The 144,179-nt window shown below is 35.3% G+C and overlaps 8 protein-coding genes, 1 long non-coding RNA gene and 4 pseudogenes across 14 annotated transcripts; 5 read left to right on the forward strand and 8 right to left on the reverse strand.

Annotated features, from left to right (window-relative positions):
• The first annotated feature begins 690 nt into the window (after positions 1 to 690).
• On the forward strand, positions 691 to 3,845 carry LOC133874562 (uncharacterized). The gene is made up of 2 exons (XM_062312412.1): positions 691 to 943; positions 3,421 to 3,845. The coding sequence occupies exons 1-2, from the start codon at positions 838 to 840 to the stop codon at positions 3,612 to 3,614; spliced, it is 300 nt and encodes a 99-aa protein (XP_062168396.1). The 5' UTR covers positions 691 to 837; the 3' UTR covers positions 3,615 to 3,845.
• Positions 3,846 to 8,117: 4,272 nt separating this feature from the next.
• Positions 8,118 to 9,539, forward strand: LOC133876485 (glycine-rich protein DC7.1-like). Of its 3 annotated transcripts, none has more exons than XM_062314772.1 (3): positions 8,118 to 8,320; positions 9,181 to 9,371; positions 9,404 to 9,539. In XM_062314772.1, exons 1-2 carry the CDS (start codon positions 8,215 to 8,217, stop codon positions 9,333 to 9,335), a joined length of 261 nt encoding a protein of 86 aa, XP_062170756.1. In that variant the 5' UTR covers positions 8,118 to 8,214; the 3' UTR covers positions 9,336 to 9,371; positions 9,404 to 9,539. The 3 variants fall into 3 exon arrangements, with proteins under 3 accessions (XP_062170756.1, XP_062170757.1, XP_062170755.1); XM_062314773.1 differs by having other exon boundaries at positions 9,408 to 9,539; XM_062314771.1 differs by having other exon boundaries at positions 9,181 to 9,539.
• Positions 9,540 to 15,410: 5,871 nt separating this feature from the next.
• LOC133876484 (uncharacterized) lies at positions 15,411 to 16,808 on the forward strand. The gene is made up of 2 exons (XM_062314770.1): positions 15,411 to 15,628; positions 16,412 to 16,808. Exons 1-2 carry the CDS (start codon positions 15,523 to 15,525, stop codon positions 16,585 to 16,587), a joined length of 282 nt encoding a protein of 93 aa, XP_062170754.1. The 5' UTR covers positions 15,411 to 15,522; the 3' UTR covers positions 16,588 to 16,808.
• Positions 16,809 to 28,996: 12,188 nt separating this feature from the next.
• On the reverse strand, positions 28,997 to 31,345 carry LOC133875380 (probable long-chain-alcohol O-fatty-acyltransferase 5). Of its 2 annotated transcripts, XM_062313500.1 has the most exons (3): positions 30,785 to 31,345; positions 30,567 to 30,654; positions 28,997 to 30,262 (listed from the first exon to the last, which is right to left on the reverse strand). In XM_062313500.1, the coding sequence occupies exon 3, from the start codon at positions 30,184 to 30,186 to the stop codon at positions 29,167 to 29,169; it is 1,020 nt and encodes a 339-aa protein (XP_062169484.1). In that variant the 5' UTR covers positions 30,187 to 30,262; positions 30,567 to 30,654; positions 30,785 to 31,345; the 3' UTR covers positions 28,997 to 29,166. The 2 variants fall into 2 exon arrangements, with proteins under 2 accessions (XP_062169484.1, XP_062169483.1); XM_062313499.1 differs by lacking the exon at positions 30,567 to 30,654.
• On the reverse strand, positions 30,236 to 33,369 carry LOC133876328 (DNA topoisomerase 1 alpha-like; annotated as a pseudogene).
• A 10,965-nt stretch (positions 33,370 to 44,334) lies between these two features.
• LOC133876329 (probable long-chain-alcohol O-fatty-acyltransferase 5) lies at positions 44,335 to 50,131 on the reverse strand (annotated as a pseudogene).
• A 2,897-nt stretch (positions 50,132 to 53,028) lies between these two features.
• On the reverse strand, positions 53,029 to 76,227 carry LOC133874743 (protein ENHANCED DOWNY MILDEW 2-like). The gene is made up of 19 exons (XM_062312620.1): positions 76,050 to 76,227; positions 74,773 to 75,204; positions 74,592 to 74,688; positions 73,995 to 74,048; positions 73,735 to 73,871; positions 71,676 to 71,775; positions 71,480 to 71,578; positions 69,981 to 70,228; positions 69,776 to 69,868; positions 69,149 to 69,697; positions 68,839 to 68,986; positions 68,621 to 68,722; positions 66,850 to 66,942; positions 59,316 to 59,357; positions 57,627 to 57,737; positions 55,312 to 55,383; positions 55,096 to 55,214; positions 54,867 to 54,930; positions 53,029 to 54,765 (listed from the first exon to the last, which is right to left on the reverse strand). The coding sequence occupies exons 2-19, from the start codon at positions 75,180 to 75,182 to the stop codon at positions 53,218 to 53,220; spliced, it is 4,086 nt and encodes a 1,361-aa protein (XP_062168604.1). The 5' UTR covers positions 75,183 to 75,204; positions 76,050 to 76,227; the 3' UTR covers positions 53,029 to 53,217.
• A 2,197-nt stretch (positions 76,228 to 78,424) lies between these two features.
• On the reverse strand, positions 78,425 to 83,459 carry LOC133874744 (protein ENHANCED DOWNY MILDEW 2-like). Its single transcript, XM_062312621.1, has 7 exons — positions 83,359 to 83,459; positions 82,831 to 82,997; positions 80,752 to 80,848; positions 80,561 to 80,659; positions 79,073 to 79,320; positions 78,844 to 78,936; positions 78,425 to 78,765 (listed from the first exon to the last, which is right to left on the reverse strand). The coding sequence occupies exons 2-7, from the start codon at positions 82,977 to 82,979 to the stop codon at positions 78,693 to 78,695; spliced, it is 759 nt and encodes a 252-aa protein (XP_062168605.1). The 5' UTR covers positions 82,980 to 82,997; positions 83,359 to 83,459; the 3' UTR covers positions 78,425 to 78,692.
• Positions 83,460 to 83,923: 464 nt separating this feature from the next.
• LOC133876357 (fimbrin-1-like) lies at positions 83,924 to 91,275 on the reverse strand. 2 transcript variants are annotated; one of them, XM_062314625.1, is made up of 16 exons: positions 90,959 to 91,275; positions 90,212 to 90,265; positions 89,960 to 90,048; positions 89,662 to 89,829; positions 89,153 to 89,391; positions 88,883 to 89,054; positions 88,756 to 88,794; positions 88,502 to 88,570; positions 88,267 to 88,383; positions 87,614 to 87,825; positions 86,969 to 87,124; positions 86,428 to 86,627; positions 85,647 to 85,804; positions 85,430 to 85,526; positions 85,091 to 85,182; positions 83,924 to 84,461 (listed from the first exon to the last, which is right to left on the reverse strand). In XM_062314625.1, the coding sequence occupies exons 3-16, from the start codon at positions 90,044 to 90,046 to the stop codon at positions 84,192 to 84,194; spliced, it is 2,076 nt and encodes a 691-aa protein (XP_062170609.1). In that variant the 5' UTR covers positions 90,047 to 90,048; positions 90,212 to 90,265; positions 90,959 to 91,275; the 3' UTR covers positions 83,924 to 84,191. The 2 variants fall into 2 exon arrangements, with proteins under 2 accessions (XP_062170609.1, XP_062170610.1); XM_062314626.1 differs by lacking the exon at positions 90,212 to 90,265.
• A 7,229-nt stretch (positions 91,276 to 98,504) lies between these two features.
• On the forward strand, positions 98,505 to 103,985 carry LOC133875840 (uncharacterized). Of its 2 annotated transcripts, XR_009901498.1 has the most exons (7): positions 98,505 to 99,020; positions 100,711 to 100,825; positions 100,970 to 101,141; positions 101,281 to 101,462; positions 102,630 to 102,772; positions 103,300 to 103,369; positions 103,569 to 103,985. XR_009901498.1 is itself a non-coding variant. In XM_062314083.1 (6 exons), the coding sequence occupies exons 1-5, from the start codon at positions 98,641 to 98,643 to the stop codon at positions 102,759 to 102,761; spliced, it is 981 nt and encodes a 326-aa protein (XP_062170067.1). In that variant the 5' UTR covers positions 98,506 to 98,640; the 3' UTR covers positions 102,762 to 102,772; positions 103,569 to 103,985. The 2 variants fall into 2 exon arrangements, 1 of the variants encoding a protein (XP_062170067.1); XM_062314083.1 differs by lacking the exon at positions 103,300 to 103,369 and having other exon boundaries at positions 98,506 to 99,020.
• A 1,393-nt stretch (positions 103,986 to 105,378) lies between these two features.
• LOC133876330 (G-type lectin S-receptor-like serine/threonine-protein kinase B120) lies at positions 105,379 to 109,282 on the reverse strand (annotated as a pseudogene).
• Positions 109,283 to 123,784: 14,502 nt separating this feature from the next.
• On the reverse strand, positions 123,785 to 131,728 carry LOC133876331 (G-type lectin S-receptor-like serine/threonine-protein kinase B120; annotated as a pseudogene).
• LOC133874656 (uncharacterized) lies at positions 125,942 to 128,595 on the forward strand. Its single transcript, XR_009901344.1, has 4 exons — positions 125,942 to 126,174; positions 126,346 to 126,452; positions 127,005 to 127,065; positions 128,226 to 128,595. It is a non-coding gene; the product is annotated as an uncharacterized LOC133874656 (long non-coding RNA).
• Positions 131,729 to 144,179: the final 12,451 nt, after the last annotated feature.

Consider the following 144,179-nt stretch of genomic DNA (forward strand, 5'->3'; position numbering starts at 1 on the left):
TAGCCTCCAAATTAATCAATGATTTTAAACTTGTAAAAGTATTATTAATTGCATGCAACGTGTTATATTAAAACTTGATTTCAGATAGAGTGTTAATTAAGCATATGATGGGGGTGTTAGTCATTTTGTTTAGACGGTTTCAATGGTTTGGTTGTGAATATTGGACAGCATTATGAGTTGTAAGCATCAGATAGGCTTGAGCTCTTGGTGAAAAACTTATAATCGAAAGGCAGTGATGGTTGTGAGCATTGGATTATACTCCTGGTGGTGGTGAAAAGCTTAATTTTTGAAGGGATCAGTGATACTTGTCCGCATTGGAAGGACAACTTTGCTGGTTGGAAGCATTAGATAGGATTGAGCTCTTTGTGGCATTTTTTGTGGTGAGCATTGGCTGGTACAATTGAGGTTTCGATGGCAGTAAAAGACTTCTATTCGATGGAGAGTGATGGCCGTTGTGAGCATTGGACAACATTGGCGGGCTGTTGGTCTTGTGTGCGATATTTAATTGATACAGGCGATTGAGCTCTTGGTGGTGGCAAAAAACAATATCCATTGGAAGGGAGTAATGGTTGTGAGCAATATTAATTAGAGGCAATTTTGGACTCTCGATGCTTTGAAAAGCTTTCATTCGAATAATAGATTTTGTCCCTAACCCTAGGTCCTACCTCCCTCCCTAGTCCCACACACACATGCACAGACAAGAAATGTCTATATATAAGGAGGAAGAGCCACAATGCAGTAAATCATCCTTCACTTAGACACATAATTAATCATCTTAGAGTTTGTTTCCCTAGCTAGTACTACATTGTCTCCAATCCTCTTCATTGTTAACGAAAAATGGGTTACTCCAAGACTTTTCTTCTCCTTGGCCTTGCCTTTGCTGTTGTGCTCCTCATCTCCTCCGATGTCTCAGCTTCTGAGCTTGCTGTTGCCGCTCAAACCAGTAAGTTTCTTACTTTTTCTTGAGTTAAATATGCGCCTTTACTATCTTCTACTTTTTGGTGATGATCAAGTGCCCTCCTGTTCTAATTAAATAACGTGTAAAATCCTCATTATATAAAGTACTGATAAAATGCATCCGTTAGACGAGGAAAAAACAAAACAGAGTACTTCGAAGTACATGACGACATGCCTTGCATCTCTACATCCGTTTTACAAAATATTAGGGAACATCATTTTCATGTGTTTCATAGAATTTGTTTTAAGCACTTTATGTCTTTTGAAATGCACAACTTAATTTCCAGTATAATTATAGTTTACCTTAGCCATGTGTGATATATTTAACTTCTTCAACTCATGATCATTTATGTCCAAACTGGCGCTATATATTATTGTATGAATACAACTATATTTAATTTAGCAATTCCTTCTTTGTATCTATTTATAAGTATGTTCAAATATTAATTTAAATAATCAAATTTATTATTTTGTATTTGCTTGAATTTTTAAGACAATTAATTATTTGACATGGTGTAAACTTAAATGTATTGGAAGAAAGTTAAGGACAAATAAAATTAAAGCTTTCATACATTGAGATACACGTGTATTTAAAATACTCGTGTCAAACGGTTTGACACGTGTATTTGAAATACACGTGTCAAAATTAAATACACGTGTCAAACGGTTTGACACGTGTATTTGAAATACACGTGTCAAACCGGTTTGACACGTGTATCTCAATACACGTGTCAAATTGTGCAGTTAATGACTTGCACATCTGACACGCGTGTCAAAATGCACGTGTCTAACTGTTTGACACGTGTACGACACTGTATACGTGTCAAACTGCACGTGGCTATTTACATGCATTTTTGTAGTGATATATGAGACAAGATTCGAACATGATATATATATATATACATATAGTTATCTTAACTCTTAAAGTTCACTCTAATCTTGTCAAGAGAAGATCAAATTCAATAAAGAGATACGCATTCAAAGGAAAAAAAGAAAAGAAAGAAAGCAACGAGATCTCTTTCTCTTTCCTTTTTTTTTTTTTTTTTTTTTTTTTTTTTTTTTTCAGGTCCACTCATCAATTGTGGTCTATAAAATAGAATGAAAAGGGAAAAATACCAGGAACTATATACCATGTACGTGTCGCTGATTTGATTTGCAAATGAAAATGTTATATACTACACTTGGATTATTATTATTATTATTATTATTTTTTATTAATAAACTTGATCTAATTAAAGATTAGAAGCTAATGAGTACGTACTGTTAGGCCAGTAGTCCAATAGAATAGAAGTAAAATAAGAATGTAATATATAGGGTTACTCATTTGCAAATATCTGTTTGGTACACATGATTCATAATCATAACAGCGACAAATCATGCATGAACATCAATTTAAATACCATGTTAGAAGATGAGGCCAGCAAGGGCATAGTCTCTCCCCAAACTTGTTTTGCGGCCACGTCTTTTGACATTTGCTTTGCATGAAATAGATGGAGGGGCAATTACAAGAAACCAGCATATCCGTACGTAATGGTTGACGGTTTTGATTAAACAGTCGCAGAAAATTAGGTGGCACATTATTTACGATTGTGAGCATCATTCAGATCGATCCTATTTCATTTTTTTTGGGGGGGGATAATATTGATATTTCCTTTTGCTAAAACGAAAAAAAATAAAAAAAATAAATCCTAATTAATTAAGCATATTTTTGACTCTTGGACTCCATTGTTTACTTGAGAGACACTGATCCGATGATCGAAAACAAACAAATTAATTTTGCTGCCCCATCTCTCTCTCTCTCTCTCTCTCTCTACATAGTGAGAGCCACAATGCAGTAACTCATCCTTCACTTACTAGAAAGAGAATCTTCTTAATTAGATCGAGTGTGTTTCCCTACTGTACGTTGTCTCCAATTCTCTTCGTTGTTAACAGAAAAATGGGTTATTCCAGGACTTTTCTTTTCCTTTGTCTTGTCTTTGCTGTAGTGCTTCTCGATCATCTCATTTGATGTCTCAGCTCGTGAGCTTGCTGAGGCCGCTCAAACCCGTGAGTTTATTCCTTTATTGAGTTAATTAATAGTTTCTTCCTTTCTTGTTCTAAACTTGGTGTTTTAGGTCGGATCCGGATCTTCTTCATTTTACTGGAAAGGCAGAGAATCCATTTAGATGGCTACATTTCTTTTAAAAATATCTAACTCTTCATTTAAAAGACATTAAAATGCAAACTTAACATTACCATTAGACTAACTACAAAGAAAACAGGGAAAAACAAAACCAACAAAAAAAAACTACTACTTTAAATTTCTAATTATCCAAAGGGCCGAAAGATGGGGCGCCCGGGCCCCACATTTTATATCATGAAGACAATAAAATGCACTTAAAAAAAAAAGTTTTCCAGTACTCTGTAGCTTTATAGAAGTACCTTATCTATGTTGTAATTAACTTTTTGATACTATTTGTGTAGAGGAGAATATGCAAACTGACGGTGTGGAGGAGGATAAGTATCATGGCCATCGTCACGTGCATGGACATGGGCATGGACATGTACATGGGAATGGGAATGAACATGGACATGGTCATCACCACGGCCGTGGTCACCCAGGACACGGTGCTGCTGCAGACGAGACAGAAACCGAAACTGAAACCAACCAAAATTAGACCAATCTTTTGATTCGTCCTATATATGCTATCAGTTGTACGTACGTCTAAGTGTGTCTAAGTCGTAATATGTGGCTTAATTATCTAATTAAGCTTGTATGCCAATAAACTTTATGTTTCTACTTTTGTCATGTGTAATTTTTGCTTTTCTATGTATTACAATGTACGCTGTAGCATATCAAAATTAAACGAATCCTTTGTCCTATATATATATATATGCAACTTTTGAAAGGCTGTACGTGAATAAGATTATATTGGATGAATATATAGTTTATGAATTCTAAACCTTATGCCCGTTTGTTTCGGCGTAAAATGATTTCTGAAAAATGGTTTCGGTATTTTCCGGTGTTTGGTAAAGGCGAAAATAATGGTCAACCGAAAAATGATTTCCGTTTGACAAAAAATGCTTAATAAATTTAGGAAAATGATTTACGTTTTTTAAAAACGTAAATCATTTTCCGTAAATGGTAGATGCAATCGATTCTTTTTTAAACAACGCAGTCGACCTTTACATTCAAGCAGTTGACTATTGCCGAATTTCGACAAGTCAGATTCCGATTCCGGTCGGTGCCGGATTTCGACAAATTAAGCCGGAATCCGGCGACGTTCGGCAGATGTCACCGGATTCGGGGGATATCATGCCGGATTCCGGCCAGACTGGCCGGAATCTGGCTGGAACGGCCGGATCTCCGGCTATCTCGCCGGATCCCGGCTCGGATCCGGCCAGACCCCCGGCATCTAGCCGGATCCGGCCGTTTTTGTGCCGGAATCCGGCGAAAATGGCCGGATTCCGGCAACTTTGGCCAGAATTTGTATATGCCAAATTTTAAAAAATATTTTTATATTATTTTATATTAATATTTTTTATTTTGTGAATAAAATTTAATTTTTTTAAATTAATATGATTAAATTAAAATATAAAAAATATTGTAATTTTCCGTAAGCGCCAAACACCGAAAAATGATTTCGACGGAAAATATTTTTTTGAAAAATGACGTCCCCGAAACTATTTTACGACGGAAACCATTTTACACCAAAACAAACGGAGCATTAATTATTATAGCAAAAAGTTTAACTGTTGCCAATATTGTACTTTCTTAATTCACGTGTCTTCCACTTTCAAGTACTAATTTTTGTTAATGTTAATATAAATGAAATATCCTAATCAAATTATTAGTATATTTTAATAATTATTAATATAACAAAGAAATAAAAATAAAATATCTCAATAAAAGGAGCAAATAATAACAAATAACGTAGTTGATAGCTAGTGGTAAAATTCTTTTTAAACTTTTTGACACTTGGCAAAATTTCAAATAGACACTTACAATACATAGTAGAAATAATTAATTTCTTGATTATTTCAAATAGACACTTACATTGGATAGTGGAAATAACGTAGTTGAGAGTGGTAAACATTTGATAATTAATTAATTTCTTGATTATTTTATTAACTTCCTAGTGTCTTGCTTTAAATAGATACTTAATTATAATGCATAGTAGAAATACAAGACTAACCGGGGTAAACCATTCATTTCTAATGTAATAACATACTATATATCTCTAAGTTATTAAATTATAATCCTAAAATCCCACCCACTAGACCTGTAACACGTCACCCTAATAGCTTTACCAGTCCGACTATCCAAAAACCAGTATGAACAATATATACGATCTAATGTTAAAGTTAAAGTTAATAGGAAGATGTAAATTTAATCATTTAATCAATACTTTAACACTTCTCTTCACGTGTGGGTTCAAAATCCCTTAATTTTAATAGGTGGGGCTCAACACGTAGAATATTTAACTGAAATGAGAGGTAAATGAAGGAGACAGGGTTCGAACTTAGGATTTCTGCTCTAATACCATATTAAGTCATCATTTATTATAAAAGCTTAAACTGATAGGAAGAGATAAATTTAATCATTTAATCAAAATACTTTAACAGTTGACATATCCTATGCTCTAGCACATAACATATTGTGATCACTTTTTTAATGACCGGCCATCTGATCTTTTGCTTGATTGATCAAAGAGAACCAACATGTGGGTCATGCTTAAAAGTCACGGATTAAGTTGACATTATGTTAATTCGTAATTTTTAGTGCCACGTCTGAAAGTGTGAATGTGGAAGCTATATATGTATAGCATTTCTCACGTGTCTTATCATAAGGAATACCCACAAGATTTTATGAAACGGCTAGCTAGGGTGAACCAAAACAATGAGGTTTTTTATTCAACCTGCATGTCTCGTACCAATGAAAGAAAAGATAAAATTGTATTAACTAAGAAATAGAACCCAAAAACTAGAGGCCAGTGTCCGGTGATCAGTTTCTTCTCGATCTTTTAGATCTCCAACTTCATAATTTTTGTTTGGTGATCAAGATTTACATTCTTCTCAATGGCCACGTTAATCACTATACAATTGAATTTGAGTACTTTTATGGGTACTACAATTTTTATTATTAAGTTATTTACAAATTGACATGATAATTTTTAATTGATAAAATAATTAAACACAAAATGTGGCTTATTAATTTCTCTTAATTATTTTACCAATTATTTTATAGTACTACATCTGTTTGTAAATAACGTGTAATAAAACTATAATACTCATCATTCTCATTAAATTTACTTCTCAAATTTTAATTTATTGCCTATTTTTTCACTTGTACGATACCACATGGCAATTAGACTGTCACGGGAATTTACAAAGAGATTGTAGTAAAGACCCCAAGCATTTTTCGGCGGCACATACCAGTCGAGCAAGACTTGAACAAATTCATCAGATTGGCTGTCCAAATAGTGCCAAGGACCGTGGAAAAAAGAAGTGTTATAATTTGTAAACGATGAAATTAACTGCTTTTCTAACATTTTCATGTACTGTGAACATTAATTTAAACTATATTGAAATAAGATGTTTAATTTGAAAGTTTCAAGCAAATAATTGTTTCTGAGGCTTCTTAAACGTTTAACAAAAGGGAATAAAAAAAGATTAGAAAAAAAAAAAAAAGTGAGGACAGGGCCGGTAGCTCATCCCATAATTAGATTAATTAGATGAACATGCATCCTACACCATTTTTTTTTTCCGCTGGAGATTAAAAAAAATTGTGAAAATTTTTAATGTAAAAAGAAAAAACAAATAGGACTTTCTTTTTTTTTTTTTCTTTTTTCTTTTTTTTTTGTTAGGCCTAGCATTTTGTCTGCGGCTGATCGACCTTTTATTGGTACGTTGTTGATGTACTTGAGGGCCTCATAATCAATGATTATAATGATCGATGAAATACTTATATATGCACCAGGTAATTAATTACGCTAATACTTCAAAGATGTACAATGGCATAAACTCCAAGTCATAGGTACGTAGAATAGTTCTTCTTGGACCCTGACAGCTTACCACTGAAAAAGGTGATCAGACGCCCTTCTCGACTCAGAACAATACTATTGCCAACGCCAAATACAATATTACAATTGACTCAAAAATCTTTTCAAGTCTGGAAGAGCAAGAGTACGTGTTTATGTCATTTTCTACTATACCAATTGAAAGCATACATCGACTTCTTCAGTCCACTAGAAAGTCCAGTTCTTTAAGCACTCTGTGATTGATTCAATCATTGTAATGAAAATTCGAATGAACCGTTAGCAGCTAATGTGGATCCAATTAATTACATGCTAACACGTGTCAGGAAGTTGTAATAGAGTTGTTGGAGTAGCACTACTCATTAGATAATTGTTATAAAAGAGAGTACGTGCATGATTTATATATTATAATACAACTATATACCCCCAAATCAATAGTTTTAAACTTGTAAAAGTATTATTAATTGCATGCAACGTGTTATATTAAAACTTGATTTCAGAAAGAGTGTTAAGCATATGGTGGGGGTGTTAGTTATTTGTTTAGTTGGTTTCAATGCATGGTTTGGTTGTGAATATTGGACAGCATATATAATGAGTTGTAAGCATCGGATAGCAAGTTTGAGCTCTTGGTGAAAAACTTATACTCGAAAGGCAGTGATGGTTGTGACTTGTGAGCATTGGATTAAACTCCGATCCTGGTGGTGGTGAAAAGCTTAATTAATTTGCGAAGGGATCAGTGATACTTGTCCGCATTGGAGGGACAACTTTGCTGGTTGTAAGCATTAGATAGAATCGATTGAGCTCTTTGTGGCATTTTTCGTTGTGAGTATTGGCTGATACAATTGAGGTTTCGGTGGCAGTAAAAGATTTCCATTCGATGGTTGGTTGTGAGCATTGGACAACATTGGGCTGCTGGTGTTGTGTGCGATAATTGATAGGCCATTGAGCTCTTGGTGGTAGCAAAAAGCATTAATATCCATTGGAAGGGAGTAATGGTTGTGAGCAATATTAATTAGAGGCAATATTGGACTCTCGATGCTTTGAAAAGCTCATTCGAATAATAGATTTTGTCCCTAACCCTAGTCCCAAACATACACATGCACGTACAGACAAGAAATGTCTATATATAAGTAGGGAGAGCCACAATGCAGTAAATCATCCAATTAGACAGAATTAATCATCTTAGAGTTTGTTTCCCTACTACAATATTGTCTCCAATCCTCTTCATTGTTAACGAAAAATGGGTTACTTCAACACATTCCTTCTCCTTGGCCTTGTCTTTGCCGTTGTGCTCCTCATCTCTTCCGATGTCTCAGCTGGTGAGCTTGTTGGTGCCACTCAAACCAGTGAGTTTCTTACTTTTTCTTGAGTTAGATATGCACCTTTACTATCTTCTGCTTTTTGGTAGTGATCAAGTGCCCTCGTGTTCTAAATAACGTTTAAATTCCTTATATAAAGTGATAATATGCATCTCTCGGAAGAGAAAAAAAAACAAAACAGAGTACTTTGAAGTACATAACGACATGCCTTGCATCTCTACACATCTGTTTTACAAATTTCTGGAACATCATTTTCATGTGTTTCATAGAATTTATTTTAAGCACTTTATGTTTTTTGAAATGCGCGTACAACTTAATTTCCAGTACAATCATGGTTTACCTTAACCATGTGTGATACATTTAACTTCTTCAACTGATCATTTATGTCCAAAGACGCTGTATATATATTATTGTATGAATACAACTATATGTAATTTAGCAACTCCTTTTTATCTATTCATAAGTATGTTAAAATATTAATTTAAATAATCAATTTTCTTATTTTCTATCTGCTTAAATTTTTGAGACAATTGATTATTTGACATGGTATAAACTTAATGTATTGAAAGAAAGTTAAGGACAAAATAAATTAAAAAAGCTGTCAAGACTAGATTCGAACAGGATATATATATATCTTAGTTCTTAAAGACATTAAAATGCAAACTTAATATTAACATTAGACTAACTACCAAAAAAAAAAAAAACACCTACTACTTTAAATTTCTAATTATCCAAAGGGCCAAAAGTATGGGCCACACGTACATCGGCCAAATATATATATCATGAAGAAAATAAAATGCACTTTTAAAAAAAAATAATATATATATATATATATATATACCTTATTCACGTTGTAATATATTAACTTTTTGAATCTATTTGTGTAGAGGAGAATATGCAAACTGATGGTGCGGAGGAGGTCAAGTATCATGGCCATCGTCACGTGCATGGACATGGGCATGGGAATGGACATGGACACCACGGCCATGGTCACTCGGGACATGTTGTTGCTGCTGATGAGACAGAAACTGATCGAAATTAAAACCAATCAAAATTAGACGAATCCTTCGATTCGTCCTATATATATATATATATATATATATATATATATATATATATATATATATATATATATACACATATTGACATATATGCTATCAGCTATACATCTGAGTGTGTCTAAGTCGTCTTATGTGGCTTAATTATCTAATTAAGCTTGTATGCCAATAAACTTTATGTTTCTACTTTTGTCATGTGTAATTTCTGCTTTTTTATGTATTAAAATGTACGCTGTAGCCAGTGGCGGAGCCAGGATTCTTGCCCAGGGGGGTCAAGATTTAATTTTTATTTTTATATAAGAAAAAAAGAATAAAGTTAAATGTAAATTAATTTTTAAATAAATATAGCTAAAAAAAATTCAATTATTGCTTAAAACATATAAATGTAACATACAATTTATTCTATTACGTATTGCCTAGCCTGTTACTTTATTCAATTATCTTTGACGAGTCTTCATAATTGGTTGACAAACTGAAGAAAAAAAAAATACACTTTAGAATTTCTAAAAAGTTTAAATGGCAATTCTCAATTTGTAAATTTGTTTTTCACTGTCAATGACCTTATTTTTAGCTCAGCTTTTCCTTAATTTAGGCCTTAATATACTATTTGCTTCTTCTTCTTCTTTTTTTTCTTTTTTTCTTTTTTCTATTTTTTTTTTAAGTCAGCTATACTTGAGGCTTTTTTTTTTAAAGTATATATTTAGAGTTTAGACACACCATTGTTTTCTGCCTTTTGTTTTTAAGCCAACACGACCCATTGGCCCACCCCACATACGTTTTTTTTTTCCTAGCCCACTAACGCAATTTACAAAAGCAAAAATAAACTAAAGAAAGAAAGAAGTTAGTCAAGGCAGTGGCCCACAGGCCACAAGGCCACAAACAAAACAATCCAACGAATTTATTAAAACGGTGTGTTTAAGGGGCATTGTCATTCTCATCATCTTCTTCCCCATTTTCATCTGGTTCTAACCTAAACGTAAAATTCAGAAAAATTTCAAGATCTAGACGTCCCCGTAGCTGAAGTTTGCCCCTAAAGTTTGATGACTGGGTTTCGATTGTCCCTGATTTTACAGTTGAGGGTGGGCAAAAAGGGCATCTAGAAGATTTCCTACTATGAGTAAGAAATATTTTTGGAGGTTGAGGGGGGGCATGTGCCCCCCCTCGACCCCCCCTGGCTCCGCCCCTGGCTGTAGCATATCAAAATTAAACGAATCCTTTGTCCTATATATATATATATATATATATATATGCAACTTTTGAAAGGTTGTACGTGAATAAGATTATATTGGCTGAATAAATAGTTTATGAATTCTAAACCTTTATTATTATAGCAGAAAGTTTAACCGTTGCCGTTGTACTTTCTTCACGTACGTGTCTTCCACTTTCAAGTACTAATTATTGTTAACGTTAATATAAATGAAATATTCTAATATACTTATTAGTAAATTTTAATAATTATTAATATAACAAAGAAAAAAAAAATCTCAATTAATAAAAGGCCAGGGGCAAATAATAACAAATAACGTAGTTGATAGCTAGTGGTAAAAATCTTTTTAAACTTATTGATACTTGGCAAAATTTCAAATAGACACTTAATTACAATATATACACAGTAGAAATAATTAATTTCTTGATTATTTCAAATAGACACTTACATTGCATAGTAGAAATAACGTAGTTCAAAGTGGTAAACATTTGATAATTAATTTCTTGATTATTTTATTAACTTTCTAGTGTCTTTAAATAAATACTTACAATACATAGTAGCTACAAATACAAGATTAATCGGAATAAACCATGCACTTCTAATGTAATAACATACTATATATATATATATATATATATATATATATATATATATATCACTAAGTTATCAAATTATAATCCTAAAATCCTTCCCACTAGATAGACCTGTAACGTCACCCCGATAGCTAGCTTTTCCTCTATTTTGTAGGAGGCTCCGTTACAGGTTTGACTGTCCAAAAACCTGTATTAACAATATCTTCACGTGTGAGCTCAAAATCCATTTTAATAGGTGATGTCCAACATGTGGAATATTTAATTGAACTGGGAGGTAAATGAAGGTGATATGATATGGTTTGAACTCAGGACATCTACTCTAATACCATGTTAAGTCACCAGTTATCCCAAAAGTTTAAACTGATAGGAAGAGGTAAATTTAATCATTCAATCAAAATACTTTAACAGTTGACATATCATATACTCTAGCACATAACATAGTGTCACTTTTTTAATGACTACCTCTTTTACTTGATAGATCAAAGCGAACCAACAAGTGGGCCATGCTTAAAAGTCACGTATTAAGTTGACATTATGTTAATTAATAAGTAATTTTTAGTGCCACGTTTGGAAGTGTGCATTTGAGAGTGTGAATTTGAAAGCTATGTATAGCATTTCTCACATGTCTTATTATAAGGAATACTCACAAGATTTTATGAAACGGCTAGCTAGAACCAAAACAATGAGGTTTTTTATTCAACCTGTCTCATACCACTACAAAAAAATAGGGGATTCGCCACGTGGCTACAGTAGCAGTTACTGTAGCCACGTGACCATATAGCAATGTATCTTCCAAAACACGTTGCTATATGTAGGAGAAAAGCCAAGGTAAGTATTTGGCCACGTGTAATTTGTACACGTGGCCATATGACCGCGTGTAATTATTCCACGTGGCCATGTGGTCACATTACGCGTGGCCGCATGGCCACGTGTACAAATTACACGTGGCTAAAATATTTATATTTGTAATAATTTTTTCAAAATTATTTTTAAAGATTTAAAATTTTAGTCACGTGTTTATTGTCCACGTTGTCAATTGGCCACGTGGCTTATTGCCACATCGCCAATTAGCCACGTGTATAATAAGACACGTGGCTAAAATATTTAAATTTTTTTTCAAAAATTGAAATTTTTTCTGAATTTTTTGAGGTTTGAAATTTTAGCCACGTGGCTTATTGCCACATCGCCAATTAGCCACGTGTATAATAAGACACGTGGCTAAAATATTTAAATTTTTTTCAAAAATTGAAATTTTTTCTGAATTTTTTTGAGGTTTGAAATTTTAGCCACGTGGTTTTATTGGCCACGTCGCCAATTGGTCACGTGGCACATAAACCACGTGGCTAGGTAATTCCCTCAAATCCATTTCTAATTTCCTCCCTCCCCCTTTAACTTTTCATTCCCCCCCTCCCCCCCCCCCCCCTTTTTTTTTTTTTCCATTTCCCCCGCCCCTTTATCTTTTCATTTTCTCCTCTCTTTTTCATTTCCCTACGCCCCTTTGACTTTTCTTTTCATTTTCTTCTTCTTTTTTCTTCCTTCTTCCCCTTTTTCCCTTGCATAGACGCCTTTTTTTTTTCTTTTTTTTTTTTTTTCTCTCCTTTTCTTCACACAGACCGGGAAATGGAAAGGGAGACTAAGAGAGCTGGAGAGAGAGAACTAGAGCGATCCTGAGAGAGAGCCGTGGTTGACGACGGAGCCGGAGTCCGGAGGGTCATGGCCCGACGCCGGTGAAGCCAATGGGGTGTTTTTCCCACATTTTTTGAGGTTTTTTTTTTTTTTTTCTTCTTCTGTTTCTTTGAGTTCTCTTATCTGAAAGTTTGTGATTTTTGGTTTTTGTTGTTGATTTTTGGTGATTGTTGGTATTTTTTGGTGTTTTGTTGGTGATTTTTTAGTAATGCGGGTCGACGGAGGATTTTGGTGGATTTCCTGGATTGGATTTCATGGGGGAACGAAGGTGATTGTTGGTGATTTTTTGGTATTTTGTTGGAGTTTTTTGGTGTTTTGTTGGTATTTTTTGGTAATGTGGTCGACGGAGGATTTTTGGGGGATTTTTTGGATCGGATTCATGAGGAAGTTTTGTAGTGATTTCGTCAGCCTTGCAGAAATTTCCGGCGAGGAAAAAAAAATTGCAAAAAAAGTTTCTGGTGAGGGCACTGGCGCGAAAAAGAAAAAAAAGAAAAAGAAAAAAAGAAAGAAGAACAGAAATTAATTTATGTTCTTCTTCTTCTTTTCTTTTCTTTTTTTTTTAAAAAAAAAAATGTGGTGTTAGCAACGTGTGTTAGTTCCACGTGGCTAAAAGTGTCTAATTTTTTTTTTTCAAAAATAAAATGCATTTAACCACATGTCAGTGGCACGTGGCTAAATAGCCACATATATAAAAGGACACATCTCTAAATGTACATTTAGCAACAACCGGATTCATTACGCGTAACCTATGTGGCTAATAGTTAGCCATGTGTATGACTCCCATACATGTGGCTAACTGCAAGTGATTAAAAATAAAATTTTTTGTAGTGTACCAATGAAAGAAAAGATAAAATTGTATTAACTAAGAAATAGACCCAAAAACTAGAGGCCAACATCCGGTGAGTTACATTCTTCTCTTCTAGATCTCCTACTTCATAATATAATTTTTGTTTGGTGATTTATATTCTTCTCAATGGGCCATGTTATCACTATATACAATTGAATTTGAGTGGTACTACAATTTTTGCTACAAAATTATTTACAAACTGAGCATTAATATCAGAAAATATGGCTTGTACTACAATTTTAGCAATTCCTTCTTTGTATCTATAAGTATGTTAAAATATTAATTTAAATAATCAAATCTATTATTTTTTATTTGCTTAAATTTTTTAGACAATTATTATTTAATTAATTAACACGGTGTAAACTTAAATGTATTGGAAGAAAGTTAAGGACAAGTAAAAAAAGCTTTCAAGACAAGATTCGAACAGGATAGATATATAGTTGTCTTACCTTTTAATAAAGTTCACACTAATCATGTCGAAAAAGTGAAGATCAAATTCAATAAAGAGCTAGCTAGATACGCATTCAAAGGAAAAAAGAAAGAAAAAAAGCAATGAGATCTCTTTCTCTTTCCATTCTTTTCTTCATCTTTTTTCCTTTTCCTTCCTTTTTCAGGTCCACTTATGAGCAATAAATTCATGTAAGTGGTCCATAAAATGGAATGAGAACTTGAGAAGGGAAAATACCAACAACTATATATATACCCGGCCTGTGTCGGTGATTTGCTAATAGAAATGTATATATTACACACTATATGTTTAATTTTTTTTTAAAAAAAATAAGGAATAATTTTCTAGAGATTAATAGGCACCGTCACATTAGTCCAATAGAACGAGTTTTTTTTTTTATTATTATTATTATAATAAGGATAGATCTAAAGGCTGATATGAATAGTAGTGTTATGCAAATCCAATATTAAAATAGAAGTGGAATAAGAATGTAATGAGCTGTTTGGTACACATGATTCATAACGTACAGCGACAAATTATGAACATTTAAAAAGCATGTTAGAATATGAGGCAAGGGCATATATAGTCTCTCCTCAAGCTTGTTTTGCGGTTTTGACATTTGCTTTGCATGAAATAGAAGGCCAATTACAAGAAACCAGGAGTAATGCTACATATCATCCAATTGTCCTCATTTTATCCTCCCAAAATTGATGTGGCTCTTGAAATCACCATTGAATTTATGATAGATCATTATTGAATTTTGATCCAATGGTGATTTCAAGAGCCACATCAATTTTGGGAGGATAAAAGGAGGACAAAGGGATGATATGTAGCATTACTCAGAAAGAGTAATGCTACATATCATCCAATTGTCCTCCTTTTATCCTCCCAAAATTGATGTGGCTCTTGAAATCACCATTGAATTTATGATAGATCATTATTGAATTTTGATTCAATGGTGATTTCAAGAGCCACATCAATTTTGGGAGGATAAAAGGAGGACAAATGGATGATATGTAGCATTACTCAGAAACCAGCATATCCGTACGTAATGGTTGATGGTTTTGATTTACCAGTTTTGTGTCGCATGAAAATTAGGCAGGTGGCACATTATTTATGGTTTTTGCCAAATAGTTGTTTAGGACAACATGTGTGGCAAGCTATTCGAAATGTTTGCCTCATTTCGAATTGTTTACTTGACAGACAGTACTGATCCGATGATCAAACCCAAACAAATTCTCTCTCTCTCTCTCTCTCGACTTGTCTATAAATAGGGAGAGCCACAATGCAGTAACTCATCCTTCACCTATTAGAAAGAGAATCTTCTTAATTAGAGTGTGTTTCCCTAGTCTTTGTCTCCAATTATCCTCTTCTTAATTTGTTAACAAAAATGGGTTACTCAAAGACTTTTCTTCTCCTTGGTCTTGTCTTAGCTGTTGTGCTTCTCATCTCCTCCGATGTCTCAGCTCGTGAGTTTGCCGACGCCGCTCAAACCCGTGAGTTTCTTCCTTTCTTGAGTTAAATAGTTTCTTCCTTTCTTGTTCTAAACTTGGTGTGTTTTAGGTCGGATCGGCCGGATCTTCTTCATTTTACTGGAGAGGCAGAGAATCCATTTAAATGGCTAGATTTCTTTTAAAAATATCTAACTCTTCATTTAAAAGACATTAAAGACCACTTTGCTTCTTCTTCTTTTTTCCTTCTTTAATTTTTTCTTTCAACCGATTTTTTTTTTCATATATATATATATATATATATATATATATCATGAAGAAAATAAAGAGATGAGAACGGAGCAAATTAATTAATCACTGGATAGCCAGAGGAATGCGAAACCATGTAGAAGAGAAAAGGCATGGAACGAAAACGAAGGTAGCGCTACCGTGGGAAGGAAAATAAATAAATAAATTAGAAAGAAAAAAAGAAATTCATAATGAAATTCATTTAATAATGCCTTGAAGATATTATATTAGATTTTACGGGTGGCTCGTTATTAGACATCTACGTCCACTACTAGGAAAGTGCCAAATGCTCAAAAGGCTAGATCTTGTTCTTATTTCTTATTAATATTTTTTTTATTACAAAATGCCCATATTTATAGGAGAACTGGGGTAGGTGAGGCAATACAAATATGGTAAGATAATATCAAATCATATTTGAACATAATTAAATCTGATTATCAATTTCAATCAAATTTAAAATTAATTACAATCAGATTTGAATTCAATCATATATTATCATATATATTCTGACCATGCCTTGCTTTAAATCCATTTGTGTAGAGGAGAATATGCAAACTGACAGTATGGAGGACAAGCATCATGACCATCGTCACGTTCATGGACATGGCCATGGACACCACGGCCATGGACATGGTCATCACCACGGCCATGGTCATCCAGGACACGGTGTTGCTGCTGACGAGACAGAAACCGAAACTGAAACCAACCAAAATTAGACAAAATCCTTGTATTCGTCCTATATATATAGGCTATATATCATCAGCTGTACGTCTGAGTATGTCTAAGTCGATCGTAATATGTGGCTTAATTATGTAATTAAGCTTGTGTGCCAATAAACTTTATGTTTCTACTTTCGTCATGTGTATTTTCTGCTTTTTATGTATTACGTACAATGTGCTGTAGCATATCAAAATTAATAAACGAGTCCTTTATCCTATATGCATATGCAACTTTTGAAAGGTTGTACGTGAATAAGATTATATATATTGGCTGAACATATAGTTAGTGAATTATATTCGAAACCTTATTATAGTAGAAAGTTTAACCTTTGGCATTGTACTTTTTTCACGTGTCTTCCACATAGATTTGAGGAATAAAGAACACTCACAAAATAAAATTAAGAAAGAACTGTGAGATTGATTTGATTGAATGATGCAAATAAAAGATATAAAGAAAATAATAATTAAAAGAAATTACTAAGGCATTGGGATTCGATCTACTTTTAACAAAACAATAATATTTATTTCTTAACTCATGTTATAACTCAATTGAGAGCAGCTAAGGAGTGCACCGTACCCAATCGGAACATAGAGCAGTGATCGCAAAGATAAAATATCATTAAAAGAATATTAATCTTAAAATTGATTAATTGATTGATTTCGTTACACAAATTTGGTTATTTGATTCGCAAGGAATTCTAAGCATTCACTGTACCAGTAGTCAACAATGAATCAAGAAAATTTACAGAACAAATTTTTTTTTTCTAAAATAAATCATGCAATCAATTATAAAATTATACATTAAAAATCATAGAAGAGTTAGAGAATAAATATCATAATTTCATTAAAAGTTTCACCCTTAACCTTAGGTAGAGATTTAGCTACACATGACTACGAAAATAAATTTCATCATCAAAGTCTTAAACATCATGCTAGCAAAATAAAATAAACTGATTAGAAAATAAGCTGATTAGCATTTCGCACGTGTCTTATTATAAGGAATACCCACAAGATTTTATGAAACGGCTAGATTGAGAACCAAAACAGTGAGGTTTTTTATTCAACCTGTCTCGTACCAATGAAAGGAATGATAAAATTGTATTAACTAAGAAATAGAACCCAAAAACTTGAGGCCAGCGTCCGGTGGAGTTACATTCTTCTCAATGGGCCACGTTAATCACTATACAATTGAAATTGAGTGGTACTATAAATGCTACAACTTTTACTATAAAGTTATTTACAAAATAATGTGACGATTCATAATTGATAAAATAACTAAACAGGAAATATGGCTTATTAATTTTTCTTAATTATTTTACCAATTATTTTATACTACATTATTTTTTTTTTTTTTTTTTTTTTTTTTTTGGTAAATAACTTGTAGTAAAACTATAATACTCACCATTTCCATTAAATTTACCTGTTAAATTCTATTGCCCATTTTTTCACTCGTATGACACCACGTGGCACTTAGACTGTCACGCGAAATTACAGAAATTGTAGTAAAGACCTCAAGCATTTTTCGGCCGCACATACCACTCGAGCAAGACTAGGTATATATATATATATATATATTCTCGAAGCTCAAATTTCGTAAGGCTTGAAAAACTTGGCAGTACAAGCCAAAGAACAAAATTCACAAGACGGACCGTGGAAAACATGAAGTGTTATAATTTATAAACGATGAAATCAACTTCTTTTCTAACATTTTCATGTACTGTGAACATTAATTTAAACTGTATGGAAATAAGATGTTTGAAAGTTTCAAGCAAACAATTGTTCGTTGCTGAGGCTTCTTAAACAAAAGGGAATTAAAAAAGAATTAAAAAAAAAAAAAAAAAAAAAAAAAGTGAGGAAAGGTGTAACTCATCCCATAATTAGATTAGATGAACATCCTGCACCAATTTTAAAGAGGACTTTCTTTTTCTCTCTTTCTTTTCAGGATCCACATCCATTGCCCAACAGATCGAACTTCGCCAGAAGAGACTTGTTGAATATCTGTAGAAGTTCAGGAAAAAAAAAAAGAAAAAAAAGAAGCAGTTAAGTCATAAGAACAAAATGAATGCAATTGCTTCAAAACCATACTCATTTTTTATTTTTATTTTTGTTAGAATTGCTTCGGCTGTGGTGTTGGTACACATTAACACCGAGCCTACGACACCAGTTCTACCTTTGTTTCCCTGGCTGGAGAACTTGAACTTTTTGAGTATTGCTTCCAGTGAAACTGAAGCATGCTTGTCAGTAAGATATTTCATCTAAAATGGCCGGCAGAAGTTATTCACCTTCTCAATGGGAACTTCATGCCGTTTGCACCATGAAACTGTGATCCGAGGATCAAGGTAGTTGTTAGCAATAATAGAATTAGTTACTCTGTATTATACACGTGGGTTAATTAAAGGATGATGTAATAGTTAGTTAGATGACTATAGTTAATAGTTAGTTAGATAACTCTAGTTAGCCGATTCTTTTCTGTATATATCCAGAAACTTGTTCTGGTATTCATTGATTTTATTTTTCCAGATATTTTCAATATACAAAAGCAATAGCTTTCCTCCGTTCTTCGTTTTCTCTGTTTTTCTCTGTTCTTTACTTTGCAAAGTCTTCACATTTAACATGGTATCAGAGCTTTTCTAAGCTTTTTTCTCTCACAATTTTTCATGGAGTCCGTAATTCCTCCCATGTCTTCCTCTTTTTCTTCTATCAATTCCGCCATTGCTTCTGATGATTTTTCATCGAATCCCCTGTATCTACACCATGGCGATAGTCCTGGTTCGCTTATGGTTGCCCAACCCCTGACCGGAGATAATTACAGTGCCTGGAGCCGATCTATGATCATGGCACTCACTGCGAAAAATAAGATAGCTTTCATTGATGGTTCCTTGCCTCAGCCATCTATTGATGATCCAATTTTCAGAAATTGGATTTGATGTAATAACATGGTTCTCTCTTGGATCATGAATTCCGTCACGAAGGAAATTGCTAGCAGCATTCTCTACATCACAAATGCTGAGATTATGTGGAAGGATTTGAAAGACCGCTTCTCTCAAGGTAATGGTACTCGTATCTTTGAATTAAAGAAAGCTATCTTTGATTTGAATCAAGGAGATAATTCTGTCAATACCTATTATACCTCTCTTAAAGCACTTTGGGATGAATTGGCAAATTTTGAGTCAATTCCAGTGTGTACTTGTGGTTGTAAGTGCACCTGTGGAATTGTTAAGACGATTATGGAAAATCGGGAAAGGGATTATATTCTACAGTTTCTAATGGGTTTGAATGATTCCTATTCGCATATTTCTGGTCAATTGTTGTTGAATGATCCTCTTCCCCCGATGAACAAGGTGTTTTCTTTGATCATTCAAGAAGAAAGGAAGAGAATGATCAAATTTGCCTCAACTCATCAGAATGTTTTTCAGAACAGTTCTGCCCTGGTATCTCGGTCTTCTGCTACACCAGATGCTAATCGGAATTTCAAGAGTAATTTCAAGCAATCTTACAAAAGGGATCGCCCTACTTGTAGTCATTGTGGTATTGTTGGACATACCATTGAGAAATGCTACAAAATTCATGGATTTCCTCCTGGATTTAAGTTCACTAAGAGCCAAATTGCTGGTGACTCCTCTGCTCATCAAGTTCAATCACATGATGATGGTTCTTCTTCTCAATTTGTGTCCCAGTTCACTCCTCAAATTGTGCCTCAGTTTACTCCAGAGCAATGCCAACAACTTCTTGCGATGCTTAAGCCTCCATCTCTTGAGAATGTTCCTTCTCCTTCAGCTCATCACGTTGGTCTTACTACTGACAGTCGTGATCAGTTGATTTCTAACATGTCTGGTATATCTCCATCTTCTTTTCTCAATTTTCATCCTTTTAATCTTGATTCTAAATTTTCTGTTTTTTCTTCATGCTATTCGGTATCTCCTGTATCAACTATTTCCTCCAAATGGATAATTGATACAGGAGCCACCGATCACATGATTTGTTCTATTTCCTTTTTTACTTCAATTACTGCCAAAGTTTCCACTACTGTTAAACTTCCAAATGGGAAATTTGCTGCTGTTACCCATATTGGAACAGTCCAAATTTCAGCCCATCTTGTCCTCACCAATGTATTGTGTGTTCCTTCTTTTTCATTCAACTTGTTGTCTGTTAGCAAACTCATCAGGTCTATTCCTTGTTGCTTCATTTTGTTTTCTAACTTTTGTTTCATTCAGAGTTTAACCACCTGGATGACGATTGGATCGGGTGAACTACAAGATGGCTTGTATTACTTGGTGCAAAATCCAACAACATCTTCAAGTCTTACAGAGACGACCAAGTCTGTTCCTTCTTTTTCTGCTTCGATTAAAACTGTATGTACAGATCCTTGGCATTTTCGATTAGGTCATTTACCTTCTTCTAGGATAAAATTGTTAGCCACAAATAATCCTGCCATCTCTTGTGATTCTAGTGATAGTCTTTGTTCTATATGTCCTCTAGCTAGACAAAAGAGATTGGTTTTTCCTGTTAGCATGTCACATTCCCTTGCAATGTTTGATTTGATTCATTGTGACATTTGGGGTCCTTTGTCGACTCAATCAATAAATGGTTGTTCTTACTTTCTTACCATTGTTGATGATTACTCACGTTTCACTTGGATTCACTTATTGCAATCTAAATCTCAAGCAGCTTCATTCATTCAGAATTTTTTTAATTTGGTTGAAACTCAATTTCAAACCAAAATTAAAGCTCTACGTTCTGATAATGGATCTGAATTTCACATGGCTAAATTCTTTTCTTCAAAAGGAGTTCTACATCAACTTAGTTGTGTAGAAACTCCTCAACAAAATGCTGTGGTGGAACGTAAGCATCAACATATTCTTAATGTGGCTCGTGCACTTCGTTTTCAATCTCATTTGCCTTTGTCTTTTTGGGATGATTGTATTCTTACAGCAACTTATCTCATAAATAGAATTCCATCTCCTCTCTTAAATAATAAATCTCCTTATGAAATGTTGTTTTCCAAGCCTCCTAGTTACACTCATTTGCGGGTTTTTGGTTGCTTATGCTATGCTTCAACTTTAACCCGACATAGGTCTAAGTTTGATTCTCGTGCTCGCCCTTCCATTTTTTTAGGTTATTCACCTAATCACAAAGGATACAAACTTTATGATCTACAATCTCATTCCTATTTTGTTTCTCGCGATGTGATTTTCCATGAACACGTTTTTCCTTTTGATCAATCTCATGGTTCTATTGTCTTTCCCCCAAAACCAGATTCTGTTATTTCTTCTTTTCCTACTTCAGATGGTGTTTTTACTTTACCCCTTTCTTTTCCTGACACACCTGAGTATGATAACAACTATATCATCCACGCTGATTCTTCTGGTGTTATTTCCCCTCCTTCTTCTTCTCCTGTCTCATCTCCTTCTCCTATTTCTCCTCCTCCTTCTAATGTTTCTTCCTCTTCCTCTTTTGATGTTATTCCTTCTATTCCTCCTTTAAGAAAATCTACTAGAACTCGATGTATGCCAGGTTATTTGCATCAATATCATTGCAATCTTGCTGATCATGTTGGTTCATCCACTCATCCATCTTCATCAGGTATTCCTTTTGCTTTGTCTTCCTCTCTTGGTTATGATAAACTCTCTTCTTCTTATAAATCATTCTGTTTTTCTGTTTCCACAAATGTTGAGCCCCAATTTTACCACCAAGCTGTTAAGCATCAGCATTGGCGTCAGGCTATGAGTGATGAAATTCGTGCTCTTGAGGAGAACAAGACCTGGATTCTTACTGATCTACCTCCACATAAAACGACTATTGGCTGTCGTTGGGTTTACAAGATTAAATTCAAGGTTGATGGGAGTATTGAGAGGTATAAAGCCCGTTTGGTTGCTAAGGGCTATACACAGTGTGAAGGCCTTGACTATTATGAAACTTTTTCTCCCGTTGCTAAGATTTCTACCGTTCGATGTTTGTTAGCTATTGCTGCATCCAAGAATTGGTTTCTTCACCAACTTGATGTCAACAATGCTTTCCTTCATGGAGAACTTGATGAAGAAGTCTATATGAGTTTACCACCCGGTTTTGCTAGCAAGGGGGAGCATCGGGTGTGCAAACTCACCAAATCCTTATATGGTCTCAAACAAGCTTCTAGGCAATGGTTTGCCAAGTTTTCAACCACTTTGCTGCAACATGGATTTCATCAATCCAAGGCCGATTACTCTCTCTTTACTCAAGTTAAAGGTGACACTTTTGTTGCTCTTTTGGTATATGTGGATGATATCATTATTGCTAGTAATGATAATTCGGAAATTTCTCATCTCACTGCATTTCTCAACACACAATTCAAGCTTAAAGACCTTGGTCCGTTACGATTTTTTCTTGGCCTTGAAGTTGCTCGCAATTCCAAAGGGATTTCTGTTTGCCAGAGGAAATACACTCTGGAAATTCTGGAGGATGCTGGTTTATTGGCATCAAAACCGGTTTCTTTTCCAATGGAGTCCAACCTGAAACTTAGCCACACCTCTGGGGAGTTACTGCCGGATCCTACTTCTTATAGAAGACTTGTAGGCCGCTTGCTATATCTTACCCTTACCAGACCTGATATTTCATTTTCTGTTCAGATTCTTAGCCAGTTCATGGATGCTCCTCGGCAACCTCACATGCATGCTGCTGTTCGGGTTCTCAGATACTTAAAATCAGTTCCTGCTCAAGGCTTATTTTATCCTGCTGATTCTCCTTTACATCTTAAGGCTTTTTGCGACTCGGATTGGGCTGGTTGTCCCGATACTCGTAAGTCTGTTACTGGTTTTTGTGTGTTCTTGGGTGACTCTTTGATTTCCTGGAAATCCAAGAAACAAGTCACCATTTCTCGATCTTCAGCTGAAGCTGAGTATCGTTCTATGGCAACTACTACTTGTGAGATAATTTGGCTGTTCAGTTTGCTTAAGGATCTGCATATTTCTCATCCTCAATCTGCGCTATTGTTTTGTGATAGTCAGGCTGCTCTCCACATAGCCGCTAACCCCGTGTATCATGAACGTACAAAGCACATTGAAGTTGATTGTCACCTCGTTCGCGAGAAGATTCAAGCTGGTTTAATTCGGACCTTGCATGTCAAGACTCAACATCAGTTGGCTGATTTATTCACTAAAGCTTTGGGTCATGGTCCTTTCTTTCATCTACTTTCCAAGATGAATGTTGTTAATCTCTTCCCTTCATCTTGAGGGGGAGTGTTAGCAATAATAGAATTAGTTACTCTGTATTATACACGTGGGTTAATTAAAGGATGATGTAATAGTTAGTTAGATGACTATAGTTAATAGTTAGTTAGATAACTCTAGTTAGCCGATTCTTTTCTGTATATATCCAGAAACTTGTTCTGGTATTCATTGATTTTATTTTTCCAGATATTTTCAATATACAAAAGCAATAGCTTTCCTCCGTTCTTCGTTTTCTCTGTTTTTCTCTGTTCTTTACTTTGCAAAGTCTTCACATTTAACAGTAGTTGATCTTGGATGTGCCTAGCTAATGCCACAGTTTTCAGATCGATCTTCTTTGGTCTTCATATCCCGTTCCATCTTCTCGATCTTTACATTCGTTTGAGCGATCTTTTTCTCTATACTGTACGTGTAACATTGTTCCAAAAAACCGGAGTGAAACAGCATATTCAAACCGGACAAATAATTGGCTTAAAAAATCAAACAAGTGATATTACGCTTCCGGAGCCAAGTTTCTTCGTTTTCCATCAGCACTCTTTAATGGGGGCTTCCCTTTCTTTGCTCTGTCCAAATCTGTCTTCAACTTTTTCAGCAAGCCCTACCAAAAATAAGGACAGAAAATCGAATTAGAAAAACAAAAGCACATAAAGTAAATACAAACAAAAATATTATTTACAATTCTATTATTATTCGGTGCTTGAAAACAGCCTCTGCAAACTTAAAAGCCAAACTACAAAAGCAAATGCTATAGAAAATTTATATCTTTAAAAAAAGAAAAAATTTAATTTACGCGATATATATATATATACACACACATAAAAGAAACTACTTTTAGAACAAAAATTAAAAATGATATATAAATTAGAACTGAAAATGAGAACAAAGAGAAGGAACAGAGGAACAGAACCACAGTTAATAAAAGACAAATTGAAAATGAAAAAAAATACTAATACAATAAAACATTTTGTCTTTTTGTATACTTTCCTCCATTTCAATAAAATTCATAGTATTTTGGAGATATGATTATATTGTGGGCATTGCATGTTGGATACATATATAATCCAATGCAATGCGAATGAAAGCAAACAAAAAAATCACATATGCGTGTATGAGTACCACAATTTTTGCTATTGATCGGCACAAATAAAAACCACTATATGTTGATGAGAGTTGCAGATCAATTGCTGATTTATTGTTTCATGCATCATCTTAAGATTAAAATAAGATCAAGTAAAAAAATCAACACTTAATACATGAATTCTGGAAAATTGCAGAAAGACATTTATTAACCTCTATTTTCTTTGGTTTCTATAGATGGTGCAGAATATTTGTTTAGAAACTGCTTTTGTTTTGTTGTTTGCAGACTTGCCTTAAAAATGGGATGCTAATATATGTGAGACGACAAAACAAAACAAAACAAAACAAAAAAAGTACAAACGGTTATTTTGTTGTTTGCCAAAAACTGACTTGCACTGACTTCAACTTTTCATTAATGACTTCAATGTTTCACTTAGAGCGACACATGGGAGGAGGGGAAAATGCCACATGTGAAACAAAGTGTTTTTCCCTTAAAAAAAAAAAAAGAAGAAAAAGAAAAAGTACACATATCCTCCTCAAACTACTACTCAATTGTCAATGTACCTCCTAAATTACCAATTGTGTCAATATCCCCTTCAAACTACCAAAAAATGTCAATGTCCCCCCCTAAGACCAACAAAAAGACAAAATTGACCCTAAATTTTTTTGAATAAGGCAAAAATGTCCTTATAAATTAAAAAAAAAAAAACTAAATCTAAAACTAAAAAATTAAAATATATATATATTTTAAAAAAAAAAATAAAAAAAAAAACGAAAAATAAATTAAATAAACAAAAATAAATGATTTTTTTTTTAAAAAAAAAGCAAACGAAAAAATAACTGAAAATTATAAAAACATTTTTTTAAAAAAAAAAACAATACAAAACAAGCGAAAAAGAAAAAATAAAACCAGTTTTTTATTAAATTAAAAAAACGAGAAGAACAATTTTTTTTTTTTTTTTATGAAAAAATAACTGAAAATTATTTAAAACAAATAAAGAAACGAAAAAAAATGAAAAATAGAAAAACAGTTTTTAATTTTTTTGGAATAAATTTTTGTTATTTTATATTTTTTAATATTTTTTTAGTTTTTATTTTATTTTAATAATTATGAAGGGTATTTTTGTCATTAGGAGGACATTGACATATTTTGGTAGTTTAGGGGGGGGACATTGACACAATTGGTAGTTTGAGGGGTACATTGACAATAAGGTAGTAGTTTGAGGGGGTTATGTGTACTTTTTCCAAAAAAAAACTTAAGAGATACTTGTCAAATTTTTAAGCAACCACTTGTTATAATTATAGGAACTACTCTTATTGATTCCCCTATTAAATAGGATACAATTATTTGCTAGGAAAAAAAAAATCTTTTACAATGTTATTAAACGCACAGTTTAACTTTAAAATGACACTTGACTGCATTTAAAAAGACCACTTGTCACAAATATTATGCAATGCTCTAAGTAATTCTCCTATTATATATATATATATGATATGCTGCATATGTCGAGGTAGAGTGGGTGTGCGGATTGAGAAAAATTAATTTCCGCAATTCGCCTCGTTAGTCACGGGTATATATTTTGAAGACCCGCACAGTACAATATCCGTAAATTTCGGTGCGGAGCGGGACGGGAAGGGGCGAATCTGCGGATGGGGGCAGGTTCTGCCCACCCCTATAAAGGAGTGGTCGAACCACCCCTTGAGCTAATTAACTATCTCTTTAAGGAGTAATCAACCATCGTTTTACTTTTTAAGATGGTGGTCAGCTATTCGAAATGAGTGTTTGACCACCTCCTCAAAGGGTGAGGGAGTGGACGACCACCTTATAAATATGATTGGGATAGGCCAACCACCCACAAGAGAGTGTAAACCATCGAGAGGTAGTTGCACCACTCTCTAGAGCCTTCGGGAGTAGTGCTTTTGGATGGCTAACCAACTCTCTTAAGGGTGAGGGCTTAACGGGTGGTCTAGCAACCTATTAACTTCTTTTTTTAGTTTTTAAGAATGAATTGCTGGAGGCCATAATCAGGTTTTTTTTGGGGGGGGGGGGAGTACCAACTATGAAAATAGTTTGCAAGTTAGAATGAGTAGAATCAATATGTTATGTAGACAAGTGACTACATACAGATTGGGAAATTCTCTTTAAGACAAGTTAAATGTAGAGAAAAATGTAATGAGAAGTGTAAAAACCTTGAAACATGCAAATATAATGGGAAGCAAGATATAATTATATCTTGCTTATCAAGATCTCAACAAGTTAAACTATTCATATAGACATAGATGGTTTTCATAGAAACCGCATAATTAAGTTATCATATCAAACTAATTAAGATGATCAATTTTGCATACAAAGTTAAGTAATCTCCACTTTTCAAAGTAATGATATCTATATTAATGCAAAGTTTAAGACTTCACAATGTCGACATAATCACTGTATTAGTCAAGGTTTCTCTCATAAAAGCTAGACAAGACTTAGAAAAAAATAAATAAATAATCAACAAAAGTAAAGTATTGACCCTTCACCCTATACAACGACTTCCCTAGAAAAGTAGAAAGTAACACCTGTTATATAACACTTAATGATATAATCATAAAGCCAATATTTTAGACATTGTTACAATAAAGCCCACATATATAATATATGACAATCTTTGTATCATTGGATAGAAAGAGATTGTCTTAGTTAAAAACGTGCCTATTATCAGTTAATAACTATATACACAAATAATAATAACCTTTTTCAGATGTGATATTTTCCTATCTTATATTATTCATATCCAATCCATTGGTTATCTTGTATTTATTATCCAGAAGAAAGAGACAGTTGGAATGATTGGAAAACGAGTGCTAGCTCCTTGTCTCAATGTCTCATAATGACTAGGAGGAAGAGTAGAATTATTCTTATAGACTTTGGTTTGTGTCATGTGGCGAAGGCTTAACCCCTTGCTGCTGATCGACATTGCTTGATTTAAGGTGTTTTTATTGCTTGATGGTATTTCAGTTCTTTATAAACTATAGTCAATCCCAACCAAAAATCTCATTTTTTTATTTTTTTTTTATTTTTTTTTATGGGTGTTCTCAAATGGCGAAGCCTTAACTCAGAAGATGAGGACCAAAAAGCGATATTGTAAACTTTAAGTATGGATCGAGGATACACATCGTCAATTACTAATATCACACCTCTCACTTGCAACCTAAGCACACAAAACTATTAATAATGAAATAGTGCCTTTTGATGGTGTAAATAACAATCATCGATTTATTGGACAAAATGGGTGTCGAGGAATTTGATGTATTTCGTGATTTGTGACTTTTGCCTTAATTAATGGAAGGGATAGCTGTGGATATATATATATATATTAAAAGGATTCCTTGGTTCGAAAGTTATAATTCGTTTTATATATTACTTATGCTTCAAAGAAAATGGAGAATCTATGGTTTATACATAAAGGTTGGGGAAGCAAAAAAGATTGCTACTTTCTTTTCTATAACAAGTTGCATGTGACCACTTACTTCTAAACTGCATAAAATATTTGCATAACACAAAATACAAAATAACGTGCAAACATGTAGCCTATTGACAAAACAAAAAGTTAAAACTTAGGATATAATTAATATGTGAAATGCACAAATTGCCTTAGGGGCACCATATTTTGAGGAAGAAAAATGCTATATACCACGGATTTATGTAAAAAAACAACATATGTGTTGTAGTTTATTTAACTGTCCATATTTAATTTCACTCTCTTTATTTTTCATAAAAACTTGATATTAAATCTGTCCAATTGAGCCAACTATAAATTATTGTAATTGATAATATTAATTTAGATTACCCCTCCAAAAAACAAAATAAAAACAATTGCAATGCTTTACGCTCCAAATTTTTGATATGTTGATTCAATCAATCTTACTTAATTGGGTGAAAGAGAGGAATCTCCATCAGAGGAGAGAATAGGAGAATCCCATGTGACCCAATATATTTGACAAGTCGCATTATACGTCAACCCAAGATGCATCTTCCTCTACAGGACTTCGAAGAATCGAAAATGTACTTTTGGAACACTAATAGGTAATAAAAGAAAAATAAAAAGAATTAAGTACTATATCTTAGCTAAGCCAAATTCATATACCTTACAAATATCTCACTTTTGTCCGATTACAGGGTATAATAATATTTGGTACAACCCTTCTTACAAAAAGAAAAAAATATAAATCTAATATGTTATCATAGTAAAATAAAAATGAGTTAAAAGTGATGATTAATATCATTAATGTTTAAAGAATAACAAGTTACTACTTATGAAAGAAAGAGTAGGTTGGCTTTGACAAAATCAACCATAATTGGGTATTCCTGAATGGCTTTCTCATGCACACCATTCCTAATTATTTGTGGGAAGAACAGCCAAACGCCAGTCACCGCCACGAACCCGACCGTCAACGGCCCCGAAACGGCCTGATGCAACTGCCACCTGTCGGTTACAGCCTTCTTCACCACGATCTCAATGGCCACGCACACGCCTTGTAGGACAAAGAACCACGTGACCTCCCACGTGGGATAAGCACGAGTGAAGTAATAAAAAATCAGTTCGTGCATTATACCGGAGACCAAGAAGACCGCGATCACCGCTGGCAGTGGGGCCCAGCGTGGCCCAACAACGTGCGTAGAGATATGGCGTGCAGGTTTGTATACGGACGGGCGTAGAATACTAGTTACCATGAGGTTCCACCTCCGCCCCCAGAAGTCTTGTAGCGAGGTAGCAAGATAGGGCTCGTGAAACTGTGGCTCGAGCTCAAACCCAAAGGCTCGAGCCGGAGCAGCAGACAGGGCTAGCCCGATCTCGACACCAAGGTAGAGATGTAAACAATAGAGAGCAAACACAGCGTATGGGTGCATATTTGGTCTGTTTTCATATGATCGGATTATCAGAGCAAGAAGCAAGGCTTTTATAAGTAACAAAATGGATCTGGGAACTTTTGTGGCTTTTTGGGGAGATGGGTTTTGATTGATCTTGATGGGAAGGGAAGCTATGGAGATGAAGTGAAAGAGCTTCGGCGGGAGTGGCGTTAGAGGGCCTTGATCGAAGGCGAAGAGGAGGAGCTTGAAGTTGCCAAGCCAAACTAGGAAGAAGATTGTAAGGCCGCCAATATGGATGGAGTTGAGGTTCAAGGGGAGGATTATGAAGAGGTAAAAGATGGGCAGAAGAGAGAGAAGCCGCGTCATGCCTGGCCGGATTCGTGCAACTACGTAGTAACAATAACAGAGAGATGCAATGACTGTGATCCATACCTTGATGACGTTCGCGATTTCACCGTCCATTTCCTATCTCTCTCTCTCTCTCTCTGTGTGTGTGTCAGATATTGATCACCTAGACGGCCAATCCGGGATGGCAGCACTGAAGGGGAAGAGACAACATAAATAAATAAGGGAAAATTGACCAAAAAAAAAAAAAAAAGGAGGAAATTTTGCAAAAGTGAATAAATAATCCGTGTGTTTTGGTTGGTTTGTAAGGGTCAGAGAGTGCTATTTTACCCAAAATAGTCAAATTTCTTTTTCTTCCTTCAGCAGAGTATTTACTAACCTTTTTTTTTTTTTACTTCATAAACAGTAAATAAACACTACTGCTTATTTACTGTTCATCAATTATTTAATTTTTTATTATATTTTCTCTCACCCCCTCCCCCCACTTTCAACACCACCTGTAGCCCCTCGTTCGCATCAACGGCCATCTGCTCAATCGGAAGCCCCACTATCTCTGGAAATAGGGAATCACCACAACCATGTCCACTGCCCACACACACACAATCACAACCGGATCCTTCACCAATACATAGTGACCAAATAGCTCAAAGAATCAACAAAAGAAAATACGCGTAATAGATTAACAATAATCCACAATAAAAACGCAAGAAATCACCTCAATTTTCACTGAAAAAATCCCCCATTAGACATCATAAATCAGGTTCCAACTACCGGAAGTCGCGTCTCAGGCTCCATCGGAGTCGACCCACCGGCGATCGGCTTGACCCGCTGAACCCAGCTCTACGATCATCCTCTATCGGGTTCATTTTCACAGGTTCTCTCTCTCAGTTTCCTCCGTCTCCCTTTCTGCTCCGGCCAACGAGTCTCTCCATGACCCATGGACGACTCGGGTCTCTCCTTCTCAAAATATCTTGGTTCTTACATGTGTTCTCGATTTCCCTCGATCTCCAACTCCCAACTCTCTCTCGATCTTTCTCTGTATTTCTCTCCCTCGGTCTCACGATCTCATTTTCTCTTTGTTCGGCCGAGAAGGAAGATAGAAGCAGGGGAATAATCAGAAAAGAAGGAGAAGAAGAGAAGAAAGGGAAAAGAGAGAAGAAGGAAGAAGAAGAGATCCGAAAATGGAAGATGCTTCTGGAACATGCGAAGAAGAGGAGAGCGAGGAGAAGATGAGGCGAGGAGTGACCGGAGAGAGAGAGAGAGAGAGAGAAAAAAAAAAAATATATATATATATATTATTTAAAGAAAATGAAGAGTAAAATAGAAATTATTCTTAGAGTATTTTTAAGAAAATTAATAGTTAAATTAGAAATCGATATTTTTTAACTAGCTACTTTAACTTTAACTGTCAAAGATGGTCTTAGCTCTTCGATAAAGAGCAAGACACACTAGCAATTAGCTATAACAAATTAGTTGCAATGCATTCCTAGTCGTCTCGTGAAGTAATTTGATGAAAACACAAAAAATTATTCTTAACTGTCTTATTATTATAATAAAAAAAACCAATGAGTGATTTACTCATTAAATCATTAAAAATTTATAAAAATTTGGTCATTTTTCTCTTTGTTCTTTCTTTTTTTTACGCACAACTTTGTTTCGTTTGCAATATTTTAGGCTACAGTGTTTTCTTTTTTTTTTTCTTTTTTTTTTTTCTCTCTCTCAAACTACAATATTTCCATACTCTAGACGTCCAACGCCGTGCAAATTTTTTGTTCACATATTTCAACAAGTTTTGTGAAATTGAAGGGGCATGTTTAGGTAGCATTTTATTTTTGATTATTTTTTAAAACATGTTTGAGTAAGTTTTTTTAAATTCAAATTCTACCTAAGTTTTATTAAAATTTTATTCAATTTTGTCTGGGTTCTCTAACTATTCAAACATAATTTTAAAAGACAAATTTTTTTAGTATTCTCAATTTTAAATATAGTAAAGAATAATATAATATAATGCAAAATTTTAAAAGTATGACCATTAGAATAAGACAAATATTAAAAAATATAACCGTTAAAAAAAGAAAAACATTTAAAAAAGATTAAATAGAAGAAAAAAAAAATATTATTTAAATAGAATACTAATAAATAGTTAAAATAGTGAATAGTCAAACCAACTGGCTTCCCATTATAAAAAAGAATCTTCACACCGTGAGGCGTATATAAAGGTGGAAAAATGACGCCACTGTGAACCAGGGTTGTCCATTTCTTCTGTCCATCACCGGAGCTAGGTGTCATTTTTGTCGACTTTATATATTTTGAATTTTTTGCTGCTTTCTTGGACGTGTTAGCTTTTTTCTTGAAAGCAGAAGAAACAATTTGTTTTGTGGCAGAAGATTTATTATCTGATGCGAATGACTTCTTCATTCTCTGGGAAATTGGAATATGGTCATCATCATCTGCCTTTGGTTCTGCTTTGACTGATACTTGCTTAATCTTCATTGCTGCAGATGCCTCTGAGAGCTTCATCTTTTTAACTGAAGACTGTTCGGAGGAATTGGCCTTATCTAAGGGTCTCTTACTCGTTACCATGGAAGATTTCTGCTGTTTATCCCCTCGAGGTGGAACCATTCTGCTGAATTTTTGAAGCCAAGGGTTTCTTTTCATCAGAACCATAAGGCCTACTACCGGACGTACCCACGTTGGATTTCAATGGGAATCTTGAAGACAAAGGAACTTCATCGTCTGAATCTTCAGGAAATTTTTTTATAGTGATTTTTGACACTGGTGGTGCATGGTGAAGTATTGGGAACAGGTTTGCTGAACCCTTTGTGGGCATGATTGGAGTTCCCCTTGAGTCTAGCACTTAATGGTTTATCCTCTTCGGAATCACTATTTTCTACAGATAGAAGAATATTTGACAGAATTCTTTTCCTCTTTAACAGAAGTTGGCATGTTCTGTTCAGATGAACGTTTTGCATGACCATCGAATGCGGTCGATGCTTTTGAATTTGCTACTGGCCGGTGACTTTGCAGTTGATGCCTCGATGGATGATATCGACGCTTTTGGGCTGGTTGCAAGAGATTTAACTGATGATGCCTTATTAGATGTAACCATCTTACCCTTCTACGAACTGGAGTTTTGACCATTGGATTGTCCACCATGCCTTTCGGATAATGACTTCTTTACTTCCGAGTTTAATTGATTCTGCTTAGCCATTGGTTTACTCCTTTTGAAAATTGTAGGCCCATCTTCATCCTGAAAATCATCATCATATATAGATTTACTAGAAGTCTGAACAGCCATTATTCAACTATGTACTGAAACATCAGTTTCTGGCAAAAAGAAAAAGAAATTCTTCAGAAATGATGGAATGGGGCCTCAAACAACAGTTAAAATCCAAAGCTCTGAGCCTTACATATTAACTATCAATAAAGATGTAGAAAAATAATATTTTTAGAATAAAGTTATGATTAAAACAGAAGGTCGGCAAGAATCAGTTCGAAGGCAGGGATTACGATGAAGTCAGATTCTATTAGATAGCAATACCACTGGTGGAAGCATATTCAAAACAAGAAACCAAACAGAAGAACACATTTTCCCATGGAATCCAAATCTAAAATGATACTTTTCTCAACTAGGATATTCAATACACCATAGAAAGATGAGAAAAGGGAAAGCACTCATGGAACCTCCAGTCAGAGGTGGCAAAAACCTAACATAAATTCAACCAACTAGAAACTAAAGCAAGCGTCAATACACAGACATAAAGACACACAACAGCCAAATCATTCTTCTACTAAAAACAGGATTAATGCATGGTTCTTACAATAAGATTTAGCTTTCTCAACCCATTTATGCTGAATTTGAATTTTGATCATGCACCCTTAAACTAGCTAGTTGCTATTCCTACCAAAGGACATGCATAGTATCAATCTACTGTCAAGCAGCCGAAACCAAGATTAAAGCAAGTTAACAATGATGAACGGTTGGATCACCAAGACATGCAAGACACGGATCAAGAGCAAGCTGTACAATGACAGCTCATGTCTTCACATGTTGCACATGTTTTAATTTAACTCTAGATAGTTAGAAGTAATCAGAATGGTAGCCTTAAACTGCATAAGTTAGTTACAGATTTACTTGGTGTTCAAGTATTCTTCAAGTTGTATAAAAACAATTGTAATTGTTTCATTTCTAGAGTAATACAAAATTTCGCAGAGTTTCTCTTCCATTGTTCTCTTTGAGTTTGTTCCTCTTGTTCTCTGGTTCTGTTCTTCTCAAACTTCATCTTCAATTTCTGTTATGGTATCAGAGCATTTCTGATCTATGGCGACAATTATGCACAACTCTTCATCATCTTCTTCAAACTTTGATAGTTTTTTCGAATCCTTTCTTTCTCTACAATGGAGATAGTCCTGGAGCTGTTCTAGTTTCTCAGCCATTGATTGGTGAGAACTATAATACCTGGAGTAGGTCTATGACCATGGCATTGAGAGCCAAAAATAAACTCAAATTTGTCGATGGAACTCTAGTCAAGCCAATTGATCCAGATGGTGCAGAGGCTTGGACTCAATGTAATGACATGATCATTTCATGGATCCTGAATTCTCTTTCGAAGGAAATTGCAGCAAGCGTCATTTACATCAACACTTGCTCAGAAATGTGGATGGACTTGAAGGAGCGATTTTCAAAGAAGAATGGACCACGATTGTTTCAATTACAGAAATCAATCTCGGCTCTTTCTCAAGAAAACCTCTCTGTAAGTGCCTATTTTACTCGTCTCAAATCTCTTTGGGATGAGTTAAGCAATTACAGGCTGATTCCGACCTGTACATGCTCTCCTTCATGTTCTTGTGGAGCATTGAGTTCTATAGTTGATAACTACAATCAAGAATATATTTTCCAATTCTTGATGGGTCTTAATGACTCTTTCTCTAATATCAGAGGTCAAATCCTCTTGATAGACCCTCTGCCTTCGATCAACAAGGTATTTTCCTTGATTGTTCAAGAAGAAAGCCAACGAGAAATTTTTCTTGGCTCTTTGACTCATGATACAGCAGCTTTGATGACCACAGCAGTGCCTATGCAACAGAATCGTTTACCTATGCAGCAGAATCGATTGGTCAAGCCACACAATCGGAAAGAAAAACCGATTTGTTCTCATTGTAACATTCCCAGACACACTGTAGATAAGTGTTATCGATTGCATGGGTATCCTCCTGGTTTTCAGTTCACTAAGAAACCACCCCACTCTGGATTTAATAAGCCTAGTGCTTGTTCTGTTGCCCATTTTCAAGAGGAGAATTCTAATAATTCTGCTTCACAACCACAGCCTCAGATGCAATTGCCTCAAATGCCTTTTACTGCAAAACAATGCCATCAACTTTTGGCCTTGATCAAGCCTCAAGCCAATTCTCATCATGCTTCCGCCAATCAAGTAGGTATACTGCCTACCCCCACCAATTCAGACCATCTCTTTTCCAATATGACAGGTAACTTCTCATTTCATTCAATTTTACACCCAAAGCATTCTGTTTTTCATTCTCGTTTGAAAATATCAAATTTTCCTCATAATCCGAAGGATTCTCCTTGGATTATTGACACAGGAGCTACTGACCATATGGTCAATAGCACCTCCTTTTTCACAACCATCACAGCTATTGTTTCTACCTCTGTCACATTACCAAATGGTGACCTTGTCCAAGTTACACACATTGGTACCGTAAAAATTTCAGATTGTCTTGTTTTAACCAATGTACTTTGTGTTCCCTCATTCTCTTTCAATCTCATCTCAGCAAGCAAATTGATTAAACATCTTACTTGTTGTCTCATTTTCATTGCTAACCACTGTTTCATACAGAATTTGGTCAATTGGAAAACGATTGGAGTGGGTGAAGAAAGAGGAGGTCTATTTTACCTGCTGCAAGCACCTAAGGTCTTTGCTGCCACATCCCGGGTTCTTACTGCTTCTCTTAAGGATCCTTCTTCTGATCTATGGCATTATAGATTAGGGCATTTGTCTCACTCTAGGCTAAGCTTGTTGCATAGTTTAGTTCCTTCAGTTTCTGTTGATTCAAATAAAGTCTGTAATGTTTGTCCATTAGCTAAACAACATCGTTTACCCTTCCCTGTTAGCACTACTGTCTCTCAATGTGCTTTTGATCTTGTACATGTTGACATTTGGGGTCCGTTTTCCATTCAATCAATAAATGGATCACGTTTTTTTTTTACTATTGTTGATGATTTTAGTAGATATACATGGACCTATCTTATGCATAGCAAATCTCAAACTCGATCCATCATTCAATCTTTCTTTACCATGGCTGTTACTCAATTTAACCTCAAAATTAAAACCTTAAGATCTGATAATGGGGTTGAATTTCATATGGATGATTTCTTTTCTCAACATGGCATTTTACATCAACTTAGTTGTGTAGAGACTCCTCAACAAAATTCAGTTGTTGAAAGGAAACATCAACATCTCCTAAATGTTGCCCGAGCCTTGAGGTTTCAAGCTCATCTACCTCTTTTGTTTTTGGGGTGATTGTATTTTAACAGCCACTCATCTCATCAATCGAATTCCCTCTCCTTTGCTGTCCAATAAATCTCCATTTGAACTATTGTATTCTACTCCTCCCACATATTCTCATCTTCGTGTTTTTGGATGCTTAGCCTTTGTTTCTACACTTACTCGTGATAGAAGCAAATTTGATCCTAGATCCATCCCCTCTATTTTCATTGGATATCTAAATGGTACCAAAGGATATAAACTTTTCAACCTTACCACCAAATCTGTTTACATATCCCGACATGTTGTTTTTCATGAAAATATATTTCCCTATGCTTCTAATCTTTTACACACTAATTCACAGGGAGTTTTCTTACCTTCTCCTTATTTTTCAGATCATAGTAATAATACATCTCCTTCTATTCCTTCTTTTATTACTCACTGTGATGACACTCCTGATTCCCCTAATTTTTCAATTTCCTCAAACCCTCCTTCTAATTCCCCTGTTTCTTCACATACTTCTCCTATTCTTCCTACTTCTTCATCTTCTTCTCCTGTTTCTTCTATTCCTCAACACGTTTCTTTACCTCTTAGACACTCTACCCGTTCAAGACATGCCCCTCGGTATTTGCAACAGTATCATTGTCAATTAGCTTCTCATCCAAGCTCATTCCAATCTTCTTCACTTGCCAAGACTGCTAATGATACAGGTATTCCTCATTGTCTCTCCTCTGTTATTTCTTATGATCATTTGTCTTCTTCTCATAAGATTTTTAGCTTATCTGTCACTTCCCATTATGAGCCTAAATTTTTTCATCAAGCCATTAAATTTCCACACTGGCGTGGGGCAATGAATGCAGAAATTTCAGCCTTACAACAGAATAATACTTGGATTTTAACTCCTCTTCCACAAGGCAAAAAGGCAATTGGGTGCAAATGGGTATATAAAGTAAAACTTAAGGCAGATGGCAGTGTAGAACGTTACAAAGCTAGGCTTGTAGCTAAAGGATATACTCAGTCCGAAGGATTGGACTATCATGAGACATTCTCCCCAGTTGCCAAACTCACTACTGTTCGGTGTCTGTTGGCTATTGCTGCTGCTAAGAATTGGTCTCTTACTCAATTAGATGTTAACAATGCTTTTTTGCATGGGGACTTGGATGAAGAAGTTTATATGACACCACCTCCGGGTTTTGACACTAAGGGGGAGTCCCACGTATGTAAATTGGTGAAATCTCTCTATGGGTTGAAGCAAGCCTCTCGACAGTGGTTCTCAAAATTCTCTAGCACCTTACTTGCTCATGGTTTCACTCAATCGAAATCAGATTACTCTCTTTTTACACAGATTCAAGGGTCCTCTTTCATTGCTCTTTTAGTTTATGTTAATGACATTATTCTTGCAAGTAATGACCCTACTGCAATCTCTGCATTGACTGTTTTTCTCAATCAGCAATTTCACCTTAAAGACTTAGGCCCTCTCAAATATTTTTTGGGATTGGAAGTTGCTCGGTCGGATAAGGGCCTTTCCATTTGCCAACGAAAATATGCTCTTGAGATTTTAGAAGATGCTGGAATGTTAGCTTGTAAGCCAGCAAGGTTTCCTATGGATCAAAATCTAAAACTGTCAAGCAGCAATGGTGAATTGTTAGCTGATCCATCTAGCTATAGACGCCTTGTAGGTAGGTTGATCTATCTTACAATTACTCGACCGGATTTAGCCTTTGCAGTACAACATCTTAGTCAATTTATGCAGCAGCCTCGACAACCTCATTTAGATGCTGCCCACAGATTGTTGAGATACATCAAACAAGCTCTTGGACAAGGTCTTTTCTTCCCTTCTCATTCTGATTTTCATCTCAAAGCATTTTGTGATGCTGATTGGGCAGGATGCTTAGATACCCGAAGGTCAGTTACAGGTTATTGTGTATTTCTTGGAGATTCTTTAATCTCTTGGAAATCAAAGAAGCAGCAAACAGTTTCCAGATCTTCTGCTGAATCCGAATATAGATCTATGGCTTCTACATGTTGTGAATTGATGTGGTTGTTTTCTCTTCTCAAAGATTTTCAGCTTTTACATCCAAAACCTGCTCTTCTCTTTTGTGATAGTAAAGCTGCTTTACACATTGCTGCCAACCCGGTTTATCATGAAAGGACAAAGCATATTGAGCTTGATTGCCACTTTATTCGTGAAAAGATTCAAGCTGGCCTTATACACACTCTTCATGTCAAGTCTCATTTACAATTGGCAGATATTTTTACAAAACCACTTGGCTGTGTTCTTTTTCATAGTCTACTGTCCAAGATGAATATATTGGATATATTTCATCTTGAGGGGGAGTATCAATCTACTGTCAAGCAGCCGAAACCAAGATTAAAGCAAGTTAACAATGATGAACGGTTGGATCACCAAGACATGCAAGACACGGATCAAGAGCAAGCTGTACAATGACAGCTCATGTCTTCACATGTTGCACATGTTTTAATTTAACTCTAGATAGTTAGAAGTAATCAGAATGGTAGCCTTAAACTGCATAAGTTAGTTACAGATTTACTTGGTGTTCAAGTATTCTTCAAGTTGTATAAAAACAATTGTAATTGTTTCATTTCTAGAGTAATACAAAATTTCGCAGAGTTTCTCTTCCATTGTTCTCTTTGAGTTTGTTCTTCTTGTTCTCTGGTTCTGTTCTTCTCAAACTTCATCTTCAATTTCTGTTACATAGGCTTCTAATTCATCCAAATTTATTATGCAGCAGTACTATCCTTTCAGAGCTGTTTCTTTGAACTCATAGTCCTATCCAAGCTCAACTCAAATACAATTACGCAATCTAAAATCTTTCATAACCCCAACCTAGCTTCATCATTAACCTAATAATCCAAAGTTTACTTCTCTGTTACGCACAAAGATTTGCATCTACCACAAATCCCATAGCCAACTGAATTCCTTACAATCCAGCAGCCAATTTTCCTTGAAACTTCTTATTATATTGTGCACAAAAGCATGTCTTAACCATTCATAGACCTGATCAAGTCAAGCTCAGGCGCTCAGCATTAATTGATCAAGCTACCCAATACAAAACCTAACTGGAATTGAAACTTTAAGCTTGGCTCGTTGATTGCTCAGCTTGGTTGAGCTCCCTCTAGTTTTCACCAAAGAGTAAAACTTCTTTGGCCCTTTAATTACCATAAAAGGAATACAAATTATAAAGTCTTAAGCATTTGTAGTGAAGTCGTCAAAATTCTAGCAAATTTTGATGAAAAATATCACTTTTTTTGTTATTTTAGCTACTTAGTTTTCAAAAGCTCTAAATACCAAACTCCATAAATATTCCATACTTTAAAATAAATACTATTTTTTTTTTAACCTTTCAACCAACCAACCAACTAAAAAAAGACCCAATCCAGACTTCCACCAGACCCAACCCCACTTCCACAGGACCCAACCTTTTGGGAGCCCAAAAGGCGTCGTTAATGGCTTCCGAGGACACGAAATGCTGGGTTGGAGCAAGGGAAGAGGGGTTTTAGAGAGGAAACGATAGCATTTTCACCATTTTAAGTCTCAAAAGAAACAAATGGTCTCTTAAAAGGGGTTTTACATGGGTTTTGATCACTCCAAACCCAACCCCTCCCTCAAATCAAACCAAATCCAACCAAACCAAACCAAACCCACAAACCAAATCAAATCAAACCCACAAACCAAATCAAACTAAAGCCATAAACCAAATCAAACCTGGGCGGCGGCGGCGCTGTTTTGGGCAGTGCTGTGCTGGGCGGACGAGGCAGCGCAGTCTTGGCCTCAGACCAGACGAGGTTTTCTTGGCTTCAAGTTTTTTTGAGAATGCGGGAAGGGAATAAAGAAATGGAAAATATGAAGAGACGAGAGTAACTTCACTCCTCAGACCAGATGAGCAATTCTGACAAACCTCAAATTTACTGTAGTACTGATGAGCTTGATACAGAGGCAATTTTGACGGAACTCGACTGATTTTGGTGATTTCTCTACTTTGACGATTTCACTTCAAATGCTTTTTACATCTTCCTCGGCCCATTTCCTAAAAAACCCAAAAATAACCAATCGAATTCGGTTAATTAACTATCCAAACTTGAGCATTTGTAATGAACTAGTCAAAATTTAATCAAATTTTGGCTAAAAAATTCACTTTTGTTATTTTAGCTACCTAGTTTTCAAAAGCTCTAAATATCAAACTCTCTAAATATTATTTACTTTAAATAAATACTATTTTTTATTGGTTTTAGAGTAGCCACTTCCAATCACTTTTTAACCACCTTCAACTGTCATGAAACCAAAATTTATTGGTTTCACCTTCATTTGAACATTTCATCCACAAGGTGCCCAAACATGGTGTACATAGAACCCAAATCCAACAAATCCAACTTAAAGCACATACATTTGTCACAAATATGCACTCAAAAAATGGGTTTATGATTCAAACAAGGTGAAGCCAAAATACATGTGGACAAAAAAATTCACAACCATTACCAGAACAACTCAACATTCAGAAGCCAAAACAATGCATGCAATCTGAACAAAAAACACGGAAAAGAGAATTTTTCACATTCCTTCCCCCTCACCCCCTCAATTTTATGGGGAAACAAACGAACAAACCACTAAAAGCAATCAAAATGCACAAAACCCATAAAACCCAAACCCAATTAACCAAAAACCATTCACTTACCCATGCATGCCACAGCTCCAGACACACCGACAAGGCTGAGGCCGAAGCGCTCAGAGCAGGGGCAGAGCACCACGATGAAGCGGAGGAGTCAAACGACGGCGTTTCATCCTCAAGAACGCCAGAAACCAAATTCTCATACAACTCACCACGAACTACAGTCCCAAAACCTTAAAACCCAATTCTTTCCCCTCCAAGAAACCCAAAACCCCAACATTAACGAAAATTCAAGCAAACCCAAACCCTAATTCCCCAAACAAAACACACCCAGAAACCCAAATCACCCAAAAAGCAAGCAGATTTAGAGCGAAAATTTACCACTGCTATCGTACGGCTCGTAGTCCATAGCCAGTTTACCACCCAAAGTCCCAAACCCCCTCAAATTCCAAAGAAGCAAACCTAAAACCCTAAAAAATCCACAGCTAAATCGGAGATTGAACCACACCGAAGATTGCTCGATTCAGCTTAAACTGACACCGCAACACGAATGCGTCGATCTGCCTCTACCGTGGATCTTCTTCTATCTCCGGTAGACGCAAAACCGGCACAAAGGAGCTTTGAGGCTGAACGAGTACGCGAGGAAATGAATTGAAAACTAAGAAGAGACGATCGAAAGTCGCTCGGCTGTAGAGATGATGGTGTCTGACAATCGTCTGAATTACTGTAGCAGTAAGGAGTTTGTGCATGCGTGATTTTGAGAAAATGCGGCAGAAATTTGGTGAATTCGTTGTTTTGACAAGTTCACTACAAATGCTCTTAGCATACCCAATGTGAACCCCAAAACAAAATTTCAAACTAGAAAATCTTTGTGTTCATCCACTTTTTCAGCTACCAAATAGAACGTACACACTGACAAAACCAAATAAAAAAATTGCCCGAAAATCCAAGTCACCAGAAGTGGATACAAAAACCCTAATCCAAACTTTGCATTAATACAAACACAAACACCAATTAGAGACAAAACAATGAACATATAACAGCATGCAAACATAATGCAAGGCAAGATATAATATCTTGCTTATCAAGATCTCAACAAGTTAAACTATATATTCATATAGACATAGCTGGTTTTCATAGATACCGCATAATTAAGTTAATTACCATATCAAACTAAGATCAATTTTGTATACAAAGTTAAGTAATCTCCAATTATCAAATTAATGATGTGTATATTGTAAAGTTGAAGACTTCACAATTAATGTGGACATAATTACTGTATTAGTCAAGGTTTCTCTCATAAAAGCTAGACAAGACTCAGAAAAAATAAATAAATAATCCACAAAAGCAAAGCATTGACCCTTCACACTATACAATGACTTCCCTAGAAAAGTAGAAAGTAAGACCTGTAATATAACACTTAATGATATAGAGCCAATATTTTAGACATTATTACAATATTAAAGCCCACAATCTTTGTATATCATTGGATAGAGAAAGAGATTGTCTTAGTTAAAAAACGTGCCTATTATCAGTTAATAACTATATACACAAATAATAATAATAACCTTTTTTCATATGTGATATATATTTTCCTATCTTATATTATTATTCATATCCAATCAATTGGCCACTAAATAAATAGGAATCCATCTTATTTATTATCTAGAAGAAAGAGACAGTTGGAATAATTGGAAAACGAATGCTATTTGTCTCAATGTCTCATAATCACTAGGAGCTAGCAAGAGTAGAATTATTCTTATAAGCTTTGGTTTGTGTCATGTGGCGAAGCATTTAACTTCCTTGTCGCTGATCGACATATTTTGCATGATTTAAGGTGTTCTTTATAAACTACAGCTAATCCTGACCTAAAAGCTCATTTTTTTTTTTTTTTATATTTTGTGAGTATTCCCAAATAGTGAAGCCTTAACTCAGAAGATGATGACCAAGAAGCGATATTGTAAACTTTAAGTGTAAAGGACACAAGTTGTAAGTATTACGCATCCTCAATTACTAATGCCGCACCTTTCACTTGCGTCCTATGCACACAAAACACAAAATGCAAGCCATATTCTTGCTTATAAGGATCATAATTTTCTCTTCGGGTTAGCAATTGCATTGTATCTTCAAATTTGTTACTTAGAAAAGGCAAATAAGAGTCCATCTTGTGCACATGCATTTAAAAATTATAAAAATAAAACTAGGTCCATTACATCTCCCATTCTTCCCCTTCACAAACTTCATCACAGCCATACATTCCAAAATAGCCCTAGCATCCACGTTGTTCCTCATCAATGGTGCAAATAACAACCATTGATTTATTGGACAAAATGGGTGTGGAGGAATTTGATGTATTTCGTGATTTGTGACTTTTGCCTTAATTAATGGAAGGGATAGCTGTGGATATATATATATATATATATATATATATATATATATATATATATATATTAAAAGGATTCCTTGATTCGAAAGTTATAGTTCGTTTTGTATATTACTTATGCTTCAAAGAAAATGGAGAATCTATGGTTTATACGTAAAGGTTGGGGAAGCAAAAAAGATTGCTACTTTCTTTTCTAACAAGTTGTGACCACTTAATTAGAAAAATAATAAAAATAAAAAATAAAATAAAATTGTTACCACTTCCTTCTAAAGTGCATAGAAAAATTGCATAACAGAAAATACAAAATAACGTGCAAACATGTAGCATATTGGCTAAACAAAAAGTTAAAACTTAGGATATAAATACGTGAAAAAAATGTTATTGCCGAAGAAAAATGTTATATATCAAAGATTTATGTAAAAAAACACTACAACATATTTATTGTAGTTTATTTAGCGGTCCATATTTAATTTCATTCTCTTTATTTTTTATAAAAACTTGATATTAAATCGATACTATTGAACAGCACCTAAGCCAAATTCATATACATTACAAATACCATACTTTACAGGGTATAGTTAATTCAAAAAAAATATATATATATTACAGAGTATAGTAATATTTGGTACAACCCTTATTACAAAAAGAAAAAATTAAATCCAATAACAACTAAACTCTATCACGTTACCATAGTAAAATAAAAATGAGATAAAAGTGATGAATACATCATTAATCTTTAAAGAATAACAAGTTAAAACTTATGAAAGAGTAGGTTGGCTTTGACATAATCAACCATAATTCAGGATTCCTGGATGACCTTTTCATGCACACCATTCCTAATTATTTGTGGGAAGAAAAGCCAAAAGCTGGTCACCACCACGAACCCGAGCATCAACGGCCCCGAAACGGCCCAACTACCACTTGTCGGTCACAGCCTTCTTCACCACGATCTCAATGGCCACGCACACGCCTTGTAGGACAAAGAACCACATGACCTCCCACGTGGAATAAGCACGAGTGAAGTAATAAAAAATCGAGTAATGATTCAACGCCACCTAAAGATACAACTTTTTACCACCTTGCTTATGTGGCAAGGTGGTCTCTCATCTTAATTTATTTTTAAAAAATAAAAAAAAAAATAAAACTCAAAAAGTAATGGGGGACCACATTGCCACATAGACAAGATGGTAAAAAATTGTATCTTTAGGTGGTGATGAATCATTACTCTAAAAAATCAGTTCGTGCATTAAACCAGAGACCAAGAAGCCCGCGATCACCGCTGGCAGTGGGGCCCAGCGTGGCCCAACAACGTGTGTAGAGATACGGCATATGGGTTTGTACATGGTCAAGCGTAGAATATTCGTTACCATGAGGTTCCACCTCCGCCCCCCAAAAGTCTTGTAGCGAGGTAGCAGGATAGGGCTCGTGAAACTGTGGCTCGAGCCGGAGCAACAGACAGGGCTAGCCCGATCTCCACACCAAGGTAGAGATGTACACAATAGAGAGCAAACACAGCGTATGGGTGCATATTTGGTCTGTTTTCATATGATCAAATAATCAGAGCAAGAAGCAAGGCTTTTATAAGCAACAAAATGGATCTGGGAACTTTTGTGGTTTTGATTGATCTTGATGGGAAGGGAAGCTATGCAGATGAAGTGAAAGAGCTTCGGCGGGAGTGGCGTTAAAGGGCCTTGATCGAAGGTGAAGAGGTGGAGCTTGAAGTTGCCAAGCCAAACCATGAAGAAGATTGTAAAGCTGCCGATATGGATGGAGTTGAGGTTCAAGGGGAGGATTATGAAGAGGTAAAAGATGGGTAGAAGAGAGAGAAGCCGCATCATGCCTGGCCGAATTCGTGCAACTATGTACGTAGTAACAATAACAGAGAGATGCAATGACTGTGATCCATACCTTGATGACGTTCTCGATTTCACCGTCTATTTCCTATCTCTGTGTATGTGTGTGTGTGTGTGAGGAGTAATGCTACACATCATCCCCTTGTCCTCCTTTTGTCCCCCCAAAATTGATGGAGAAATGATCCCTACACTCAATTTTGGGAGGACAAAAGGAGGACAAGGGGATGATGTGTAGCATTACTCGTGTGTGAGATATTGATCCTAGACCGCCAATCCGGGATGGCAGCAATGAAGGGGAAGAGACAGCATAAATATCTGCATGGAGGGTCTTAAAGACAAGTTGGTTCACGGGGTAGGTCTTATTGGGATTTGATTCTTACACTACACCATCACAACAACTGCACAACAACCCATCATATGAGGGTGGGCCCCAGTGTGTGGGACCCACCCTCATGTGAGGGGTTGTTGTGTAGTTGTTGTATTGGTGTTGTAAATCTAACATTTTCTGGTCTTATTATATGTACCGTACGTAGGACTTATTTCATGTCTATAGAGTAGTTAACAATAATTACACAATTATTGTAAAGAAATGACCAGAAAAAAAAAAAAAAAAAAAAAAAAAAAAAAAAAAAGTGAGGAAATTTTGCAAAAGTGAATAAATAATCCATGTGTTTGGTTGGTTTGTAAAGGCTTTTAGAGCATCTCAAAAGGATGGTTATTTTCATCAAAATAGTTAAATTTAGCTATTTTTTTCTCCAGCAGAGTATTTACTCAGTGAATAAACACTACTGCCTATAAGCCTATTAGTTCATCAATTATTTAATTTTTTATTATATTTTCTCTTACCCTCTCCCCCACTTCAACACCACCTGTAGCCCCTCGTTCGCATCAAGTATCAACGGCCATCTGCTCAATCGGAAGCTCCACTATCATTGGAAATAGGGAATCACCACAACCATGTGGTCCATGTCCACTACCCACACACACAATCACAACCGGATCCTTCACCAATACATAGTGACCAAATAGCTCAAAGAATCAACAAAACAAAATACGCGTAATAGATTAACAATAATCCACAATAAAAATGCAAGAAATCACCTCAATTTTCACTGAAAAAATCCTCCATTAGACATCATAAATCAGGTTCAAACTACCGAAAATTGTGTCTCAGGTCACTGGAAGTCGCGTCTCAGGCTCCATCAAAGTCAACCCATCAGCAATCGGCTTGACCAGCTGAACCCAGCTCTACGATCATCCTCTCTTGGGTTCATTTTCACAGGTTCTCTCTCTCAGTTTCCTCCGTCTCCCTTTCTGCTCCGGTCAACGAGTCTCTCCATGACCATGGACAACTCGGGTCTCTCCTTCTCAAAATCTCTTGGTTCTTACATGTGTCCTCCATTTCCCTCGAACTCCAACTCCCAACTCTCTCTCAATCTCTCTCTGTATTTCTCTCTCTCTCTCTCTCTCTCTCTCTCTCTCTCACGATCTCATTTTCTCTTTGTTCGGCCGAGAAGGAAGATAGAAGCAGGGGAATAATCAGAAAGGAAGGAGAAGAAGAGAAGAAAGGAAAAAGAGAGAAGAAGGATGAAGAAGAGATCCTAAAATGGAAGATGCTTCTGGAACATGCGAAGAAGAGGGGAGCGAAGAGAAGATGAGGCGAGGAGAAGTGACCGGAGAGAGAGAGAGAGAGAGAGAGAAAGAGAGAGAGAGAAAATAAAACAATAAAAAAAATATTATTCAAAGAAAATGAAGAGTGGAATAAAGATTATTGTTTGAGTGTTTTTAAGAAAATTGTTGGTTAAAGTAGAGATTGATATTTTTTAAGTAGTTACTTTAACTTTAACTGTTGGAGATGCTCTTAGCTCTTTGATAAAGAACAAGACACACTAGCAATTTGCTAGAACAAATTAGTTGCAATGCATTCCTAGCCGCCTCATGATGTAATTTGGTGAAAACACATAAAAATTATTCTTAATAGCCTTATTATTATAATAAAAAAAATTATGAGTGATTTACTCATTAAATCATTAAAAATTTATAAAAATTTGTCCATTTCTCTCTCTGTTCTTTTTATTATTATTATTTTTTTTCGCACACTGCTTTGTTTCGTCTACAATGTTTTAGGCTAAAGTGTTTTCTTCTTCTTTTTTTCCTCTCTTAAACTACAATATTTCCACACTTTAGACATCTAATGCTGTACAAATTTATTGTCCATATATTCCAACAGGTTTTGTGGTATTGAAGAGGTATATTTGGGTAGCATTTTATTTTTGATTATTTTTTAAAAACATGTTTGGGTAGGTTTTTTAAATTCAAATTTTACTCAAGTTTAATCAAAATTTTATTCAATTTTGTCTAGGTTCTCTAAACCATCCAACATAATTTTAAAAGATAAATTTTCTTAGCATTCTCAATTTTAAATATAGTAAAGAATAATATAATATAATGCAAAATTTTAAAAGTATGACCATCAGAATAAGACAAATATTCAAAAATATGACTGTTAAGAAAAGAAAAACATTTAAAAAAGATTAAATAGAAAAAGAATAAAAAAAAAAATGAAAAAATATTATTTAAATAGAATACTGATAGTGAATAGTTAAAATTGTGAGGCTGCTAGAGGTGCATTAAAAAAATGGCTCACTAGAAATAAAGAAAAATAGTTTTTAGCTATTTTGACTAGTAAAATTTTGTGAGGCTACTAAGAATGTTCTAACTAGCTAGCATATTTTTTATTTATTTATTTAATTATTTTCTAATTGAATAAGGAAAATGGTCACCAGAGAGGATCCTTTTCACCTCTGATCCGAAAGGAAGAAGAAATGGGCAATTCTATTAATGAAAAAGGGGTGGGCTCCCCAAACATTAGACCCAAACCAAACAGAAGCAGCACTGAAATATATACAAAATTTAGGAAAATGAGACAAATAAATGACCCGGTCCTTTCAAAGGGCCGCACAAGTTGGTTCCAAAAGTGAAAGGAAAACAGATCAAGACTGAAAAATTGAAATTAACTTCTAAAAATAAAGTGTGTGGATAAGTGTCAACAAAAATTAAAACACAGCGGAAAGTAAATGACACACAAATTTTTGTTGACGAAGTAGAAACTCAGTTAAGAGAAAAACCACTCCGGGGCAGTCAAACCCAGGAATTCCACTATTCAGAAGACATAGCTAGATACAAGACAGTAACACTCACATGTACCGATGTAGTGGTCGTACCTTGATCTCTAACGTATAACCCAACACGAACGCTTCCTAACCAGGTTCACCTACCTGAAGGGGTCTTCAATGGAACTCCTTACCTTAGAGCCGACCTCTAAGATAGACTTCGGTTTACAGCACAGCACACTTGAAAAACGGCTTCAGAGGAGATATCACGTCACTGAGCTCTAATGAAATTCACATAGATTTCTTGCAGCTCTAAGTGCCCAGAGGCCCCTATTTATAGGCTGGGGGTCAGAATGGGCGTCAGGCAAAATAAGCATGTGAGCCGTCCGGACGGTGGACCATGACCATCCGGACGAACAACTATGCGATAGGATTTTTTAAAATTTTCGCGGAGAAATCTTTCCTGTATAAGAACATCATCCGGACGGATGGCTCGATCATCCGGACGGACGCCTCGATCATCCGGACGGACGCACGTCCGCTGCAAGTAATTTTCATAACAGGCTTCAAGCGTCCGGACCATGGGGCAGGAGTGTCCGGACGGCTAAACTTCAACACGCAATTTTCATATCTGATACGCGTGCGTCCGGACCATAAGGGGGAGACGTCCGGACCATAAGGGGGAGACGTCCGGACGGTTGAAGTCGAATCATCAGTTACCATATACGATGCACCAGCGTCCGGACAACAGCTGTCAGATGTCCGGACGGTTCATTTTGAACTGCGATTCTTGCCTTACGGAGATACGCGTCCGGACGGGATACCACATCGTCCGGACGGTTGATTGATCTTCCCTTTTTTGAACTTGGAAAGAATCAGTGAACCGTTCGAGAACTGATAGGCGTCCGGACGTGCTGCTGAAACGTTCAGACGGAATGACACGTCGTCCGGACGGATGGAACAGTATACAGATGGGCGTCCGGACGGGATGACACATCGTCCGGACGGCTGACAGGGAACTTTGAAATTCTTCTGACTTCACTCTGAACAGTGGAATCCCTATTTGCAGCATCCTTACATATAAGTGATTTTGTCCAAACACAGAATGAGGCCAAAATACTAACAAAGACAAGTCCAACTGCATCCTCAATTGAGACCTGCAACAACCACCAAAAGATGGCAGCAACAGTAAAGACGCTGATAGAGTCCGAAAAAAGGACCACAGACAAGAGATAACCCAACACAATTCCAAATACATAAGTTTTCCATGAAGGAAAACAAAATCCCAAGCAACATAAAAAATAAAAAATAAAAAAAAACAACAAATAAAACAACAATTGAAAACCGGCTAAGGGAAGAGGAGTGGGAACCACCAGCGATAGTGCGTGAGGACCACGCTCTACCGTTGGATCGCTTCTCGCCAGCAGGGAAAGCCGGATCTGCAGTGTACCACCGAAAGCCTTTGCAGTGGAAAGCTGGAGGGGAAGTCGTGACGGGCACGCGCTAGAAAGGGAGACATACTCCCTAGCGCGTGCAGGTCATGCTTCAATGAGGAGGCCGTGGTTGAAGACGCGGTGGCCATCGCCCATCGGTGAAATCGGAGGACATCAACGAACCCATTGGCGAGGCGTGTGTCGTGCAATTTTTGGCGATGGAGCGTAGATCTAAACCAAAAATTTTGACCCATCTACCTCGCCAAAAAACACAGAAAACATGGTGGATGGAGAGAGTGAAAACCAGCATGATCAGTGTTGTGGAAATGAAAAACAAGTAAAAACAAATAAAGTGCCTCCGATGATGCGGATAGATCTAGAAAAGACTCTAGCATAATAGAGGCCTCAGAGGAGGCGAGCATAGCAGAAAAGGGAAGGGAAAGATGGCAAAAAAGGGAGGAAAAGGGAGGGGAGGGATGGCTTCCCTCCCATGGTGTTTGGCACAGATGAGGGATCGCAAGTTCTAGAGAGAAGAGAGACGTTCTCTCTCTAGAGTAATGGTGTTTAGTTTAGTTAAAGCCGCAAATAGTTATTGCTCTAACTTCCATTTGAATGATAATTGTCAATGCTTCCTACCAACGGAAATACTCTTAATAAAACAAATATATATATATATATATATAAAGAAAGAAAGAAAGAATGGGTAATTACTTTTTCCCCCCATGAACTACCGGCCTATGTCATTTTGCCCCACGAACTATCACTTCGACCAAAAAAGAGCATCAAACTACCATCTTTACTGCTTTACCCCATTCCGTCAGGGAATCCCGTTAACTTGGATAGAATATGCCATTTTTTACCGTTAAGTTTGATTTAAAGACCAAAATGCCCCTACAGTAATTAATAAAAAATATTAAAATTAATATATTAAAAAAAAACTGAAGGAAAAGGGGTGGCGGCAGCCACCCCTGAGGTGGCCGGGTGGCCTGCGAGCCACCCCCAGAGGTGGCTCCGGCCACCTCTGGGGTGGCTCGCGGCCCACCCCGGCCTAAGGGGTGGCCGCACGGCCTCCCCAGAACCTGGGGTGGCTGCCGCCACCCCCTTTTCCTTCAGTTTTTTTTTTGTTTGTTTAAAATGAGGATAATTAGGTAATTTTTGAAATTGAATTAGAGCATTTAAGTCTTTGCATGAATTAAACTGACGGAAGGAGGCAAAGTATGTAAAAATGGTAGTTTGATGCTCTTTTTCGGCCAATGTGGTAGTTCGTGGGGAAAAATGACATAGGCCGGTAGTTCATGGGGGGAAAAGGTAATTACCCCAAGAAAGAAAGAAAGAAGAGGAGGAGGAGGAGGAGGAGTAAGGTGTTGACGGGAAACCTTTTGGAGATATTTGCTCGATCACAGAAATTCCCTGGTGAAGACTGGGAGAAGATATCTGCTGAATTATGTTCAGAATGTCAAGAAAGTCATGGAAAATGGTGACTTGAGTTGAGAATACCCGAAAATGGTGAAATGCAGGAACAAATAGATGAAGACTTGCAAGAGTTGAAAAGTAAATGGGGTGAGGAGGCCGCTCACATACATTTGAAGGCTTAAAGCGATAGGTTTAAATGATTTTTTTTTTATTTAAATAAATTAAATAATATTTATTTTAATATTAATATTATAAATTTATTTAAAAAATATTTTTCTCACTTTTTGACAAGCAAAATTGTTGTTTATTGAAATTCTGTTCGAAATTTTTACTGCTCAATGCTCATCACAAAGTCCAAAAAAATCTCTACCCACATCGTAATTTAAGAATATTATTATTTTCATTCTCTCTATTATTTCCAAAGACTAGAACGTTTAAAGTTGAAAAATGAGTTTTATTTAAGAATGGTTTTAATATTATTTGATTCTCTTATTAATACTAGCATTTTTTATTTTTTTTTAACAATATTATCAATTTTTTAAGACTTATTTCAAGAATGGAATGTTAGAGAATTAAATGATATTAATGCATTTTAATTGGTTATTATGGGCTTTAATTAAAGAATATTGACTATAAATAAGCCTTCAAATTAGCATCCCTCAATTTTTAGCATCCCTCAATTTTATATGGTACAGCCAACATTGGTATTATGTATACTAATACAAGGTTGTTACCAAAGTATTGCCATTGCTAATGTATGAAAGAAATCACTAGTATGTAATCAAGCAATTCCGGGCTCACGTGCATTAGAAAACGTAGCTAATTTTTTGCAAAGTGGTGGCCAAGGGTTTTTTTTTTTTTTTTTTTTTTCTTTTCTTTTCTTTTCTTTTAGTTTTACTCTTTTTTAAAAAAATAAATAAAAATATAAGGGTATTCTTGTCTTATTAAAATAATTTTAATGTTATTTTATCTTTTTGCTAGTCTTAGAAAGGCATTGACAATTTTTTAGTAATTTGGAGGGAATAATGTCAATTGGACAGTAATTTGACAAGAGTATGCCTATTTAATAAATAACTAGGGTAATATAATTATTGACCTTTTTTTCTCATCATACTCTGAATCATTATGAAATTACACTTTTACCTTTAAAAAAAAAAAAAAAAAAAAAAAAAAAAAAAAAAAAAAACACAACGCTGGTGAAACAAGGGTGGTTTGGCCACCCCCTGTGGGTGGTCAAACCATCCTAAAAGCCATAGGGTTGCCAATCCCACTTGCCAAATTTGAGAGTTGCCAAACCACCCCCAAGGCCGTAGGGTGGTCACCCCATGGTCAAATCTAGGGGTGCCTAACTACGCCTAAGCCCTTGGAGGTGGTCGAACCTACCCCTTTGAGTAGACTAGGAATAGCTTATAGCTATGGGTGGTCAGCTACGCCTTTGGCTGGCTTGAGGGTGGTCAAACTATCCCCATAGCTATAGAGTAGTTCGGCAATAGATTCCTCAAAAGTTTCCTAAACCATTTGGCCTGTGAATGTCTTTTGGTAGTTTTTTTTTAAGATTTTCTTATATTTAGGAAAGGGAACCATATATAGGATATTTGCTGCTAATGCTCTTAGAAATATAAAAGACACGAGATAACGTAACAAACTTCACCAAATCACCTAATAAACACATCGAGACGCCCACATTTAAGAACAAAAGTGTCCACTTGAAGGACTCAAAGTGCACCAAGTGGTAGGTTGTTGCATGGCTGAACGCCTACCATTGTGTAGTTACGCAACAAATAATAATTCGCCTATGAAAACAAGGACATTCGCTGCATAACTACTCATTTAGCCAACCTGCTGAACTATGGCGTGAATAGGCATGGTGAGGACCAGGAGCAAAACCCATGGGGCTGCCTTGAAACTCAGGTTGGGATGCTCCACGATTATTAAAGCCATATCGGCTCATCATAGGCAACTCGGATCCATAAGTATACATCGGTCGTGTGTGGTTCAACTCATCCAATTGGGGTGCATACCGCTGCATTGCTGATGTATTCATTCTATAAGACAAGTCAGCTGCTGGACCTGGATGCCCGTAAGTAGATGGCATCGATCCCATCTGTGCATAACGAGGATCATGACCTACTAGATAATTACTTCTTGGCAGATTAGGATCATGTTGCCCATAAAGTCGAACATGTGACCTTATTTCTATGTTCCTCGTGAGCTCTTCTCCCTCAGTGATATATGGTCTGTAACTGAGACTATCAGAGTTGTCTCTCATGCGGCTTGTAAGCCGTTCCTCCAAGTCTCTAGCCCTATAATCAGAAACCGGACTAACACAAGTTAACTGTCTATGAGTCCCACTTGAGTAAAGCTCCTCGCTACGCCTGGTGTACTTTTTGCCCATATCATCGTACAGGCTGGCCTGGCTCCCACCATAAGCTGCTGCAAAATGCTGATGGCCATCCTCACCAATCTCAGCTTGTGAGTGCATCTCACGAAATTTGGATTGCGAACCTTCCAATGAGGAAGGGCCATCGACTACATTGGGTGGATAATGACGAGGCCTTCCACCATCCATCTTGTTCTCTGGTGATATCTTACCCATTCCTTTTCCGTGCCTTTTTTTGTCACGATTCCTCATCCTTACAGATGTCTCATTCGGCTGCTTCTTCCCAATCTCAGCTTGTGAAGGGATCTCGCGAGATTCGGATTGCAGACCTTCCAACGAGGAGAAACTGCCATCAATTACATTCGGTTGTTCTTCGCGATTCCGCTTTCTTCCAGATGTTTCATTGGGCTGGTTCTTCCCAATCTCTGCATGTGAAGGGATCTCGGATTGCGGACCTTCCAATGAGGAATTGCCATCAACTACACTGGGAAGAGAACGAGGCCTTCCACCATCAATTTTGTTCTCTGTTGATATCTCACCCATTCCTATTCCGTGCTTTTCTTTGTCATGCTTCCTCTTTCTTAGAGATGCCTCATTGGGCTGGTTCTTCGTGCGGCCCTTGCTCTCAAGGCTTCCTCTATCACTGTTGCTGCAAGGGGAGCTTTCTTTATGACATTCCGTGACAACTGCCCCACCTCTGAATTTTTCGGTTCTATCACTTTGAGTGGGAAGATCATCAATCAGCATGGAAATATCACCACAATGATCATGATCGTCTGTAGGATGATTGTGCATTATATCCTCATGATGGTTCTTTTCCATTTCAGATGATACTTCTGGTTGCTTGGAGAGGTGACCATGTTTTTGAGCTATGTCTTTGTGTTTGGCAGTAAAATCACGACGACTCCAAAGAGACAGTGGAGGTGTCCTCATATTCCACTGATCCATTTGTTTGTCATTCTCATCAACTGATCCGGGCAGATAAAACGACTGAAAAGGGAGATAAGAAGAAAAGCCACCATTAACATGCATTCTAGAAAGTATAACTCAGATTTGGCCAAAACAAAATTACCCCAAAGACTATACTCTACCTTTCCTGATAAAGATTGATCATCCTCCCAAACAAGATCATAAGGTGTTTTCTTTTGATCTAACCTGGTGAAAGGCAACACAATGTGAGAAACCAGATCATAAGGCAATTTCCTTTTATCTAACCTGACGAAAGGCAACAAATAACGAGGTAGTCTGTCAATATGCATTGTCTATGTGTGTGTGTGTGTGTGTGAGAGAGAGAGAGAGAGAGAGAGGACAAACCAGTACCTTTGTGTTTCTACTGGAACAATAAGAATAAGGAGCTTTGGTCTAAACTCAAGAGCCTTATCAATAAACTTATTTGCCAAACTTGCTCTTAGTCCAAAAGGAGGATTTAGCCCCATGATCTGGTCAAGAAGCATGAAAAAAGCAGTGAATCATTATATCCATTTCCTACATACCCTCATTAGGATATTTAAATGGAAACAAGCCATCATTTCTTACCAATTGTGATCCCATTTGTAACTCTTTTGGTTGGACAGTCATCCAATCCCTCTTCTCAAAATTAAAATCGTTCTGCCAAAGATTCATAATGCGACCAAATAAAAATATAAGCACATTGACAACTATGCACATAAGAGAAGAGAGAGATGACATCACATAGCAAAATCAAAAAAGAAAGGCAATAAACTACAAATTCATACTCTATCCTATTATTCATTCACCATAGCTTCCCTTCCAAACATCATTTTTCAGCCGGTATGGACAAAGCACCAAATATTAGATTCTAGAAAGTCCCTTTAAATTATTCAACTGCCACATTACTGGGGAAAAAATAAAAATAAATTAAAATTTTGATAGACATTAAACTTAAACATTATTGCGTATGACCTCCCTCCCTCTCCCTCTCCCTCCCCTCCTTAGGTGCCCAGGATATCTCTGTCTAAAGGTCATATACTTTAGCCTTTCCTAAAGCAAGAATTTTGGCTTTATAGTACGAGGGCATTAACATTTAGAAATACTACATCCCCAGTTGCAACCTCTCGCATTGAGCATGCAACTTAAACTATGTCTAAGCTTCACTTGGTCCACCCAACCCTAATTTACGAAGTCAAATCAAACTATATTTTAGCTCAGCTTGGTCCCGACATAGAGCCGATTTAAAGAAGTTCAAGCCAAATGGCTAAATCAATAACCATGACCAAAATTCGGCACAGGTTACTTAACCAAGACTTATTTCTAACTCTCTACACACGCATCAACTGCACACCTAAAATATTATGCACATTGACAAATATGCACACGCGGGGAGAGAGAGAGAGAGAGAGAGAGAGATGAAATCACATAGCAAAATCAAAAAAGAAAGGCAATAAACTACAAAGTCATACTCTATCCTATTATTCATTACATTCTATTCTATTAATCAACGAAGAGATCTGAGAATATTATGAACGCCCAAAATATGCACTGTGCACAAATAAAATCAACCACATGCTTGCACGGGAAATGATATTTGGGGGAAGTTTTACCATCCCCCAACTGGCTGTTTTGATTAAAAAAATACTTTTTTTATCAAAAAGTGACTTCTGATGTCACATCAGAAGTCACTTTTTAATAAAAAAGTATTTTTTTAATCAAAAGAGCCGGGCAGGGGATGGTAAAACGTCCCCTGCCAATCACAGCTCTGCTTGCACACCACCATATTCAAGTTCCACAGTAAACAGTATAAACAAGTTGCTCTGCCCAATGCCATACCTCGTCAAATGTTCAGATCCACAGTATAGCTAAAAACATCACACGTGTGTGTGTGTGTCTGTGCAGAGAGAGAGAGAGGCGTGAGGCACGGAGACAGCCTATAATTAAACAGTTTTGAGACGTTTGGTTCATTCATGGAGAAAAGAAAATAAGAGAATATCAAGAGATAATAACACAGCTGCTTATAAAAAAAAAAAAAAAGAGATAATAACACAGCTGTACATGTATGTGCAAGCGCACATTTTATGTATAGCATGTATAAATATTCTTTAAGTCGTTCACTTTAGTATGAACCAAATGAAATGATAACCATCCCTCAAATTTAAGGTTTTAGTTTGTAATATTCAATCCCTAAAGCCATGTTAATTTCAGGTTATAATTGTAATATTCAATTCGCAAGCCACGTTTGAGACTTTGCCTACATTGTTTAAAGACAAGGGTGACTCTGGGGTAATCAAAATGTTGTCAGGAAAGCATTAAGCAAATGGATTATTCTATAAATAAACAAGACAAGAACATTCCTGTAAAAGGAATGAAAGAAGGTGAAGAAATAAAAAGTATCTGTTCATACCATTGAAAAAGTCTAGGACTTCAAAAAAATCATAGGGCTGATAGAGCAATAGCAATAGCAAGCACCAAAATAGGGAGGTGGGGAACTACACAGAAGGAGAAGACAAAGCTGTGGTGACAGAGAAGATGAGAAGTATAAGTTGAGGGAATTTCTACTACACTTTATCCCATCTCCCTAGTACTCTGCAACCCCTAGTTTGCAAGTCCAGCATTTTTTTTATCAGAAGGGTTTTAAACACCTTTTTTCACCTTTCTTTGAAAACAAACGAAAATGAATTTGGGATAAAAAGTCTCTTTTGCACCACTTATAAATGTAGTGCAAATAGAAAAATGATCTTATACAGACACAGTTAAACATTTCAAAGCCCATGTCAAACTGTGCCAAAATGTGTCTGCCATGACAGGGGTTATCTCTATCGCGGTCATATTTGTAAGTCATCGAAAAGGAAGAATCTAGTTCATAATTGATCAGTATAAGAAAATGTGAAGATTACCTTAGCTTGAACAATATCATAGTTTTTGTATGAGCACTTCTTGCCCATCTCTTCTAGCTTTTTCTTCATCAGAATACTAAAATCATTAGCACCGCAACAGAAGTCCACTATCTGTTCAAGGGACTAATTTATAATCAGGAAAAAAGTGTTTTTTTCTTTTTCTCAAGAAAATACAACAACGCAAGCAATACAAATGACAACAAATCTCAACAACGCTAGATACAAGCTCTACTGTCCAAAAAAGATGGTGCTACCATGGCAAACCAAAGTACCGTTGGCAGGCAAAAAAGCTCTAGGGTTGCAAAACACACCAAGAAGAAATACCACGCCGCTTCACAAGGCATGGTCCCCAGCCGAGCCGATTGAGCTACCTCTTGGGACAAATATAGCCCTATATTGTTTTACCAATCTTCATAGTTTCAAAAGGAGGGAGATTTATGTGCCTCGGATTTTTTAATTTTTTATTATTATTTTTTAATTTTATGATATTGAACCCCTCCAAAGCAGAGTACACTACTCACTCCTGTCAGATAAATCTCAAACCTACGTAAAGCGCCCCTCCACACAGATCGGATAATACTCTAACTTCGCCGGCAGGCTAGCTCTAAGGAATTGTTTGCATTCAAGGGAATTCAAACCTTAGATCTCATGAGACTACCACAAAGACCAAGGTCCTTACCACTGGAGCCAACACCTTGAGGTTATATGTACCTCTGAAATTAAACCCACCAGCCTCCATCTTCACCTAGTAGTACCCAAGATAAATGCAACACAATAACCATAATTGGATTAAATAATAGATACATTGAAAACTTTCCTTCATTGGGTAGAGTTGAGCTCTAAAATTCCTGATTTAATAATTTCTTTCTTGCTTTTCATCTTATTTGCTATTTATTATAGAAATTCCAAGTAAAAATAATGTTCTATTTACATGTACGGTTACATCCAAAATTAATCCTACATGTATTCAATCCATTTAACCCTTTGCAAGAAATAATTTGGTTTATACTTTTTGCCGGTTTGTGAAATAGCAAATTACAACACCATCAGCCGTCTCTGTCACAAAATTCCAAATTGTATCTACATATACTTCTCCACACCCAAATAAACCATATTTCTGTAGGAAAATATGTTTCCTAGTTCGTAATGGGAGAATGCCTAATCAAATTTTTGTTACTACAAAACTTTTTTATTTTTATTTTTTTGTTACTACAAAACTCACAAAGAATTACACGAATACTTATCCATGCTAGAAACTATAATGACTGTTGTTTGTAAAAGGTGATACTCAGAACCTTAAAAATAACTATGAAACTTATCACCTCAATTTTCTGCTTCAGAAATGAATATGTTTCAGCTATCAAAGATATAATCAGGCTCTGGAGTGGTTTTCAATAAATGAAGTTAAAGCTTCTTGTACAACAAGGCTGAACATCTTGCTAACAAGACGTGTTTCTATTTTTAGCGTGCTCTCATAAAAGCCAACAAAGTAGCATATTCTTTAGCTAAGTTGACCAATAGGATGGACCAATTTCAAAACAATTCTAGGATATTTTTTTAATAAGATTCTTTGTTTAAATTACATCACAAATACCCAGAATATTTGAACCATCTTGCAGAATAAAATAATAGACATATTTTATGAAGATTCTAAGGAAGATGAAATAAACTAAGCACACAAATTCTTACCATGTCTGCATTTTGTACATACCAATGAAGCTTATCAACAATCTGCACATTCAAAATCATGATTTTAGCAACTCCAAGCCCCAAGGCCTTATGGAAGTAATTCTACTTGCTCAACATATATATATTCATAAAAAACAAATGCTCAACTTATATGCAGAAGAGGTAAAACATGCAAACATACTAAAATTGAAAGCAAAGTATATCTTTTGACATTAATTGAAATCAAGGAAGAAAATAAAGTGTCATGAAGCTAGGAAGCAAGCCAACATTTATTATTCATCAAAAAAAAGTAAGCTGACATTTACATTGACATGACCTTAATAACTAAGCCCAATTGCATGCAATTATGCACCCGTACACACTTCCACTGTCTCACAAAGATTATCCTCCCTTTCTCTTGCTCCCCCCAGTGTCTGTCCCTTTTTGTTGCTTCCCCAAACTACCCTCAGTCCAGCTCAAACCAGAAAGACAAGAGTCATTACATTTTAGCTCATCATTCTTTTTTCACCCTGAATTTTCTAAGCCATACAATAATGTGTTTTTTTTTTTTTAATGAATATAATTTATTAGAAAGAAAAGCTCATGTACACGAAAAGCATACAAGAGAAGCAACCACCCTATTGGGGTTGAAAATCTAGAAAGTTAACAAGATCTACAAGATTAGAGGAAGAGAAATTTGGAACAATAGTTACAGCCCAATCTAAAAGGGCACTCAAGAAGGAGGGTTTTAGTTGAAGCACATTAGACTCGTGGTCCTCAAAGAAACGTCGATTGCTTACTCTCCAAATGCTCCACATTAGTAAAGAAGGGATGACTTTCCATATGGCCTCTTTGGATTGTCCCTGCCCTTGTGTCTTCCAACATTGAAGTAGCTCTACGATACTGCTAGGCATGACCCACGAGACATGAATACCTTTAGAGCTCGCAAAGAAACCATGTGGGCTGCCATTGATCAAAATAGAGAAATGGACTGTGGAAATACAGGTGGATATCCATTTCCTCCATTTTGAACCAAAGCCAAGGCGCCCTAGAAGATAGGAGAGGAACTCCCAGTTGACATGGTCATAGGCTTTTTCCAAATCCATCTTGCAAAACACATCAGGAATTCCAAATTTCAGTCAACTGTCCAAACATTCATTGGTTATAAGAGCTAAATCTAGAATTTATCTCCCCCCTATAAAAGCATTTTGATTATTAGAAATGAGCGAACCCAGCACCTGTTTCATTCTAATGAACCTTAGCCAAAATCTTATAAACACTTCCCACCAAGCTAATTGGTATGAAATCCCTTACTTCAAACTGCCCAATCTTTTTAGGGACAAGGGCGATGAAAGCAGCATTTAGGCTCTTCTCGAACAAACCATGTTCATGAAAATTATGAAAAACACGAATAAGATCATCCTTCACTATCTCCCAACAAGATTGTAAAAAGGCAATAGTGAAATCATCCAGCCCCAGTGCTTTATCACCATCCATGCTATGCAACGCTTGATGGACTTCCTTTACTTGAAACGGCCACTCCAACCAATCCGCACAAGATTGGAAAAAGGTAATAGTGAATCCATCCAATCCCAATGTTTTATCACCATCCATACTATGCAACGCCTGATGGACTTCCTTAACTTGAAACGGCCTCTCCAACCAATCCGCTTCTCCAGCCTCTATGATCCCCTTGTATTATGATCCCCTGTGGGAGTTGGCAAGGCGGTGGAAAAAACTTGTATTATGATCCCCTTCTTTCAATAAACTCGCCCTTGATTTTTGCCTACAGCTAACTTCTTGCATAAGCACTACTTCAAATCTGCTTTCAACAAAGCCATTTTGACTATCTCCTCTTCTACAAGAGGTCTTTCCTCTTCTAGCAAATCAACGGACTGGATCTCCTCCAAAACGTACTTTTTCTCACCTCTACATTTCCAAAGACCCAGCATTTTAAATCAAGCTTCATTTGTTTAAGCTTATATGCCAAGACAAAACAAGGAGAATCGAGACAATGGTACGAGTTCCACCACTGTTTTACCAAGTCACCAAAGCCTTCCACTTTCAACCAACATATTCTCGAATTTAAAGTAGTGTGAGCCTCTATAACCATATCACCACTATCGAGTAGAATAGGAAAATTATCTGAGAAGTGTTAAGGAAGACGACGTTGAATCAAATCTGAAAAATGCTCTTCCCAATCTAAGGATACTAGGAATCTGTCAGTTCTTGACATAGAAGGCGGGTCTTGGTTATTGGACCAAGTAAAGGAACCTCCTACTAACGGAAGATCCATCAACCCCTTATTAGAAATAAATTATGAGAATTCCTTCATAGCGAAAGTTAACCGGGACAATATATCTTTTGTTCAGGAAGCAACATTAAAATCCCCTCAATGCAACAAGGAATTTCTCATCAAGGAAGAACTCCTCCCACAGGTAACACCTATTTGAACTCCACATTAAAGAAATAAACTTCCAAAAAAGCCAATTAAACATCTCTCTGATTTTTATTTCCCCTCTCTCAGTGGTGCATGAGGGTGCGTATCTTTAAGATTGTGGATTTTCCTCTGTGTTTAGCTTTGGAGGTTGGCCGCCTGGTTGCATGGGTGCCTAGGGTTGTTATTCCTTGTGGTTGTTGTAGTAGTAGCAGGGTTGGCTTTGTGAGGTCAAAACAAAGTGTAACTTTGGACACATGGGGAGGTTCTTCTTCGTTTAAGTGAAGTCCTTTGAGTTCATATTAAGCCATTGGGGAAAGCCATCGATTGAGAATTGTGGAACGTGGGAAGGGTTATTTATGTTCAATATTTTTGGAGAAAGAGGGAGTGGCATGGCTTCTCTCGACACTAGGTGAGGTAATGAAAGAGGAAGAGAACGTGAAGTTCATCAGAAAGTTTAGGGATTCTCATAAAGCTTTCCTGGGACTGAGAAGCAGTAATTCTCACGGGAGCTATCAAGCATTTGAGGAATACAGTGGCAGAGGGGCTACATTATTATCTCCGAGGGTAAGAACAAATGGGGCTGTTGAAGTTTTGTGGAGGTTCTACAATTTTTACTGGCTCCCTATTCCCAAAAAAAAAAAACCCAAGAGGTCAAGGTCGTCAACTTGTCTTCATCGGAGCTTCAAGAAGCACCGGGTTTTTGAACCTATGCGCAAGTGGTTAAAGATAAAGGCTATGAGACCACCATTAATGGAAAAGATACTAGTGGGACTTCTAGCAAAGATCAGAGCAGAGAACGATCGACTAGGGTGGTGCACCACGTCGATACCAAAGTACTTCAAGCAACCAACTATGCATCTGCTCCCTACGTGACAAGGAAGGCCGTTAGGGGCAGATTGGTGGGAGCGGTTCATTCCCCTGCGCAGAGGATGAGTAAAAACAAAAGAGTAAAACGATAGTACTCTAATAGCACTAGCAAAAGAGCACGTCTAATTATCAACGTGGACGTTAAAGAGAGACAACACGTCTATTGGGGAAACCTTCTAGAAAGGAAAAAGTTGGCATGGGTTCCATGCACTAATAGTGCTCCTAAAAGAGTTGGGCCAAGCTCTATAGGCCTTGCTGGAGTGTTGGGCCCAATAAAATCAACAAGTACCAAGCATTTTAAAGCCTTCTGGTGAAGATTGAACGATAGCATGTGTTCAACAAGCCTTATCTTCGTTTTGGTTTAACGCTTGGGATTTATATACCAAATCTCTCGAGGCCCTCGTCTTTGTGGGCTTTAACCTAAGTTCTTGTTCTGATGTGGGCCAAGGTGTTCGTCTCGAGTCGGAGCTCTCCCTCAGGTGGGCGACCCAGTAGAACCATTATTGGAACTACGGTTGTCTCCGAATCGATGCACTAAGTTTCGGTGGGACTCATGACGGTGTTGAAAAAATGGGCTAGGGTGGCTATTGAGGGGCAGAATATGCCGATAAGAGTGTCCATAGTATCGCCGTTGGATAGGGCTTCACCACCGGCAACGATGACCAAGTTTAGTCTTCTTTGAAGTAGCAATGGTTTACCCTGTAGCCAGTCAAGCCTCTAATCGGGAATGAGAACGATGGGTTTCTCCCAGTGGTTGAGGATTTTATTACTCAAGCGCTTATGGAGGTTTCTCCTATCCGAAGCATTTTCCCCACTCCTTTTAGCCAAAAATCTTTACGTTGCAAGGGGGCAGAGCATGGGTCATTAGTGAGGATGAGGGTTGATCAAGCAATTGGCCCTCCAATCTAGCAGTAGTGGTGTCCTACTGTACCAGAGAGGAAGTCATTTGTAGAGCCCCAAATACTCCCGCTATCACCCTATATCCTCACCCCCACAGGAAGGAGTTATTTTGCGCTCTGATCGTATATATATATATAATAGAGGAATCAATAAGAGAGGAGGCTAAAATCGTGACATATGGAACTATATTCTTTTAACATGTGTAATTTTAAGTTTGAAACATGCGTTTAGGAGAGTGAAACGTTCTGTTGTATTTAGTTATTTTCCCTCACCGATAAAACACTACAAATAAGACAGACTCCCACCGTGTGTGTACATCTTCCTCAAGCATACGGTTAAAGCCGCAGAACATTGAAATCAGTTAGAAAAAAGAAGGCAGCAATGACGAAGGACAATGGAGCCTAACATTCTAACATTCATTATATATCTCTGTCTCTTGGAAAGAAGGTTCTCAAATTCTCTCTATTATGACTACTACAATATTTTATGCAGAAATCTACTGCATATCGCAGATGAAAAAAAAAAATAGCAGGAGAAATAACAAAAGAAAAAAAATCCCACAATCAGAAAAATCACCAGCGTGTGGTTTGCGTGGTGCAGACGGCAACACAGAATGGCTATAGCCCGCCCCCCTACCCCTTAGGTCTGGCACAGGCTCACTATCCGACGACCTAACAGAAGCTGGGTTTTGAAACGACAGCCCTGCCGGTTTCGCCGGGAAAGCAATCTCCATCTTCTCACCCTTTAGCTCCGCCGTTATCGCCAGAGAATCCTTCACCAACTTCTCCATCTTCGACCCAGCATGCTTTGCCGTTGCCATTTTTGATGATATGGCCCTCTGATCATAAAAGCCCTTCGCTAGAGACGACGTCTGGGTCCGGGAATCCTCCTCCGTAAAGAAAAGAGCCGTCTTCTCTTTCGGCAGAGAGGTTCTCAAAACTTCAGCATAGCTCCTCCCCCTCTCAAGGTGTGACTTCGACTGTATCACAACCTTGCCTTAGAGATGCTCTGGATATCTACCCGCTAGCAGACAATTGAAAGCTAGACGAAGCTCCTCCCCAAAACACTTCCACCCCTCACCCGATTTTCCTTTAGGCACCAGAATAGAACCTTTCCTTCTCCTCCCCTCAAATTCTTCTAAGGTCAGAAAGTAACCATGTCTGTTCGCACATTGCTGCGCAAGAATTCGCGGAAAGCCCGAAACGGCTTGATTCCAAAACACTCTACAGTCAAGAACATTAACCAGGTCATGAAAAGACTTAAGCAACCAGGCAGCCTCATCTTTATCAATCAGAATGGACCTCTTCATTCCTTTCCGAAGTTCATGAATCCTAATGCCTGTGAAACCTCCTACTACCGACAAGCCAAACTCCTTAGATTCTATAGACCACCATCGTGACGAACTCATGCTATGTATTCCTTTCCAAATATTCTTATTTAGTGAAACATTGAGAGTGAAACGTGCGCTTAGTTTTCCTTTCCAAAACACTGGAACGATTTCAAAAGCATCATACTCTAAAGAATAGTGAGTTAAACAGTATCTTTTCGCTTTCAAATTGTTTAGTGTGTTTCCAAACACTGATCGTTTATTTGTTACAATATGATCTCGACAAGTGTCCTGTTTTTTAACAACACATCATATATGTTTCTTGCTTTCAATTTGTTTAGTATGTTTAGGTCTATTACAGTAAAAATTGTGTTTGTGAAAATGAGCGTAGTACAGATAAGTTTGATTTCGAAAGTATTGCAAATAAGAGGTTGTGTCACTGTTGCAGATATTCAAATTGTTGTGTTTCTGTTGCAGTTGCAGATCTTGATAAACCATGGCATTAACATTATCATTTGTTGGTTCACTTTTATTGGCTACATTCTGTTGACAAAAACACTGTCATATCAAGGACACGGTATTTCCAGAATATTTATTCTAGAATGGAAAGGACTGAACAAAGCAAGATTTGCACAAAATATCACTAAGAATGAAAGGTTCTGGTGAAGGACATATTCTAGAGACTTTACAGCTCAGCAAAGTCGGTTTACCCTACAAACCTTCCGGACGGCCAAAATCAGCGTCCGGACGCCAGCCTCAGAAAGTCAGAGTTCACCACCTGTTTGGACGGCCCATCGGACGTAAACCACCAAGAGCTCCTATTCGCAACCTGTCCGGACGGCCTAGCGGACGTGAACGACCGAGAGCACTTGTTTGCAAGGATGTCCAGACACAAAAGTGAAGACTGCAGACGAAGAAGCTTTTCCATGCAATTGTTCAAACGCTAGGTCAAGCCGTCCGGACGCCCTTCAGCAAAACATAGGGTTTGTTGTTGCCCGTCTGGATGTGCGATGACTTGTCTGGACGCCGCCAAGAAGAAATCCGAATTTGAGTAGAATTAGGATTTCTGAAGCCTATTTGAAGGGGCCTTCTAGGCATTGTTTTTTTAAGAATTCTAAATAGAATTCCAGTGTGCTAAGAGAATAGAGTTTAGGCAGAAATTGTTTTACGTACCATTTCTCTTAAAGTTATTTGTGTTGTAACCGTTCAACAGTTTGAAGTCTAACTAGAGAGGAGCTCTAGTTGGGTTAAAAGGAGAATGTATGGTCTTGAAAAAAATTTAGGAGTTTCGTATGAAGAGTTGAACCGGAGGTGGTAGAGTATTGAAGCTAGACGAAAGGGACTAAGGGTATCATTGGGATCTCTCAAAAAGGTAGCAGGTAGTAAGGATAAAGGAGTTAGGGTATCATCGGGATCTCCCAAAAAGGTAGCAGGCAATCTTGTTCATTGAATTATGATTTGAAGAAGAATCCTTCTAAAATCCGTCCCTCTCCTCAGTGTCGCGGTAAGGCTCTTTATCTTATTATGAATCTGAAGATGATTTCTTGGAATGTTTAGGGGCTTAATGATGCAGGGAAAAGGCTTAGAATAGTAACCTCCTAAGAAGTTGGAAGCTAGACATTGTATGTTTGCAAGAAACTAAGACAGAGCACATTTCAGTTGGTCTTGTCCGGGGCTTGAGGGGTGGCCTCTTCGCAGGGTGGTCGATTGTTTTAGCTATAGGAGCTTCAGGAGGTATTCTCTTATCGTGGGACAAATGCGCAGCTGACTGCATAGAAGAGGTGTTGGGCTCTTATTCCGTCACTTGTAAATTCAAAAAAAGTAAGCAAACACAACACGTTCCAACATGAGAAATACATCTACATGCTAGTGAGAATAGTCTTTTCTTTATATAGCAATAAAAATGGCAAAGTCTAAAGGGCATAAAAAAATAATTGCATAACAAATATTTATAATAGAAGAGGACTAAAGTATGATAAACTATTGAAAAAGCATCGAGGCAAAAAACAAAACAAGATTACCTCTTCAAGTTTCTCCACTTTCGTAAAATGGCGACCGTAAGACGTGTAACGATTACCATGAAGAAAAGGTGCAAGATAAACTTTGAGCTTTTGCTGCAAATATGAATCAATTTTTTTTTATAAGTAAGAAAATTTCATTAAAAAAGCGTAAGGCACCCCCTAAGTACACAGGAAGTATACACAGGAGCAACTCAGCTAGCCCACATGAAAAAACCATAAGAAACTACATACCCACAACACCCAAAACCCACATGAAACCCAAGATACAATAGAAACCCTCCAACAAACACCCAAGATACAAAGTAACCCCCATAATAAAATAAAACCCAATAGAACCCCCCATCCAACACCCAAGATACAAAATAATCTCCCATAATACAATAAAACCCAAGATTCAAAAGAAACCCCCCATCAAACACCCAAGATACAAAAGAACCCCCCATGATACAATAAAACCCAAGATACAAAGTACCCCCCCATGAATCAATAAAGCCACAATGATTATAAGAGAAGACATTCTTTTAATATAAACCATCACGTGTAAATATAAGCAGTCCAACAAGTATATCAAATGTTACAAAAACATATATGCCAAAAGAAAAACATACATGCGGGCAAAACAAGCTTTCAATTATATGCCCAGGAGCAAAGGAAAGCGGCACCACTAGTGAACCACTTTTGCCATCAAAATTTGGAGAAAATCGTATAATTCAGTAAATGTTTAAGAATCATTTTCATTCTTGAATTTTACATAAACTATTGGATCAAGTGAGAACAATATATATATACACTTGATTTCTGTATCACTCATATAATTAGAACAACTTCAAATGATGAAAACCACTAAAAAAAAAATTGTTGAAAAAAACCACCTACACAACAAAGGCCACAGATTCAAAATCATGTCAAAAAGAAATAGCCAAAGTAGAATATAAAGTAATGGAGCCCAAAGTAGAATGCAAAAAGATTTGGTCTCAAACCTGATGCACATGCACAACTAATACAAAGTAATGGAGCAAACAGAAGGAGCCAAAGTGAGACTTTTTAAACCAAGGTGCTAAAGTCAACAATGCAAGAAATGGATAATCAACCCTCTTTTATAATCTTCAGATAAAAGGACGCATCTCTGTTAAAATTATCGTCAATTACATGTCCTACTAATATATAAAAGAAAGAAAGAAAGAAATAAAAAAACTATCAATGCAGAACTATGAAAAATTATCACCTAATACAACATGCACCACCATCGACCCCAGAATCACTAGGCATGACACTAGTCTGCAGCTTGGTGAAGTGATCCCACATACACCCCAAAACATACAAAAAAGAATTGAAGTCTGAAAATGAAAAAGGAAAGCAGAAAAATCAAGTTTTATAACAATAATAACTTGATTTGCATAGAAAGGGAAGTGTAGACCCATATACAGACAAAATATACAAAAGAACACTGGTTTAAAGCCACAAAATGCCCTAAAATCCAAAATGTCTGTTTCTATTTAATTGTTTATAAAAGAACATATTAGGCACAAACATCTTCTGCGTCTTTCATAGTGCATCCTTATAAGTACTAGAAATACGCTACTTAAGAACATCAAGTCTACGAAAACAGATATATTAGGAACAGGGCCCAACAAATTTATAGATATGAACGTAAATGAAAACAGAACATCAAAACAAATGGTGCTTCCTCCATCACTAGCTTGAGATGACCAATTAAATATAATCCATAGAACTGACGGATTCTAGGACAAAAGGAAGTATAGGCAACCACCTTCCACTTGAATATCTGGTCCAGAACCTCAGGTTCGCAGACAGCTTCTGCATCTTCACAACTGCAGCCATCTTCAAGTTTCCCTAAGGCGGCTCGAACTGCCTTCATGCATACAGAAGAGAAAGTACAAAAACTCATGTTTTTTTTCTTTTTTTGAAAAGAGAAAACTATAGATAACACCATCTACAGCTGTAAGAACACTTCAATTGGATTTGTACCTCCACTGAACCCTCCAACTTCCCCATAGTAATGTTCTTGTCGAGATTATTTCTTGACGAGTAAGCATAAGTACAGGGAAGTTTGTGCTTTTTTTTGACCTCTTCTAAAGTTATTGATGATGAAGCATCTTTCATCAAATCCAATAATCTACATTGCAAGAAATATATCTGAGATAAGTACATCATTTAATATACAAATCAAAACTTCAAAATTGATGGCCTGCGACCATGATAATTCCCTTCTAATATTAATTATATAAACTAAAATAAAAGACTCAAGAATTCAAAAGTAGAAATGAAAAAGGTTCACCTCCTCTCTGTATTAGCATCTAATGGAGGCAGTGCACTGCCTAGCTTCTTTGTGGCTGCCTTCACTGCCAGAGTCCTATTAACTTTACCATCAGGTATATCCTGCTTCGTGGACTTAACTTGTCCAGACCTCTTCATTAAGTCATATTGATATAACTTGTCGCCAAGCGTAGATTTGTTTTCATCCTCCATCGAGACAGACTTCCCATTTTCATTCAAAAGCTTTCTTGACCCATCATTTAATTTCACTTTCCATAAGATATCTGATTGACATAACAATTTCTCACTTTTGGTATTTCCCGCCTTCACAAGTGAGGATGGCTTCTGATTCTTTTTAGCTACTTTCATAGCAATTCTTCTCCGGAAGGAGTCATCTAAGGCAAGATTTTTCTTCTTTGACAGATCTTTCTCTTTGTTTCCAAATGAACCTGAAGCTTGTTTTTTCTTTTCTTCCATGGTTGCCTTCTTTTTTTCAACTGTAGTCTTAACACCAGGGAATTTTATGTGGTCTCTTATTGGAGTTTTGAGGTCTTCATCAATCTCATGTTTTCTGGTCAATAGACAAAATAATCAAGTACTGCCAACAAACTGAAAGGGGTAAAAAAGGCAGCTCATTTGAACCACTTACAAGCAGTATATTAGTATGCGGTTGTAGCCTAATAGGCCCTCCCAAGCCCTTTGTATTATATCTTCATCCTCTAATTCTTCAAATGCAATCTCCCTGATAGAAGCAACTCAAGCATCAAGCATCTAGAGATACTAATAAAAGAGCATGTTCTCATAACTGTGAATCCAAAAAGAAAAAAGAAAAAGCGACAACAATTAAGGAGTACCTTGGCAAGCATTTCCTGTGGTATGACTTGGGACAGCGCCTACATACAGCAAACTGCAATTGAGGATCCTTGCTCTTCTCTCCTTGTTTACAAACACAACACTTATGAATTGGGCACGTAAAAGATTCCCCTGCAGCAATCTTTTTCTCAAGCTCTTCTATAGCAACTTCATTCCCCTGATGGAGCAATTTCGCCACACAACGCGGATGGTAAAAATAGCCACAGGTTGCGCTAACACATTGAAAGACCTATGCAATTGATAGAAACTTTAGAGCCAAAGGATTGCATTTCCAAATAAATAACGGTAGAGAAATCTGGAAGAACATTCACTGAAATCTGTCAAGATGGACATTGAACTTCCACCAGGTTAAAAGAAGATATGACTGCAGCAATCATTGGCAATTAAACAATCTGAAGAATACACAAAGGGATTGATATGTTGATACCCCAATGAAAAAAATAAAAATGGAATTTAAACCGAAGCCTAAGAAACCATTTAAAAAAGAAAAAAAAAATCATGAATTGTAGTTCCCTGAGCCTGCACCAGTAGAGATGTAAAACAAAAACCTGGAAATTGGAGGAGTAAACAGAACAATGCTTTCTAAATAAAATTACAGGACGAACTGCAAAACTAAAAAAGAAGCAAAAGAGAGTTGCACTCGGGGGTGGGGGGAGTAACAGATCAGAGTTCTTAAGTAAGAAGGAAAGCGATTTACTTAGTGAACTAATTATAAACCAAATGAGAAGTGGAGATTTCAAAGCTGGAGGGAAAATGCTTTGATTGTGAGGTAGGAGAGAAGGGTATTAAACCAGAATACAACTTAGCCTGCAAGGTTCCTATTTACTACATAAATGATGAAAACAAATGCATCTATTTTCCTGGTAAAGTCCGATATATACTTCAAAAATTAGACTAATGTACCTTATACAAGCCATACCAAAGAAGAAGAAGAAGAAGAAAAGCAAGCTCATTAACTCAAAGATATACATAAAAAAAAAAAAAAAAAAAAAAAAAATCAAGATGTCACATCAAACTTCTTTTTTTTTTTTTTATGCCAGGGGGGAGCAAAAGCAAGCCCATTAGATTATATAATATGACAACAAAACAGAATCTCCAGATATCAGTAGGTTCCTTTCTTCACATGTTGCACAACTAACCGCAAAATCTGAAACAAAATACAGAAATATCTTGCCTCCTGGAACAGTAGGAAAGTACAAGAAGCTAAAAATTCGGGTCTGAAATTGATCTCTTCTCATTACATACAATATATATATATATATATATATATATATATATATATATATATATATATATATATATATATATATATATATATATATATATAAAAGACTCACCACAACAAATTAAGTGACACTTCATAAAGCTATGGCAGGAAATAATATGGAATGACCATTTTGGAGGGGAAAACAAAAATAAACAAACAAACGAACAAACCAATGGAAACAATAGTTCAATTTCTTCTATGCTTAAATCATACCTCAGCACCCGAAAACTTATCAGAAGAGCCCAACTTCCCACAAGCAAAGCACTGATGCCGTTTATATTCACAATTTTTACAGATGAAGGTCGGCAATTCCTATGAAGTTAAAAGGAAAAAAAAGTAAATTTTGATGCTAAAAAGATACAAAGAAGTAGAATAGGGATTTCAAAGTAAATATGAAGCAGTAGCATACATCTACTTCTTCCTTCTGCGAAAAGCCAAGAGAGACACAATCAGATTCTGCACCAGCCTCTACAGTTCCATGAAACGACCTCATGCACCTTCCTTCACAACTGCATAAGAATACAGATAAAATTACACCATAAACTCACACATGAAATTAATCATCAAAAGAATGCAGAGTCCACTAAACAGCAGACCATAAATAAGGACCTTCTGGAGGTCCCCAAATAATAGGTGTATCAAAACAAGTTGTACTCGGGTTGCGCCTTTTGCGCTTTCTAATGATATTTTGTTTACTCGTTACTTATCAAAAAATATTTTGTTCACTTGTTAAAAAAAAAATATATTCCACACATTAATTGTAAGCAACACATAATCAAAAAATGCAGATTGAGAACCTAATCTCAGTATATTCTCTTGTAAACCTGCTCAAACCTGCTGGTTTAAAGGCATCCAAAAATATTTATTCAATCACAGTAGCCAATACCAATCAAACTCTTTTTTTTTTTTTTGATAAGTAATCAGTCTTATTAAAAGCGTAAGGCGGCCCTAACTAGCCAATACCAATCAAACTCTAAAATCCACTAATTGAAAAATGCTATCCTTGTTCTACAAAATTACACACCAAATCACAACAAAAATTTTCTGTCTAGGGTTCCCATTTATAGCACTTGGCCGTAGTTATTAAATTGCATACACTATAGTGGGTTAATAATAATATCAATAACAATATTGTTGGGCAATGATGATGATGATAAAAAATAATAAAAGCACGTAATGGGATCTTCATGGAGGGTAGTGGAGGCAAAATATGGAAAGAATTGGTATTCAATAGTGTCCAACTAGGGTAAGGAGAGCGCATGATGGGAGTGTGGACGTACATTAAAAGTGGTAGGAAGATGTTATTGAAATATCAGACACAATGTTGGGCAAAGGAGTCGTGTCCGCTTTTGACAATATTTATGTTGTCGGCAGGTTCAATTAAAGCTCCTTTTCCTAAAGTATTTGTCATTGCAGTTGATAGAGGTGCAATTTCAAGCAGAGAGTGTGCACACAGGAAAAAACTTCAATGGTTTTCTAGATTCACATGGGCATTGCAGGATTGAGAGCTTGAAGTTCTAGATTTTTTTAATTTTTATTTTTTTGACTCAGTTTTAGCAGTGCAATCAGAGGTAGGGGAATGCATAGGATGGAATGGACAACGTCTAAAAATAATTTAGATTTGAGGTCTTATTATCAGGCTTTGCAAGGAGACTTAGTGGTGGACCTTTCATAGCAAACTATTAATCAGCGAAAGGTTCCAGTAAATGTAGCTTTTTTCACTTAGATGGTGACACAAAGTAAAATCTTAACAATAGATAATCTAAAGAAGCACAAGATAATCATTGTTGATAAGTGTTGTATGTGCAAAACAAGAGAAGACAGTTAGTTACCTCATTCTATATCGTGCTATTGCTAAGGAGCTTTGGTCGTAATTTTTATATTCACTTGGGATTTGATTTGTTGGGTTATGCCCATTCAGTGAGGGAGCTTTTTGCGTGTTGGAGAGGTGGCTTCAACAGGCATCAAAGTGATAACATATGGAATGTTGCATCTTTCATAATTGATATGAAGTATTAGGAGTGAGAGAAATGTTAGGACTTTTGATGAAACTGAAATAGAGGGTCTTGCTTCTTCCTCCGTTTCGGACTTTTTAGATCTTTGAAACTTTAGATCATTGTCTTCTTTTTTTCATTTTGCATAACCCTTGTATATTTCCCGTAAACTATGTCCATACATTCTTATTTTTTAAATAGAATCTTATTAATTATCAAAAAATAATACAATTTTTTAGAAGTAAAAAAAAAAAAAAAAAAAAAAAAAATTTTATTATTTTTTTATAATTAAAAAAATTGTATCCTAATTAAATACAATTAGGAAACTAAAAACAAAAATAGTTTGATGATGACATCAAGATGTAGAATTAAGCAAATCTCAAATTACAGTCTATCGTAAGAGACTAGATGATATACAAAGAAATACAGTTATATAAGATTAAGTACCAGATAACCAACTAAAAAAGTACATACCACACAATATCACCACCATTATCACAAAATGCACAAACAGAATCCTCATTTTCATTGGACTCGTCTTCTTCTTCATCTAAAATATCATCATCCATCTCATCAACTATAAATCCAGACATTGATGTGGTTGGAACAGCCTGAAACACCAATAAGTTCATTGGCTTCAAAATAAATTTAGACAAATATAAAAGAGAAAGAAAAAGAAGTTACAGAGAAAAATGGAACAAAGAAAAAGGTGAACAGACAAGCAGGAGTATAACCTCATCAGATTGTTTCCTCTTCCCGGGCTTCTCCTCGAGAAATGTGCATAAAAACTGTTCAAATCATAAACTTTTATTATCATGCAGAAACATAATGATCCTCTCCTCCTAGAGGATAACAAGACGTAAGACATACTTTTAAACAGAAAAGCTTGGAGTTTAAGCAAAAATTGACTCAAGAAGATAATATATCCTCCAATACAAGAAAGTAATGAAGCAGAAAGATCATATTAAAAACTAAGAGATAGTAAATTTCAGGTAAAAGAAAAACAAGTAACAAAAATCAAAGAAAAAAGTAAAGATAGGGTAAGTTAGAAATACTAGTGATAGGCACGGAATAATTTAGCAGTAGTATCCAAAAACTAACCCCAACCAAATCCATTTCAAGAACACTTCTCTTCGCACCTTATTCGCTTAGCCATAAACAGAAAGTTCAGAAAAATAAATAAATCCTCCAACAAGATTCCCAAAGCCCACGCCGGCATGTTTTATGCCAAAAATTATCATAACATGCAAGATTTACATGTGTCAAAGACATTCTAACACTTCTCAACTTCTTGTCACAATTAACAAGACAAGGAAGAAAGCTATACAAACCTTGGACTTCGCTAAGGTATCATCCCTTTTAATAGCTTCACTAATTAAAGGCAAGTGGTCCACCAGATCATTCTGAGAAGGTCTGACCTCATACAAGCTTCAAATTGAATTAAATGTCAATTTTTGAACTAAGAAGACAAACAGAAGGAAAGTCGATAAGGCTTAGAAGTTTGAAAAATACCTGAATACTTTAGAAAAGTGATCCCACAAAGTTTTCCCAGATGTTTCCGGATATTTCTTCAAGAAATGAAGACATTGCACTGTTATCAGGATGGTCCTAATTGTATCCTCAAAGCTCTTCCTTGGCTTCTGAAGCTTGATCCAATTATTTTCCTTGGTGAGCACTGATATCTCGGGAATCAGATTCGAAAGATCAAACCTCCATGCAATCACATGCTTATATATTTTTTGAAGCCCATTGTCAGCAGTTCCATGCAGGAATATCTGTTCTTTCTTGCGCTCTGGACTCTCACCTTCTCTCCATTGGATTGGCAAAACAGAAAATGAAATGGGTTCATCGTTGTCGTCTTCAAAATAGTAATTTGAAACGCATTGTGGCAGGCCCTCCGCCTCATCATCGGATGATGCCATAACCTTCTTTCAGTCACCCTTGCTTTACAACCCAAGCAAGACATTCAAAGAAGAAATGGAGTAAATAAAACATTAAAAACATGCTACAGGGTGCGTTAATGCAACCTATAAGAATCAAATTCACTAATCTATATGCTTCTTAGTTCTTTTCTTTGTTAGGAACTTGGTCTTTCTTCAAAAAATTTATGAATATAAAAATGAAATGATCGAAAATTCAATCGGCACATATTCATTATCAGGAAACCTTAAGTGCCTATTCCAAGTGATGTGTTGCTACCACAAATTTTCACGACATGCTCAGTTTTGTCGCTATAAAGTGCAAATATATCTTAAAGTTTCAAGTTAGTACATTACTTGTGGGTATAAAATTTCCGTTTAAACGTCCTAAGATACTTTCTTTGTTCCTTAATTTTTTTTTTCCCCCCTTTCTTCCAAACTAAACAGAATTTACGTATTATTTATCTGTTCCTAAAAGCTCAGAAATTCATCGTTTACCTATGGTCGCCGAGAGAACTGTTAAGAGAGAATAGTAATTAATTTCTATATCTATCTCGTTCAATGTAACATTGAATGCGTATCGCAACGCAAAATCCCCGTTTGGTTTCCGAGACAAACAAAAATAGAAAAAAGAAAGCAAAAGCAATTGAAACACCAGACGAGAAAACCAAAACAATTTACCTGGGTTGCGCTTTGCATTTAATGATATTTCGATTACTTAAAAAAAAAAAAAAACATTTTCCTCAATTTGAGCCTAGGAAGTACCTATGCCCTGCGCTTTTCAGAAACCAAACAACTAGGGTTTCCACAAACAGAAAATGACTTACCAAAAAGCTTCAAAATGTAAGGAATACAATGAATAACGTTTACCTGATCAGAGCCACCGCCAAAGAAACCCCTGAGTTTGAGCCCTTGGTTCTTGATTTGCGAAATTTTTATATAGCTGAGAATGTATTTGCTGCGATTTTTCGTTTTTTTGGTTGAGTGTGTATTCCGCAACCCTGGACTCGCAAGCACGTAATAATATTTTCTCTAGAACCGGAAACACCAGACCAGTCTAGATCACGGATTCTCGATTGTCAGTTCGGTTGTAAATTAACGTAGTTCGTTACTGTTGTGGGACCCGTCAAATTACAACCCTAACTCGTTATCAAATTTGAGTAACGGCAATTATGGAGTGTTTGGCAACAAACAACATATTCTCTTTCTTTATTTTTACTTTTTTTTTTCTTTAAATAATCAATTTCAAAATATTTTAATTCATTTTACTTTTTATATTATATTGATAATTTTTTATTACTATGCAGATAAAAAAAATATATTACAATACAACTATTTAGATAAATTTTTTTTTTCTTTATATCACATCAATCATTTTTTACTACTACTCAAAAAAAAAATCAACTAAACAATAGTTATCAAATTTGGGTCGACTTTGTAATAACTGTCATATATCAATTCTTGAAGCTTAAAACTTTACTCTTTTTGTATATTATAAAGATAGGTAGTTAGTGATTATTAACTACATTCACGTAATAAACTGCCTTATGCAATTAATAGTTTTTGCCTACCAATGCAATTAGTGATTATTAGTAATTAATAACCATCTCATCCCACATGGAACTATGGTTCCTCTTGTAAGGGCTGCAAGGGGAAAAGTTGACCGTTTGATAAAGAGAGAAGATAGTCATGATCATGTGTAGTTAATTTCAAAACACTAATGGAGCGTTTGGATGTGTAATCTTTTATTATATTTAGGAATTTTAAAAGATTTATTCATTTTGTTGCACTAAGCGAAGGGAATCCAAATAAAAAATTAAAAAAAAAAAAAAAAAAAAAAAACAACGAATTTCCTTCCGAGGTTCTAACCCCTTTTGCTGAGGATGTAGATTCCCTTTCCCTTAACCTTGAGAATATTTTATTTCTTTTAAAAGACAAAAATGCGTGTATCCCATATGTTTTTATTAATAATATGTTAAACCTTAATCTTGAATGCTTAATAAACTCTCCCATTCCATCGTATTAATGATTACACAAGAAAAGTTTGACTATGTAATAATTTTGTCATGGTTATTTTTTTTAATGGTGTTTTTTTTTTTTTTTTTTTTTTGGATTTGATTGTGACAATTTGTAAAATTTGTATACAAAAGTGAGTAATTATTTTATTCCAGAAAAAATAGGAATGAACAAAAGATAATAAATCAAATAGTATAGACAACTTATGTATTGAAAAATAGAAGATAAACCATAGTTTTTAATTATGAAAATAATAAATAAATCCTGCAAGATGTTTAAGAGTAAACCAAACATGAAAATCTTATATTTCCCGAAATCCAATTATATTTCTATTCATTCCCAAATGTAAGAATAATCACATGAAATACAAATTTCACATCACATTCATGAGAATGGAAGAAATATTAGATTTCAAAAACCAAACACCTTAAATATTAGATTTCAGGAACCAAACACCCCCTAATTAGATTGTACCATACATGATTAATTAAGCTACACTTTTTTTGTAATATTTTAAAATAAAGTTTTCTCCAAATAGTTTGAAAAAAATTGCTTCAACCAAAGAACATTTTTCTTGAGCATGTTATTCTCATATACATTTTTTAAAATACAGATGACTCTTTCATACATGTATGCTTTATCAATCCTATTAAAAATACAATGAATAATCAAATGCTCTAAGAACATATGTCAATTTAACAAACTGGATTGAAAAAATTTCATCCAACCTAATTTGAAGAAAAATTGTCTACATTTTACTTTCAATGGTTTAACATGCAAGTTTAATATGAAATTCACTTGAATCAACACTTACATATTTGTGACACTTTGAGAATAGTTATTAAGGATAAAACTATGTGAATAATCAAAATAAAGTAACTAATGTTTAAAATTTGATTTTAAACTGTGTGAGCAGAATTATCATACTTATTGGTGTAATATGGATGATGCAGCGGATAAGAATCTACAAATAACTACAATCCAAATAAAAATAATTTAGAGTAATGATAAATATTATATATGCCCCCATTCAACTATGTTGATGTGTTCAACTTTTGATTAATATTTTTTTTTTAAACAATGGCATATCCAAGGGTAATGGGCACTGTCATGCTCAAGTGAGATGGGGATGAAGTATTTTAGCATTACTAAGTAATTTATGTTCTAAATTTTGTAAATGTTTAAGGATGTGCATGAGTTAATGCATGATGCTAGAGAAAAATGATACAGGCTTTAGAAACAAAACTTTTCTTAGAAAAAGAAGTCACAAAATAAGATTGTCAAACATTATTTCTAATCATGTTAGCCAAGCTCAAGTTTGACATTGGCATCACTCAAACCTTTCAAGATTAAAAATTTATGGTTAGCCAAGGATTTGTTGCTTTTGGAGTTGAGCACCATAGCAATTCATACTTCATTCTGCCACAGAAATGACACCGTTCTCAACCGGGGAGGAGACGGTAGTGTCAGAGGCAGCATCATGGGGATCCATCACTGCTACTCAATAACATCAGGGAATTTTATGTGGTCTCTTATCGGAGTTCCGAGTTCTTCATCAATCTCATGGTTTCTGGTCAATAAAAGAATTATCAAGTACTGCCAACAAACTGAAAGGGGGTGAAAAAGGCAGCTCATTTGAACCACTTACAAGCAGTATATTAGTATGCGGTTGCTGGGTAATAGACCTTCAAAAGCCCTTGTTATTATACCTTCATCCTCTGTATCTTCAAATGCAATCTCCCTTATGGAAGCAACTCAAGCATTAAGCATCGAGACATTACTTATAAAGGAGCATATTCTCGTTTATGAGAAACGAAAGAGATAACAATTGTAGGATGACAATGTGATTTTCTAGCATTACTCCAACAATAAAGTACCTTGGCAAGCATTTCCTGTGGTATGACTTAGGACAACGCCTACATACAGCAAACTGCATTTGAGGATCATTCTTATTCTCTCCTTGTTTACAAACAGAGCACTCATGAATTGGGCATGTAAAGGATCCCCCTGCAGAAATCATTCCCATAAGCTCTTCCACAGCAACTTCATTCCCCGGATGGAGCAATTCTGCCGCACAACGTGGATGGTAAAAATAGCCACAGGTTTCCATAACACAGGGAAAGACCTAAAAATGCAGTTGATAGAACTTTAGAGCCATTGGGTTGCATTTCTGAATAAATAACAGCAGAGAAATATGGAAGAAGATTCATTGAAATCTGTCAAGATGACATTGAACTTCCAGAAGGTTAAAAGAAGATATGACTGCAGCAATCAATGGAAATCAAACAATCTGCAGAATACACAAATGGATTGATATGTCGATGCACCAATGAAAAAAAGAAAAAAGGAATTCAAACCAAAGCCTAATAAACCAATTTTATTATTATTTAAAAAAAAAAAAAGAAGAAGAAGAAGAAGACAGAATCATGATTAAGCTGTTTCCAGAGTGAATCACTGCACCAGTAGAGTGAAACAAGAACATGGAAATTGGAAGTACATGGAAAGCTCTCTGGATGAAATTACAGGATAACTGCAAAACTACAAAAGAAGCAAAAGAGAGGGGTGGGGGGAAACGATTTACTAAGTAAACTAATTGTAAAATAAGAAATAAATGAGAAGGGGAGATTTCAAAGCTGGAGGAAAAAAATATTTTCATAGTGAGGTAGGAGAACATGAAATTAAACCAGAATAAACTTAGGCTGCAAGATTCATACTAGTAAAATATTGCAACATAAATTACAAAACAGATGCATCTATTTTTCTGGTAAAGGCAGATATAGACTTCAAAAATCAGAAACAGAAAAATAAGGTACCTTACACAAGCCATACCAACAGAAGAAGAAAAAGCAAGCTCATTAACTCAAAGATATACCAAAAAATAAAAAAAATTCAAGATATCACATCAAACTTGTCAGATATAAGTGAACAAGAGTAAGGCCTGATGAAGAGAATAATTTTTTTTGTGGGGGAGCAAAAGTAAGTCTATTAGATTACATACTATGACAACGCAATAGAATCTCCACATATCACTAGGTTCATTTCTTAATACGATGCACAACTAACCGCAAAATCCAAAAAACCCTGTATGTGATTCAGTCGCCCTAGGTTGCCAGATTGATTGGGTTAAGTGATGTGGCTTCCTTTTTCCAAGCTGTTTATTTAGCTTGATTGAACAACAAAAGCTTGAGAGTAAAGGAGTTTGAGCTTAGCAAGAAAATGGATGCACAAACACGCAACGGATTTCGCGCTAAGTGACACTTCATAAATTTATGGCAGGAAATAATATGAAATGACCATTTTTTAGATGAAAACAAAAACAAACAAACAGAACCATTAGTTCAATTTCTTCTATGCTTAAATCATACCTCAGCACCTGAAAACTTATCGGAAGAGCCCAACTCCCCACAAACAAAGCACTGATGCTGTTCATATTCACAATTTTTACAGAAGAAATTCGGCAACTCCTATGAAGTTAAAAGGAAAAAAGTAAATTATGATGCTAAAAAGATACAGAAGTAGAATAGGGATTTCAAAGTAGATATGAAGCAGTAGCTACATCTACTTCCCCCGGCAAAAAGCCAACAGAGACACACAGAGAATCTGCACCAGCCTCTGCAGTTGGATGAAACGACCTCCTGCACCTTCCCTCACAACTGCATAAGAACACAAATAACATTACACCATAAACTCACCCATGAAATTAATCAAAAGAGTTCAGAGTCCATCAGTCCACCAAAGAGCAGATCATGAATAAAGACCTTCTCGATGTCCCCAAAGAATAGGTGTGAATCAAAACAAGTGGTATCAGGTTCCATAGATTAATTGTAAACAACATATAATCAAAAAATGCAGATTGAGAACCAAGCTAAGTATACTTCTTGTAAACCTTCTGGTTTTAAAGGCATCCAAAAATATCTATTCAATAACAGTAGCCAATATTAATCAAACTCTAGAATCCACTGAACATTGAAAAATGCTATCCTTCTTCTACATTGAAAAATGCTATCCTCCTTCTAAAAAATTAGCCACCAAATCATATCAAATAATTTTGTATCAAGGGCTCCCATTTTTAGTACTTGGTTGTTGTTATTAACATGCATACGCTATAGTGGGTTAATAATATCAATAACAATACCGTTATGCAATGATGCTAATAATGATGATGATGATAAAAATAATAGAAGCATATGATGACAAAAATAATAGAAGCACGTCATGGGATCTTCTTGGAGGAGGGTGGTGGAGGTAAAATATGGAGAGACTTGGTGTCAACAGTGTCCAGCTAATGTTAGGAATACACATGATGCAAGTGCATGGACTTCTTCTCTCCAATTGGGTGTCATGTATACTCCCTATGTACTTGGGTTGTGTCCTTCTGCGCTTTCTAACAAGATTAAATTACTTATCAAAAATAATATTAGACAAAATGTTGGGGAAAGGAGTCGTGTCTGCTTTTGACAAGATTTACGTTGTGCACAGGTGCAATTAAAGCTCCTTTTCATAAAGTATTTGTCATTGCAGTTGATAGAGATACAGTTTCAAGAGGAGAGTGTGCACAGAGTAAAACACTTCAATGGTTTTCTAGATTCCCAAGGGCATTGCAGGATTGAGAGCTTGAAGTTGTTGAATTTTTTATTATTTTTTAATTTTTTTATTTAACTCAGTTTTAGCGGTGCAATCAATGGTAGGGGAATGCATAGGATGGAATGGACAATGTCTAGAATTAATTTTGATTTGAGGTCTTACAATCAGGCTCTGCAAGGAGAGTCCAGGGTGGAACTTTAATAGCAAACTATTTGTCAGCAAAAGGTTCCGGCAAATATAGTTTTTTTTTTTTTTCACTTAGATGGTGACACAAAGTAAAATCTTAACAACTAAAAAAAAATAATCTAAAGAAGCACAAGATAATCAATGTTGATTAATGTTGTATGTGCAAAACAAGTGGAGACATTTGATTACCTTATTCTACAGAAATCAAGGTGATAGCATATGGAATGTTGCATCTTCATAATTGATATGAAGTATTAGGAGGTAAAATATAAAAGGATTATGCAAAAATAAAAATAAAAATACACGATGATCTAAAGTGGCAAAGATTTAAAAAAGTTCGAAAAGGAGGAAGAAGCAAGGCCCTCTATTGCCCTCATCAATCGGAAAAGTGATATAAAAAATGACCATTTCAGTTTAAGCAATGAGATTTCAGTGGTGGAAATGTAGAGTCAAGTGAATCTCAAATTACAGCATAATGTATGATACTAGATGATGATATACAAAAAAATATAATTATATATTAAGGGTGCGTTTGAGATTGCAATTTCATAAACAAAAAGTGTGATTTTAAACCAAATCATAGAAAATGATTCATTTGAGAATTGCGTTTTTAAAAAATAACGATTTGAAAACACAAAAAATTGCTTTTTCAAATCTCATACTGCTTTTTTAAAAACGCAGAATTTTAAAGGCTAATTTGCGATTTTAAAAGTCAAACCGCGATTTTGCCAAACGTTTAACTGCATTTTTAAAAATTATTTTCAAATCACAGATTTTAAAATTACTATTTTAAAGTCGTACTTATTGAAATCGTAAACCCAAACTGACTCTTAAGTACCAGATTAACAACTAAAAAAGTGCATACCAGACAATTTCACCTCCATTATCACAGAATGCACAAATAGGATCGAACACATCCTCATCTTCATTCACAATAGCATCACCCATATCATCTTCATTGGACTCATATTCTATAACATCATCATTCATATCATAAACTGTAACTCCAGACATTGCTGCGGTTTGAACGGCCTGAAACACCAATAAGTTTCATTGGCTTCAAAATCAGTTTAGAAAAATATAAAACTGAGAGAAAAAGATGGGACCAGACCACGATCCAAAACTCAATCGCCATGTTATCAGGAAACCTTAAGTCCCTATACCAAGTGATGTGTTGCTAGTTGGTACTTCAAATTTTCATGACAGGCCCGGTTTTGTCACCACGAAATGCAAATAAATCAAATCAAAATTTGATACCTTAAAGTTTCACATTAGTACATTACTTGTGTGTATAAAATTTCCCTTCAAAAGTTCTACGATACTTTTTTTGTTTCTTTAATTTTTCTTCCAAACCAAACAGAACATTTAAATCGCAGTAAGGAATAATGTTTACCTGATCAGAGCCTCTGGAAGAAAAAAAAACCCTAAGTTTGAGCTTTTGGTTCTTGATTTGCGAAATATTTATATTGCTGCGATTTTTTTCCCCTTTTTTGTTCCGGGGTGTTTTTCGAGTAATGGTAGGATTATTATTTTTTTTATTTTATTGTAAAAAACTTTAAAAATTAATAAAATAATTTAAAATAATAAAAAAAAAAAGTACTAAAAATTGAAGGAAAAAAAAAAAAAAAAAAAAAAAGAAGAGAGAGAGAAAGAGAAAAAAAAGCCACCCCTTAGCCACCACAAGGTGGTTCGGCTACCCCCAAACCGGCCACCCCAATGGCCAAATACTCCAATTTTATTTATTTTTTTTTTTTCTTTTAGGCTTTTGGTGTGGTTCGGTCACCCCAAAATGGCCAATCATTAGAACATATTTGTACTAATATTTTACCAAAAAAAAAACCCAAAATGGTACCAAAAACATGAATCAACAACGTGGTTGAATTATATGATTTATTACCAGTGTAATTACCTTCAAAAGAATACAGCTAAAATGGGGGGGAGAGGAAAAATAAAGAAAATGGAAGAAAGGTTAAGCCAACATCTCATTTCTTTTTTTCCCGCCTCGTTTTTTTTGCAAGAAACATCTTTTCTATTTCAAACAGCAACTGTTTCTACAAAGTTTTTCGCTCTTTCCTCTTCTTCCATCCGTTTGTTTACAAGTACATTTTCTAGATCTGTAGAGCATTTGCTTTTGCTAGAGCACTGAGAGGTGCTGAAAATCTACCACATTTTCATTTCTGCCTAAAACTAAAAGTATGGAGGTAAGCACTAAAGCAATTCATAGTTTCATTCTCCCACACAAGTCATGTCGTTCTCAACCAGTGAGGAGACAGTAGTGTCAGAGGCAGCATCATCCATGCTTAAGTTTGAAACTTCACCACAAAGGGATGAGATTTCATCCTCGCCGCTAATCGACGGAGCCGGGGATGCATCAGTAATTGTCGAGCAAGAAGACCCATCAGCAGGGGATGGATAAGAATCTGCCTCTTCAACTGCTTTTTGCAGGCTCCAGTACATGAGACTAGCCGTAAGGATGAGAAGCATCTTCTGGTTCACCTGCCATGACATTAAGTAGATGTGTACATGATTGGTTCCTTGAAAATTTGAGTCAGTTATAAGTTCATACTTCATAAAGGGACTAGAATTCGCTGATATGAATGACAATTGCCAACCAGAGGCAACTGCTTGTACCTCTGAAGGAACATTTCTATTGCCTGTATCGCCGTGTAGCCAGAGACATGCTAGTTACTCTACTTAACGAGCAGGGTGGAACCAGAAATTTTGATGTGGGGGGCAAAACTATAAAAGTTTTTTTTTTTTTTTTTTTGGGGGGGGGGGGGGGGTGGACAATAATAAATTTTTGGGATTCCACCTTATAAAAGTATAAACTTTAAGGAGAATTTTTAAATTTTGGGGGCCCCCCATTACTGATAATCTGTGATAATATGTGTGTGCGTGTCTTCTCTGTTGATCTGGCAATTCTAGAGTAACAAATGCGTGCAATATTCAAAAAAACCCAGTAATCTGGTTATTTCCTGACAAATGATCCACATTACCATTCCCATGAATTTTGGTAGCCTTTCATAGTGATAAAGAGAGAACAGGAAAGTGTCAACTCAGAGTCATAGTCTGTGCAATGAAATGCACAAATCAAAAAGTTTAAAGGCCCCCAGCTGCAATCTTACCTCCATGATGTCTTCAGGCAACAAGAAAATGGAACAACCAAGTTTTCGTGCGACACTGATGATATATGTGGCATTCAACCTCTTTTCTTCATCTATCATTTCAACAGTAAAAAAAGTCAGCCCACTTCTTCCATGGTACTTTCCTCAATTTTGGTAATGTCTAGAGTGGATAAGTAATTTAGAAGCATATGAAAATTGATCAAGCTGAATCACTACAGTTCATTTATTCCACCTCCATAAGATTAAAAGATAGGGTGGTAGTCCTGATCTTGTCCAATCCAAAATAGAGAGTTTTTTTTTGATAAGTCAATCCAAAATAGAGAGTTGCAGGAATCATACCACTTTCTCCCTTGGTAACAAGGTTCCAATTGACAACCCGAGGCTCCACCGCACTAAGAAGCTCAAGGAAGAATATTCCATTTGACAAACTCTTATCCTGAAGATAATTTCCATATTACACGAACCATTAATCAGTATCCATTTAAAATTATGATGTTCATGTAGAATCTATGTATGTTCATATACATATACATATGCAGGAAAAATTCTACCTAACCTTTAAATTCTGTATTTGAGAAGCTCTGCCTGTGCTTTTCACTTTGTTGTTTGCCCAATTTAGAATATCAGCATCTGTCAACTCCTTTCCTTGGGAATGAGATCTTAAGTTCTTCAAAAGCTGAAGCATATTAAACCTCATCAACTGCCACAGGAAGGCTGAAACAGATACAAACAAACTTGACCATTGGAACAACACACTTAGTGACAGAGACTCAACAAAAAGTAAACAACCAAATTTGTTCTATAATATATACCGGAAAACGGGCATGACCAAAATTATTTTATCAAGCTTGTTTAGGAAAAGGAAAAGATTTAAACTCAATGGGGAGTTGTGAAATAACTAGATAACAAATATGAATCTGCATTGAAAAAAATTCATGTCTGATGCTATCATACATGCAATATTCTACAAGAAATTGGTATTATTAGACAGTATCTGAATTGACACCCATGTCCATGTTTAATCAACACTGGCTAGGGCTCTAGTACAAAAATCTTAATATGCTAAAAGAAGTGAGGAAATGCTTAAGTGGAGGAGTATAATGCCTTTTAATCAAGATACCTAATTTACATTATTTTGCTTCAAATGTGCTTTGGCAATCAATGCAAGCTTAGACATATAATTTATAGTTACATGAACAACGCAGGTGTCATAAGCCTTGCCCCAATGTCATTTACGACCCGAGTTCAGCTACCTTGATGGCTTGGAATAAAATTTATACTGTTTAAAAGAGTCTTCAATTCTACTAACCAAATGCAACTTGAGATGGAGGATTTACCAAGTATGAGCTTTTTATTTCCTTGTACAATATCATTTCCAGCTAAATTCACTAGCGAAAATTTCATCTGCTTCCCAATCTTTATAACTTGGTTGCAATTCTCTACTTTTCTAAATGGCATCTTAATTGGAGGCTTTGATGCCTGCTTCCAGTTAACTGACCCAGGAGACACCTTGTCAAGAACTTCTAGAAGTAACCATCTGTACAAGAATAAGCACATCAAGCCATATCAGAGGAAACTTGTAAATGTCATGTAGCTAATCTGCTGTGGAAGATATTTGAAGTATGAAACAGAGAAAAAGAGCTCCGCAAAGAGAGAGAGGGAGAGAGGGGGGAAAATATTTTCAAGAATAAATTGAAAGGATAGAATATAAGTATGCATCTCTTCTAGAAAGTTTTCAGAATATCTAGGATGAGAATTTGGCACGTGGCTTGTAGTTTTTTAGTCCATGAGATGAGAAGCATTTGCTCGTAAAAAGACCTCCCAAAATTGAGGCCACTCTGGTTGCTCTTCCTTGAAAATTAAAATAGGAAAACTCACCCATTTTTGACATCCTCAAACAAATTATTGACATAAGTAGCAATTCCAAGACTGTTGATCCACAGCCGAAAGCATCTTTCATCTCTAGAAGTTTGTACATCATCTGTCATCATCTCAGCATAGGAAATCTTTTTGTTGTCTGTTGAGAGGCCATTCCTGTAAAGGTACACTCTTAATCAACAAAATGAACCACAAAGTAGGGAGTCCAAATTATCATAATGATACATTAAAAATTAAAAAAAAAGAAAAAAAAGAAAAAAAAAAAAAAAAAAGGAAATCTTCATGCAAATACATGTTGAGGGGGAAAAATCATGTTCTTAGTCAAATTAGAGAATCGGCACTGAAAAGAAGAAGGAAAAAATAAATAAAGAAATAAAGAAAAGAAGCAAAAAGCAATAGAGACAAAAACATAATTTCTGGGAGGCACTCATCACATCTTACTTTGACAACATATTGTATACAGCATGCAACATATGAACACAGATTATTAAAACAACTTCTACCTAAGTGTAATTCCGTCCAACTTATAAAATTAAAAAACTGTTCCAGAGTTACCATTCAACTTAAAAAGGACAAGAGAATAGGAAATCCTACAAATGTTCTATACACTTCAATATAAAGAGAGATACTGAATTTAATTTCCACCTTTGATGAAAAATTTGTGCCACAAATGCAAGATTTAAATTTGGAGAGCCCTCAACAATGTCAGTTGGAGCTAAGTATCTTTTGCAGTCCATTCTCTCTGCATGATCAAGTACCAGTTTCGCTCTTTCATTGGGATCCTTGGTATCCAATGTAGATGGACTGCAGTGTTCTGGAGCCAGAACATTTAACAGGTAAGCATAAGCCTCTCCATCCTACATGCGTATGAGCAAAAACATAAAGGCACATTGAGTTACAAGTTATAAAAACAAAATCACTTGATAAGCAAATTTGACTCAATTTTGTAATAAAGCAAAAATCCTGTTATAATTGCTTGTGGGAGAAAGCGAGTCCTGACTTAAAAAGAAGGGGAGAAGTGGGTATGATTATGGAGTAAATAGAATATCTATATAAGGAACTGTTCCTTTAAAGGAGCTCAAAATCCCACTTTGTTTCGGCAATGTTTCTATACAGGTTATTTACCCATCGTACATGACCTTTTCCATAAATATGACCATGCTATTCCAAATTCATATATATATGCTTCCATAAGAGCATATAGTAGGACATGCAATCTAAATAATCCACTTACTACTGAACTATTCATAATGAAATTATTAGAGCGCTAGTAGATTTACAGAAACATTGGCCAATACCTTCAAATCAGAAGAAAAATTTGTAACAGGTTTCTTATAACCTGCTTTCTGAAGATGGAAATTCATCCATTTCAATAAAACCTTGTCAGGGGGTAAACTCATAAGCTCTTCAACATCCTGTCAAATAAAGCAATGCATAATCTGAGTGTTATTCCTAACATAAACAACAAAAATGTAGCATTGAAAGACTTGGTTTTATTGAAGATTGAGAACATGATAATTCTAGATTTCATACATTGTTGTCATCCACCAGTTCCACAAGCTGAGGTGTCTTCTTAAGGCTGAGATCCTCCAACAGTTGTATCTAAAGTTGCCACAGTAAGTTCATGCCAGAAAAAAGGAGAAAGAGATGACTAAATAATCTCCATAACCTGAAGTACAATGTCTTTATGGTCATGTTGTAACCAAATTTTGGTGTCCGGTAAAGGGTTTAAAGGCTATTAAACCTTATTCACAATCAGAAATCTAAAGTAAAGTCCAGAAGCTCACCTTTATAATTTGGGATATCAAACCTAATACCAAATGAGGCTGCAAAAAAACAATCAGAATAGAGACTTTCAAACTACCAAACTATATAAATTAAACTAAAGTGGGAAACTGAATTAGTGAAACTCACTCTTCCTTCAACCAAGTCTTGTGTGCCGATGTTAACTACAGTACAGCCAATGGCCTTCGCAGAGTTGAGGCAAAGAGTATGGTTCTCATTCCTCTCCCACGGGTTGAGTACCCTTTTGGTGTTGATAGCCCGTTCATCTATTGTACCAGGCACAGCAACATTGATAAGCTTACTGCATTAAGCCATGAGATGAATCACCACCAGCACATTGTATCAGCTTGAATTTACATAAAATAGTAATGTATAATCAAGCAAACTGTGCTTAAATACCATAGAAGAACCCCATCTTTTGCAAGATCAAATAGATCATTTGCAGCTGGATCTAATGGAAGATATTGCTGTAGAAATGGATCATCCCCAAGATAGCTGTTTATGTGAGCGACGTATAATGCTTTCTCTGATTGACTGATTGTGTGAAGGAGAGTAGTTATGGCAGCCTTAAGGAATGATGAAGAGTTTTTTGAACCACCCGATTTTAGTGTAGCTCGAGCTTGCAAATTCAAATATGCCTGCCCACCAAGCAACTAATTAACATGTTGCCTCCCATCCTTCTAACTTTAATACAAAAGTAACCATAAAGCCAATAAATTCCCACTTGAATTCAATTTATTTTCAATGTAACAACCGACACTTCTAACTCCAAAAAAATTAAAAACAATCCTAGGACTTCTAATTTAAATTCTTCTTTTGATGCTAATGCTACAATAATTCATTTATCAACTACCAGAGGGAGGGAGAGAGAGAAAACAGAGAAAAATCAGAAGACACAGGACACTTACCCTAAGGAATGCTTCAAAATCAATCTCTTCGCTCAAATCAGAACCCGATTCACCCAAAATCCCCCTAATCTCCTCCTCAGTGAATTCCCTAAATGGCTTTAGCTTCACCATGAAAGGCGGCAAATCTCCAACTGTAACTTTACCATTCTGATTCTTCACTGCAACAAACTACAAGCCCACCAAAAAATAAGTTAAATGCTTGACTATGGTCAGAAAAACCATCTCAATACATTTCTCAAATCAATATTCATTAAAAGTTCAAAACAAAAAAATAATAATAATAATAATAAAAACTTACTTTGGTTTTGAGGCTGAGAAGCTCGACCTGTGTGAACTGGCTTTGAAGCCATTGATCGGAAACCAAAACACCCACAAAACTCGACATCTCTGCAAATTGCCAAGACGATGATGAGAACTAACTAACCTTTAAAATTCTTTCCAAATCACATAAAATTGATAAAATCCCAACAAGAATCTTTATCAGAAATGCAATCCAATATCAAACTCTGAAGCACAAAAGTGAATCCATGTATGCATAAACTAAACAAACCATGCACTAGGGCGATGTAGGCATTCAGCTCCCAGTAATCACCAACCTGTCCAACTGTGTCAAGACCGATAGCATCCAAAAAAGAAGCTAAAATAAGGGGGATTGAAAAAACAGAACACAGTGACAAGACTAAGGCAAAACAATGCTTGTTAATTAGTTTTTAGATTGTATTAACAATGAATCAAACCCTGCTAAATATAATATAAATCAAAAAGTGCCGAGAAATGCATATCTATGGAAATAAAATAAAAAAACGCAAGTTCATGATGAATTATATTCTTCCTATTTGGCAGATATCTAATTGCCTATGAATCAGGCAACATATTATGCATGTTTTGGTACAGCTGTTTCTATGAAGAATACAGTAAACGAACCAAACCCAGTAAAAAAAAAAAGTGAAAACAAAACCAAACCCAGAATTCCATTCCATACCTGTGAACGTCTTAAAGAAAGAAGAAAAAAAAAACCCCAATGGTATGAGTCATATTATGCGTGTGCGCGTCTTATTCTACTACTTTTTCATGAATAGTATTATGATGACTGAACCAGAACCGAATAAAGAAAACGTACAATCAAAGCAAACACCACAAGTCAATACCAGTAGTAAAATCGAAGACAATTCCAATGATACAAGACACGCGAAAAGTGCCAGAGTTTCGGTTCAGTAGCTTTTCATGAATAACAAGACAAATGCATCAACACTCAGTATAGAAAACATAGAACCAAAGAAAACCCAGAAGCCCATACCTCTGTAAAACCTTGAAACCTGATATGTCCTTCAAAGTTTTTGACCGTTCCTTAGTTCAAGTTGCTTCAATTGTAAAACACACAATGCACACCACAAAGAGAGACACACAAACACAGAGGCGGAGAGACAAAGAGAGGGATCGAGTTTTCCTTCGTGTGAGAGCAAAGTATGTGAGAGAGAGAGAGAGAGAGAGAGAGAGAGAGAGGAAACGGTTTTGGACTTTCGGACCCGCTAAGAACAGAGGAGGACAGCCGAGAGAGGACTCTCTGTGGAGGACTATTCGGTTTGGCGTTCCCGTACTCGCGAGTGTATGGCAAAGCGAATGGACTCGCTCGTTTTGTCGTACAACTAGTTGTGTTCGTCCACACCTATTTGGTCTCTTCTGCAAGTGATTTTGTTCCTACGTGGAGCGTGCCACTGTGACTCTCTTACCTTTGCAGTTAAGAATCTTAGATACCCGCCTCTGTCAATGTTTTTATTTTCTATTTTTTTTTTTTCTCCTCTTCTTTTTTTTTTTTTTTTTTTTTTTTTTTAACAAAATAGCATATACCATCATATATTAATAAATAAAATCACAGGGCAAGGACAAAAAATGAAGAGGTACAAGACCCCAGTACCCTAAGCCAGATAAATCTAACTTGAAACAGCAACTTGAACAATACAAATTGTTACGGGGACAACAATGAGCCACTCTTTACATTTACAACACAACTCACAAAAATAGAAGATGGCAGATTTAGCACCTAAGCCAACAAATAGTCCAGTAACAAATAAGCATCACAAAGACAAACTGTGAGAAAACACTAAAAAAACGAAATAGAACACCCTAAAACAAGAAACACAAAATCGGGACTGGCTTAGGAGGCGCCGTCACCGGCGACGGCGCGTGTACCACACGCGCTGCCACCGGAGACCCCACAACAGCAAAGAACCGCCAGGAGACCCTGGAACCACCAAAAACCCCCCAATCCTGCCATGGAAGACAAGCTGTGACACACACGCGCCGATCCAGGGAGAGACTTCCCTGGCGCGTGTAGGCCACGCGCCGAGTGTGAAGGACTGACACTGCCGTGGCTGAAGGCTGCAGGACCGGAAGAAGCCGGCGACCACTGTGGTGAGGTGCATGTCCTGGAAGAAATTGCCGAAGAGAGCAGATCTGACACCAAATAATGAAACCCAAATAAAGAAAAAACAGGTCAGAACTCCGCCGGAGAGAACACACCAGAGAGCTGCTTCCAACCCAAAACCTGATTTAGTCTTCTGTCGAAGAACGACAACCACTACCGGATCTAAGCCGGGAGAAACAAAAACACCAAAACCTAATGGTTGGAGGAAAACAAGACACTCCACTGTCATTATTTTAGAGGAACCAAACACAACTAGGGGAGGGAGGGAAGGGAGGCGTGAAACCCCCCCCCCCCAAAGAACAAAACTATCAAGAAAAAACTCTCTCAAAATAAATACATTAACAATTTCCCCAGCATTCCCATATCGGTTACCAGTCATATGACTCATATATGCCAAAAAATATATATATCGTTTTGGTGCCCAAGAGATTTTAATCATTTTCCTCGTGTGTGTGTGTATATATATATTTGGAGATTTTGTTATCCAATGTTATAAAATAATGATATATTCATGAAAACATCTTAATATGTTAAGGATATCTTAACATATACAATTAGCCCATGGAGTACACTTCGATGCTCATGTTAGAACGATCATTTTGTAGAATAAGGGAAGAAAACGCATATCGCATACTAAGGTTTGACACCTTCTTATAGGATTGTTACAAGTAAAGCAAGTAGGTTTGATATGGCAAGCACCGAAGGCTAAGGGGTTCCGCATAGAAGGTGGTAGATTCTCATGATCGAACGTCTTTCCTTCTATATATGTCCTAGCGGACCATTTCCTTATAAAGTCGACCCTTCCTTTATATGGCTAAGTCCAAATATGCAAGTTGTTATTGGGGGTACATTTCCTTCTATAGTCTCATTATCACAAATTCACGAGGCAAGTAATTGATGGTCAAAAGACCGTCGTTTCATGAATCATTTCCTATGGGATTAACGGTCAATTAGAAGTCTGTCGGTCAACCAACCTCTCGAGGAGTTGTCCCTTGGTCGAGGTTATCGATCAACAATCTTTTCAAGGAGGTTCACATTGGCAAGACGTTCAACCCATCTTAAAGATGGATAGGCTTTTATAGGCTCGATAGGTAATAGACTTTATCGGGCTTTAACGGCCCCTAGTATACTTATAGTATTTCATATCACCGTATACTATATACTATGTTTATTAATTTTTCTTTTTTTGACACTTCTAATAAAATTTCACTATGCTTTTTAGAAACTTTACCAACCAAGCTTACATAGTATGGGTTGGACCCTAAGTAAGAAATGGTTTTGGTTGTGATTGCCACACTTGATATCATCTCACATAGTAATTTGATGGGGATTTTGTTCCCAACTTTTATTTTGTGGTAGCCTGGTAGGTAGGTAGAATCAAGATGGTGGACCATGGCTATCAGTCACGTATTTAATTTCCAAACCGCATCAAAGTGGACCAAGCTACATATTATACCTAGAAGTTTTCAATTATGACATGTAGGAACGGATTTAGGAGGGGCTGTATAGGCTATGCCCCTTAATTTCAAAAAAGGAAAAAAAAAAAGATTAAAATAAAAATTATAAGGTAAAAAATAAAAATTTAGCCTATTAGCCTTACTAATAAATTTTTTTTGCCCCTGATCACTAATTATAAGAGTTTTTGGCTTCGTCCCTGAGGACAGGGTACTAGATCAACGTTTAGGGTGAAATTAGTGACATCGTCAAAATGATCACGAGATGGAATAGATATTTCAAGAGGTTTTGTTATTCAGGTTAGTAATTTAGACAATAAATATAAAAAAAAGTTTTTAAATGCCTACTTGTTTGAGTAGGTATCAGACAACTTGTTTCATGTTTGAACAAATGAGCTCTATAAAAACTCTCTCAAACTAACAATCCGAACATCAAATTACTGAAAATTCAAATCCCACAAGATAACACATGCAAGTCCCTAAATATAAAGACTAAAAAAAAAAAAAAGAAGTTCAATTATATTATTGTTTCTATTAATTGGTAAAAACACAAAATTGTTCATGATTTATTGTTTCAAAGCCTTTTTAGACCAATCACGATGATTCTGTTAGTTTTTTTTTTTTTTTTTCCTCTGTCTTTTGATTTATGTTATTTAAACAAACAAGTTAAAATACAAAACACTCCTAAAAATACAAAAAAATAATTTTCACTTTTATATAACATTATAACACTTTTTTTTTAAAAAAAATACTAACAAATAGAATCAATTTGAGGACAAAATTTTTATTCAAATTAGATGAAAGAAAATTAGTTCAGTTTATAATAATGCTATAAATTACGGGTACCTTTGGGTGTGCGATTTTATCACACAATTATTCTAAAATATTGACGTGACAGTCTCAACTAACTATTAGATTAACTATTGTTAAAAATAAAATAAAAAAAAATTAAAGGGGTGATTGTGACTACTACGTCAATATTGTGATATAAGAATGTAGTTTTTAGCATTTATCGTCAGTTTAATAGATTTAATTTGATAAATTTTCTCCATTCTATATTTTCTTTTTCTTTTTTGACAAAAATGTTAAATACAATTCACCCCGAAGTTGTCACTGACTCACCCATTTTTAATTCGGCTACCAAAGTTTTAAAATTTACAATGCATTCCCTTTAAATTTCTAAAATTTTTAATTTAACCATTCCGTCTTATTTTAACGTCAAGCAAGCATCACCATGACCAAAATCCGATGATTCTGAGATCCATAGCTTTAGCAATGGACGCCAAGATTGCTGTTTTATATATGTGCACGATAGAAATGTATGACCAACAAATGTCATTGACAATTTGACATTATTATATATTTTGATTAATAAACTCCACTTTTAATGAGATCGTTCTCACATTCCTTCTCACCCGCCGCCAAATCATCCTCCCTCGTCTGCTTCCCAAGATTTCGCGCATGTGCCTGCACGACATCCCATATTTTATTTCAAAAAAATTAAATAGATTTTATTAAAAATAGAATAAGATAAATTCACATTCTCAGGAGAAAATAACTATTTCTTATTTCTCAATTTAAGAAATAGTCATTATTTTATGGGAGACAAAAATTACTATTTCATGGTAATTTAATTTTACATTTTTTTTTTTACTTTTAATAAAAATTACTTATTTTTCTTATATAATAACTATTCTGCATATTAAACGTAACTTTAATATTATAAATAGTTTGTATGGTTTATCTTGAATGCCTATAATAATGTTATAAATTACTTGTATCTTACAATAATGATATTGTAGGTCCAATAAATGTTTATTAAAAAAATATAAATATTATATATCACATTTTTATCACGCAATTATTTCACAATGCTGACATGACAATTTTAGACAACCATTGTTTTTTTTTTTTTTTTTTTAACAATAATTAAACCAATGGTTGACTGGGACTGCCACACCAACATTGTAGAATAATTGTGAAATAAAAGTGTGTTTTCTAACTAACAATACTCTTAACAAAAGAAGAAGAAGAAGAAGGTAATGCGAGAGACCACATATTTATCTTACAATTATCTTATAATTATGATGTGGTACTCTCAACTAATCATTTGATCATTTATTGTTAAAAAATAAAATCAAAGAGTTGATTAGGATTGACATATTATTATTGTAAAATAAATGCTTAAGGTGAAACCAATTTCCAGGGTGTGACGAGCAGTGTGTACAAGGCTTGGATACCTATTCACTATGCATGTCATGCTCATCCGTGATTCCTAACGGGTTGCAAAGAACAATTCGAACCGAGGCAATCTTTCCAAATTCGCTCCATCTTAGACTCTTACAGTATTGCTTCCAATTGTAATTGCCATTGTAGCACGTGTGTGGCCCAACCCATTGGGCCATGTAGACTTGACATAATCTCCACCTACCTCTAGTAATATGGGATAAAAATGTGATTTATAGAATTAATTTTAAAAATAAAAAATAAAAAATAAAAGATTGATTGGACTTGCCATATCAACATTGTGAGATAAAAAAGATAAATATTACTCTAAAAAGGCTAAAATTAAAATAAATAGTGCAATTTATGCCTTTGGTTAGTAATATCTATAGACTGCCTTATATTAATATATTGATTAATTTTCATTATCATGCTTCTAAATTCCAACAACGATGGACTCCCCCCCAATAAAAAAGGTCATGCATAATCGATCATATATGTCATGATTCGATTTTCCAATCTCTGCATAGCATACATATTAAAAAAATTGTATTGATAATATTTATAAACTGAATTAAATTGAAAGAAATTGTCCTAACCCAATTTTTGAAACAAATTATGTCCATGTCTTAATTAATAATCTTATATTGATCATATTAAGTAGAGAAGATAGCAAAATGGCTCCATAATTTCTTACGGGCGAAATTCATTTGCTGCATTTAGTGCTGCGCTCAAGGCAGGACCTAGCACGCTTCTCAACTACCAAGCAACCCCAAAGAGAGCATGAATTATATATAAATAAGGAGAGCTAAGAAATATGACTCATGTTGAATGTGACTGGATTTGTTGAAACTGATACACGTGTTTTACAATAAGATATAAGGGATTCATGTCACAATTTTAAGGATCGGGATCTCTCAAATTGCTTATCCCAACTATTTGAATTTAAACAAGTGATTGTGAGAGACCACTTATAAAACCTACTTACAAAAAAAGTGGTTGGGTAGCCCAATTTTTATTTTGTTAAGTGGGTTCTATAAGTAGTATCTCACAAACATTTGCCTTCGTAATTTCAATTTTAATGAATTTAATTTGAACGAAAACTGCACCAAAGCATGATCCAAATTAGATTAAAGATCTTTGGGATTTTATATATATATATATATAAAGCTTAAGAGGTTCTTAAGGTATGATTTATTTATTTATTTTTTGTTAAATACATTTTTGCCTCATGTGGTTTAACACTTTTATTTTTTTAGGGTATTCATTTTTAAAAAAGTTTTAATCTCAGTCATCCGTTAGAATTTTTAGTTCAATCCTATCAAAATTCAAAAAATACCTATCATTCTTTTTAGGAAAAAAAAAAAATTGCTAAGATTTAGGTGTTGGTTAGAATTTAATGAAATTTGCAAAAATACTCATACATGAATCTTTGAAAATTTTAAAATTGCTAGGATTTGGGTGTTGGTTACAATTTAACAGAATTTGAAAAAATACCTATACCTGAATTTTTTAAAATTTTTATAATTTTTTTAAAAAAAATAAATACAAGGGTATTTTGAAAATTTTGACATGATTTAACGAAAAATTCTAACGAATGACTGAGATTGAAAATTTCTGAAAAATGAATACCCTAAAAATGAATACCATACATGATTTAAAGTTTATGTACCTTCTTTTAAAATGAGTGAAAGTTAAGGGATTATAAGTGAAGTCATTTATTTGTTTTATGTTTTCAAAACAAAAACATTAACAAATAACCTAGAACATAAAATACTAAAAAAAAAAAAAAAATTATCCCTTGTCTCACATGAAAATATTTTTTTCAAAAATAAAAAAATCCTCTAAAAAACATTAACACGCGATGCAAACTTGCTGATGGAGAGACCAAGAGATGTGACAATTTAAAAACACGAAGGTTTGGTTGTTAAAGTATTAATTAACTGATTAAATTTATCTCTCCCTATCTACTTAAGCTTTTAAGATAAGTAGTAATTTAACATGATATTAGAACTAAATATCTCGAGTTCGAATATTGACTTAGTCATTTACTCAATTTCAATTAAATATGTCACATGTTAGGCCTTATTTATTAAAAGGTAGTTTGAGTCCACGCATGAGAGAGATTGTTAAAATATTGATTAAATGATTAAATTTACCTATTTTGAATCACATTAAAAAAATGTTATATATATATATATATATAGATATATATAATTTTTTTATATTAAAATATATAATTTTTTGTTTTTACATATTTTATAAGGGGTCACTTGTCATCTTCTAATTCGATATGACGTGTAATCACCGTTAGACATTTAATAAAAAGTGAACAAAATAATATGTTTGATAACAATTGAACTCTTAAAGAGTAAATTGAAAAAACTTCCGAAGCAATTTAAGAGAAAGTTATACCGTCAAGGATGTATGAAACATTTTCTTCTAGTTTTTTTATTAATAATTAATAATTAATTTAATATGTAGTAGTTGAGATTTGAAACATGGTAGGGATATATGAATGATCCAATAAAATGATTTCATATACACTTAATGAAATTCGTATATAATAATATTTATCAACTCTTTTTCTTCTTCCCTAAGCTAAGAGTCTCAATCTGACGGTGCACACAAGACAAGTGTAGCCCATGCCAAAACCCTGGTCCCACATCAAAATCCCCTACACCAACCTCAAAATCCTTCTCCAAGGACTGGATTGTCATTTTGGTCAGTCATAAAGAGAGAGAGAGAAAGAGAAGCAGAGAGAGAGAGAGAGAGAGAGAGACAGAGAAAATTTGAGAGAGAGAGACAGAGAGAGAGAGAAAGAGGGTGTCCGTTAATTTCCGTTAATATTTTTGTATTTTGGGAGTGCGAGCAACGATGGTTACAGACGAAGAGCTATCCCGAGCCATAGAGTCGCTCTTCAACGACGACAACCCTAACCACAACGCTAACCCTAACCCCAGAGCGTTCACCACCCTAAACGGTGTCGTTCAGGATCTGGAGTCCAAGCTTGGGCTCGACCTCTCCCACAAGGTCGACTTCATTCGAGCCCAGATCCACCTCCTCTTCCGATCCCACCCACCACCACCACCACCACCACCAAGAGACCATTTTGCCCTCCACCAAAACCCTAATTTCCACCCCGGTCCCTCCCCAGTGTCCTCCGCCTTCCAGAGCTTCTCGGCTCAGCCCCTTCCCCAGCCGCCGGCTAAGCCCGAACCCGACGCCGCCGCCGTTGCTGAGGCCCCGACGGTTAGGTTCGTTTCTTTGCTTCTGTTTGATAATTTTGATTTCTTTTTTCGCTTTCTGTTTGGTTACCGAGAAAACCGAGGAAAAAAGAAAGGAAAATGGAACTTCGAGAACTGTGTTTTATGGAGATTTCATGTTTGGAAATATACTGAACTCGCCTAGTAAAACGCGTTAGTGCCTGCGAAACTAATTTTTAATAATTATTTTTTGTTCTAGTCTGTTTGGCTGCCGAGAAAATTGGTGAAGAAGAATAAAGAAAATGAGAATACGATAGTATTATATTTTAACTTCACCAATGATTCATTTGGTAGATGAAAAAATGAAGGAATGTTGAAATTTCATACTTTTCTGTGTTATGGATTATTTTGTGTTAACTAACGGAAAAAAAAGGGAAAGGAAAACAAAACTAGAAACTTGAATAAAGTTTTTATTTTTCTTTTTTTTTTATATAAGTAATAGAAAATTTTATAGTAATTAAATTTTGCGCCATGTGAAAGGTATGTTTTGTATTTAATTTCTTGTCAATCATGTTGGTATGGTTTATGCTTGGTTATGTTAGTTCAATGAGTTAAACTGGTTACTCGGCAAGCTCCTTCAGTTTCATATGTGACCTTCGTAAAAGTACTGGAGTCTTAGACTGTTAGACACTGCTTTGGTAATGTCACATGGCTTAAATCTTGTGTGTGGTAACCAGCATTGGGTGTAGGATGGTTTGCACTCCACAGCTGTGTGGAACTCGGTGGCCATTTGAGCTCCTCGTTTCATCAGAGTCCCTCTCTTCCCAAAAAGTGACTGAGCTTGAGAATGGGGGCTGATGGGCTTAAGGAGATGCAAAAAGGTTGAGCTCAGTGCTGTTGATGTGGTATAACCACTGTAAGCTGGGAGGTGCAAACAAATTGTTTGGTGGCCAAGGTTGAGGGCTTGAGGTTCGTGACACTCATTATGAGACTTTTATAGAAAAACACCTACAGACATCTACAGTTGAAATGGTGTAATACTTGCTTAAATCAGCGGGATGTTGGTGGACAGTAGATGCAGCACAGACAAAACACTAGTGGTAGCAACGAGCTATCATACTCTATCGTTCTCTCTGCTTGTATCAGTAGGTCTTAACGGTTTGCTTCTTTCTTCTGGAATCTTGAATCAATCCGTTCTTGCTTCCCCTTTCATCGGTCTGACCGCTTATTCAGAAGCACGACTGGAGTCTTCGTGGTCCAAGATAATAAAACCAAAGTAAGAGTAACGTAGGCATGAGACTTTTTGGTAGTACCAGCAAACCAGATGGCCGCAACTTGACAGTTTCTCCTACCAAAAGCCTATGAGTAGGTTACGCAGGTCATTTGTTATAAAAAACTTCTTACCTCTGGAAAGCTGTCCAAAATGCTTTACACCTTGGCTATCCTTGTTCTAGGCCCCTTCATCTAGATCTAGGTATGCTCAACACTAAGCCTGCAGCCAATCAATCGTAGTTTCTGTGCCCCTTGCAGTCTATACCAGGGGCCTTCCTTAAGGCATTATCCTCACAGGTGCCCAATTCACCCCCAACAAATTATTAGTCAACATGCCAAATCCAGAAACCTCATTCACTGTTGTATTCTAGTATCTACATCATCTTAATATCATGCCTATTTTGTTCTGAATATCTGTAGTTTTATTATGTTTGGACTAATGTTATCTCCTTCTGTTATTTTATTGCAGTGCTCAACCTAAAGCAACTAAGAGAAAAGGTGGGCCTGGGGGTCTAAACAAACTTTGCGGTGTTTCGCCTGAACTTCAGGCTATTGTTGGCCAGCCAGCATTGCCAAGGACTGAGGTTGAGACTCATATAGATCTTACTGCTTTATTTATCATTGCGTGTCAACTTTGCTTCTTCTTCTAATAAATTATTATTCATAAAAAAAAAATCATTGTGTGTCAATCCCAAGAGGTTCTTGAATTTTCATATTGTTGCATTCAGATTGTGAAGCAGCTGTGGGCTTACATAAGAAAACACAATCTTCAAGATCCAAGTAACAAAAGGAAAATAATCTGCAATGATGAGCTGCGTTTGGTATTTGAGACAGACTGTACAGACATGTTCAAGATGAACAAGTTGCTAGCTAAACATATCATTGCTCTAGAACCAACTAGTATGTATATGATCTAATAGCAGCCTTATGTGTATGCGCACACTCATATTTGTGTGTGTGCATGCATGTGTCTATCTGTGAGTGTGTTTGTGTTCATATTTAGTACTTAGATTAAGACTTCATGGTTTGGTGCTTTCAGAACAGCCAAGTTCTAAGAAGCCGAAGGTAGATGTGGAGCCTGCAATGAAAATTAGTGAATCTGGTCCTTCTGTAATAATATCTGAAGCACTTGCAAACTTCTTTGGAGTTGGTGGAAGGGAGATGCTGCAGTCAGAGGTTTTAAGACGGATCTGGGAATATATAAAGCTCAACAATCTGGAGGTAGGTTTAGTTTTCTATAAATATTCACTTGACGGTTTCAATTCAACGGACAGAACGTGCTCTAGAGAATTACCCAGCAATTATGTACTTTGTGGGTTGAGTGATGCAATTCAAACCCTTGGTGTGTGGCCTAAGGAATTGCTGGAGTGATTCAGCTTCTTGTTCGATTTCTTCTTGTTTTCTTCTATGTTTCGGTTATCTAAGCTTTAAACACCCTAACCAGATCTGAAAATAATCCATTTTTATCCTGAAATTCTTTGTGCTAAGCTCTATCCTTTTTCCCCTTTTAATCCATCAAAGCCTAGCCTACAAAGACAATACAACCAGCAACCAAGTACTGTTCAGGGAACTGTTCACAGCCTCAGAACTTCCCCCCGGCTTTGGCTTCCTTTGCTTTATTATTACCCCAAATCCTAACCCTTTTGTTGCATAAACTCTCTTTAGCCACCATTAAATTAGCCATAATCAGTAGTGAAGATTTTCTTTACTGTTGTCCTTCATCCATTTTAGTATCAGATCCCTTTGTCCTACACCAGTTTGTTTATTTGTAGTTCAGCTCAGTAAATATTTATATAAAATATCATGAAGTGACCTTTTTAGTATGGTGTCTTCAGTTAAATCTGGCATAAGTTGGAAAGTTATTTATATTGGATTCTACTAGCACTGGTCGTTTCTGTAATGTCAAATTTTTTAAATTATTCTGTGATGATTTTTCTGTTTGGTTAATTTCTAAAGCACAAAAGATAGCTGTAAGGATAAGACTCACAATTCTCTTCCTTGTTAGATAGTCATCTTAATAGCAGATTTATAAAAAGTTTAGGATGTTTCTAAACTTAGTTTAAGCATATTGGTAGAGCATCTAACCAGGAGGGCATGTATTATATTCGTTGTCAAAACAATTGACTAGGAAGAGTTAAGGCTTCTACTGGAGTTTGAATTTCCTAAAATTGTGCTGGCAACTAACAAACCTTTTTTTTTTTTAATTCACTTTTTCTGTTTTTTGATTGGTAAATTGCACACACCCAGTTGGTCTTGAACACAAAACCTCACATTCCATTCTATTCTTATGGGTGAAGGAAATGCCATTTTGAGCTAGAGTCCATCGGAAAATTTGCCTCCAAATTGGACTGATTTATTTATTTAATTCTGGTTTCAATATATCTCTAGGATCCGATAAATCCCATGGCAATACTATGTGATGCAAAGCTTCAAGAGCTCTTTGGTTGTGAAAGCATTTCTGCATTGGGTATACCAGAAGTTTTGGTGCGCCATCATATATTCAGGAAACCACTATGCTGATCATGTTACTGGTTAGTATATTTTAAAAATCGTTTGGAGATATATTCAAGTTCAAGATTCTGCAACTTTCTTAGTTGTTGCACCCAATATTTATGGCATCTGACTTCTATCCATCGCTTAGTTGGAAGAGTTTATAATTTTTATTAAACACTCATGTCAGAAGTTGCTAGATACTTGGTAACATTCATTATGTAGTATGCTTGCTATCAAGTCCATCTCCGCCAGCTAATTTTTGCCTAATAAACTTCCTCTAGTCCATTATACTTCCCAGAGGTCAATGGAAATAAAATATAGAATATGCAATTTACAGCTATTTGTCAGTTCCTATAATTTTCCATTACGTTCTCTGCCCTCAAACAGTCTAGTTTCGCATTTTTCTTTTGTCCAAGTGAGCTTTTTGAATGCAAATGCTTAATGGTTTTAAAATCCTACTCTCTGTTTGGTATAAATTGCTTAGAGTAAGTGCAATGTAATTAGGTATTTGGGATGATTAGGCTATTTACAAAGTTTCAACTTCATTTTAAATGGGGATTTGTAGATTGGTAGGGTGCATTGCAACTTTTAAAGTTTTGGGAGAACACTGCTAAATTTGGTCGTAGTTTGAAGGGGTAAGTATAGTTTCCCCTTGATTCTTTTATCTATGTTTGATTACCATCTTCTCCTAGAGAGTAATTCATTTTCACTAACACCTTTTGTTTTAAGCGATGACTAACCCTTTCTATTTGCATCAATTGACCCAAACGTATCGATTTTGCTTTAGTTATTGCTGCCAACAAAAGTTAATAGGATGTTGATTATTGCTTGCAGTTGCAATTGCAAATACATGGTACTGAAGCCAGTATGTAAGGTGACGCCTAGGAAAGCTGATATGTTTCTGTATATTGATAACTTAGTTGTTCTGTCCTCTGTCCGAGTTTGTACGTATGAACACAATGAAGATGTACTATGGGCTTGTGGCATGTTCTATTTTGCTGTTGGAGCCATGGTCCCATGGTCTTAATTTGTCTGACTATCTTAGGTTAGAATAACGCTTGGGAGTTTCTAACACCAGTAAAGTCCAGACAGTAGAGAAAGAAGATAATTTGTAATAGATGATATAACTTGTTTTTTTTTTTTTTTTTAAACACATGGAAGATGGTCTTTATTTAGATTTTTATCAACTGCGTATTATGTACTGTGCATGTAAAGAAAATTTTAGGGAAATGTTCAGTTCTTGGTTTTATATGGATGGTGCGTTTTGTATGTGTTTGCTTTTGAAATCCATGGCGTGAAGGTGAGTTTCCCATAATTTCATATGTGGCTTTTAGTAGGGAAGAACTTTGTCATATCTCTGTTTTCATATTGGATTCTAGATGATTTGTATTTTTTCTTTTGTTTCATGTATGTACTGATTTTAATGTAGACCCTTTTTTTATTTAAAAAAAAAATGCACCCCTTTACATGTCCTAAAAAACGCGAGTTTTCCTCTGTTTTTGAACTACCATTTTTTTCAATTCCACGCTTGGCCTGCAAAATGGAAATAGTCAATTTTATTAGTATTAGTTGTCTCGAGTCCCACGGATGCTTTAATGGGGCTAGGTTAGATTATGGCTAAGTCGGATTTGAGGCCCCTTCTGTGCGGCTCCTAGCGGGCAAATACTACTGTAGTTATGCTCATAATAGTTACGGTTGGTCTTTCTTGCCTTTTTGCTATTAAAAAATGACATTTACTTATTGAGAGAACCTAATGAACTACAAACCCCTACATCTTATACTACTAGTTACGATAAACTGTGATCCCACGCACATACTGCTATATACAAACTTCCAGATAATCTCATATGTGAGAAGTGGGAAACATTTATATTCTAATGGCAATGCCACGCTTTTCTTTAAAAGAGCTTTTCAGCCATCCCGTGACTTCCACAATTCTGGAATCATATGGCTTACCCAGAAAAAGGAAGGAATATACCCAAAAAAAAGAATCACATTCCAAGCTGTTCTCTAAAGTTTATACTATAAAACGATCCTCGGGCAGAAAGCTAATATTGTATTGTAGTCTTGTATTGGGGAATAATAGTGAGAGAGACCATGGCCTGGGCTAGTGGCAAAGTTTTGGTTCAACATGTAGTGGTTATACTGCTCATCGCATTGGTGAGTGGAGCCAATGCAACAGCCATATGTAACATAGACCTCCGCCAAGCTTAACCAAGCCTCCCAGTGGTTAGCGGGGTGGAGACAACCAGGCGATGCTGCAGCGTTGTACGCCATGCCATCTTGCCCTTTCTTCTCAAGTATAATATGTAGTGGAATTCTCATGAAAATAGATTGCTACGCCACGCTTAAATGAGGGGTAAAACCTAATTTTGATAAATTAATGCTACTATTTACACTTATTTTACACCGATTGACGTAACGCTTTAAGTGGCTTTTCATGTCGGTCACTAGAAAAAAACAAAAAAAAAGCCACTTAAAACATGCAACGTCAACTAATATGAAATGAGAATGATAAATGGGTGTGATGAGTAATATTCTTCATTTCAAAACCAAGCGAACCATGCCTTTCTGACCCCTCGTTCTGTCCTTACCTGTCACGGTACAAACAACATTTCATGATACATGGCTAAAGGTCCAAAGGTTCAATACGCAACTAAATAATGGTAGACCATAGGCAAAGAGGTTGAATGCTTTTTGACAATTTACTTGGAGAATATGAACGCTTATGGTTGGACTTTCAAATGTTATCGGCCTTCTATAATTGAAATTGTTGCACCATTCAGAGAACATATTTCTTGCTTGCTATTAATTGGGTATGTGTTCGCCATACTTCTCAAGTTCAAGAAAGCAGGTTCTTTCATTGCTAAGCATGGCGACAACATCAGACATGGTAGGCCTATCCGCTGCACTTTCTTGAACACAAAAGAGAGCTATGTTAACATATCTCAATACCATATGCATAGATGATATATCATCAAGTAGTGGATCCACCAAGTCTGATCTCCTATCACTTGTCTATAATTCCCGCGCCTTAAAATAAAAAAAAAATAAAAAAAGGAGGAAAATTAGATGACGTTAGAATGATGGTTAATGATTAAATACATAATTTTTTATTAACTCAAGCTTTTTAGAAAGTAGTACGTTCTATACTCTACTTAGCGTTCTAAAATTTTAAGAACAGAGAACTAATTTTGTTTTAACAATGATGAATGCACATTTGTTCAACAACTTGTAGCTATGAATAAAAGTAAATAAGTGTTTACAATTTTACAACAAAAGACACAAATAAGATACTCACATATCCAATAAGATGGAGAGAATCAGTTTGATAAAATCAGTATTCTTCCTGCCACTCACAATTTCTAACAATAAGACGCCAAAGCTAAACACATCGGATTTGATTGAAAATAGGCATTCCAAAACATATTCAGGGGACATATAACCACTGTGCAACATCATCAAGTTAAAAATATTAGTAATTGCATGTTTCATGTTGATTTTTATAATTCAAAAATTCCCATTATATCACTTATAAATGCCAACAATCCTATTTGTATTTGCATGTGAATCATTTCCTCCAAATATTGTTGCCATTCCAAAATTTGATATTTTGGGATTCATATCGATGTCCAACAAGATATTGCTAGGCTTCAAATCCCTATGAATAATTCTTAACCTGGAATACTGATGAAGATAAAGAAGTCCTTGAGCAATTCCTCCAATGATTCTAACACGAGTCCTCCAATTTAATATCCTGTGCTTCTCTTGATCTGCTTTACATATATGAGTAAATTGACAATTAGTGAGCCATGCACATGCAAAGGACCATAAAAATTAAAAAACACACACAGACACACACACGACACGTGTGTGTGTGTATATATATATATATATAAAAATGTGAGATATTACAAACCAAATAGGAAGAAATCCAAGCTTTTATTGGGCATATACTCATAAACTAGTATATTTTCATCTCGTTCAATGTAGCAGCCCAAAAGTCTAACAAGATTTTTGTGTTGGAGCTTAGCTATGAGCACTGCTTCATTTTTTAGCTCTTCCCAACCTTGCTCAGATCGTTTTGAAAGTCTTTTTACAGCTACCTCATCCCCTATAAGTAATATTCCCTGAAATTATTTTTTTTGTTGTGAAAAATACAGAAAACAATAAAATAATAAGCTACATTTATTAGAAATCCATTTCCAATGATAAAAACAGAGCATGTTTGAGATTGTGTTAAAGAGCTTAAAAATTGCTTTTAATACTTAAAAAGTTGTTCCAAACAAAAATAGGTCCGTTTGGTAAAAAAAACTTTTTTGCTATAAAAAAGCCCAAAACTGCGTTTTGAAGAAACTAGCGAAGTGTCAACCTTTTAATTACATTTTATATCCAAAGCATTGCGTTTAGGAACATTGAACCATACCTTGTAAACAGGTCCAAAACCACCCTCTCCAAGCTTATTTGCAGCTGAGAAATTATCAGTTGCAGCAGAAACACTTGCAAAACTGAATAATGGCATTTGAATTAACTTCTCTTTTTCTATCATCTCAATGCTCTGAATTATTAGCCTTTTGGGTCGTGCCCAAATCTAACAGCAACATATCCTGCCCTATATGGTGAACAACACATGTTTAGAGATATAAACTTAGATTGCTAAAGTGAAGTTGTGAACGATTGGTTCGAATTCAAGACCTATGCTAAATCACAACTTAAACAAAAAGTTTAATTAATACTTTTAACATATTATTTACTCACCCTTTCTTCTGAGCTTTCTCCTTATATAGTGAGTAAAGAAAAGGCCCAATGTAACAACCATCGCAATAGATGCAGTCGGCACGAGAATTTTCAATAATTGTTTATTTCCTGTAACCTTTAAATTCTTCTGAATAGTCGTATCTGCAAAAGGAAGTCAGATCGATAAATAAATAATATAGCCTATAGGCGTTGTTCTTGTAAAAGAAGAGAGACCGATGAGGAATTCTTTTGTTATTCAATGATTAATGATAGAGCTATACATGGGTAACAAAAGCTCTAAATCATCGAATAACAAAAGCTTCTTTGCTTAATTCTTTATTGGTCTCTAATCTTTTACATGGTATCAAAGCGAGCGAATCGTATGGGCAGCTTGCTTTGCTGGAGAAGGAAAGGTGCAGCCTGTAGTGGCTTGATATGGAATGGAATGAATGGCCTGCTGATCAGATAAATAAATAATACTCTAACAGTTCTTTGCATTACCAATTGATTTACAAGAACAGCAAAAACAGTCAGCAACAACTAACATGTTCTTCTATTTTTCTAACCTTGGTTACTTAATAAAAAAAAAAAAAAAAAAAAAAAATCTAACCTTCGGTAAAGTTCGGAGCAAGTTTCAGATAGAACTGTTTCATATAACTTAATTGCTGGGAACTGTTTCAGATTTTCAAGAGGGCCATCCCATACAAGGCAGCGATTCTCTTGGTCATAAGCATAACCGGAACAAGAGCAGTTGTTCAAGCAAGCTGATTTGCACTCTGAAGCCTTGCCAACGTGCAACCGCAGTGGATTCCAGGGCAAATAAACTTGAGGAATTGGAAGAAACCAAACATCAATATTATCGCTGCAATGCGAATCATTTGTTCTCTTACATACAGCGGACGGGGATCCTCTTTTGAATCCTGGCAAACAGTTACATCTAGAATCTGCATCGGCAGTGTCATCGCATATGCTGGAAACGCCGCAGACGTACAGGATAAGCCCCACAATTCGTTAACTTTAGCGAGGACCAACCTTGGTCACCTTTCATCCATGTCTGCAGCAGAAGGTTCCCGGAGATATCCAACACTATTCTTCTAGTTTCACTGGTGTTCTTACTACCCCAGGTAATGTAGTCCCTCTCAACCACGAATATACCAGCTAGAACACCAGTGATGAGTGAACTAGTCCAGTATGGTTCCGACTTCCGACCCCTCCATTAAGATAATTTGAGTTTTCCCAGAACCCATATGCAGAGAGAAAGGACGAGGAACAGGATCTTCCTTAGTTTTCCATGATGTCTTATCATCTTTAATCTTCATTCCGGGCAAAAGAGTACCAGTAGGATAATCAAAGCTTTGCCACAAAACATGTGAGGCCCTGTTTGTCAGTATAAGATTACCTGTATCTAATAGCCTGGCGTAGGTATCGTTGCCACCTGAATTGTTGGTCAGAACGTGCAACAATCTGCCGTCGGATATTACAAGATTTCCATCCGGGTCGAAGGTAAGAACAGCAGAGGGATTTGGGAATGGGTGCTCCCTGTTTGCAACCCATTCTACATTTTCAGTAGCATTCGAGTTGAATATAGCCACGTAATACTTTGTCGAGTTTGCTGTCGAAAAGAAACCGAGTTTGTACTTTCCGTAAGGGGATAGAATGTACTCCGAGGTGTTTAGTGATTGGCCTGGTCGGATAGTATCACTATCAGTGATGGTAGCATTGGTGGAGAGCAAACCAAGGAAGAATAAAAGCAGAAGGGAAGCAGTAAGGGGGAAAATTATAGGGCTCATATTTGTATCAGGAAACACAGACTGCTCTTTGCACATGCACGTACACCAGTATATATGGTGTTCTTGGATATCCTGTTTTGGGCTTAGAGACTGCTCTTTGCTGCAATTTCTCATGAGCTTTCCTATGAAAAATGCGGACAAACTGTTACTCCAACTCAGATTATAGAAATAACATATATCCCTTTGTATTTGAAAAACTTGACATGTAACATTCATTTGTATTTGAAAAACACATACTTTTTAAATAGTAGACGAAAAACAAATGCATTTTTATTAAAATTTGTATTAACTTTGTTCTTGTAATTAAAAAAATATGTGTTCTTACATGTAAATTAACATTTGACATTTTTATAGACCAAATTTAAGGAAATTCTTCCGATTCTAATTGAATCTATGTGCGAAAAATATGGACCGTGATTTTCTATTTTCACTTTAGATTTTCCACTAGCTAAAAACCGTGTTATTTTCACTCTGCAGCCAAGTCAACTCAAGCTGTCATTTCAAGAAAAAAAGTGTGAAGCTTCATTTCTTGAATATGTCCATAAAAAAATGAGAGCTAAAGGAAGACACTTGAAGTGAAAGTGGAGGAGACCAACCACAATCTTTCGTTTGGTAAATGGCTTATAATAATTAAATTTGATTATTATGAGTTATTTTTAATCTCTAGCGGATGGAATAGGCAGAATATAATTTTGACCCCTCTCGATCCTCTCCTTCCGCCCCTGCCTATCATGGAGCACCCATTAGATTGTGTGTAGTAGCATTGCAAAGTCTATAATTTGTAGAGAAATAGAAATGAATTAAAGTATGGGTGCATGTCGAAAACATATGAGTAAATTTCTTAGCATATTTTTTTCGGAGGTTCGTTATTGAATGCAGAGAAATTAGGAAGATGGAGATTTTAAAAAAATCTTGAGAATATTGATCTTAATTTGCAGGAGTTGGAATCTTAATGAATAAATTTTGGGTTAATAGGCGGTTCAGCTACTCCGTGAAAAACACAACTCCACCATATTGTGACTGATATTACCTGTTGAATAAAAGAAAATATTGGTTTGTATAGTAAATGATGTAGTGTAGAGTTCTGAAGAAAGATAAAAGTAAGAAATGTATTATAGAAAAAATGCTTTTTTTTTTTTTCCAAGCATAGAAGATACTCACGAATGCATTGAAAACTTGAAGATGAAGAGATATCAAATCTACTAAGTATATTTTATATTTATACTTTGACCACACACACACACATATATATATATATACTTTTTGTTTGGGTAGTTAGATTATATATATATACTTTTTGTACACACACATATATATATACTTTTTGTTTGGGTAGTTAGATTATATATATATACTTTTTGTTTGGGTAGTTAGATGCAATATCTTAGTGGGCAATTTACATTCAGCATCCTAGAGTAATGGGTAGTTTACATGCAATAAATATCCTAGTGGGTGGGTAGTTCACATTCAGCATCATATAGTGGTCAGTTACGAATGTGTTCATATATAACTCTAGTTTAAGACAAAGGTCCAGAAATGAGAGATGGTATTAAATATTATATTGACATTTTGCCATTGTGGTTTGTATCCAACCCTTAATTGAATTCATTATACTTTTTTTTTTTTTTTTTTTTTTTTTTTTTTTTTATTCTTTTTTGAACAGAAACGGTAATATTTCATTGATATGGTGAACATCCCAAGGCTTACAACTTGAAAAATAAGGGACAAGCCCCCATTCTTTAAACCAGAAGGATCTGGCTTAATAAACAGCTGCCCAAGCAGAAATACAACTTTTACAAGAAAGCCATTTGAGCCTCTTTACGTTAACGTTCGCTTTCTAAAGAAAAGAGACCAGATCTAGCAATTAGCCAACAAAATATTTCCGTAAAAATTGAACCCAAACACAAGCAGACTGTAATCCAAGAAAAGAGAAAAAACACATGACACTGAAGCAGAGATCACCCAAAAAGCAAGCTGCCGGCAGTGGAGGAAAAAGGCCAAGAAGCCGGACTGATATTACCTGTTGAATAAAAGAAAATATTGGTTTGTATAGTAAATGATGTAGTGTAGAGTTCAAAAGAATGATAAAAGAAAGAAGAAATGTATTATAGAAAAAATGCGTTTTTTTTTTTTTTTTTTCCCAAGCATAGAAGATACTCACGAATGCGTTGAAAACTTGAAGATGAAGAGATATCAAATCCACTAAGTATATTTTATATTTATACTTTGACCTTTTTTTTTTTTTTTTCCTAAGCATAGAAGATACTCACGAATGCGTTGAAAACTTGAAGATGAAGAGATATCAAATCCGTTGAAAACTTGAAGATGAAGAGATATCAAATCCACTAAGTATATTTTATATTTATACTTTGACCACACACACACACACATATAATTTACTTTTTACACACACACATATATAATTTACTTTTTGTTTGGGTAATATATAATTTACTTTTTGTTTGGGTAGTTAGATGCAATATCTTAGTGGGCAATTTACAGTCAGCATCCTAGAGTAATGGGTAGTTTACATGCAATTAATATCCTAGTGGGTAGTTCCCATTCAGCATCACATATGAGACAAAGGTCCAGAAATGAGAGATGGTATTAAATATTATATTGACATTTTGTCTTTGTGGTTTGTATCCAACCCTTAATTGAATTCATTATTCTTTTTTTTTTTTTTTTTTGAACAGAAACAGTAATCTTTCATTGATATGGTGAACAGCCCAAGACTTACAACTTGAAAATAAGGGACAAGCCCCCCATTCTCTAAATCAGAAGGATCTGGCTTAATAAACAGCTGCCCAAGCAGAAATACAACTTTTACAAGAAAGCCATTTGAGCCTCTTTACGTTAACACTCGCTCTCTAAAGAAAAGAGACCAGATCTAGCAATTAGCCAACAAAATATTCCCGTAAAAATTGAACCCAAACACAAGCAGACTGTGACCCAAGAAAAGAGAAAAAACACACAACATTGAAGCAGAGATCACCCAAAAAGCAAGCTGCCGGCAGTGGAGGAAAAAGGCCAAGAAGCCGGACTGCGGCGAGTGTGGGACATGCGCCGACACCGGCGCCATCTAGACGGAGGACCGACGCTGAATGACCGAAAACCGCCGAGATCGGCCAGAAAAAAGCGGCGCGTGGCCCACACGCGCACCAAACAGTAGAGAGCGTGCCCACACGCCGGTCACCGGCGACCGACAGGGCCGGATCTAACGGCAGCTGGGGCGGAAGGCGACGGAGAACGCGGCTGGGTGGCGCGCGTCAGTCAGAAGTGGGTGAGGATGAGCAGATTTGGCTTCCAAAATCTGAAGAAAACAATGTGAAAGAACGGGCCAAAAAACATCCCGCCGACGACACGAACGCTCGGCCAATCCCCCAAAGAAGACAACTTGAGATGAGAAATCCTGCCAAACAAAAGAAAACAAACAAATAACGACACATAAAAGCCACCATAGCCCAGAAAGGCTAAGGGAAGACCAGCCTCCACCGAATCTAGCCGGGAGGAACAAAAGCTCTACAACCCTAAATGTTAGGAGAAAAACTAACCCCACTGAACCAACTCAGGGGGAATAAAAACTCTCTGACTCACGAGGAGTCAGAGGGAAATCATTATTCATTATTCTAATATATAGCAAGACCATGCTTTTCTTTAGCGGGCAGGCACCACCGGCACCAACCAAGCGATGCTGCGTTGTTGTACGCCATGCCAACTTGCCCTGCCTTTGCAACTACAAGCTTGGCATTAATTGCCTAGGAAATGTGGCCTGAAGCTAAGCCTGAAAACACCACTGCAGTGCCGCGGTTGATTAGCATTTGAAACGTTTTCATTGCTCTTAAAATAGTTGCACAAGTTGCATCATGCATGTTCATTGACTGATCATTCTTGTTTTTAATCTTTTGACCTATATATGAGCTAGAGAAATGCTAGAACATCTTCTGGTATTCTTCTGGTGTTCTAGCATAGATGTAATTAAAAAATTACATCTATATCCTTTTGGATGGCATAGATGCAATTTTTTAATCAAAAAAATTACATTTATGCCATTCCAGGAGAACACTAGGAGATGTTCTAGCATTCCTCATATGCGCTATGGTAACATGCATGTGAGCCAAACTTCTGAAATTTTCTATTTTCCATGATTATTGTTAGTTATTGTAACGGTTGGAGAATGACTTTTGATATTTATGATAATCCACTGGCCTAGAGGATCGGAAGCACATGCAATACTCTAGAGAACCCGTGGCCCCTGCTCCCCTAGTTCCGTCTCTGATTATGGTTAATATGGGGTAAAAGATGTACAAATTAACAACATTTCATGATACATATCAAAAACTATAATTTCAGATGATATGGCTAAAGATCCAAAGATTCAATACACAACTTAATAATGTTATAGACCACAGGTAGGTTGAATGCTTTTTGACAATTTACTCGGAGAATATAAACGCTTATGGCTGGACTTTCAAATTTGACCGGCCTTCCATAATTGAAACTATTGGACTACTCACAGAACAAATTTCTGGCCTGTTGCTATTAATTAGGTTTGCCTTCGATGTACTTCTCACATTCAAGAAGGTTCCATGGGATAAGATAGAACTGCACTTTCATTATTATAAGCATAGCGACAACGCAAACATCGTCGGTTTATCTTCTGCACTTTCTTAAACACAGAGAAAAACTATGTTAACATATCTCAATACCATCTCCATAGATGATATATCACCAAGTAGTAGATCCAATTATGTTAACACACAATTGTATATGAGATATGAAATATTGTCACCCCAAGACACAACTTCTGACCACTTTTACTCACATAACAACTTTTACTTTCGCATTTTTTTTTTTTAAAAAAAAAAAAAAACATTAAAACTAGCTAGGGGCAAAGTGATCAAAAATTTTTGCCTTGAGCGGTAAAAAATCATATGACATTATATATATTGTGTTCTTGGATATCCTGCAATTTCTCATGAGCTTTCCATCATCTAAAGAACCGTGTTGTTTCGACTCTCTAGTCAAGTCAATTAGTAAAGCAAAGTCAACCCCCCGCATTTTTTCGTAAGGCAAAAAAACCGTCTCATATTTTGTCGTAATTAAATTGCAAGTAAAGGGACATTCCACGGTCCTCTGCCCAGGCGGCAGCCGCCAGCCGCTCTACTATAGGTCATGAGAAAATTTTAGTATATGTATATATATATATATATATATATATATATATATATATATATATAAATTTAATTTTTTTTTTAAAAAAAATTGGCTTATTTTTGGAAGAATTTTAATTGTAACAAAATTGTAGTTTGATGTGTCCAAGTGTTACACATATGAGTTCGTGGAACTTTTTTAAAAATGGTTGTTAGTTCATAGGCTTAAGTAGGGTATTTAATCCACTATTTTATTTTCCTCTTTTTGGTGTTTGGTTTAGCTGTAGTAGGAGTATGATTTCAGTCCCATGATGTTTCAAATTTAGTCGATATTTTCTTTAATGGGTGGAGACGGAGATGGGATGAAAATGGATTCCACTTGACAAAACATATGGAATCCGATCAGTCTAGGTTTAACTACTGCTTATGCTTTTATTATATGATGATCGAACACAAGCCCTCCTCCAATAGATCTAGAAAAAGAAAAGGAAAAAATTAAGAGAAAAGATGTTACAAGAACCATCTTTTGTTCCTTATACCCTATATGATTTCTCGTGTTGATTAATTGAAAAACTCAAGTTAAAAATTGTTTAGGAGCCTTTCATCTTCACCCTTAAATCTATGGATCATATATATATATGATGTGCTAATCTGGTCTAGCCCTTTCAATGGCACCATAGATATCTAAATCTTCAAATGAGTTCAAATTAAAGTACCAAGTAATAGCAAAATTGATGGTTTTCTTGGCCGGATTTTCAAATGTTATTGGCCTTTCATAATTGTAACAGTTGCACCATTCAGAGAACTGATTTGTGGCCTTTAGTTAACTGGGTTTGCCTTCGCCATGCCACAAAAATTCAAGAAAGTATGTTGTTTGGGATAAGGTAGAATTACAGTTTCATTGCTAAGCATTGCAACAACATAGGACATGATAGGTCTATTCGCTGCACTTTTTTGAACACAGAGGAGAGCTATGTTAACATATCTCAATACCATTTGCAAAGAGGGTGTATCGTCAAGTAGTAGATCCACAAAGTCCAATCCCCTAGCTATCACTTGTCCATAATTCCCAATTCCCATGCCTTCAAATACCTCCCCACCCCCCCCTCCAAAAAAAAAAAAAAAAAACAAAAGAGGAAATTAGAGGATGTTAGAATGATGGTTAATGATTAAATACATAATTTTTTTATTAGTTTAAACTTTTAAGACCAGTAGTACGTTCAATACTCAACTTAGCGTTCTAAAATTTGGAGAACAGATAACTAATTTTGTTTTAGTATAGATGAATTCATATTTGTTCAACAAGCCTCAGCTATGAATCAAAGTAAATAAGTCTTTTCAATTTCTACAAGAACATATGCAAATAAGATACTCACATATCCAATAAGAAGGAGAGAGCCAGTTTGATAAACACCATTATTCTTTCTGCTAGTTACAATCTCTAACAATAAGACGCCAAAACTAAAGACATCGGATTTGATTGAAAATATATATGCATTTCAAAGCATATTCAGGGGACATATAACCACTGTACATCATCATCAAATTAAAAATATTAGTAATTGCATGTTTATGTTGATTTTAAAAATTTGAAGTTCCCTTTATATTACTTACTAAGTGCCAACAATCTTATTTGTATTTGCTTGTAACTCGTTCCCTCCAAATATTCTTGTCGTTCCGAAATCTGATATTTTGGGATTCATATCAATGTCCAACAAAATATTGCTAGGCTTCAAGTCCCTATGAATAATCCTTAACCTGGAATATTGATGAAGAGAAAGAAGTCCTTGAGCAATTCCTTCAATGACTTCAACACGAGTCCTTCAATCTAATATCTTGCGCTTCTCTTGATCTGCTTAACATATATAAGTAAATTGACAATACATTAGTGAGCCACATGCAAATAAACATAAAAATCAAACATAAAAAAGAAAATCCCATATATATATATATATATATATATATATCAAAATGTGTGATATTACAAGCCAAAAAGGAAGAAATCCAAGCTTTTATTGGGCATATACTCATAAACTAGTATATTTTCATCTTGTTCATTGCAGCAGTCCAAAAGTCTAACAAGATTCTTGTGTTGGAGCTTGGCCGGCTATGAGCATTGCTTCATTTTTTAGCTCCTCCCAACCTTGTCTAGACCTTTTGCAAAGCCTTTTTACAGTTACCTCGTCCCCTTTTCAGTATTACTCCCAAAAATTATTTTTTGTTATTAAAATACAGAAAACAATTAAATAGTAAGCTACAAAAGTGGCATGTGCTTATTTGTGCTTGTTAACATGGCAAGGTTTAGCTGGCGAAGTGTCAACCTTTTATTTACATTCTATATCCAAAACATTGCGTTTAGAGACAATGAACCATATCTTGTAAACAGGCCCAAAATCACCCTCTTCGAGCTTAACTGCAGCTGAGAAATTATTAGTTGCAGCAGAAACATGCACTTGCAAAACTGAATAATGCATGGCATTTGGACTTCTCTATTCCTACTATCTCCATGTTCCGAATTATTAGCCTTTTGGGTCATGCCTAAATCTAATAGTAACAAATCCTCCCCTAGAATGGTGAGCAACACATGTTTAAGGGCAACTTGTGCAAAGAAAACCATTAGAAAGAAAGAAAAAAAGAAAAAAAGAAAAAAAGGTGTGTAGAGAACGAAAAGTTAACATAATTGAACCAAAAAAAGAAAAAAAAGTTGTGCGAAGAATGTTTTTCAAGAATTCATGACAATTTTAATTATCAGATTTGAAGATGTAAATTTAACATTTAATCAATACTTTAATACTATCCCTATTGAAATGAGAGGTAAATGAAGGAGACAGAGTTCAAACTTAGGAGTACCTCTGTTTTGATACCATGTTAAATCATCACTTATCCTAAAACCTTAAGTTGATAGTAAGAGATAAATTTAACATTTAATTAATACTTTAATAGAGGGATACCGTCCCTATATATATATTTTTAGAAAATACAATATATAACTAAAAAGCTAGCATTCATGACAATTTTAATCAAATTTTTGGATGATCAATGGGTACCGTCCCTATAAATACTTGTTTGTGTTTATATGCATAAATCTATATGTACCTGCTTATTATATGTCAGTGTCGGTGCTTATTTGTCTAAATTTATATTGTTTTTAAGTTTGTAGATTGAGATTCTTGTAAAGCCATGCAATGGAAGAAAGGACACAAGTCTATAATTTGTTTTCTTTCGTGTTTAGTAATAAAAATAATTTTAAAATTAAAAGGAAAAATTATAATTAGATAATTATCTTATAATACAAATAATATAAAAACCTATCCATAAATTAAAAATTAGGTGGAATAATACAAATAATATAAAAACCTTTAAGCAATTCCATTTTATTAGTTTAACTATTTCAAGTTTAAAAATTAGGTGGAATTTGTATTTTTTCTTAAGAAGCCTTTAACCAATTCCATCCTATTAATTAGCATGTACTCTTTCCCACCTACAGTAAAATCATTTTGTATTTACTACCTCTTAAGAAAATTTGAGATGGAATTGCCTAAAGGCTTCTTCTGTCGCAGTATTTACCTTCTTCTTCATTTGTTTATTTATTTTTTTGTTTCCTGTTGCTAATTTTTAATCCCTTCCGTTTGGCATTCCATTTCTCAATCCTGTATTTTTGGTTGCAAAGTTAAATGTTGAGAACGAAGATAAAACAATACCAGAATCTAAAACAATCAATCGCCATCGATACGTGCACTCTAGAGAGTAGAGAAGCAATGGAACATCTTTCTAAGAAAACATTGAATTTGTATGTGTGGAGTCCCATGCATGTTATGTGTGTATTAGGTCAAATTGGACTATATAAGTATTGCAATGAACCCTATTGTGATTAGTCCTCTTGGCTATGAAGTCGTTAGTTCGTCCCATATCACGACACTTTTTCTAAAAACTATTCACAAATTTTTCTTGAATAGTGTATTGAGATTTTGAGTTTAGAATGAAGGTGGGCAGGCAAAGAAGGCACTTCTGGACAAAAAAAAATTTTGTGATCGTCTCCGCCTGTGAATGTCTCTCACATTGAAAAATCACGTAAATCTTGATATTATTTTATGTGACTACCTTGTTTTATTCACCGTAGTTGCAATACTTTGCACAAAAAAAAAAAAAAAAAAAAAAACTTGACAAGGTTACACACACAAGTCCATCAGCAAAAAATTTCGAGGCAGCATAGAAATTTAAGTCTCAAGTCTATTAACAAATTTTGCCGTAGTCATGAAAAAGGTTAAACCTGACTGATCATCTAATTGATTCGGATGATGCTGCTTCAAAACTTCATTGTATTTTGCATAGTTTAATGAAAGGTAGACCTATGTTCACCCTATACGTGTCCCGCAAAATCCCATCAGAGTACATCAACTGCGCATGCAACAAGAAATCTGCCTAATCCTAATTTACCGTTAGGCTAGCTATTCCAGTACCTTGCTGCCATCTAGCAGACATGCATGCTGCATGTCGTTTAGGAACATTGAACCATACCTTTGTAAACAGACTCAAAACCACCCTCTTCAAGCATTTGAACTTCTCTTTTTCTACTATCTCCATGCTCTGAATTATTAGCATTTTGGGTCGTGCCCAAATCTAACAACAAGGAATCTTGCCTTGAATGGTGAACAACACATATTTAGGGATATAAATTTAGATTGCTAAAATGAAGTTGTGAATGACTGGTTCGAATTCAAGACCTTTGCTAAATCACAACTTAACCAAAAAGTTTAATTAATACTTTAACATATTATTTATTGACCCTTTCTTCTGAGCTTTAATTTCTCCTCATATAGTGAACAAATTAAAAGGCCCAATGTAACAACCACCACAATAAATGTGGTCGGCACAAGAATTTTTCATAGTTGTTTATTTCCTGTAATAAACAATCATTTTGATGTAACCTTTAGTATTGCAATAGAAGGAGATCTTTTATGTTAAAAATAATAAAAAAAAAATCATGTTTACCTCCTACCCCTCGTTCTGTGTACAAACAACATTTCACGATAATTTACACGGAGAATATAAACGCAAACCAAGACAGAATAAAAGCGGCAGGGAAGCAACAAGAGGGAAAATTCTACGAGACTGCTCTTTTGGGCTGCAATTTCTCATGAGCTTTCCTAATTTCTATAAGAAAATCTTTTCTACGTACGCCGCAACTTTTTGGTAATTAAGCTAATTAAATGGCAAAAAACCGGCCCACATTTTGTCGTAAGCAAAAAGCAAGTAAAATGTTCCCACTACTCTGGAACTTATGTTAGTTATGTCCTTTCAATAAAAGGACATAAGACCTTCCACAGTCCTCTACTGAGTCAAAAAGATGATCACGCCAACAATCTTTCATGAGAACCTGCCTTTCCACCGTTGCTTTCATGGAAGTGAAATTTGAATACATTGAAACTTTGTGTTTTTATTTATTTTTTCTTTTATTATTCTTTTTACTATATCTTTTAATAGTAAATTTTCTCCTCGTCGTTTTCACCAATTGATTCTAATATCTTGATTTTAAATTATTCCTCGGTTTTCAATTTTTTCAATAAGTCATTTGAAATTTTGATGGTTTTCAATCAGATCATTAATTTGATCATAATGTTTTCACCGATTTCTTAATGAAATTCAAATAAAATTCCAATTGTAATTCTAAAAGAAAAATGCTATATCGGAAAAAGAGAAAAGATGTTACAAGAACCGTCTTTTGTTCCTTTTCCTCAATATGATTTATCTTGTGTTGATAAATTGAAAAACTCAAGTTAAAAATTGTTTAGGAGCCTTTCATCTTCACCCTTAATCTATGGAAATATGACGTGCTAATCTGGTTTTGCCCTTTCAATGGCACCATAGATATCTAAATCTTCAAATGAGTTCAGAGTACCAAGTAATAGCAAAATTGATGGTTTTCTTGGCTGGATTTTCAAATGTTATCGCCTTTCGTAATTGAAACAGTTGAACCATTCAAAGAACTGATTTGTGGCCTTTTGTTAACTGGAGCGGGTTTGCCTTTGCCATGCCACAAAAATTCAAGAAAGCAGGTTGTTTGAGATAAGGTAGAATTGCAATTTCTTTGTTGAGCATTGCAACAACATAAGACATGCATTGTAGGTCTATCCGCTGCACTTATTTGAACACAGAAGGGAGCTATGTTAACATATCTCAATACCATCCGAATGGAGGATATATCATTAAGTAGTGGATCCGGATCCACCAAGTCCGATCCCCTATCACTTGTCCAAAATTCTCATGCCTTCAAATCCCACAAAAAAAAAAAAAAAAAAAAAAAATTAAAAAAAAAGAAACAAAAAACAAAAAACAAAAAACAAAAGAGGAAAATCAGAGGAGGTTAGAATGATCGTTAATAATTAAATACATTATTTTTATTAGTTTAAACTATTAAGACCAGTGGTACGTTCTATACTCGATCTACTTAGCGTCCTAAAATTTCAATAACAGAGAACTAATTTTATTTTAGTTACGATGAATGCATATTTCTTCAACAACTCCTAGCTATAAATCACAATAAATAAGTGTTTTCAATTTCTGCAACAAAATATGGAAATAAGATATTCACATATCCAATAAGATGGAGAGAGTCAATTTGATAAAGACTAGTATTCTTTTCGTCAGATACAATCTCTAACAATAAGACACCAAAACTAAAGTCGTTGGATTTGATTGAAAAGAGGCATTCCAAAGCATATTCATGAGACATATAACCACTATACACCATCAAGTTAAAAATATTAATGATTGCATGTTTATGTTGGTTTTAAAAATTTAGAACTTCCATTTATATTACTTACTAAGTGCCAACAATCCTATTTGTATTTGCTTGTGACTCGTTCCCTCCAAATATTCTTGCCGTTTCGAAATCTGTATTTTGGGATTCATATCGATGTCCAACAAAATATTGCTAGGCTCTTTAAGTCCCTATGAATAATCTTTAACCTGGAATACTGATAAAGATAAAGATAAAGAAGTCTTTGAGCAATTCCTTCAATCACTCCAACACGAGTCCTCCAATCTAATATCCTGTGCTTCTCTTGATCGGCTTAACATATATAAGTAAATTGACAATTTGTGAGCCACAGGCAAAGAAAGATAATGAGCATTGCTTCATTTTTTAGCTCCTCCCAATCTTGCCCAGACCTTTTGCAAAGCCTTTTTACAGCTTCCTCGTCCCCTTTCAGTAATACTCCATGAAATTTTTTTTTGGCATGCTTTTCCACAACCAAAAATGTTAATTCCTATGCAAAAAAAAGTAAACAAAAGGAGAATATCATTACAAAATCACAAATTTCTTTGAAAGACGAACGTGAACGGCAAGAAAAGGATTCATCTTCCAACTTGGCAAGTATGAAAACGATTTACGTACCTTTGTTAATTAATGTGTTTTTGGAGTTCTTTTTTTTTAAAAAAAATTAAAGTTAAAATTTAAAAATTAAAAAAAGAAAAAAAGAAAAAGCTGTTATGATGTGATATTAATGTACTACAAAAATAATTGGGAGAAAAAGAACAGAGAAAGAGGGAAATGAGTAAAGATGTGTCACACAATTTAAGAGAAAGGGATCGAAAAAAGAAAATGAGTACCGATGATATTATTTATACTTATTTTTATATCGTTTGATTTAACGTGTTTTAACTGGTGGTTAATATTTTTATATTTTTTAAGTAGATATGAAAAGTTATTTAAAATACATTATATTAATTTATGTGAAAAGTAATATTACTAGAAGGAAAAATAAAAAAATAAAAAAATTGTGTGACAAAATATATATAAAAAGAGAAAAAAAGAAAAAAGAAAGAGAAATTAGGTGGAATCTCACTACAGGGAATAAGAGAGAAAGAGGAAGTTAGAAAGAAAGAAGAGAGAGAAAGAAAAAGAGGGGCAGAAGAAGATCGAAGAGGAGTCACATCTAAAATAAAACGTGTTTAATTATTCATTTACTCTGTCCCCGTTAGAGTACAAAAGCACATTTAAATAAAGATGTTGAGTTTCAGTTTGGTGGGTTTTGTTGTCTGTTACAAAATCTTGGCTTCTGTAGGATTTTTAACAATAGTTGTATTTTTTTAGTTGTTAATTCCATGCTTGGCCTGCAAAATGGAAATATTCAATTTTATTAATATTAGTTGCCTTAAAGTTTCATTGATATTCTAATGGGACTAGGTCAAGTTATAACTCAGACAAACTTGAAGTCCCTTCTATGTGGCTCCTAGCAGACAGGTACTACTATAGTTACGTTCAGTTAGAATAGTTACAGTTCGTCTATCTTGCCTTTTTGCTTTAAAAAAAAAAAGAAAAAAAAATGGCATTTACTTATTGAGGGAACCTAATGAACTGCAAACCCCAACATCTTATACTTCCAGTCACAATAAACTGTGATCCCATGTACCTACTGCTATATACAAACTTCCACAAAATCTCATATGGAGATAAGTGGGAAACCTTTATATTCTAATGACAATGCCATGCTTTTCTTTAAAAGAGCTTTTCAGCCATCCCGTGACTTCCACTATTCTGGAATCATATGGCTTACCCAAAAAAGAAAAAGAAAAAAGAATCACATTCCAAGCTTCTCTCTAAAGTTTATACTATAAAACGATCCTGTGGCAGAAAGCTAATGTATGTAGTCTTGTATTGGGGAATAATAGTGAGAGAGACCATGGCCAGGGCTAGTGGCAAAGTTTTGGTCCCACATATAGTGGTTATACTGCTCATTGCATTGGTGGGTGGAGCAATGCAACAGCCATATGTGACATAGACCTCCACCAAGCTTAACCATACCCTCCTGGCGCTTAACAGGGTGGAGACGACCAAGCGATGCGTGTATGCCATGCCAACTTGCCCTTTCTTCGCAGCTATAATATATAGTGGATTTCTCATGAATATAGCTTACTACATCACGAATAAATGAGGGGCAAAACCTAATTTTGATAGAGAAACATGACTCTTCACACATTTTACACCGCTTGATGTGAAGTTTTAAGTGGCCTTTGATGTCAGCTACTTAAAAAATAATTAAAAAGAAAGACACTTAAAACATGCAACGTCAACCAATATAAAATGATAATGAAAAATAGGTGTGAAGAGTAATATTATTCATTTCAAAACCAAGCGAGCCATGCCTTCCGGCCCCGATCGTTCCGTCCTTGCTTGCCACAGTGTAAAAGATGTACAAACAACATTTCATGATACATATATCAAAAGCTGAAATACCATATTATATGGCTAAAGGTCCAAAGGTTCAATAAACAACTGAATAATGTTATAGACCATAGGCAAAGAGATTGAATGTTTTCTAACAATTTGTTATGAGAATATGAACACTTATGGCTGGACTTTAAAATGTTACCGGCCTTCCATAATTGAAATCGTTGCACCATTCAGAGAACATATTTCTGGCCTGCTGTTAATTGGGTGTGCCTTCGCCATACTTCTCACGTTCAAGAAAGCAGGTTCCTTGGGATAAGGTAGAATTGCACTTTCATTGCTAAGCATGGCAACAACATCAGACATGGTAGGTCTATCAGCTGCACTTTCTTGGACACAAAGGAGAGCTATGTTAACATATCTCAATACCATATCCATAAAGGATATATTATCAAGTAGTGGATCCACCAAATCTGATCCCCGATCACTTGTCCATAATTCCCACGCCTTAAAATAAAAAGAGAGGAAAATTAGAGGATGTTAAAATGATGGTTAATGATTAAATACATAATTTTCTATTAACTTAAGCTTTTTAAACAGTAGTATGTTCTACACTCTACTTAGCGTTCTAAAATTTCAAGAATAGATGACTAATTTTGTTTTAATAATGATGAATGCACATCTTTTCAAAAACTCCCAGCTATGAATCTAAGTAAACAAGTGTTTTCAATTTTACTACAAAAGACGCAAATAAGATACTCACATATCCAATAAGATGGAGGGAGTCGGTTTGATAAAAACCTGTATTTTTTTTGCCACTCACAATCTCCAACAATAAGACACCAAAGCTAAATACATCGGATTTGATTGAAAATAGGCCTTCCAAAGCATATTCAGGAGACATATAACCACTGGGCAACATCAACAAGTTAAAAATATTAGTAATTGCATGTTTCATGTTGATTTTTATAATTCAAAAATTCCCATTATATGACTTACTAAGTGCCAACAATCTTATTTGTATTTACTTGTGAATCATTTCCTCCAAATATTCTTGCCATTCCAAAATCTGATATTTTGGGATTCATATCGATGTCCAACAAGATATTGCTAGGCTTCAAGTCCCTATGAATAATCCTTAACCTGGAATATTGATGAAGATAAAGAAGTCCTTGAGCAATTCCTCCAATAATTCCAACACGAGTCCTCCAATCTAATATCCTGCGCTTCTCTTGATCTGCTTTACATATATGAGTAAAGTGACAATTAGTAAGCCATGCACATGCAAAGGACCATAAAAATCAAACACACATATATATCAAAGTGTGAGATATTACAAACCAAAAAGGAAGAAATCCAAGCTTTTATTGGGCATATACTCATAAATTAGTATTTTTTCATCTCGTTCAATGCAGCAGCCCAAAAGTCTAACAAGATTCTTGTGTTGGAGCTTAGCTATGAGCATTGCTTCATTTTTTAGCTCCTCCCAACCTTGCCCAGATCTTTTTGAAAGCCTTTTAACAGCTACTTCGTCCCCTATATGTAATATTCCCTGAAATTATTTTTTGTCATGAAAAATACAAAAAACAATAAAATAATAAGCCACATTCATTAGAAATCTTTTACCAATGATAAAAATAGAGCATGTTTGAGATTGCGTTAAAAAACTTAAAAAATGTTTTTACTACTTAAAAAGTTGTTCCAAAAAAAAATATGTACATTTGGTAAAAAAACTTACGAAGTTTTTTTTTTAAAAAAAAAACACTTTTTTGCTTTAAAAAAACCCAAAACTGAGTTTTTAAAAAAACTTAAAAATAAGCTTTTTTCTATAACAAAATCTCTATTTCTAACCCCTAAAGCCTTTTAACTTTAAAATAAACAACCCATCATGAGAAACAAGAATCGGATGCAAAACATTTTGTTGTTGTGGAATCTCTTGTAATGTTCAAGAAATTATTTAATAAATTTATTAGAAATTAAATAATATTAAGCCCATTTAGTGTGGTAAAACTACACTTGTGAATTTAATTAAGAAAAGTGAAGAGACAAAAGTAGAATATTATTAATAGGTTGATTACAATTAATTAATAATAGGTGGAATTAAGGTGGTAAATAATACAAGATAGTTTTATTTTATTTTATGGGCTAGTATGGTTTAGAAATGGTAGCCCACGAGTAAAAGAGAATTAAAAAAAAAAGAAAAAAGTTAACAATGTAGGCCCAAGTGTGTGATAAATGGTTAAAGCCCATTTCATTTTCATTCACCCACTTGGAGAATAGGAGACGCCACATTCAGTTCCAGCAGGTTTTTAAATAAACATAGAGCCCATTCCTTTGACTTTTCCTCACTTTTGGCTTGACCTCACTTGTGAAAACAAAAGGCATTCGGTTCCTAGGAATTAAAACCGCAAGTCTCTTTTTGTTTCCCCTCTTTGTTTCACTCCAGCCCTCATTCTCTCCACCCTACACGTGAGCTCAGCCCTCTCCCAACTCTCATCTCTTCAACACGTGAAGCTTGGCATGGGTATGAGTTGGATTTCTCATTGAAGACAAGGAACAATTAAGGGTTTAAAGGGCTGAAACCATAGGTAATTTCTCAACCCTCTTTTGCTCCCTTGTCCTCTTTCACGCAGATCATGGTTTAAGCATGGATTTACACTTCTAATTAGCTATGGTAGTGCATAGGAAAGAGTATAGGGGCTGATTTGGTGAGTTAAAAATTCTGAAATTCTCACTTGTCTTTACCATTTCACTTGAAGCTTGAGATTTGAGCATGGGTCTTGCTTCCTAGTGAAAGTTTCCATCATTTTCAAGCTTTGAGTAACGATTATCAACATCAAAGGTCTGATTTATCGAGTATCTTGAGGTAATTTTGAAAACTATAATATTTCTCAAAGTTAGGTTAAATTTTGGATATGTGATGAAATTCTTGGAATTGCTATGGGGTCTTTGTTTGCAACAAATTCCTACATGATAATCAAGCTTTGAGTTGTTTTATTGTTGGGTTAGAACTTCAATTTTGTTAATTATTGAAGTATGGGCATAAACTCTATATTTGATGAGTTGAGTTAAATTTGGGGCTTTTAGGTGTTTAAACCATAGATTATTAATTAGTGGTTTAATTGCGTTTAGTGTGTTAATTAATCCTAGGTTATTTATGGGTTCTATGGAAAATGGGTATTTAGGAAGTTAGGTCTTAATGTTAATGAGATGTATAAAATAGAGGTTTGCTTTATTATAAACCTATGAAAGTTCTAGGTATTGGCCTAATTAATTAATGGGTAATACAAGTAAGCCCTAGAAATTACTTAGGTTGTCATAAAGATGAATCCATGAGACAAACCAAGAACCTATGTGGTGTTTACAATTAAGAGTGTTTCAATTTAGTTTTAATGCGTTATTGCATTGTGAAATGCAGTGGTTCATCGCAAGACGTTGTCTAGGAATCTATAGTTGAGCGTGTTATCCGCACAGCCAAGGTGAGTATTCTACTCACTGAGAAGTATTATTTTCATATATGATGAATTGCAAAATATACATTGTTTTACAAACCTGAACCAACTGTATGTTGAGTATATTGAAATTATGATGATGTTTTGAAGTATAAATATGATATGTGATTTTAGAGTGAGTATAAGTTGGAGATTTAAGTTATGCAAATTGTCTAAGAAATGATATGTAGGACTGTTTATGTTTTATAAAGAAAGCATGTGTTAAATGCACGATCATGAAATTAAGTGTATAGTATTTAAGCATGAGCATGGGGTTTGAAAGTATATAAAGTTTTGAGCATAGAGCATTGGGTTGTTGAAGACCCTTGGGCCTGAGTCCCAATTGGCATAGGCTGTTAAAGACCCTTGGGCCTGAGTCCCCATTGGCATAGGCTGTCGAAGACCCTTGGGCCTGAGTCCCCATTGGCATAGGTTGTGGAAGACCTTTGGGCCTGAGTCCCCATTGGCATAGGTAGTCGAAGACCCTTGGGCCTGAGTCCCCATTGGCATAGGCTGAGGAAGACCCTTGGGCCTGAGTCCCCATTGGCATAGGTAGTCGAAGACCCTTGGGCCAGAGTCCCCATTGGCATAGACTGTGGAAGACCCTTGGGCCAGAGTCCCCATTGGCATAGCTAGTCGAAGACCCTTGGGCCAGAGTCCCCATTGGCATAGGTTATGGATCGGGTTGGCAATTGGGTATGCATAACATTGTTTTTATGAGTGAGATGTTTTCATGATTTGATATATAGGGTATGCTTTTACAGGTCTCTTATAGTTGTTTTCATGATAATCTGCATAATTGATTTAAAAGCATTGAGCCATCAATTGTAAAAGTATTATAGTAGGTGAGAATGTATATAGTTATCTCCCAGAATGGAACTTCTACGTATAATCTCAGCTGCATAGTATATTTTTAAATGTTTTCTAATAGTCGGTGTTTGCTGTATCAGCTATGGGGATTTTCAAACAAAAGTTAATAAATTGGTAGCTGTTATAGTGTACGCGAGATTATAAAAAAATGAAAAGTTGGTTCTTTGCGAAAACTCAGTGAATAGTATACCTCTGAGGTCTTAGTGTAATTATTTATGCTAAGGCGGTGGGCTCATAATTCCACCTGTACGGATGCGGCAACCCCCGCAACCGTGCAGACATTGATGTTTTGGTTGCAGGTTCTGTGGATATAGATATTGACTCGTCCACCTAGCGTATGGGATGCTATGATTGGAGCACATCGCGCCAGTCATAAATCACGGACTCATGGGTAGTCTGTATTTTGGGTATTTTATTTGTGGCTCGTGTCCTACGTGGTTTACGTATTTGATGAGCCTGTATTTTGATATGTAATTATAGTAAAATGTTTTATAAGCTTTAATCAGTTAGACATGTAAACGACTCTTGTTGTTGATAACAGTTATGTATTAGATGTATTTCAGCTATTGATATATGTTCCGCTACACATTGATTATTATATTCCGCTGTGTTAGATGTAACTCTGAATATCAGGTACATGTTATGGAACGTGTACGTTATGTTGGCTGAGCGACATATAGTCGTGCCACTGTGAAGATCCGTTTGTATGTTTTTTTTTTTTTAAAAAAAAAAAAAAAAAAAAAAAAAAAAAAAAAAACGGGTCGTCACATCTCTGGTCCTTAAGCCAAGACTAGAGACCGACATTCCCGATTTGGGCATAGAAAAATCAATGCATTGACACCTTGGGAGTCTAATAAGTGAGACCATAATATAATATGTCGAAATATCACTCCACCAAAAGTTTAAGCCTATGAGTTTGGGCACAATTATGCTATTTTAGCCCCTCAAACTTGTGATATCTTCCCAAAGTGGCCCTTTTTTACACACATTGTATATTCTACTTCAACTACAAACACATATTAATTAGAGAAATGATCTTTAAACTCATTTCTCACAACAGCTCTACAACAAGCTAATGTGGCTGGTAATATTTTATTATTTTTTTGTTTTCTTTTTGTAAAAAAGTAATAAAATATTACCAGCCATGTCAGCTTGTTGTGGGGCTGTTGTGAGAAATGAGTGTAAGGATCATTTCTCTATTAATTATCCAATTACATATAATACTAACTGTTGTTACAAGTGACTCATATTCTCTTGAGTATATAAAGTAATACGAAAGTACCAATATAGTGGTTAGTTGGCGGAGCATCGTGACGATACAGGGTATTTTGGGGTTATCTATATATGTCCGTACAGTAAGGTTTTGTTATAAATATGTTATGTTATAACTCTAAATTATTTGTTGAATATAACTGCACTCTTGTAGACGTAGGCACATTACCGAACCACAAAAATCTGTATCTTGATTTTATTTTGCTCTCTCTTTTCGATTCCATATTATTCATCATTATTGTGTACGGTAACAACACTAACAAACACCAAACATTTTAGAGTAATGTTTCTTCCACAACTTTTGCACAACTCTAGCTACATTTTTTTTTTTTATGATCAACCATTGAATTTGTTTTCCTACTTGTAGGCCATAAATATTCAATTGTTGATTTTTAAAAAAAGTTGTTAGAGTTGTATAAGAGTTGCGCAAGAAACATTACTCAACATTTTATCTTCCAAATCTCATATACAGCAACAAAAGTGGCATGTTCCTGTTTGTGTTTGTTAACATGATAAGGTTTAACCGGCGAAGTGTCAACCTTTTAATTACATTTTATATCCAAAGCATTGCGTTTATATAAGAATATTGAACCATACCTTGTAAACAGGTCCAAAACCACCCTCTCCAAGCTTATTTGCAGCTGAGAAATTATTAGTTGCAGCAGAAACACTTACAAAACTGAATAATGGCATTTGAACTTCTCTTTTTCTACTATCTCCATGCTCTGACCTAGTAGCCTTTTGGGTCATGCCCAAATCTAACACCAACAAATCCTGCCCTGAATGGTGAACAACACGTTTAAGAATATAAATTTAGATTGCTAAAATAACATTGTGAACCATTCTTCACTCACCCTTCCTTCTGAGCTTTCTCCTCACATAATAAACACAAAGGGCCAACGTAACAACCACCGCAATAGATGCAGTTAGAATGACAATTATCCTTGATTGGTTATTTCCTGTATCCTTCAAATTCTTTAATCCTGGATCTGTTACAGTTCCATTTTTCGTTGAATTTGTGTCTGCAAAAGGAAATCAGAGAAATAAATAATATAGGCGTTGTTCTTGTAAAAGATGAGAGACCATTAATGGGCAATGAGGAATTAAGCAAAGAAGCTTTCGTTATTCGATGATTAATGATAGAGCTAAACATGGGTAACAAAAGCCCTATCATTAATCATCGAATAACAAAAGCTTCTTTGCTTAATTCCTCATTGGTCTCTCATCTTTTTCATGGTATCAGATAGAACTCTGTATCAGATAAATAAATCTAACCTTGGGTAAAGTCCGGAGGAGCAAGTTTCAGATAGAACTCTGTTTCATATAACTTATCTGCTGAGAACTGTTTCAGATTTTCAAGAGGGCCATCCCATACAAGGCAGCGATGTTCTTGGTCATAAGCATAACCAGTACAAGAGCAGTTGTTCAAACAAGCTGATTCGCACTCTGAAGCCTTGCCAACGTCCAACCGCAGTGGAATCCTGCGCAAATAAACTTGAGGAATTGGAAGAAACCAATCTTTCTGAACATCAATATTATCGCGGCAATGCGAATCAGTTTTTCTCTTACATCCAGCGAACGTGGATCCTCTTTTGAATCCTGGCAAACAGTAACATCTAGAATCTGCATCGGCAATCTCGTCGCATATGCTGTAAACGCCGCAGACAGGATAAGCCCCACAAGCCGTTAACTTTAGCGAGGACCAAGCATGGTCACCTTCCATCCATGTCTGCAGCAGAAGGTTCCCGTTGAAATCCAACACTATTCTTCTAGTTTCACTGGTGTTCTTACTAAGCCAGGTAATGTACTCCATCTCAATCACGAGTATACCAGCTAGAACACCACTGGTGAGTGAACCAGTCCAGTATGGTTCCGACCCCTCCATTAAAATAATTTGAGTTTTCCCAGAACCCAGATGCAGAGAGAAAGGACCAGGAGCAGGGTCTGTTAGACTTTTCCATGATCTTAAGACAGGATGGTCATTAGCATCTTTAAGCTTCATTCCGGGCAAAAGAATATCAGTAGGATAGTCAAAGCTTTCCCACAAAACATGTGAGGCCCTGTTTGTCAGTATAAGATTACCTGTATCTAATAGCCTGACGTAGGTATCGTTGCCACCTGAAGTGTTGGTCAGAACGTGCAACAATCTGCCATCGGATATTACAAGATTCCCATCCGGGTCGAAGGTAAGAACAGCAGAGGGATTTGGGAATGGGTGCTCCCTGTTTGCAATCACAGCTACATTTTCAGTAGTATTCGAGTAGAATATGGCCACGTAATACTTTGTCGAGTTTTCTGTTGAAAAGAAACCGAGTTTGTACTTTCCGTTGGCGGATAGAATGTACTCCGAGGTGTTTAGTGATTGGCCTGGTCGGATAGTATCACTATCAGTGATGGTAGCATTGGTGAACAGCAAAGCAAGGCAGAATAAAAGCAGAAGGGAAGCAATAAGGGGGGAAATTATAGGGCTCATATTTGTTTCAGGAAGCACAGACAGCTCTTTGCACATGCACGTAACCAGTATATATGGTGTTCTTGGATATCCTGTTTTGGGTTTAGAGAGTTCGACCAGGCTGCAATTTCTCATGAGCTTTCCTATGAAAAATGCGGACAAACGACGTCGTTATATATTCAAAAGCAATAATGGCTTTGTATTTTGAAAAACATGACATATAATATTCATTTTGTATTTGAAAAACATGATATATTAAAATTTGTTCCAACTTTGTCTTTGTAATTAAAAAGAATATGTGTTCTCACATATACAGTAACATTTGACATTTTTATAGACGAAACTAAGGAAATTCTTCCAATTCTAATGAAATCTTTGTTCCAAAACCATGGACCGTGATTTTTTACTTTCACTTCAATTTAGATTTTTGACGACCTAAGAGCCGTGTTGTATTTCCACCCTGTAGCCAAATCAAGTAAAGCTGACATTTCTTGAATCTATATATATATCCATTACAAAAAAATTAAAAAAAAAAAAAAAAAGAGTGGAAATGGAAGACACTTGAAGGAGAAATGCTAGGGGTACTTAAAGTTTTACCAAGAGAACCTTACAAACTGACATGGAATCTGATGTGGCATCTCACTTAATTGACAAACTCATTTAAAGCTCCCCACATCATCATTCTCTTTTTTTTTTAAAAAAAAAAAAAAATTAGCTGCATTTGTTCTTTCTAGGTTTCTCCAACGCACGCATGCTTTTCCTTCATCTTCCTGAAAAATCTGTCCATCTCCAACGTACTGTGCCTCCTCAGCTGTACTGTGCCTCCTTCCCCGACTTCCCACCAAGCCGGTTCGAGAGCATGTGCCCCTCGCCAACGCCTCCAGATCCTCTTCCCCGTCGTTCGACTTGGGTGGATGCATGTGGTGCTTCTCAGAGAGTGACGAGGCTGAGCACCGAAGTAGGGAGCTGCGTTTTCTTCGCAAAGAACTGCGTCTCTAAGAGATCAATACAGAGCTTGGGTTTAAAGGGGACTGAAGAGGAAGACGAGGGAATGAGGTGAAGAAGCGCCATCTCCTCAGCCGCACGATCTAAGAGAGATCTCCTCAGCCGCACAAATTTGCTCTCCACGAATTTGCAAACCCCAAACACAAATTTGCTCTCCACAAATTTACTCTCTTTCCTCTCCACTTTGAAGGTGCTTAGAAAGTGTAGGGATATGGATAGAGCAGAGAAGCTGCTTGATGAAATGCTTGAGAGAGGGTTTAAACTTGATAATGTTACGATTTTGACTCTGAGTACCTGTGCTAGCTAGGATTTGTTTTGTCCAAAATAGGGTTGTGGAGTGGTTTGAGAAGATGCCCAGTTTCGGGTGTGTTCCTGATGATGTTACATATTCAGGATTTGCATTATTGTTGCAGTTTTAATGCATGAACGCACACAAATTTTTCTGCAGATTTTGCTGCTGCTACATGCTCTGTTTCTAGCTGTTGGTTTCTTTTGGTGTATCTAGATTCTGATTTGATGTGTATTTCTGAGTTGTTTTGCCGTTTGACTTGTTTTCGGCTGGTGTTTTTGTTGTTTGATTTGGCATGTGGTGTAGCCAAAGGCTGAGTTGTAATCTGTTTGTTGGATTGAGTTCAAGTTTCTATTGAATTGAGTTCCAATTTAATTTCAAAAAAAATAAATAAATTTTGTTCTTCTTTATGTTCAATTGACCTCCACCTTACAAAACCTTGATCAGTGTGTATGGTGGTCCAAGTGTACAGCTTGTTTGTAATTCTTGGATAAATACTGGGAGCATTAGCTATGTGTTTCAAATTCCACTCACGTGGTGCGTCGGTTTGAAAGAACAAAGGCAGAATTTTTTTTTTTTTTTTTTTTTTTTTTCTTTTTTAAGAAGGAAGATGAACATGAAGATGAAGCAGGAAGATGGACAGATATTTCAGGAAGATGAAGGAAAAGCCTGTGTGCGTTGGAGAAACCGAGAAAGAACAAAGGCTGCTAATTTTTTTTTTTTAATTTTATATTTTTTTTACAAAAAAGAAGAGAATGATGACATGGGGAGCTTTAAATGAGTTTGTCAATTAAGAGAGATGCCACATCAGATTCCATGTCAGTTTGTAAAATTCTCTTGGTAAAACTTTAAGTACCCCTAGCATTTCTCCACTTGAAGTGGAGGCCAGGAGACCTCCCTCAATTAATTGTTCATTACTCATCTTCCACCGACTGAATAGGGTAGGGTAAATGACTTATAATTGTTAAATTTGATTATTATGAGTTTTTTTTTTTTTTTTTTTTTTTTTTTTTTTTTTCACTTTCTGTCTTACATAAAATAATATATTTCTTTTAAAAAATAGTGAGTAGAATAAAAAATCTGTTAGAGTGTGTATAAAAAAATAAGTAGCTAAAATAAAAATTTATAATTTTTTAATAATTATTTTGACTAATCTTGCGATAGATATTATGAGACGCCACTCATAAGTCTCCCACGCAACTTCACAGCTGGGTAAGACTAAGACATGAATACTGACCATAAAGAATACAACTAATTGAAAACTCTAAAAAGTCAAGCCTAGTTAAAACAATAATAATAAAAAAAAAACAGCCTAAATGCGTTAAATAAATTTCATTTGTTGCCAAATGATTTACTTGTCTCTGACACACACGAAAACAGTAAAATATTAACTCCGAAAACAAGTAAGAAAATTTTTTGTAGATTTCAATATTCACACCATTTCTCCTGTATCAAGAATATTTTGAGTAAATAACGTTGGATTAAATAGTGTTTGCCTTCAAGCAAGTGTCATGAAAAATTGAATGTAATTTTCCGACTCTTTGGCTGGAAAAATGATATTTAAAGGACGTTTTATCGTCTTTCAACCGGTTGTTTTGATTAAAAAAATATTTTTTTTTTTTTTTTTTTTTTTTTTTTTTTTTTTTTTTTTTTTATCAAAAAGAGGCAAGCAAGAGACAGTAAAACGTCTCCTGCCAATCACTACTTCTTTGGTTGTTCAACCGCTAGGCTTTGAGTTCTTTAATACTTAAGCCCAAAAAGAATTTTTAAAGCTAAGAGAAAAATTGGACCTCAAAACATACTTCGATAAAACTGTGGTCACTTGGCCTATTGAAATATAAAGAACCTAGTTTTGGGTCCCCCATTTTTTTCTTTTAAATTAATTTTTCATGCTTAATTAGCTTGTGGGAGATTTTGATTTTTTAGAAGACAGTTTTTCTTAAATTTTTTTTTTTTTTTTTTTTTTTTTTTTTTTTTTTTTTAAGATTTCAAAGCATGCCCGGAAAGAATGTCTAAATTTCTTTAGACAGTTGAAATTTTCAAATTATTAAATTTTAATCATACTTTACATTCAACAGTTTATCAAGTGCTTATTATTTATTTGAAACATTTATTAATACCACTTTTTGTTGATACAACTTCTTGAATAAATCGTTGGCTTTTTTAGCATTTATTCTAAGAGCAAGACCATGCTTTTCTTAATTAGCTAGCGGGCACTCACTGCGGCCGGCACGAACCAAGCGATCGATGCTGCGTACGTTGTTGTATGCCATGCCAACTTGCCCTGCGCGCCTTTGCAACTACATGTCAGTCCTCTCTGCTTTTGGGATTAACTCCGTGCACACGAACCTAGGAATTGCCTAGGAAATGTGGCCTGAAAACACCACTGCAGTGCCGCGGTTAATTAGCATTTGAAACGTTCTGATTGCTCTTGAATTTAATAGTTGCATCATGCATGTTCATTGACTGGTCATTCTTGTTTTTAATCTTTTGACCTATATATGCTATGGCAACATGCATGTGAGCCAAACATCTGAAATTTTCTATTTTCCATGATTATTCTTAGTTATTTTAACGGTTGGAGATCGAATTACTTTTGACATATATGATAATACATAGTATAGAAATTAAAATTAAAAATGTAGCCCTCGCCCCTCCTAGTTCCGTTTCTGATTATGATTAATATGGGGTAAAAGATGGACAAACAACATTTCATGATACATATCAAAAATTATAATTTCAGATGAAATGGCTAAAGATTCAAAGATTTAATAGGCAACTTAATAATGTTATAGACCACATGTAGGTTGAATATATATATATATGCTTTTTGACAATTTACTCAGAGAATACGAACAGTTATGGCTGGATTTTCAGCCTTTCATACAATAATTGAAACTGTTACACAACTCATAAAACAGATTTAATTCTGGCCTGATGCTATTAATTAGGTTTGCTTTCGATATACTTTTCACATTCAAGAAAGCAGGTTTCATGATATAAGAGCACTCACAGTGGTTTATATAAATTTTTATGCATAATAGCTAATCAAAACTCACTTTTGCGCATTTAGCCAACCACTTTTCAAGACCTTATTCCAATAGCTTATCTAAACTCATTCTCTATTTTTTATTAAAATAATAAATTTTAGAATATTTTATTCATTTTAATTAAAAACTCATCTCTACAAAAAACAAAAATAAATAAATAAAAATAAATAAAAAATAAAACTCACATCTCTAGCAGCATAATCATTGCCCTATTTTCCATCATCACTAACACACTATCACATGATTTAAGAAGTATTGGTCATTTTTTTGAATTTAAGAAGTTATGAGCCAAGTATCATACCAAACTAAAAAACCTATGGAAAAACAAGTTGTATTTTGCTTGATGAAATAAACCAGCAGTACATTGCATTGGCTTTATATACAAGAGATGAATCCATTCATTTTCCCTTACTGTACTTTGTATTTTTTTTACTGTCCTTTTTTTCAAACTTTTTTTTTTTATACGGACATTTTTCTTACGGTCATATTTTACGATGGTTGTTTTGTTAAAACGATCATTTTTCTAACGGAATAATTTTTTAACGGTAATTTTTCTAACTGTTATTAAAATTCACTGCTATTCTGCACCCTGCTATAGAAAGAATTGTAATCCTTGAATTGTTTATACTATAGTAACCAAGTTTGATTAAAAGTTAAAACTACTAGTTATCATCAATGAAATTAGAAAAAGATGCAAATGCCAATATGAGTTTTTTTTATTTTTTTTTGTAAAGAAGTAAAAAATAACTACTAATTAATTATAATCACAAGAAACCGTGAAAAAAAGAAGAGAGAAAGAGAGAGAGAGAGAGATGCCCATAAGAAATATTAAAAACAAAAAAAGATGCATTTGTGAATAGTGTAACTCCACATGTAAAGTTATATTATTCACAAATTCAAGACAAATATATTTTACATTTTTAATAGATAATGGGATGAAAGGTTTTTTTTTTATGATTTTATTTAGCTATTCTTGCTAAAAGTGAAAGATGCATAATCCATTGAAAATGCTCTAAACATTTCGTCAAACATGGTCGGTCTATCCTTTGCACTTTCTTAGACACAAAATAAAGCTATGTTAACACATATCTTGATACCATCTGCATAAATAATATATTATCAAGTAGTGGATCCAACTATGTTAACACACAATTGTATATATGGTGTTCTCGGATATCCTGCTTTGGGTTTGGGTTTCGATCAGGCTGCAATATCTCATGAGCTTTCCTAAAAGAAAATGTGGACCGTACTGTAGCCTTCTCCACCGTCTAAAGAACCGTGTTGTTTTGAAGTGAATTACTACAGTAAAGTCAACCGCCAGCATTTTTTCTTAAGCTTTCGTAAGTAAATGGCAAGCCACGGGACATTCCAGGGTCCTCTGCCCAGGCGGCAGGTGCCATAGTACGTTGGTCAAAAAGATGATCACGCCGACAATCTTCCGTGAGCCTTTTTCAGCACCGCTTTCAACAGAGCCCGTTTTCAATAACGTGTATCACGACGGAGAGAATTTAGAGATTTTTTTTTTTTTTTTTTAAATAAATCTTTTTTGTGTGGGACTGAGATTTGAACATACTAGAACTCCGAGTTTTGAGTAATTTTTTCTTTTACTACTATTTTTATTATATTTTTTAAACAAATAAATTCTTTACAAACTGGTTTGTAAGAGATTTTATACGATCCACGTATAATAGTGACATGTATCATTTAAACATATGAGAATCGCATTTTTTTTTTTTTTTTTTTTTTTATTAATGTCATTAAAAAAGCATGTAAAAGGGATACATCTCAATCTTATACGTATATTGTATGAAATTTTCTGCAAACCGGGTAGTAAGAAATTTTTGTCTATTTTTTAATAGTGTATTTTCTCTTGGACGTCTTTCACGGGTTGATTTTAATTTCTTGATTTTTCCTTTTAATATCTTGATTTTAAATTATTCCGCAGTTTTTAATTTTTTTCAATAAGTCATTTGAAATTTCGATGGTTTTCAATCAGATCATTTCATAATGTTTTCACTAATTTCATAATAAAAATCATATAAAATCCCAATTGTAATTCTAAAAGAGAAATGCTATATTGGAGACCGGTATATGACCGTGTTATGGCTAGGCTAAGGTGAGAAGTTCAACTAAACCCTACCACGTCAGCCCATTAAAAATAATATATATATGTATATATATATATAGAAATTACTTACAAATCGGTTTATATGAAATTTCCTACGACCCACAACTAAGATTCACATATGTCCACTAGCATATGAGAAACACATTATTTAAACAGCATGTGTTTTTTTACATGTTTAAAGGACATATGTCTTTTTTATATGTGGATTATAGAAAATTTCCTACAAACCAATTTGTAAAAAAAATTTGCGCTATATATATATTGAAAACCAATTGAGAATTTTCCATTGAAAACTCCTCTTCTTTGAACCCACCTTCCTCCAAATCTCCCAACTTCATCTTCGTTGTCGTTGCCGTCAGTGCCATGGTAATCGCTATTTCCTCCAGCTTCCAAGTATAAATCATCTCACACACTTCATCATCATCATCATTGTTGGAGAAATAATCCACCCCGCAAGTGTCTGGGCCCATGGTCAAAGGACTAATCGTGACAGGTTATCTTGGTCACGAATTGTGACAACCTTTTTTTTTTGTTTTTTTTACAAACATTAATTTCTTAAAATATAAACGGATCTTCATAGTAGCACGACGATATGTCGCAAAGCCAACATATAGTACATACCCCATAATATGTACCTGGTAAATCAGAGTATAACATCTACATACTATGCAGCGAAAAACATAACCTTAATAGCAGAAATCTCATCTTAAACATATATTATAAATTAATAACAACAAGAGCCATTTAACATGTATTTGTTTAAGTCTTTCCTCAATATAATTACATAACATAAATGGCTTTACAAGAATAAGTGATACAAACGTCACAAGCCATAAACCAAACCTAAGAACAGATGAACAACCCGTAGTCTACCAATTACGATCGCCACGGCGAGCTTCAGTCATAATATCTCAGGTACACTTCTATAACACCACCAACTATGACTAGAGTACCTACAACCACAAGAACATCATCTATATGGTTGTGGGGGATTGCCACATCTGTATCGGTGAAAGAGTGAGTTCACCGTCTTAATATATAATACCGAGATCTCAGTGATATTAAACTAATTGCGTTTTTGCAATTAACCAACTTTTCATTTTTAGTCTCGTGTACACTATAACAACTATTAATTTATAAACTTTTGTTGGAAAACCTCTATGACTAATATAGCAAACACCGATTATTAGAAAATATTTAAAGCATACTATGTAACTGTGAACATATATAGAAATTTCAGTCATCCCACCTTGGAAGCTTCTACATATTGACCAATCTACAATAATATTTCTATGTTGGTAGCTCAAATGCACAAAGATCTAACGTCATTAAATGTGATATCACCGTGCCTCAGGGCATTACAACTTCATGTCTATGACACATAGTTTTCCATGCGGTTACTAGATTAAAACTCTGATATCTAAGTACTTCTAACTGATGTACCACAACAATCCATTTACCTATTCCCAAAACACACTGATATCCCAACCAATAGCAAGCTTAAAACATGTCATTTCACCATTTAGTACGAGCATACTATCATCCCTAGAATATGGGTAACACCGAATCTTAAGGTATTACAACTTCAGGTCTATAACAATCCATCTACCTACTCCTAAGACACTGTATTGCTCACACCCAAACACTGACAATACCCTTGTACATCCAAGCTCAATGTTCTTAAATCATGCAACTAGACGATAGCAGTATACATAAGCTCTTTGTCATTAAAACTCTTAGGCATACTAATACATCTAGCAAACTACACATAGTAATTATGAAAACCACACACAATATAAATCATGTTATATATGCTATGCATGTTTTTGGGCTACTGCTAGGTTACTTGGTTATTGTATGTTGTATGCTCTATGCTCTATGCTCGGTGTCTGACTAGTAAGTATTGCCTTACTGAATCATGTTGTTAAATCATCTTTTTTTTTTTTTTTAAACATTTTAATATTTCTTCAAAAACATACAACATACTATACTATATCCTGAAGCTATCCTTAATATATTTGAACATACTCTAAAGCATTCAAGTCAATCAAAACATATATATTCAACATACAGTTGGTTAAGATTTATAAAACAACATATATATATATATTTTGCAATTCTATAATATATATAAATAATAGTTTCTCAGTGAGTAGAATATCACCTGGCTGCATTGGACTCTTGACTTGAACATCCCTTCAGATTCTAATCACTTGGAGTACTCTACATTAGAGAATCAATTGAAGTCTCCAATCCAGACATTATCATGCAAACATTTATGACGTTAGACTATACTATTGAACTCTATACTATATGACACAAAGGCTACCCACGTGCTTACACGTTGCGTTATCCGTGTCTAAGTCTAGTGAAATATCCAAAACTATTGTTAAGTTATCATTTAGTTTAGATTCCCATTTTATTCATCTTATTATCTTAAGACATGTTTAATTTTACTTGTCTACTTATTATTATTAAGTCACATTATTATTGTTAGTCCCTTTTTATAGTTTATTGTTTATTTACCAAGGTAGCAATATATATATATATATTAGGTTGGGAAAATGATATTTGAAGGACGTTTTACCGTCTCTCAACTGGCTGTTTTAATTAAAAAAACATTTTTTTTTCTTTTTTTTTTTTAATCATCAAAAAGAGGCAAGCAAGAGACGGTAAAACGTCTCTTGCCAATCACTACTTCTTTGGTTGTTCAACCGCTAGGCTTTGAGTTCTTTAATACTTAAGCCCAAAAAGAATTTTTAAAGCTTAGAGAAAAATTGGACCTCAAAACATACTTCGATAAAACTGTGGTCACTTGGCGTATTGAAATATAAAGAACCTGGTTTTGGGTCCCCATTTTTTTCTTTTAAATTAATTGTTCAAGCTTAATTAGCTTGTGGGAGATTTTGATTTTTTAGAAGACAGTTTTTCTCTTCTTCTTCTTCTTCTTCTTCTTCTTCTTCTTCTTTTTTTTTTTTTTTTTTTTTTTTTTTTTTTTTTTTTTTAACGATTTCAAAGCATGCCCAGAAAGAATGTCTAAATTTTTTTAAACAGTTGAAATTTTCAAATTATTAAATTTTAATCATACTTTACATTTAACAGTTTATCAAGTGCTTATTATTTATTTGAAACATTTATTAATACCACTTTTTGTTGATACAACTTTTTGAATAAATCGTTGGCTTTTTTAGCATTTATTCTAAAAAACTATTAGAATTATAGGAAAATTGGAGAAAACTCTCCCTGGAGTATTCTTTATTGAGAAAACTTAATAATAACATCAATTGAGTAGCCAGGCCATCCTTTTTGTGCTTAAATAGAAGTTAGGGATGTAGTCACGTAGCCCTAAAAAAGATACAAAATTGGCCCTTATCGAAATAATCGCAAACTCACTCGAGCGAAACTTTTATCGCAACTGCACTCGAGTGAATCATCGTGGTTGAGCAATTGATCGAGCGAACTTTCTGTTTGCCTCCCGTAGCATCTCGCTCGAGCGATCATCAAACGAAAAAGCTTATCGCAATTTCGCTCGAACGACCCTAGATCCATAGCCAAGCGATCTCTCAGGTACTTGCAGAATCACAAGTACCCCCTCCTAAAACATTCTTTCTCTGCTCAAACCTCTCCATGAAGCCTTGGCCAATCTGGTCTACATACCTTGAATGTGATCCATGCAACTGCTCACTAATTTGTACATGAAAGTTTTTGTTTACTTATAATACCGGTAACTATTTTGGCATCTTTAAGGTAGTGTTTGATGCTCTTATCTGCCTTGTCTCTTCCATTTCATGGTTATGAAGAATGTCAACTGTCATGAACAATGGCAAATGCAACTTAACTAAAGGGGAATTTATTTGTAACAAATGAAAACATTTTGCATTAGTGAAGCACCCTAATAAGTTCTCTGTTCTCCCCAAATTTTATCTTCAACTTCTTACCAAGGTTCTTTGCTTTCATTGGTAAAGTTTTGTTTCTATAATTCTTTCACGCTCTCTATAAAATAGAATTTTTTATTTTATTTTATTTTTTTCTAAAAAAAAAAAAGAATTAATCATTATTTTTTTTTATAATATTATAAATAATAAAACTGTGTGGAAAGATAGTCTTTCGAGTTTCCATTATTGGGCTTCCTTTAAATGAGACGAAAGGTATTGTTATCCAATTAGCTTAATAGCTTCGCTGTTTCTTAATTATTGTCGTGTCGTTTCTATCAAAGGTTCACATCCCTGTCGTATAACTTTTTACAGCGCCCATGGCTCCCGAGCCAACCGTCCAGCTGATATTAGCCATTCGAATTTTACAAAAATAAATTTCACTTTCATTATAATCAAAAAAAAAAAAAACATATTATATAATTCAAATTGACTTAATAGACATCCCATTATGTGATATTACAATTCATATCCAAATAATCGACATGACATCTCAAGGGATTAAGACTAAGATTAATTAGCAAATTTTGTTTTACATGATTAAGAGAAGGATTAGTCATCTTGATGTTTCCCACATGCAGGGGTGGAGGCACGTACAAGCTTGGGGGGTCCATGGCCGCCCCAAAAAAATTTCAAACACTTTAAATTTATTTATTTATTTATTATTATTATTTTTTTTTAGGTTAGGCACCTATGGCCCCGACAAAAAAGAATTCAGGCCCCCCCAAAAAATTTAATCTACTCTACTACTATAATATTTTTTCTTTTCCTTAAAAAGAAAATATTAAAAACCCAGCAAGGCAGCGGATACTAAACTAGAAAAAAAAAAAAAAAAAACTAGACGCAACAGATAAAAAATAAATAAATAATAATCAGTAGCAAATCTTCTTCAACGGCAACCCAATGTTCAATAAAAAAATCACACTGTACAAGGAAAAAAAGAGACAAAATTTACTTTACAATACCTCTTAAACTTCCCTCAAACCCTCAATCTCACATTCAACCCCAAGAAAAAAGAAAAAAAAAATGCAGAACTTGAAAATACTGAGGCAAGAAAACTGAGTCTGAGAGATTGAGATCTGGCTGTGCATCCACCATCAGCCCTCTGTCCACCGGCTCAAGCACCACCAGTAGTAATAAACACTCATCACAGTGAGTTATTTGCTCTTATTTTTTTGCAGGCTCTAAATCTTTAATATGATTTTTCTTTGAAATTTGGGCTTTTCTAAAAGAAAAATCTGAGTGTTTACTGTGTAGTTTGTGTTTGATTATGTGATTTCTTTGAGATGGGTTGAGGACAAATAGCCAATGAAGATTGATGAGAGAATTGAAGCACTGAAAGAGGGAGGGAGGCGTGAGGTTGAAGAGAGAAATAAAAGGGAAAAATATATATTAGCCCTCCAAACTACCACCCTTTCTCCGAATGGCACTTCGAACTACCAACACTTGCACTCCGACCCTCCAAACTACCACTTTCTGATTTTTTGGCCCCATCCGTCTATTTATACCGTTAATTCTAACAGAAATTGGCCAAAACCCAAAAATACCCTTCCCTTAACCGTGAGAATTTCAAAGTGTAGGAGGGGTATTTTCGGAATTCTGTTTAGAATTGACGATATAAATGGACGGATGGGGCCAAAAAATCAGAAAGTGGTAGTTTGGGGGGCTAAAATCTAAGCATTGGTAGTTTGGGGGGGGGCCATATGGAGAAATGGTGGTAGTTTAGGGGGGCCATATGGAGAAATGGTGGTAGTTTGGGGGGCTAATATATATTTTTCCCGAAATAAAAAGATAAGACAAGAAATAAGGAGGACCACCGAACGGTTTTATCCTTTTTTTAAAAAAAAAAATGAAAAGATGAGGGGGCCAGGGCATTAAGGGCGTGGGACCATGGGTGAGAGAAGGAATTGACTCAATAGGCAATAGTTTCAATTGAAGCATTGAGTGGAATCTAGAGGCTTCGAGTAATTGGGTGAGTGGATTTTTTTTTAATAGATGTAATTGAGTGGATTGTCTCCCATCTTCTCATAAATTCAAAATCTCAAGGAGTCAAGACTATTGACTCTTTCTTGAGATTAGAAGATTGCATATGAAAATGAATGGG

This window comes from Alnus glutinosa, chromosome 8, assembly GCF_958979055.1.
Source record: "Alnus glutinosa chromosome 8, dhAlnGlut1.1, whole genome shotgun sequence".
NCBI lineage: Eukaryota > Viridiplantae > Streptophyta > Magnoliopsida > Fagales > Betulaceae > Alnus > Alnus glutinosa.

Bases quoted from the DNA above. Each gene is read 5' to 3' on its own strand.
- LOC133874562 (XM_062312412.1), top strand. From the start codon at position 838: ATGGGTTACTCCAAGACTTTTCTTCTCCTTGGCCTTGCCTTTGCTGTT. The intron at 944-3,420 runs GTAAGTTTCTTA...CTATTTGTGTAG, and splicing joins TGCTGTTGCCGCTCAAACCA to AGGAGAATATGCAAACTGAC.
- LOC133876485 (XM_062314771.1), top strand. From the start codon at position 8,215: ATGGGTTACTTCAACACATTCCTTCTCCTTGGCCTTGTCTTTGCCGTT. The intron at 8,321-9,180 runs GTGAGTTTCTTA...CTATTTGTGTAG, and splicing joins TGTTGGTGCCACTCAAACCA to AGGAGAATATGCAAACTGAT.
- LOC133876484 (XM_062314770.1), top strand. From the start codon at position 15,523: ATGGGTTACTCAAAGACTTTTCTTCTCCTTGGTCTTGTCTTAGCTGTT. The intron at 15,629-16,411 runs GTGAGTTTCTTC...CCATTTGTGTAG, and splicing joins TGCCGACGCCGCTCAAACCC to AGGAGAATATGCAAACTGAC.
- LOC133875380 (XM_062313499.1), bottom strand. From the start codon at position 30,186: ATGGACGGTGAAATCGCGAACGTCATCAAGGTATGGATCACAGTCATT.
- LOC133874743 (XM_062312620.1), bottom strand. From the start codon at position 75,182: ATGGCATCATCCGATGATGAGGCGGAGGGCCTGCCACAATGCGTTTCA. The intron at 71,776-73,734 runs GTATGTACTTTT...ATTCTTATGCAG, and splicing joins AATGGTGGTGATATTGTGTG to TTGTGAAGGAAGGTGCATGA. The intron at 68,723-68,838 runs GTACAAATCCAA...GTATGCATGAAG, and splicing joins AGTTGGAGGGTTCAGTGGAG to GCAGTTCGAGCCGCCTTAGG.
- LOC133874744 (XM_062312621.1), bottom strand. From the start codon at position 82,979: ATGTCTGGAGTTACAGTTTATGATATGAATGATGATGTTATAGAATAT. The intron at 80,660-80,751 runs GTAGCTACTGCT...TTAACTTCATAG, and splicing joins TTTTGCCGGGGGAAGTAGAT to GAGTTGCCGAATTTCTTCTG. The intron at 79,321-80,560 runs GTATGATTTAAG...CTGCATTTTTAG, and splicing joins ATAAGTTTTCAGGTGCTGAG to GTCTTTCCCTGTGTTATGGA.
- LOC133876357 (XM_062314626.1), bottom strand. From the start codon at position 90,046: ATGTCGAGTTTTGTGGGTGTTTTGGTTTCCGATCAATGGCTTCAAAGC. The intron at 89,055-89,152 runs GTATTTAAGCAC...GGCTTAATGCAG, and splicing joins AAAGATGGGGTTCTTCTATG to TAAGCTTATCAATGTTGCTG. The intron at 85,183-85,429 runs GTATGATTCCTG...TTGAAATGATAG, and splicing joins TGTTACCAAGGGAGAAAGTG to ATGAAGAAAAGAGGTTGAAT.
- LOC133875840 (XM_062314083.1), top strand. From the start codon at position 98,641: ATGGTTACAGACGAAGAGCTATCCCGAGCCATAGAGTCGCTCTTCAAC. The intron at 100,826-100,969 runs GTTGAGACTCAT...TGTTGCATTCAG, and splicing joins CAGCATTGCCAAGGACTGAG to ATTGTGAAGCAGCTGTGGGC. The intron at 101,142-101,280 runs GTATGTATATGA...TGGTGCTTTCAG, and splicing joins CATTGCTCTAGAACCAACTA to AACAGCCAAGTTCTAAGAAG.